The sequence below is a fragment of the Bufo gargarizans genome, chromosome 7, assembly GCF_014858855.1.
Source record: "Bufo gargarizans isolate SCDJY-AF-19 chromosome 7, ASM1485885v1, whole genome shotgun sequence".
In the NCBI taxonomy this organism is placed as follows: Eukaryota; Metazoa; Chordata; class Amphibia; order Anura; family Bufonidae; genus Bufo; species Bufo gargarizans.
The window spans coordinates 116,578,876-116,723,054 of record NC_058086.1 but is presented as its reverse complement, the minus strand read 5'-3'; the positions used below and the strand labels follow the sequence as shown (position 1 = coordinate 116,723,054).

At 43.5% G+C, this 144,179-nt stretch overlaps 2 protein-coding genes and 1 long non-coding RNA gene across 4 annotated transcripts; 1 reads left to right on the top strand and 2 right to left on the bottom strand.

Annotated features, from left to right (window-relative positions):
• Window positions 1-64,536: 64,536 nt before the first annotated feature.
• LOC122944037 lies at window positions 64,537-68,657 on the bottom strand. Its single transcript, XR_006390927.1, has 3 exons — window positions 67,885-68,657; window positions 67,294-67,592; window positions 64,537-65,650 (listed from the first exon to the last, which is right to left on the bottom strand). It is a non-coding gene; the product is annotated as an uncharacterized LOC122944037 (long non-coding RNA).
• A 1,821-nt stretch (window positions 68,658-70,478) lies between these two features.
• RNF2 (ring finger protein 2) lies at window positions 70,479-87,972 on the bottom strand. 2 transcript variants are annotated; one of them, XM_044301640.1, is made up of 7 exons: window positions 87,801-87,972; window positions 85,685-85,779; window positions 85,123-85,283; window positions 76,690-76,905; window positions 74,207-74,479; window positions 72,051-72,222; window positions 70,479-71,269 (listed from the first exon to the last, which is right to left on the bottom strand). In XM_044301640.1, the coding sequence occupies exons 2-7, from the start codon at window positions 85,772-85,774 to the stop codon at window positions 71,168-71,170; spliced, it is 1,014 nt and encodes a 337-aa protein (XP_044157575.1). In that variant the 5' UTR covers window positions 85,775-85,779; window positions 87,801-87,972; the 3' UTR covers window positions 70,479-71,167. The 2 variants fall into 2 exon arrangements, with proteins under 2 accessions (XP_044157575.1, XP_044157577.1); XM_044301642.1 differs by having other exon boundaries at window positions 85,688-85,779; window positions 87,801-87,968.
• A 6-nt stretch (window positions 87,973-87,978) lies between these two features.
• On the top strand, window positions 87,979-136,753 carry LOC122943696. The gene is made up of 2 exons (XM_044301639.1): window positions 87,979-88,045; window positions 133,212-136,753. Exon 2 carries the CDS (start codon window positions 133,213-133,215, stop codon window positions 134,119-134,121), a length of 909 nt encoding a protein of 302 aa, XP_044157574.1. The 5' UTR covers window positions 87,979-88,045; window position 133,212; the 3' UTR covers window positions 134,122-136,753.
• Window positions 136,754-144,179: the final 7,426 nt, after the last annotated feature.

Below are 144,179 nucleotides of genomic sequence, written 5' to 3'. Positions count from 1 at the left end.
GCAGGTTTTGCTGGACTGTTTTTTTTTTTACACCATGTCCAATTTGAAGCCCCCCTGATGCACCCCTAGAGTAGAAACTCCATAAAAGTGACCCGATCTAAGAAACTACACCACTCAAGGTATTCAAAACTGATTTTACAAACTTTGTTAACCCTTTAGGTGTTTCACAAGAATTAATGTAAAATAGAGATACAATTTCAAAATTTCACTTTTTTGGCAGATTTTCCATTTTAATATTTTTTTTTCCAGTTACAAAGTAAGGGTTAACAGCCAAACAAAACTCTATATTTATAGCCCTGATTCTGTAGTTTACAGAAACACCCCATATGTGGCCGTAAACTGCTGTACGGGCACACTGCAGGGCGCAGAAGGAAAGGAATACCATACGTTTTTTTGAATGCAGATTTTGCTGGACTGTTTTTTTTTTTACACCATGTCCAATTTGAAGCCCCCCTGATGCATCCCTAGAGTAGAAACTCCATAAAAGTGACCCCATCTATGAAACTACACCCCTCAAGGTATTTAAAACTAATTTTACAAATGTCGTTAACCCTTTAGGTGTTCCACAAGAATTAATGGAAATTAGAGATACAATTTCAACATTTCACTTTTTGGCATATTTTCCAATTTAATATTTTTTTCCAGTTACAAAGCAAGGGTTAACAGCCAAACAAAACTCAATATTTATGGCCCTGATTCTGTAGGGCCATAAATAGTTTACAGAAACACCCCATATGTGGTCGTAAACTGCTGTACGGGCACAAGGCAGGGCGCAGAAGGAAAGGAATGCCATACGGTTTTTGGAAGGCAGATTTTGCTGGACTGTTTTTTTTTATACCATGTCCAATTTGAAGCCCCCCTGATGCATCCCTAGAGTAGAAACTCCATAAAAGTGACCCTAGCTAAGAAACTACACCCCTCAAGGTATTCAAAACTGATTTTACAAACGTTGTTAACCCTTTGGAAGGCAGATTTTGCTGGACTGTTTTTTTTTTGACACCATGTCCCATTTGAAGCCCCCCTGATGCACCCCTAGAGTAGAAACTCCACAAAAGTGACCCCATTTTAGAAACTACGGGATAGGGTGGAAGTTTTGTTGGTACTAGTTTAAGGTACATATGATTTTTGGTTGCTCTATATTACACTTTTTGTGCGGCAAGGTAACAAGAAATAGCTTTTTTGGCACCTTTTTATTTATTTTTTGTTCTTTACCACATTCATCTGACAGGTATTGTGGTATTTCTATAGATCAGGTTGTCACGGACGCGGCGATACCTAATATGTATATATTTTATTTATTTATTTAAGTCTTACGCAATGATTTCATTTTTGAAACAAAAAAATCATGTGTTAGTGTCTCCATAGTCTGAGAGCCATAGTTTTTTCAGTTTTTGGGCGATTACCTTAGGTAGGGTCTCATTTGTTGCGAGATGAGATGACAGTTTGATTGGCACTATTTTGGGGTGCATATGACTTTTTGATCGCTTGCTATTACACTTTTTGTGATGTAAGATGACAAAAAATTGCTTTTTTTACATAGTTTTTATTTTTTGCGGTGTTCAACTATGGGGTTAAGTCATGTGATATTTTTATAGAGTCGGTCGATATGGACGCGGCGATACCTAATATGTATACATCTGAATCATCACCGATGCTGGTGGATGCAGCAGAATTCCGGCTGTCAGTAACAGCTGGATCTCTGCCGCTGTTCGCGGCACCGCACGCGGGGGGGAAGAAGGACCGCAGGACAAGAATGCTCGTCCTCTAGCGCTAAATGCCTTCGATTTAGGACGAGCATTCTCGTCCTGGGTCGTTAAGCTGTTAAGGACCCTGCCATTTTTTACTTAAGGACCAGGCCATTTTTAGCAAATCTGACATTTGTTACTTTATGTGGTAATAACTTTAAAATGCTTTTACTTATCCAGGCCATTCTGAGACTGTTTTCTCATCCCATATTGTACTTCATGACGGTGGTAAAATTGAGTCAAAATATATGAAATTTATTTATAAAATAAAATGCCAAATTTTGAAAATTTTTGAAAATTTTGAAAATTTCAGTTTCTCTACTTTTATAATAGATAGTAATACTGCCAAAAATAGTTATTACTTTACAGGTGAAACTCAAAAAAATTTGAATATCGTGCAAAGTTCATTTATTTCAGTAATGCAACTTAAAAGGCTAAACTAATATATGAGATAAATATTCAAGGTAAAAAAGTGAAATAGACGGCTCTACCGCTCAGGTAAATGGTAGAGGTGCAAAACTGCTTGGTCTGACTCACCCAGTCAGGAGCATAAAATTTCAAACAATAAGGGATAAGCAGGCACACTCTTTGTTTGGGAACAGGGTGTATTTTATTTATGTTCTGGTATTCATGTAATTTGTAGATAAGAAGTTGTGTGTGGTTATACGTAAAGAATTATATAAAAAATTATATAGAAAAAATGGATAGAGTGATCACCAATATGTGAGGTGTGATGGATCCTTTGGAAAAAATGTTGGGAAATGTTTTTTTGGGGGAAAAAAGGGATGATTTGGAGTGTTTAGAAATTAGAGAGATAAGATATATGTATAAGAATCACCATATATATGTATAGAGTAAATTGTCCTTCATAAAGGTATAAGGAGTAAAAAGTCCTTCATAGAAAATAGTCCTTGAAAAAATGTGTTGGTCTTCCAGTCTTTTATAAAGTGGCCACTGATTAGTAAAATCAAATAATAAAATCAAATAAGATCAAGTACAGGATGTGAACATTATATAGAGGATTAAAAAAGTCGGTCCCCCTTATATAATTATGGCTCCGTGGGTGGGATATTTAGTAGATAGTATTTAGCAGTTTGCTGTAAAATAGAGGATAGTGTGTCTTTGCAGATAGGAATATTGCATATAGGCAGGTGGTTATAGTCTATATATTCCTCTGTGGAAAAAATGGGGGTGCTCTGTGCCTGGGTGCGACGTCCCGCACTGTCTCTGGCTACAGAGATCACTTACCCTTCTTGATGCTTGTGTTCTTTCGGTCCTCTAATGATGGTTGCCGGTAGTCGGCTGTTGAAGTCCGGTCCGGTCCTCAGGAGTCAGCAGCGTCTCGTGTTGCCTAGGACGCCGAGAGGCGTGGTTCGCGCGTCTGATGCGTGAGGTATGTGGTCACGTGATCGCGGACTCTCTGTCAGGCTTCTTTGCAATGCTTCTCCTGCTCTGTAGCGAGTGGTATCCCAGTAATCCTCTTAAACGCGTTTCGGGAGTTTATCCCTTCATCAGTAAGTGGAGGATTATGGTGGATACTGTGGTATTTATAGAGCGGTGGTCAATTGGTTAATCAATCAATTGAACCTAACAATGAGGCTGACATATTGAATTTGTTATCCTGTATCAGTTTTGTTTGGCCCATTAGGTTTGTGGCCAAAATAAAATATACACGTTATCCAAAAGAGGGGAGGGTGATCGGTGGAATAACAGTGTATAACAAAATAAAGGTCTATATAGCTGACGGTATTGTATAATTGTGTAGATGTTGTTGATGGGTCCTATAAAAAGGTTATTATTATTGTGGATTTCATATTCTATTTATAAGAGGGGCCCTCATATATTATATATCCGATACCTATTTGATGGTATAGGGAAATGGTGGTATTGGATGTGGTTTAGCAATGTTACTTTCAAGGGGTACATACATATTTTAATGTTTATTTATTCTGTTTTTAGTTGTGAGTGCTGCCTCTCAATAGGAGGCCTGTAGTCATCCTAATATGCTTCAGCCATGGGTATATATTAGAAAATGCCCGTGATGTCACTGGTCCGTAGTGTGGGGGACCCAGTGAGTAATTGGGTCTATTATTTCCACATGCACCAGAAGGGCTATGAGAGCTATAGCCTGTGATGTGGTATTTGTGCTGTATAGGGCTTGTCCATTTCAGGGGATACAGACATATTGTAATTTTTATTTTTTTATATATATTTTCTAGTTGTGCGTATTGTTTCTTTATAGGAGGCCTTTAGTGGTTCTGATGTGTTCCAGTTGTGGGTACATGTTTTGAGTATGCCCATGATGTCACTGGTCCGTAATTAGGAAGACCCAGTGAGTATTTGGGTTTGTCAGTCCTACATGTACCAAAGGGAGAAGGGCTATAGGGAATATAACCAAAAAGGGATTTAATAGTTATGGACTATGTAGTCTTGGTATAGCTTGGTTGGCAAGGATCCTTTTTGGTATACAATGGGAGATGTCCATTGTATCACTGGTCCGTAGTAAGAAAGACCCAGTGGATACTCGAGTTTATCCTCCCTATGTATATCCAAAAGAGGGGGACGAGTAGAGAAAGGTAGGTACATAGTATGGGGTATCTTGGGTATGGTGGTGATGTCACTATCATAACAATCCAAAGTAAAAAAGGGGCTTGTCTTGGATGTGATGGCGTATTGCGTGTATTTGATTAGGTTCTTGTTGGTGAAGTAGCGGGTGTCTGTGTGTGTGGGGATTATTGTTGTAAATGAGGGGCAGCCGCTCGCCAAGGGGCAACCGGAAGGAATATGATAAACATTCTGGTTACTCATCAGGGAGCGGCAACCCCCCAATCAGAGGAACCCAAAAATTTCCATTTCTGCGTTTAGTCCATTGGGTAGAACAGAGTTGAATTCAAAGATTCTTCTGGATTCCACTCTGGACATTTTGTGTATGAAGTTGCTGATACAGGATAACGAATTCACTATGTCAGCCTCATTGTTAGGTTCAATTGATTGATTAACCAATTGACCACCGCTCTATAAATACCACAGTATCCACCATAATCCTCCACTTACTGATGAAGGGATAAACTCCCGAAACACGTTTAAGAGGATTACTGGGATACCACTCGCTACAGAGCAGGAGAAGCATTGCAAAGAAGCCTGACAGAGAGTCCGCGATCACGTGACCACATACCTCACGCATCAGACGCGCGAACCACGCCTCTCGGCGTCCTAGGCAACACGAGACGCTGCTGACTCCTGAGGACCGGACCGGACTTCAACAGCCGACTACCGGCAACCATCATTAGAGGACCGAAAGAACACAAGCATCAAGAAGGGTAAGTGATCTCTGTAGCCAGAGACAGTGCGGGACGCCGCACCCAGGCACAGAGCACCCCCATTTTTTCCACAGAGGAATATATAGACTATAACCACCTGCCTATATGCAATATTCCTATCTGCAAAGACGCACTATCCTCTATTTTACAGCAAACTGCTAAATACTATCTACTAAATATCCCACCCACGGAGCCATAATTATATAAGGGGGACCGACTTTTTTAATCCTCTATATAATGTTCACATCCTGTACTTGATCTTATTTGATTTTATTATTTGATTTTACTAATCAGTGGCCACTTTATAAAAGACTGGAAGACCAACACATTTTTTCAAGGACTATTTTCTATGAAGGACTTTTTACTCCTTATACCTTTATGAAGGACAATTTACTCTATACATATATATGGTGATTCTTATACATATATCTTATCTCTCTAATTTCTAAACACTCCAAATCATCCCTTTTTTCCCCCAAAAAATTTTTCCAAACATTTTTTCCAAAGGATCCATCACACCTCACATATTGGTGATCACTCTATCCATTTTTTCTATATAATTTTTTATATAATTCTTTACGTATAACCACACACAACTTCTTATCTACAAATTACATGAATACCAGAACATAAATAAAATACACCCTGTTCCCAAACAAAGAGTGTGCCTGCTTATCCCTTATTGTTTGTAATATATGAGATAGACTCATTACATGCAAAGTGAGATATTTCAAGCCTTTATTTGTTATCATTTGGATGATTATGGCTTACAGCTTATGAAACCCCAAAGTCACAATTTTGAGGTACCCTTTGCTCAGGGGATATGGATTAATTAGCTGACTAGAGTGTGACACTTTGAGCTTAGAATATAGAACCTTTTCACAAAAATCTAATTCTAAGCTGCATTAATGCAATTTCTTTTAATTTGCATTACTGAAAAAAATTGACTTTTGCAAGATATTATAATTTTTTGAGTTTCACCTGTACCGTCGTCGCCAAAAGTTTTGAGAATGTCACAAATATTAGTTTTCACAAAGTTTGCTGCTAAACTGCTTTTAGATCTTTGTTTCAGTTGTTTCTGTGATGTAGTGAAATATAATTACACGCACTTCATACGTTTCAAAGGCTTTTATCGACAATTACAAGACATTTATGCAAAGCGTCAGTATTTGCAGTGTTGGCCCTTCTTTTTCAGGACCTCTGCCATTTGACTGGGCATGCTCTCAATCAACTTCTGGGCCAATTCCTGACTGATAGCAACCCATTCTTTCATAATCACTTCTTGGAGTTTGTCAGAATTAGTGGGTTTTTGTTTGTCCACCCGCCTCTTGAGGATTGACCACAAGTTCTCAATATGATTAAGATCTGGGTAGTTTCTAGGCCATGGACCCAAAATGTCAACGTTTTGGTTTTTGGCACGGTGCTCCATCGTGCTGGAAAATGCATTGTTCTTCACCAAACTGTTGTTGGATTGTTGGAAGAAGTTGCTGTTGGAGGGTGTTTTGGTACCATTCTTTATTCATGGCTGTGTTTTTGGGCAAAATTGTGAGTGAGCCCACTCCCTTGGATGAGAAGCAACCCCACACATGAATGGTCTCAGGATGCTTTACTATTGGCATGACACAGGACTGATGGTAGCGCTCACCTTTTCTTCTCCGGACAAGCCTTTTTTCTGATGCCCCAAACAATCGGAAAGAGGCTTCATCAGAGAATATGACTTTGCCCCAGTCCTCAGGAGTCCATTCACCATATTTTCTGCAGAAGATCAATCTGTCCCTGGTGTTTTTTTTTTGGAGAGAAGTAGCTGCCATTCCTGAGCAAGCTCTGCACTGGTGGCACTTCCTGTCCCGCAGCTAAATCTGTCAGTATGGGATCTGCATCTCCACGGCAGGGTGGCAGATTGCTGTCTACACATTGCAGCACTATGGGTCCCAGTACTGGCTTACCTTGTAGGAGACGCAGGTGCCCGCCAGCATACCGCCGCATCCGTCCTCTTTGCCAGGTGTCATCTGATGAGCTATAGCACGCGCGCGTACACCTCTCCCTTTCTTATAGGAGTAGGCAGCTGGTTCCTGATTACCATACCCACCCGGAGGCGGGACTATTTTGTATTTAAGGCAGCTTCACTCATCATGAAGTGCCCAAGCGTGGTTGTTGTACCTCTTGACTCCTGCTGAAGCATTCCACTGTGTCCGTTTATTGGATTTCCTGGATTCTGACCTCCGCTTCATTTGACTACGCATCTGCCTGCTGTCTGTTTATTGGACCCCCTGGATTATGGACCTCTGCACTGCCTGACAACGAGACCGCTTATATCTGCACTGCCTGATTACGCATCTGTCCATCTCCTCCTGTAAGTCTGCCTGGATCCAGACCCTGCGCTGCCTATGAGACTGCTTATATCTGCATGCTATATTGCTCTGAACTTTGTGTTGCCTGTACCTGTCAAGTGACTTTTGAATACTGTCTGCCAGTAAAGACCATCTGTTCCTTTATTCTGCCTTTGTTGGACTCTGTTCACACTACTGCAGGTAGCTGCATTCAAGGTAACAGGTGCAGACACCAGGGTCCTGTCTCTGAGAGTCAGCAGTCAGCAATATTGGACTAATTCCAGTCCTCTATCAGCTGACACAGAGGATCCACATCCTCTGGTCGTAACAGTACGCTTGGGCCATGGCTCTAAACCAATGTCTGAAATACTACATGAACTTGAACAACAGCGTACCACCCAGAAACAAGTAATAAATTACTTGCAGCATGTAGCTGCTCGCCTGGACTCCCTTGCTACAGCACAGTCTGCACAGGCTCCTACTGCTCCTGCTGTCCCTGTTGCGGCTGCAGCACTGCCAAGCGTTTCCGGACCACGATTATCTGCTCCGCCCCGTTACAGTGGCAACCCAAAAGCCTGTCGTGGATTTCTTAACCAGTGTACAATTCACTTTGAACTGCTTCCTCATCACTTTCAATCAGACCGCGCTAAAGTGGCGTTCATTATCTCTCATCTCGAGGGTGAGGCTCTGGCCTGGGCGAATCCAATATGGGAGAGATCTGGTCCTATCACCAATAATGTGGCACTATTTATGGGCTCTTTTAAGAGGGTGTTCGAGGAGCCAGGTCGAGCTTCTTCTGCGGCCTCCTCTCTGCTGCACGTCCGTCAAGGGAGCTGGTCGGTGGGCCAATATGCGATTCAGTTCCGCACCTTAGCGTCTGAAGTTTCGTGGAATGAGGAGGCTTTGGTGGCGGCCTTTTGGGAAGGTTTGTCGGGACGTATTAAGGATGAACTTGCAGGTCGTGATGTGCCTACCTCCCTTGAGGCTCTAATCTCTCTGGCTATTAAAATCGACATACGGTTTTTGGAGCGAGCTCGGGAGGCCCGTCGAGAAAAAAGACTTCCACAACAACTGTTTAAGTCTAATATGTCTCAACCTCCATTACGCACCTCCTTTTTGGATCCTGAACCCATGCAGGTGAATTCCACTCGGCTCTCGGATGAGGAACGTCGTCTTCGCATGTCTTCTGGACTCTGCCTCTACTGTGGTGGTCCGGGTCACCGTGTCCGCAACTGTCCCCAGAAGTCGGGAAACTCCAATGCTTAGGGTCTTTGGGAGAGGCGGCCCTAGGCAAAAACTGTTCCACTCTCCAAATTCCTGTGACTCTGGTTCTTGGGGGCATCAAGGTCTCCATATCTGCTTCCTTGGATTCCGGGTCTGCGGGGAACTTCATACACCAAGCTATGGTGAGTCAATACCACATTCCTGTACGCCTGCTTAAAAATCCCCTGCTGGTGACTGCCGTCAGTGGACAAGTACTGACTGATCCAGTCCGGTTCATCACTGAGCCGTTGGAACTGCAGGTAGGGTGGTTACATGTTGAAAAGATTTCTCTATATGTGCTCCCTGAACTGTCCCATTCCCTTTTGCTGGGGTTGCCCTGGCTTAGGATGCACAATCCAGTAATCGAGTGGAGCTCTGGAGAGGTTCTTCAATGGGGTCAGCTGTGCCAAGGCAAGTGCTTATGTTCTATTCAACGAAGGGTCCCTATATCCCTCCCTAAAAACCTTGAGGCCTTGCCGGTGGTCTATCATTCCTTTGCGGATGTGTTCGATAAAAAAGAGGCTGAGACACTACCTCCCCATCGCCCCTATGACTGCCCAATTGATTTACTATCTGGGACTTCTCCTCCTCGGGGTCGTGTTTATCCTCTGTCTCCTGCTGAATCGCAGGCAACAGCATATTACATTAAGGAGAACCTTGAGAGGGGTTTCATCAGGAAGTCTTCCTCACCTGCAGGGGCAGGATTCTTTTTTGTGAAAAAGAAAGATGGGTCTCTTAGCCCCTGTATAGACTACCGTGGTCTGAATAAGATCACCATCAAGAATAAATACCCTTTACCGTTAATTTCTGAATTATTTGATAGACTCCGTGGGGCTCGGATCTTCTCTAAGCTGGACTTGCGGGGGGCATATAATTTAATACGGATTCGTGAGGGTGACGAATGGAAGACAGCCTTTAATACCAGGGATGGCCACTATGAATACCTTGTGATGCCCTTCGGGCTCAGTAATGCCCCTGCTGTCTTCCAGGAGTTTGTCAATGACATTTTTCGAGATCTGCTCTATTCTTGTGTTGTTGTCTATTTGGATGATATTCTTATTTTTTCCAGAGATATCAGAACTCATCGCAGGCATGTGCAGATGGTCTTACAACGCTTACGAGAGAATCGTCTGTACGCTAAATTGGAAAAGTGTGTCTTTGAAAAGTCGTCCCTGCCCTTCCTGGGGTACATCATCTCGGATCAAGGTCTCAAAATGGATCCTGGAAAGGTGGCAGCAGCGCTCGACTGGCCCCGTCCCTCCGGCCTGAAGGCAATGCAAAGGTTCCTGGGTTTTGCCAATTATTATCGTCAATTCATCCGTAATTTTTCTACCCTGACAGCTCCTATTTCTGGCCTGACCAAGAAGGGTGCCAATCCCAAACTATGGTCCCCTGAAGCAGAGACCGCATTTTCCTCCCTCAAGCAAGCCTTTTCTTCAGCTCCAGTCCTTAGACGCCCAGAACCCAACAAACAGTTCTTCTTGGAGGTGGACGCATCCTCCGTGGGGGCCGTCCTGTCACAGAAGAATGCCTCAGGTCGTATGTCTCCTTGTGGTTTTTTTTCTAAGTTATTTTCCGCTGCCGAAAAAAACTATTCTATTGGGGACAGGGAACTCCTAGCAATTAAGTTGGCTCTAGAGGAATGGAGATATCTTCTGGAAGGTTCTAGCCTACCGGTCATAATTTACACCGATCATAAGAACCTCACCTATTTGCAGACAGCTCAATTACTTAATCCTCGTCAGGCCCGTTGGTCTCTCTTCTTTGCCCGATTTAATTTTCAATTGCATTTTCAGTCTGCTGACAAAAACATCAAAGCGGACGCTCTCTCCAGGTCCTTTGAAACCACAGATTCAGAAGACGAACCCCAGTTTATCATTGAACCAACTAAAGTAGTCCCAGTGGCTCCAGTTAACCTGTCCAAGGTTCCCCCAGGTAAGATCTTTGTTCCGGAATCTAAACGAAGGAAGGTTTTACGGTGGGGGCATGCATCCAAGATTGCCGCCATCCAGGTCAATGGGGGACCTTGAATCTCATCTCCAGACATTACTGGTGGCCATCCATAACCGCGGATATTGTAGACTTTGTGGCTTCCTGTACCTTGTGTGCCCAGAATAAGTCTCCCAGACTGAAACCTGCAGGTTTATTATTGCCTCTTCCGGTGCCTGAGGTCCCCTGGCAGCATATTGGTATGGACTTCATAACCGATTTACCTGTCTCTGAGGGCTGTACAGTCATTTGGGTTGTCGTTGACCGTTTTTCTAAAATGTCGCACTTTATTCCGCTTCCAGGTCTGCCATCTGCTCCTCGTCTTGCTGAGCTATTCATTTTACATATCTTCCGCCTTCATGGATTTCCCCTCCATATCGTCTTGGATAGAGGAGTACAATTCACCTCCCGGTTCTGGAGATCTTTATGTAAGTCTCTGAATGTCTCTTTGGACTTTTCTTCTGCCTATCATCCACAGTCTAATGGCCAGGTGGAACGCATGAACCAAATATTGGTCAGCTTCCTGCGACATTTCACCAATGCCCATCAGGATGACTGGGTGAAGCATCTTCCCTGGGTGGAATTTGCTCATAACAATAGAGTCAACCAAGCCACAGGTAAATCTCCATTTTTTGTGGTCTATGGACGACATCCAAGTGTTCCTCTTCCCATGCGGCCTTCTTCTGGAGTTCCTGCGGCAGATTCCTGTGTGGAGCAGCTGTCTCGGGTCTGGTCTGACACTAAAGTATCGCTTCGGAGAACAGCGGACCAGATGAAAAGGTCTGCGGATAAGAGGCGCAGACCTCCTCCTCAGTTTGCCATTGGAGACAAGGTATGGCTTTCTTCTAAGAATATCTGTCTCAGACTTCCCTCTTACAAACTGGCTCCGCGATTCTTGGGACCTTTTTCTGTGATCAAGAAAATTAATCCTGTTGCCTACAAGCTCAAACTACCTGCTACCTTGCAGATTCCCAACTCATTTCATGTTTTATTACTTAAGCCAGCTGTCTTTAACAGGTTTTGCAAAGGCACTTCACAGAACCCTCCTCCTGTCACTATGGATGATGAGTTTGAAGTTAAGGACATTCTAGACAGGAGGATTATCAGAGGTAAGACCTTCTATTTGGTGGACTGGAAGGGCTACGGGCCTGAAGAAAGGTCATGGGAATCTGCTGAGAATATTCATGCCCCTCTGTTGCTGAAGAAATTTCTCTCCAGGTCAGCCGTGTGGAGGAGGGGGCGTAAGAGGGGGGGTACTGTCAGTATGGGATCTGCATCTCCACGGCAGGGTGGCAGATTGCTGTCTACACATTGCAGCACTATGGGTCCCAGTACTGGCTTACCTTGTAGGAGACGCAGGTGCCCGCCAGCATACCGCCGCATCCGTCCTCTTTGCCAGGTGTCATCTGATGAGCTATAGCACGCGCGCGTGCACCTCTCCCTTTCTTATAGGAGTAGGCAGCTGGTTCCTGATTACCATACCCACCCGGAGGCGGGACTATTTTGTATTTAAGGCAGCTTCACTCATCATGAAGTTCCCAAGCGTGGTTGTTGTACCTCTTGACTCCCGCTGAAGCATTCCACTGTGTCCGTTTATTGGATTTCCTGGATTCTGACCTCCGCTTCATTTGACTACGCATCTGCCTGCTGTCTGTTTATTGTACCCCCTGGATTATAGACCTCTGCACTGCCTGACAACGAGACCGCTTATATCTGCACTGCCTGATTACGCATCTGTCCATCTCCTCCTGTAAGTCTGCCTGGATCCAGACCCTGCGCTGCCTATGAGACTGCTTATATCTGCATGCTATATTGCTCTGAACTTTGTGTTGCCTGTACCTGTCAAGTGACTTTTGAATACTGTCTGCCAGTAAAGACCATCTGTTCCTTTATTCTGCCTTTGTTGGACTCTGTTCACACTACTGCAGGTAGCTGCATTCAAGGTAACAGGTGCAGACACCAGGGTCCTGTCTCTGAGAGTCAGCAGTCAGCAATATTGGACTAATTCCAGTCCTCTATCAGCTGACACAGAGGATCCACATCCTCTGGTCGTAACAGAATCCTCTTTAGGAGACGATCCTGGCGCTTGCTGGACTTTCTTGGATGCCCAGAAGCCTTCTTAACAAGAATTGAACCTCTTTCCTTGAAGTTCTTGATGATCCTATAAATTGTTGATTAAGGTGCAATCTTAGTAGCCACAATATCCTTGCCTGTGAAGCCATTTTTATGCAACGCAATGATGGCTGCACGCGATTCTCTGCACGCAGGTCACCATGGTTAACAATGGAAGAACAATGATTTCAAGCATCACCCTCCTTTTAACAGGTGAAGTCTGCCATTTTAACCCAATCAGCCTGACATAATGATCTCCAGCCTTGTGCTCGTCAACATTCTCACCTGGGTTAACAAGACGATTACTGAAATTAGCTCAGCAGGTCCTTTAATGACAGCAATGAAATGCAGTGGAAAGTTTTTTTGGGGGATTAAGTTAATTTTCATGGCAAAGAAGAACTATGCAATTCATCTGATCACTCTTCATAACATTCTGGAGTATATGCAAATTGCTATTATAAAAACTTAAGCAGCAACTTTTCCAATTTCCAATATTTAAGTAATTTTCAAAACTTTTGGCCACGACTGTACATTCCCCATATGTCTACTTCATGTTTGGATCATTTTGAAAATTACATTTAATTTTTTGGGACGTTAGAAGGCTTAGAAATTTAGAAGCAAATCTTAAAATTTTAAAGAAAATTTCCGAAACCCAATTTTTTTAGGACCAGTTCACTTATGAAGTCACTTTTTGTGGTTTACATATTAGAAATCACCCATTTTAGAAACAACACACCTCAAGCTATCTAAAACTGATTTCAATAACTTTGGCAACCCTTTAGGTGCCCCGCGAGAATTAAAGGAAAATGGGAATGACATTTTAAAATTTCACTTTATTTAGCAGATTTCAAATTTTGATCAATTTTTTTCTGCAATACTTTAAGGGTTAACAGCAAAACAAAACTCAAAATCTATTACCCTGAACCTGGAGTTTGCACGCTTCCAGGGGTCACGCTTACAGATTTCTTCTCAGACCACGTTTTATTGCTTAGATAATTTTGTACTCCGCACACCTTGGATCCAGTGTGGGTGCCTGTGAGAGTGGTTTAGACAATATAGGTTAAATCCACGGCACTCCAAAAGTTTTTTTGCAAAATAAAGTTTCACATTTTAATTTTCAGTATACAGAATATCGTTCATGTACATCCAGTGCAATTCATAGTGCAATTCATTTACATATAGTAAGTATGTGCCATATCAGATAATTCCCGAACGTTTCGGTCTGTACGACCTTCTTCAGCGGGCTCTGTAGGCAGGGTCAGGAGGCTGGCGCCAGCCTCCTGACCCTGCCTACAGAGCCCGCTGAAGAAGGTCGTACAGACCGAAACGTTCGGGAATTATCTGATATGGCACATACTTACTATATGTAAATGAATTGCACTATGAATTGCACTGGATGTACATGAACGATATTCTGTATACTGAAAATTAAAATGTGAAACTTTATTTTGCAAAAAAACTTTTGGAGTGCCGTGGATTTAACCTACACGTTTTATTGCAACACAAGCACCAACAGAAACAGTACAAAATAAAAGCCTGCCCATTTAGGCTCTGCCTAAACACAGTAACTGAAGCCCTGACTCAACTACAGGTTACAATTTACCCAACTTTCCGAGTCAAACAGTTCACCAGCCCCCAGGCTGTGCAAATACGAATCTCTTTGGGGGATTGTGGTCCAGCAGTCCTCTTGACTCTGGCCTTCTGACCCAGCTGAGACCACTACAAACCTCTGCAGGTCTCTGTTCGTGAATAACACACTTCCCCCTAACTGACACCTTGGGAAGTGCTTTATCCCAGTCTGATTATCGCAGACCTCACCCTCTCTGGACCAAGGGAACACTTGTCCTGGAAGAGTGTAAATTGGCAGATCCCACTTCTAGCCCAATCCAATCCAACTAAAATCCAGCCCAGAATATACCAAAAACCACCTTGTCTCAGCAACCTACATGCTGCTGAGACTATTGCATCCCGGATTTTAGTTACCCCACCAAGCTGAGCTATATGAGTGGGATACACAACTTTCCGCACTGTCCACCATATCACAATATATATACATACATATATATATATATATATATATATATATATATACATAGCCAAGTCCATAAATATTGGGACATCGACACAATTCTTACATTTTTGTCTCTATACACCACCACAATGGATTTGAAATGAAATGAACAAGATGTGATTTAACTGCAGACTGTAAGCTTTAATTTAAGGGTATTAATATCCAAATCAGGTGAACGGTGTAGGAATTACAACAGTTTGCATATGTGCCTCCCACTTGTTAAGGGGCCAAAAGTAATGGGACAAGTGGCTTCTTAGCTGGTTCATGTCCAGGTGTGTTATTCTCTCATTATCCCAATTACAATAAGCAGATAAAAGGTCCAGAGTTCATTTTAAGTGTGCTATTTGCATTTGGAATCTTATGCTGCCAACTCTGAAGATGAGATCCAAAGAGCTGTCACTATCAATGAAGCAAGCCCTCATTAGGCTGAAAAAACAAAACAAACCCATCAGAGAGATAGCAAAAACATTAGGCATGGCCAAAACAACAGTTTGGAACATTCTTAAAAGGAAGGAACGCACGAGTAAGCTCCACAATACCAAAAGACCCGGAAGACCACAGAAAACAACTGTGGTGGATGACCGAAGAATTCTTTCCCTGGTGAAGAAAACACCCTTCACAACAGTTGACCAGATCAAGAACACTTTCCAGGAGGTAGGTATATGTGTGTCAAAGTCAACAATCAGGACAAGACTTCACCAGAGTGAATACAGAGGGTTCACCACAAGATGTAAACAATTGGTGAGCCTCAAAAACATGAAGGCCAGATTAGAGTTTGCCAAACGACATCTAAAACAGCCTTCACAGTTCTGGAACAACATCCTATGGACAGATGAGACCAAGATCAACTTGTACCAGAGTGATGGGAAGAGAAGAGTATGAAGAAGGAAAGGAACTGCTCATGATCCTAAGCATACCACCTTATCAGTGAAGCATAGTGTTGGTAGTGTCATAGCGTGGGCATGTATGGCTGCCAATGGAACTGGTTCTCTTGTATTTATTGATGATGTGACAGCTGACAAAAGCAGCAGGATGAATTCTGAAGTGGTTCGGGCAATTTTTTCTGCTTATATTCAGCCAAATGCTTGAGAACTCATTAGACGGCGCTTCACAGTGCAGATGGACAATGACCCAAAGCATACTGCAAAAGCAACCAAAGAGTTTTTTAAGGGAAAGAAGTGGAATGTTATGCAATGGCCAAGTCAATCACCTGACCTGAATCCGATTGAGCATGCATTTCACTTGCTGAAGACAAAACTGAAGGGAAAATGCCCCAAGAACAAGCAGGAACTGAAGACAGAGTTGCAGTAGAGGCCTGGCAGAGCATCACCAGGGATGAAACCCAGCGTCTGGTGATGTCTATGCGTTCCAGACTTCAGGCTGTAATTGACTGCAAAGGAGTTGTAGCCAAGTATTAAAAAGTGAAAGTTTGATTTATGATTATTATAATGTCCCATTACTTTTGGTCCCTTAACAAGTGGGAGGCACATATACAAACTGTTGTAATTCCTACACCGTTCGCCTGATTTGGATGTAAATACCCTCAAATTAAAGCTGACAGTCTGCAGTTAAAGCACATCTTGTTCGTTTCATTTCAAATCCATTGTGGTGGTGCACAGAGCCAAAAATGTTAGAATTGTGTCAATGTCCCAATATTTATGGACCTGAATATCGTGCAAAGTTCATTTATTTCAGTAATGCAACTTAAAAGGTGAAATGTCACCAATTGCCTGTCTGAGCTCCAGCGCTGCAGTCTGGGGCTTGAAAACTGCAGAGCGGAGCCAGACGCTGTCATGCCAAGACCCTTGGGCCACACCCCCTCTCGTTGTCATGTAGGACCCGCCCCCTCTCGGCCGCACACTTTGGTCACGCCCCCTGATGATGTCACACATGAGCCTCACACCCCGGTGATGTCAGCGCTCAGGTGATTAGCTCCCTATTTAAGACAGCTACTGGCAATCATCTTTGCCAGTTATATGTTTTCCTTGATGTGCTCTGCTGCCTGTGTGTTAATTCAACTGTTGCTTTTGGACTTGACTTTGGCTATACCTAGACCTCTTTCTCTCTCTGCTTAGCAATTCAGTACTTTCTTCCTGTCCGGTATTGACCCTTGGCTTATTATTGCTTCCTCCTTCCTCCTCTCCTAGTTTGACTGTTTCTGGCACGACTTCCCTTGGTGTTTGTTTGTCTGGTCCCATGTGTGAATAGGTTCCTGCGGTTTCAACGGGCACTTAGATTTTATCTCTGCACTTACCAGTATATGGACCGTCAACCAGTTGTGGACTTGTCACCTAGAACTTGTACTGCAAGTAGGCGGTATCAGAGGGCTGGGTTCAAGTTAGGGCTCACTGTGTGAGAACGTGTTCCTGCCTACGGTCCTGACAGTATAACTGGCTTTAAAAGTTTTCCCCTCCACCCCAGAGGTGCTGGTGCTATGGATCCCATGCTAGGCCTAGCCAAGAAGATGGAGATTATTGTTCAGCTAGTCCAAGACTTAGCGCAGAGGATTTATCATGAGTCTCAGTCCCCTACTCTTTCTGCTCCTATGTCAGTTGAACCTAAGATTCAGCTTTCTGATAGGTTCTCTGGGAATCGTAAAAACTTTGTTACATTCCCGGAGAGTTGTAAGCTGTACTTTCGCCTTAGGCCTCACTCTTCTGGGTTGGAAGTTCAGAGGGTGGGCATTATTATGTCCATGCTACAGGGAGATTCTCAAGAGTGGGCATTTTCCCTGGCATCTAACTCCCCTGAATTATGTTCTGTTGATTGTTTTTTTTTTTCATCTCTGGGCTTGCCGCTTGTTATATGATGAGCCGGATAGGACTGCTTATGCTGAGAGTCAGCTTCTGTCCCTTACTCAAGGCAAGCGACCTGTGGAGGAGTACTGTGAAGAGTTCTGCAAATGGTGTACTGCTTCTGGGTGGAACCATCCAGCCCTGAGGTCTCAGTTCAGGCTGGGTCTGTCTGACAAACTAAAAGATCTGTTAATTATCCCACCCCAGGTTCCCTTGAAGAAGCGATGTCTTTGGCTATTCTCCTAGATAGACGTATAAATGAATGCAAGCGTGAGAGGTCTGTTAGTGTCTATCCCTCTTTTTCTTCCTCTGTCAGTAATACTAGGGCACCTGAAGAATCCGAGGTTCCTATGCAGGTTGGCGCTGCGGCGTCTCAGCAGCGGACGGTGTGTCGCCTGAAGAACAGTCTGTGCTTCAACTGCAGCAGCCCCGCACATCAGATATGATCCTGTCCTAAAAAACTGAAGGTGGAAAACTTCAGCGTCTGAGTGAAGTTCGGGGAGTTCACTCAGACGCACAGGTATTTCCTGACAAGTGCGGTAGATTACTACTGCCTGTGAGTTTATCCTAACAGGGAAGGTTTGTTACTGATCATGCGTTTGTTGATTCAGGGTCCACTGCAAAATTATTTAATTATGAATTTATTTCTGCTCTGGGTTCCATAGTACGTAAATTATCTGAACCCATTCCGTTATCTGGAATTGACTCCACACCATTGGCCGGAGGGTAAATTGATTTACAGACTATTACGTTAGTTATGACGGTGGGTGAAATTAATTCTGAGAAAAGTTAATTTTTTGTTTTGCATAATTTATCTGCTGATGTTGTTTTGGGGTTACCCTGATTAAAGAACCATACCCCATTTTTTTATTGGAGTACTGGAGAATTTAATAAATGGGGCTCCCAGTGCTCTAGTCACTGCCTGTCTATTCGGCTCACTGGCCTGTGTATGGACGAGGGCTCCATTCTGGGGTTTAATAAAGACTATCAGAATGTTTTCTCCAAGGAGGCTTCTGAGGCCTTGGCGCCACATAGAGAATACGACTGTGCCATCGATTTACTCCCTGGAGCTAAACTTCCTACGGGTCGGATATTTAATTTCTCTGGGCCCGAGAGATTGGTCATGAGGGAGTACATTCAAGATAGCCTTAGGAAGGGGCATATTTGTCCATATTTGTAGGGGCTGGATTATTTTTTTGTTGGAAAAAAGGACGGTAGTCTTTGCCCTTGTATTGACTACAGGGAGCTCCACTAAATTTCTGTCTGGAATCAGTATCCTCTTCCTTTGATTTTGTATCTGCTTAATCAGATTGTGGGAGCTCAATGGATCTCCAAAATTGACCTTGGGGGGCCTACAATCTGATTAGAATCAGGGAAGGTTATGAATGGAAGACAGCATTTAATACTCCTGAGGGGCATTTTGAGTACCTAATAATGCCCTTTGGTCTGTGTAATGCCCAGCCGATTTCCAAAACTCTGGCAACAACATTTTTTGGGAGTTTCTAGGTCAGTTTGTTGTGGTATATTTAGACGACATACTGGTATTCCCCCCTGATTGGTCACCCTATGTACTTCATGTGAGAAAGGTTCTTCAGAAGCTGAGGGACTATAATTTGTTCGCTAAGTTGAGTAAATGCGAGTTTAGAGTTAGAGAACTCTCTTTCCTGGGCTACATTATTTCCCCACAAAAATTTTGCATGGATCCGGGTAAGGTATGTTCCATTGTGGAGTGGGCCAGGCCGACTTCGCTTAAAGCCCCTAAACGGTTTCTGGGCTTTGCAAATTATCGGAAATGTATTAAGAATCTCTCAGTCATTGCCAAACCATTGACAGATTTAACCAGGAAGGGGACTGAGGTTCTCCATTGGGGTCTGTCTTTGAAACTCTTAAGACGAGTTTTACTCAGGCACCTGTGCTGGTGCAGCCTGATGTCACACAACCTTTTGTGGTTGAGGTGGACGCCCCTGAGATAGGTGTTGGGCTGTCCTCCCTGACCAACCTGAAACCATGTGCTTTCTTTCCCCGAAAATTCTCTCCCGCAGAGAGAAACTACGATATCAGTAACCGTGAGTTGTTGGCTATCAAATGGGCTTTTGAGGAGTACCGGCATTTCCTACAAGGAGCTCAGCACATGAGGAGCAGAGTGTTGTTATGGAGCCTGGAAACATTCTCCCTCCTGGGGTTGTGCTTACTGCTATTAATTCTGATTTGGCCACTAAGATAGCTGGTTGTCAGGATTCAGCTCCTAATGATCTTCCTGCTGGCAAACTGTTTAAGACATAAATATGGAGGTACAAAATACAGGCGGAATTTCCTTGTTCTGTGTTGGCAGGTCATCCAGGTATTGCAGAGACTAAGTTCTTATCTTTTGCAGAGTTCTCTATTAACAATCATGTGAGTTCCTCTAGCGACATGTCTCCATTCTATTGTAACTACTGTATGGTTTTAATCCCCGGTTTTCGTCAGTGTGTGGTTCTAGTTCTGTAACTCCTGCTGTGGATGCTATCGTAGAATATCTGTGCACAGTTTGGGCCCAGGCTCGCATCCAATCTAGACAGGACAATAATAGTCCAAGGGGCCAAATTTTGTGTTGGATGAACAAGTTTGATTGTCTACCAAAAATTTACGTCTCAAGGTGCCTTCAGGTAAACTGGTGCCTAAATTTATTAGATCTTACAAGATCATTTCTGTCATCAATACAGTGTCATTTCGTCTGCAGTTGCCTGACTTTTTCAGAATTCATGATGTCTTTCACATTTCTTTGCTTAAAAAATTTGTTCCACAGGCAATTCCCCCTCCTAGGCCTCCTGATAGTATTATTATTCTTGATGAACTTGAGCATGAGGTGGAGAGAATCCTTGATTCCCGGATGGTTCAAGGTTCTCTTCAATATCTGGCACATTGGAAAGGGTATGGTCCTGAGGAGAGGACATGGGTACCTGATTGGGATGTCCATGCTCCTTGTCTCATTAAGAAATTTCATTCTAAATTTCCGTCTAAGCTAGCCAACATCCCATTATGCACCCCCAATACTGAGATGTTGTGCCCCCCAAAACTATACTGTAGAAACAGATAAACCCCCTGAAAATACTAGTTACGCACAGATAGCGCCCCCTTCAATAATTATTGAAACACAATGCCCTAAAAAGTAACTGCACCCAGCAAATAGTGCCCCTGACACTAATAGTGTAACCATAATGTCCACAAAAAATAACTATGCTAAGCTGATACTGTGCCAGGGTGCCCCCACAGTAATAGTGCTCCCCAAAATCCCAACAACAGTAATAATTCTGTGCCAGAGTACACTTAGTAGTAATAGTGCTCCTACAGTGCCCCCAATAGTAATTGTGTCCCAGAAGTAATAATGCTCCCATAGTCCCCCAGTTGTAATAAAGCCCCCTTATAATGTGCACCAGTACAAAAAAATGCTCAGCTGTGTGGCAGTAAAAAATAAATAAAAAAATACCTCCTCTTAGTGCCCCCAGTAGAGTCAATGTCCCCATAGTGCCCTCATGTCATCCAATGACCCATACTGTGTGCCACAAAAAAACCCCACTTAGTGCCCCCAGTTGAGCTAAGGTGCCCACAGTGCCCGTATAATTTGTGCCAGTATAAAATACTCTTATATAGTGCCCCCATAGTGCTCCTCACCATCCTATATAGTGCCCCCAGAAAATGCCCCATAGTGCTCCTCCCCGTTCTATATAGTGCCCCCAGAAAATGCCCCATAGTGCTCCTCCCTGTTCTATATAGTGCCCCCAGAAGATGCCCTCATAGTGCTCCTCCCCGTTCCCATAGTGCCCTTCATAATGTGGCAGTGTAAAATGCCCCTATAGCCTGCCCCACATAGATGCCCCCATAATGCTTCTCTCCCCCGTCCCCATAGTGGCAGCAAAATGGGTGCCAGTATTAAATGCCCCCATAGTGCTCCCCCCTATAATGTGCCAGTATATAGGGCCCCCCATAGTGCTTCTTTCCTCCCCTCTCCATAGTGCTTCTTTCCCCCCCTCTCCATAGTGCTCCCCCCCATAAATGTGCCAGTATATAGGCTTCCCCCCTTCTTGCCATACTGTAATAAAAATAATTAAAACAATAAACACTTATACTTACCTCCATGACCATGCGATGCAGGCCTCTTCCGCCCTGTGTCCCTCTCTGTACGGCTCAGGCGACGTGATGACGTCACTGGCCTCTGATAGGCTTCAGAGGAACGGGCAAGGGAGATGCCTCTCCCCTGCTCATCCGCACCATTCATTTGTATCACTGTCCTGAGGATGGCGATATAGATGAATATGAGAAGAGCACTTCCACAATGGAAGTGCTCATCTCCCCCTGCCGCTGCCACCGCAGCTGGGCCCGGAATGTTTCACGACATTCTTGGGGGGGGGGTAAATTTGCGTTCACAATCTTGGCTACAGACAAGACCTTTATCTATTCTACTCTACTGTAAAACACACATTGCAAACTTGTAATTGGATTATTTCCCCCCCACACACACACCAACAATATATAACTAGAGATGAGCGAATCAAAGTTGATGAAGTGGAATTCGATCCGAATTTCAGGAAGATTCGATTTGCACCGAATCCAAATTTCCTCACGAATAAATGTTTTTCCTAAAATGGCTTCTGCACGTGTTAGGACGTGTAACAAAGAACTCTGGGAACTAGGGATCGCCCATAATGCCATGCATGTAGCCAATCAGCAGCCAGACAGCCCCTGTAATGTCACAGCCCTATAAATACCCTCAGCCATCTTGGATTCTGCCATTTTCCAGTGAACTTAGTTCAGGGAGAGACGTCAGCAGGCACTAGGGACAGTGCTAGAAAAGACTTAAAAACTTTTTTTGGGCTGAATAATTCATTAGAAGTGTAGGGAAAGGATAGGGAGGAATTATTCCACACTATAAAAGAAGATGGTCCAATAGGGGAGTGTACAGCCTGGGTAATAGGAGCAATCCTATTATACCTTGCTGCACTGACTGGGGATCCAAATTGCCATTATACTGCTGCTTTTAGGTTTGCAATAGATAATAACTCTAATTCCAGCAAACCTTGCTTGTTATTGGGGTGCAAGTGCTGTGTGATACATCCATTAAAAGGGTGCATTTGTAGGAAATATTTGCATGTCTTATTAGCCCTTGTGCGGTGCAGTTATATGTTCCAAAGCATTTTTTGGGGTGTATTAGTGGAAAAAAGGGCTTATTAGCCATTCAGTTGTGCAGATATATGTTTTAAAGTCTTTTTTGTGGTATATTAGTGTGGGGAAAAAAGCTTATTTGCAGTTGTGCGGTGAAGTGACAAAATTACAGCCTTTTTTGGGGTGTATTAATGGAAAAATAAAGGGTTATTAGCCATTTAGCGGTGCAGTTATATATTCTGAAGCCTTTTTTCGTGTGTATTAGTGGAAAAAAGGGCTGTTTTGCCGTTTAGCAGTGCAGTTATATGTTCTAAAGCCTTTTTGTTGTGTATTAATGGGGAAAAAAAGGCTTCTTAGCCGTTGTGCAGTGAAGTGACAAAATTTCAGCCTTTTTTGGGGGTGTATTAGTGGTAATAAAAGGGCTTATTTGCCATTGTGCGGTCAAGTGACAAAATTGCAGCCTTTTTTGGAGTGTATTAGTGAAAAAAAATGTGTTATTAGCCGTTCAGCGGTGCAGTTATATGTTCTGAAGCCTTTTTTTGGGTGTATTAGTAGAGGGAAAAAAGTCTTGTTAGCAGTTGTGCGGTGAAGTGCCAAAATTGCAGCCTTTTTTGGGGTTTATTAATTTTCTTTTTATTTATTTATTTATTTATTTATTTATTTATTTGATCTAACAGTAGGTCAGAAAGAGAAGTGACAGGCCCTGCACAGTGGAGGGGCAAAGTCCTAAATGTTTCTGGCGCAGGCACAGGTTAGAGCAGAGTGGCATGGCAGCAGGGATAACTTAGAGGGGCCTGAGCTGAGCAAGTCAGTGGTTCTTGAATGGTTGACTCGGTCATCCACTTCATCCCAAGTGACATCAGACACCCCCAGCCAAGAGTTGGTGGGTTCGTCAGACACAACCCTTAGTTGGCATGGCTGGGGAGCAGGCCCTGTGCCCTCATCTGTCCTCAACCTGCCTCTGTCCTTTCCTGTTCCCTCAGCCATAAAAGTATTATATGCTGTGGGCTTAGCTCCACTATACAGTGAGGAAGAGCTACAAGAGGTCAGTCAACAGCTACTGTGGAAGCTGGTGTTGAAAGCGGTCAGGCTCCTGGCTCAGAGACCTTTGAGGAGGACATCAGTGACGTGCAGACAGTACTCGATGATGATGTAGACGATCGCAATTGGGAGCCGGGTGACGAAGGGGCTTCATCATCATTGGGAGAAGAGTGTGGCAGCTTACATGTGAGGCAGCGGCAAAGCCAGCAGGTCAGTAGCGTGGCCGGAAGTCAGCAGGGTGGCTGCAGTGGGAGGTTGGGAGCCAAAAATTTCCCAGGGTAGACCACCTGCTTCGCAGGAGCCTACCTGCCTGGAAAGTAGCGGTGCAGGGGTTCACGGAGGCAGTGCAAAGCAAAGCAGTGTGCAAAGCAGTAATCAAAGCAAAAGGTGGCTACTTTGAAGAACCTAGAATATGACATATTTTCAGTTGTTTCACACTTTTTTGTTATGTATATAATTCCACATGTGTTAATTCATAGTTGTGATGCCTTCAGTATGAATCTACAATTTTCATAGTTATGAAAATAAAGAAAACTCTTTTAATGAGAAGGTGTGTCCAAACTTTTGGTCTGTACTGTATGTAGAACAGACGGTGGGCCAGTCCTTGAGCCTGTCGGTGTCTGCCAAAGTGCACGGCAGTGCACACGTGTGGAGTGGTAACTACACTCAAGGCCAATATCTGTCCTTTACGGCCCACTAGGTAAATGTGGTTCCTGCCCAGCCACACCAGCAACTTGGCCAGATGATGTCGCTTCCACCTCCACGTTCTCACGCCACTGGTCCTGCGAAAATGTCTGCCTCTGCCTCCTCATCCACCACCGTGTCACGCTGTTCTACAACTTGTTTGTCTGGGTGAACGGAGTCACACAGGGGAGGAACTGCTCAGTGTCCTTCATCAAGAAATCAAATCCTTGCTTTCTCCGCAACAACTTAAAATCAGAACCATGGTGACCAACAACGGGAAGAACATGATGTCGGCTCTGCGTCAAGGAGTGATTAGCCATGCGCCCTGCATGGCGCGTGTGTTCAATCTGGTTGTCAAGCAATTCCTGAAGTCTTCCACCCATCTGCAAGACATCCTAAAAATGGCCAGGAAACGTTGCATGCACTTCAGCCACTCGTACACCGCAAAGCAAACCCTCCTTGACCTGCGGCGGCAGAACAGCATCCCCCAACATAGCTTATATGCAGTGTTTCCACCCGTTGGAATTCCACCTTCCATATGTTGGACTGACTATACGAACAGAAAAAGGCCATAAACAATTTCTTGAACCAAGCAGACAGGAGTACTCCCCAGTGTAAATTCGATGTCAGCCAGTGGCAGCTCATGTGTGACACCTGCTGTTTGCTCAGGGCCTTTGAGGATGCCACGTTATTTGTCAGTCGCCAGGACTACGAGATGAACAACATCATTCCACTGCTTCATATCCTGGAACAGATGCTGGTAAATCTGGCTGGTCAGGTGACTGGAGACATGGCGCCTACATCTCACGGCCACATGAGCCCTGTGGGGGCTGAACTGGAGGAGGAGGAGGACATTGGAGCACAAGCAATGTGTAGCGAAATGGGTGGTTTTTCTACACAGGTGACAGGAAAAGAGGAACAGGAGCAACTGGAAGAGCAAGAGGGAGATGAGAAGGACGAGGCAGATGATCCGGGCACACCCTGGCAGTATGCAGTGGAGATTGAGGTGGGAGTTCCTCAAGGTCAACTTGTGCAAATGGCCCACTGGATGCTCACTTGCTTGTGTAGTGACATCTGAATTGTCACCATTCGGCAGGGGGATGACTTCTGGCTCTCCACCTTGTGTCCAAAATGGGGGCCTTTTTTACAACCGCTGAGAGGGAGGACAAACTGAACTACTATAGAGACATCCTATGTAGTCAGTTGGCCACTGCCTATCTGTGCCTTTGTCGATCCTCTCGCAGGTCTGACAGGAGGGGCCCACTGCGCTCTCATTCCAGTGCCATGGCTGCGGGGTGGGGGTTAGGAGCAGTACCATCTCCATGCAGCTTGAGTCGATGATGAGCAGCTTTTTTCATTTTTCTTTTTCTTTTTATGAAACCATAATATTTCCAGACAAAATAAAACATCAAAATTATAATTTCTATTTCCCTAAACCCCCCCTCAATTCCCTCCCAAACTCCCACCCCTTTGCGATGCCTCTCCCGTAGCCCCCGACACAAAAAAAAAGACGGGACGGGGATAGTGAGAAGGTTGAGGTAGGAAAAATTTAAGGTTCCATTTTCCCCATACCTTAAATGATTTATCCTCAGAATTTCTTTGTTTGTATAAGATGTTTTCATACCTTTCAATCTTATAAACGGGATTTAACCATGCATTCATACTTGAAGCATTAGATGAGAACCAAGCCAGTGCAATCAAAAGCCTTGCCAAAAACATTATTTTAACCAAATGAATCTGTTTGTACTTATGGCACGCTAGATTGGAAAGATCACTCAGGATCCAAGACTCTACCGTAAATGGGATCACCACTTTTTATGGGTAATATAATTGTTTATAGCCCCCCAATATTCTTTTAATTCTGTATAAGTCCAAAGCATATGTAAATGATCGGCCTCAGGTGAATCACACCGTTGACAGTTAGAAGTGTTTCTCAAGCTCCATTTATTAAGCCATAAAGGTGTAAAATAAATGATTTGTAAAATATTAAATTGAACCAATATATGATAAAAATTATGAGAAACTAATCACACATTCACTAATATATTATCCCAATTTTCCAATTGAATCATTGGGCAATCTCTTCTCCAGGCCTTTTATCCAGGAGACTGTAGATTAGTAAATCCTGCTTTAAGTATATATTTATAACATTGAGAAATCTTAACCCTCTGTGCTGACTTCACTTTTAAATCATGCAAAAATGTGGAAGAATCTATATGAAAAAGGGATTTTTCTTTTATACTAGAAAGTGCCGACCGTAACTGAAAATACCGAAACCAAGATAAATTGGATATATTTTCTCTTTGTGCTTACTCCAAAATAGAAAAAATATGCCCATTCCTAACCACCTGTGCAAGATAGCAAATATTATTATTTTGCCAATACTGATCCCCAACCAATTAATCTAAGGCCTGTAAATAATAATTATGCCAGAGGGCGTACAACAAAGGGATCCCTTTATTCCCAGCCAATCTCTAATGGTACTCCAGGACTCAGTAAATAACTTCACAGCAGCCCTATATTCCTGTTAAGGTTTGATTAGTTGTCCGGATTCCAATCAGGCCTCATGCCACGACAGTATTTTTTCACGGTCCACAAAACGGGGCTCCGTTGATCCGTGTCCGTTTTTTCTTCCATTGTGCTTCCGTGTGTCCGTTTTTTTTGCGACCCGTCAGAAAACAAGGAATGGTGAAAAAAATGTAATTTTAATAACTCCATCCAGGATACTAGTATAAATGAAGGTCACCTGAGTTTGGTTTTGTGGCCATTTTCTGTAGTCTTTACAGGGTACAGAGGTTCTTTTGGTTGCTTGTCTTTGCTGTATCACCATGGCAGATGACTCTGAGGAAGAGGTCGTACTGCATTGGCTTGTTTCTCGGCGATGGGGACAGCGCACTCCTTTGTTGGATGAGGAACCGAGTAGAAGGCGGGGATTTTGGGTCCATCCAATTGTTTCACAACGTTACCGGAAAGGACACTTTCATACCGTCTACAAAGATCTGCGGCTGCATCCTGAGAAGTTTTTTTCCTTCTGTAGGATGACAGTCACTACATTTGATCGCTTGCTGTCGTCTCTACGTACTGTCCTTACCTTCATGGACACCAATATGAGGCGCAGCATTTCTCCTGAGGAAAGGCTCATTGTCACGTTGAGGTAAGCAATGTTTTGTGGAAATGTGTTTTTTTTTTTACCGTTAATCCCTAAAACATAACATCCCAATATTGAAGGTTGTTGTTTCTTTTGTGCAAGTTTCAAACTTGTGTCAGCTAACCTCCTTGAGACACTCCAAAAATCTGCAGCACTCGCCAGTAGTTTGTGAAAAATTGTGATTTATTCAGTCTGTCAGCCAGGTTACAGCAGACTGTAACCTGCCTGTCTGAGTGATTAAATCACCACCATTTTTCGTCAACTACTGGCGAGTGCTGCGGATTATTGTAGTGTCTGGAAGAATTGGGACCCTCGGTCAGGATCCCTATCTGCGTGCACCACCCTGTTTGAAGCCTATATACTGGTCTGTACCCTATTTTGTGGGATTGTGGTGCTGCCAACCCCTGAGATTTTCAGCTAACGTCCGCATAATGTTCACATAATTTCGAACTTGCCCATTACTTTCAGCATTTCAAAGGGGCTAAACACAGTTGTTGTCAGTTAGTTGTGGTAGTACTGCCCACACCCCAATAGCTGTTAGTGTTTTGCTCATAGACACAAATTCAAATTTTTTATTTTAGTTTAATCAGCAAAGGACATAGGGCAGTGATGGCGAGCCGTTTACAGACTGAGTTTTCAAACTTCAATCCAAAACCCAAGTTTTTTTTTCGCAAAGTGCCAAAACGGCAATTTCACCTGAATACTATAGTCTAATATAGTTTATATCCCATGTATTTTATCATTTTACTATAATAGCCTGCCTACACTCAGTGCTGCCTGTCCTTTTCATAGTGTGCCATGTGCTGATGAATGTTTTGAAAAGTATATTGGTAAACCATAGACTTAGGGTGCGGGTGCCCACAGAGAGGGCCCTGAGTGCCGCCTCTGGCACCCATGCCATAGGTTCGCCACCACTGACATAGGGTTTTTAAAATCATGTCTTGTGTACAACATTATAAGTTATTCATGAATCTGTTGTTCCCTTTGATTTGCTGCTGACTGATTGCATTTTTATTTATTTTTTTCAACAGATTCCTTGCAACTGGGAACTCTTTTGCATCTCTGCATTTTGAGTTTCTTTTAGGAACCTCGACGATCTTGCGAATTGTACGTCACACTTGCCATGTCATCTGGTAGCAACTCCGAGAGACGGTGATGCCGCAGCCCAAGGCGGACGATTGGGTTCGGATTGCTGAGGGCTTCCAAATTTCAGCAAAGTTTCCAAACTGCATCGGGGCAATGGATGGCAAGCACATCCGTGTGATGAAGCCTCCTCACTCAGGGTCCCGATTCTTCAATTATAAACAATATTTTTCGGTAGTGCTGATGGCTGTTGCTGACAGTAACTACCGGTTTATAATGGTTGATATCAGGGCCTATGGAAGCACTGCGGATGCTCGCATCTTTAGTGCTTCTAGAATGGGTGAGTGGCTTCGTGCCAACCAGCTTGCCCTGCCCGAGTCCAGAAGACTGGCCGGATATGCAGGTCCGCCGGCTCCATTTGTCATTGTGGCGGATGAAGGGTTTGCATTGACTCCACATGTTATGCGGCACCTTTCCAAAGCGTGGTTTGGATGTTAGGAGGCGTATATTCAACTACTGGTTGACTCGTGCCCGTCGGTATGTTGAGTGCGCTTTCGGAATACTCTCTAGCAAGTGAAGGGTGTTTTTGTCATCCATACAGAGAATGCTACCCTGGTGATTAAAGCTTGTGTTGTTATACACAACTTCACCAGGATTCACAAGGCTTCCTCTTCTGTTGACATGGAAGATCTTCCTACGTCATCAGATTTGGGTTTGGAAAGGACCCTGCATAAACGACCTGGGACTGCAGGCATTGCAGTTCGGGAACTCTATGCAGACTACTTTTACAGTACAGAGGGGTCCTTGCCATGGCAGAGGGACGCTATTCGTGGCAGATTTTGAAATCTTCTGGGCTCTTTAGTTGTTTATTATTTTGTAGATAGATTACTAAAATTTATTGTGGTAGTTGAGTATAGGGACTCGCAATAGAGTGAGGACCCTTGACGTGGGATTGCGGGCTGAGATTTTTTGGACATCACATATTTTAAACTGCATATAAATAAATATTAAAGATGTTTTGGTCTAAATGTAAATTGACTTAAACATCTTTATTATTTGGCATATATGGTCCAAAAATGTTTCTACCTCATGATCACAGTATCCCAAAATAAAGATGTTGTTCTTCAAAATAAAGTGTTGCTTTGTGAGCTACAGCGCGTGTGGAAGTGTTTTTACATTGTGTTGAACTCTAAATGTTTTGTGGATTGAGAAAATAAACACCAGTCAAATTGTTTTCTCCAAAACAAACTTTAAATAAAATATCTGGATTACAAATCCAAAACCAAAAGCAATGTCGATAAATTAAAAACATATACATAAAAAGTGCTAGAATATTTAAAAGAAGCAACATTTATAATTCAAATAGGTCCTGGGTAAACGACCCGGGAGCAAATGACGACTTTGGCCGTACATGGCCCTGTTGCCAAAGTGCCCGGGTAATGAGGCTGACCCACATAATGTGTTGGGTCTTGGGATTGCTGGTATTGTGGTTGGGGGGGGGGGGAGATGGCCCTTGGGTTGTTTGTGGAGGCAGTTGATAGGTGCCTGTTTGCTGCTGCTGAGCAGCATTTAATATCTCATTTTTTAGTAAAAAAAATTCCCAAGAATGTCTCCCTGGTAAGGGGTACTATACATCTTGATGACTAGGGCCAATGAAGCAAGGCACTCATGATATTTTTCAAGAGTGACCTGCTTTATTAGTGGCCCTAGTCACCTAAGCATCTTCTCCTCCAAGCCATCACTCCTCCTCTGGGCAAGAAAATCTATGACGCGTGCATCAATCAGTTCACGATTCTCTTGCCCAGAGGTAGAGGGAGGGACTTGGCGGCGATGCCTGGGCTGCGGCTGCTGAACTCTTGGTGGACTGGCCAGTGGTAGGGGGTCCTGGCCCTGTGTAGAATCTTCAGGGTCCTCTGCCGGCGTTGGTGCGGGACTTGTGGACGGGGAAAAAAACGCCGGGGTTTCACTCCCCACCGTCTCCGAATCATCAGAGGCATCCAGACTGTCCACAGTACTGTATTTGAAAGAAACACAAAAAAATATATTATAACATTTGATTTCATCATTGCAAATGTACATCATTTATATTAAGTGTAAACAGCCGCATGTGTACAATATATATACGGTGTGGCAGCATACATCAGATATTTGATCTTACACAATGAATAACAGCTTCTATGTGAATATTTACATTAAAAATTGGTGTTAAATTTACAATAAACGATGTGACATGTCATGTAAAGGCCTAATGTAACACTATTTGGAACGCATTGTTTTGCGTTTGGAGCTGTCCAGCCTCAGAAGAGGATTACTCATTCAAGGACCAAAACCAGTGCTGATATTCAGGCCATCTCGTCTGTATGTGGCCTGCTTCCACCATCCAAACATACAGGATGTAATGTTAACCTAGTAGAACATCATTTACAGAGAAACAACATGTACCAGGCAACACTTAACCATGGTGGGAGTAGTAGTTTTAATTCTGCTGGTCAAACGTAGTGGGGCCATCATTAAAATCCATTATCATAGGATTATGTTATTGTCATTTTATATGAGAAATTTTAGGAATCCATGTTGTGGTTTATAGTATACTATTTAACCTATATAAATGACAATGACAATACCTAATGGGTCTCAAATTCTAAAACATACAAAAGTAAGATAACAGATATCTATGGAAAAAATATAACCACAACCCAAACAAACACAAATGGCTACACTATTCAGGGCTCCCAATAAAATGGAGGGTTTATCCTACCTTTTGAGATTTGACACCTATCCATAGGAAAGGTACACAAGAATATATTGGTGTGTGAACAAAAGCCGTCAAACACAATGATCAACTGTATGAGGAGATAATGCGTGTAGTGCGCACGTGCCATCTCCCTTCTCTATTCTTGATCAGATTGCAAACATCTATGTTCCTTGACCGTGAAAATATTTCTTCACCGGAACAAAAGAGAGAGGGGAGGCGCCATGTGCACTCTGCACGTGTCGTCTCAATATACAGCTCATCAGCGGTGGTGCCTGGTGTGACTCCACCACAAATATGATGGAGACAACCTACACCAGGCATGTACAAACTGTTGGCCGCCAGCTGTTGCACAACTAAAACTCCCAGCAGGACTGGATAGCTTTCAGCTATTATGGCATGCTGGGAGTTGCAGTTTGGAAAGAGCTGGATGGCCTCAGTTTTGACATGCCTGACCTACTCAAAGGATAGGTCATCAATAGTACAACACAAAACAACCCATTACATTCTTTTACACTATTGCTCACCAAGATTCTAACCTAAGTTTAAAAAACATTTTTAATGACAAATAAACATTAAAAATACTTACGGCCTCAAATCCATAACTGGCCTCAAAAACTGCAACTGCACAGTATAAATATATGGCCTTTTCCTGGATGTATCCTCCCCACTCCGGCCTTTGCTGGTGACCTCCCTTCGAAATTGGTCACGGCAACTTGCCCATTGTGTTTTAGTCTGTTTGACTGTTAAGAAATGACATAATATACAAATTAGTAAAAAAAATACATTTAATCCAAAAATACATACAAATAGTAAAATAAAAAAAAAGGAAATGTTAACCTAGTTCAAGAAGACAAATCACAAAATTATCAGAATTGGCCAGATTAAACAGCACATGGTACAGTACTGCAGGTGTGTGGATGCTAATGAACAAGTTCAAGAAGGAGGAGACTAGTCGTGCAAGCCATTTGGACTAAAATACTTTAGAATATGTGAGGGTGACAACTCAAAGATGCACAATTACAACAAGGACACGTGTCACCAAATAAAAAGTGCCCATACATGTGATTAGACATGAGTACTGTATGCTGTAGCAAAGGGAGGGACAGCCATTTAAAGTTAGAAATGGTGGGGTATGGTATTTAGTGCACGACTCATTAAAAAACCATGTACAGGCCTTTATGCAAAATGAAGCTGGACCACAAAATAAACACTATTGTGACCTTAGGGAATTTTGGCACACACAGGGTAAGGACAGCACAACTACATTGCTATCACTTACCTAAATCTGCCCTGCCTCGGCTATCTGCTTTGGCCCATTCGGCCCTCCTCATGCTACGGGCCACTTGTTCCCATGCAGCATCCTTTCTCACTCGGTCCAGATAGAAATTGGATCTGGTATCCCAGAGCTCGGGCCTCTCCTGGACCACATTGATTAGCTTTTCAACATTCCACCGTGGCATGGTTGAAGTAAATAAAGCTGCAATGGCTGCCTCACCACACACCAGCTTTTCGGCACAGGTGGCTAGCAATTAGCATAACCTGTGACCTTAAACTTCCTGTATATATTTTTATTTTATTTTATTGGCACAAGTTTTGCCAGACAGTTTGGGCACGGCAAAAGATAGAAATAAAACAGACGTGGATGTCAATCAGATGTGCCACCGCGTTTTTTCACGGTCCCGTTGACTTGAATGGGTCCGCGAACCATTTTCCGTGAAAAAAATAGGACAGGTTATTTTTTTTGACGGACTGGAAACACGGATCACGTACGTTGAAAGTCAATGGGTCCGCAGAAAATCACAGTAAACAGAACAACGGCCACGGGTGCACACAACGGTCGTGTGCATGAGGCCTAAAGCAAAGATATTATCATGTGAAGAATTCTTCATGAGAATTCTACAAAGTGGGCTTTTCTCCCATTCATAATACAGCCATAGCTGTGATGCTATAAAATAGCCCTTGAAACAGGAAAGATATAATCCTCCCTGTTCCATCGGCTCATAAAAATGCTCCAATTTAAGCCTTACTCGCATTTTCCACCAATGTAAATCATTAATAATTCTCTCAATCAGTTTGCAAAAATTATACTCAATAAATACTGGGGGGGGGGGGGGGGGGGGGGTTCCTGAGGATATACAGTAGTTGGGTCAAAATCACCATCTTCACCAGGGATATTCTGGTATTCTATAACGGGAGTCGGAGCCATATCTTTATTTTAGATCTTAAGTTAGTTATTAATTGGATCAAATTAAGTTGTAAAAATCTTCAATCTTAGAAGAAATGGTGATCCCCAAACTTTCAAGTGAATTAGAGATTAACAACAAAGAGTTAACAACTCGAATAACCCGTGTGGTTTTAGCATGTTGTATATAAACTAAAAGATCATCGGCATATAAAGAAATGCAATCTTCTGTTCCCAATGTCCAAAACCCTTCAATCCCAGGATCCTGCCTGACCCTAACAGCAAGGGGCTCAATATAAATATCAAATAATAATGGAGAGAGTGGACATCCTTGACGAGTGCCTCTCTCCAAGGAAATACACCTTGTAAGCATCTTATTAATATTCATCCTGGCTTTTGGGGATTTATAAAAAAAAAAAAAAAAAAAAAAGCTTAACCATATTTATGAACTTGAAACCAAATCCCATCTTCTCCACCCTGGCAAAGGCTTTAAAAGCATCCAAGGGCAGGATGGAGCGACAGGCCCCCCGGGAGGACTGAATATTAGCAAAAAGGCTGTGCAGCTAACAATGAGTACCCTCATTAGGAATAAACCCATTTTGGTCAGTATGTATAATAGATTAAATAACTTTACCTAGTAGTGAGAATCCTTGAAAATAGCTTAACATCTGTATTTAGTAAAGAGATCGGCCTACATGAACCCATATCTAAAGGATCTTTACCTTTTTTCAGTATTAATACTATTGCAGCCTCTATGTATTAAATAATGAGAGAAAAGAAGAGATGAATCGCACATCCACTGCTAATGCTATGATAACATCCCTGCATTCCTGCAGGAGACAGCACTGAATAGCGCATGTGTACTACCTCCATGCTACATGCTGAATGAGGCATTTGTGTACATTTTGATCAAAAGGCAATAAGCCCACTCACTTCTTGGAGACTTCAGGGATCTCCGACAAGAAGTCATCCCTCCGCGGCTGCAGATCCACCAGTGAACCGAGACTCCATCGCAGTCATTGACAAGCTTTTACTAGAGTTGTGCCTACAAATAGCACAACCACAAAAGGTGAGCCCTGTACTATAACCATTTATTTTATGTCTACCAACGGTATTACCCTATGGTGCGCCCTGCTTTGTTTTTAACAGCATAAAGTAAATCCTGTGGATCCATTCATTTAGCATGTAGCATGGAGGTAGTACACATGCGCTATTCAGTGCTGTCTCCTGCAGGAATGCAGGGATGAGATCATAGCATTAGCAGTGGATGTGCGATTCATTTCTTCTTTTCTCTCATTATTTAACTATTACAGCCTCTGTCGTAGATTCCAGAAGACTACCGTCCTCTATTTCCTCCTAGCTCATGCAAGGAGAGGTCCGCATCAAGGGATTCTCTTTGAATATCTTTAAGGACTGGAAAATAGATAGAATCCATATATGAATCAATCGCTTCATCTGACACATTATCTTCTGATTTGTACAGTTCACAAAAGTTCTTCACAAATGCCTATTTAATGCATTCCTGATCTTGAATAATTGTGCCTTCAGAAGAACGAATGCTAACTATATATTTTTTGGGATCCTGATTAGAGATCACCCTAGCCAGCATTTTCCCTGGACGACCTCATTCAGAGAAATATTTGTCCCCTAAAAAAAAAATCCTTTGCTGAGCCTTATCCAGAAGAAAGTCAGAAAGGGCCTGACTTGTCCTCTGCATAATTTCCCTAGTTTGTTCTGTGTTTTTACTGGAAAACTCGCTGCTTCTTGCAAATCTCTCCCTTTCTTAGCATTGCTTTTTTTTTAAGTTGGAGATGTTATTAATAAACACCCCCTTATAAATGCCTTAAATGCATCCTATACCAAATGGGTACTTGCTGAATTATAATTGGTATCCCGGGGGGCGCATGCGCGAGACTCACGAGGAGGACATGCTTCCGTGAGCTCCGCTCCACTTATCGAACCAACCTGCTCTAAGCGCCTTTCATTAGGCTCCAATCAGCCTCAAAATCGATGCAGGGATCCATGAAGATGACCCGCACCAAAGGGAGGTCGAAAATCCCGGGCACCCCGATCCCGTCGCAAACTCTGCCAGAGCTTTTCAGACAGACCTGCATGCAGCAAGGGACCTACCTGAACTCCCTGGACTTCCAGCCTCAGTGCATCTGTATGCGGATTTGGCGCCGTCCACACTTCGTAGACGCCGGGAGATGAGACCAGTTACACAGTCCCTGCAGAAAGCTCACATTCGTTACAGGTGGGGATTCCCCTTTAACCTGTCGTTTCAGCTGAACTCTCGCCTTCATACAGTCCATTCATCGACGGAGGGATTGGAAGTTCTACAGCGAGCAGGGATTCCCTGCGAACCTCAAGCCCAGTCACCCTCATCGCCGAAGCCTCAAAGGCCAGCAAGAGTTTGGACCAAAGTTCCTGCAACCCCGAGTGGATCGAACAGATCAAGAATCACATGAACTACTCCCATCAGGATTTTGGCAAGGTTTTATATTGCTTATTACGGTCTCATGGGGATCTTATGTTGTTTTTCTCCCTTTAGATCGTATGAGGCCAACCCTCTTGATTCAGGGGTTCGATAACGTGGTTTTTCATGTTGTCCCTGTTTATGGGTCTTTGTGAGAGAGTAAGGCGAGCCAAGTACAGGCTGGCTCTCTACTCACTCTTCCCACTTATGATAGCTTTTTGTTTTGGGCTAACTAGCCCTACTTTTTGTTTTTTCGTTTTTCTATGTTATTCTGTTGTGTAATTGTACTGTTCTATGCTTCTTGGAGACATGGCATGGAGATTCACACTATGAGGTTCTAGGAGGGAGTGGCGCTGGGGTGCGACTGTCCCTGGAGGCGGATGATCCTTGGCTTCACTATTGCATTGCTCCAACTCTGATATCATGTGTAAGATATTAACCCATAATGTAAAGGGTATTAACTCCCCACGGAAGAGAAAAACAGCATTCTCAATTTATGTTAAACACAAGCCGGATGTCATCTGCCTCCAGGAGACTCATTTCACTCCCACATCCCACCCTAAGTACTTTAATCCACAATATTCTACTTTCTATTCCTCCTCATTCACTTCAAAATGTAGGGGTGTAGTGACATTGCTGAAAAACTCCTTCCCTTTCACTGTATCCCAAACTTGCATAGACCCGGAAGGGAGATACGTAATTTTACTGGGAACTTATAGGGATGAGTCACTCTGCTTGGTCAACTCGTATGCCCCTAATGAAGATCCCATTACCTTTTTTGAAAAGGTTGGAAAAGTAATTGAATCCCTAACTTTCCATAAACTAGTGTGGTGTGGGGACTTTAACTTTGCTATAAATCCGGTACTAGATCGCTCCTCCCCCCCTTCTACCTTGCGACCTATTGCGCAGACAAAAAAGATCCAGCGAGTCTTTCAATCTTTAGCCCTAGCTGACACCTGGAGAGAACACAATGGCGCGCAGAGAAGTTATACCTTTTATTCAGCAGCTCATAGGGTGTATTCACGCATAGATATGATTTTATCCTCCACCTCCCTTCTCCCCTACATGTCCTATTCCAGACACGTAGTGTCCTCATGGTCGGACCATGATATGGTTATATCTGATTTTACGGTTCCGCAGGTCAGTTCTGTTCCGTTTCACTGGAGGCTAAACGAGTCACTCCTGACCCATACATCACAATTTTCTCAATTAAAGGACGAACTCTCAGACTTCTTGTCTGAGAACGTCTCTCACGAAATCCACCCTATGACATTGTGGCTGACACACAAGGCATTCATGAGGGGCAGGCTGATAAGTTTGGCCTCCAGGAGAAAGAGAGAACGAACTCAGGCTCAAGTTGGGCTGGAAGCAAAGCTGAGCAGACTTGTTTGGGCTCATCAGAGGTCCCCGTCTCTCTACCTACTTAAGGCTATTAAAGATGTCAAATTACAACTTAATATGATACTCACAAATTCCACTGAAAAAGCCCTTAGATGGACAAACTCCTTCTATTATAAGTATGCCAATAAGCCAGATAAACTTTTAGCCAGCCAACTTAAAAATAAACAGAAGATCAATCAGGTATTTAAAATTAGTACCAGATCAGGTCAAACCACTTCTAACCCTGACACAATCTACGCTACGTTCCAGGAATTCTATACGCACCTTTATTCAGCTCCCTTAGGAGACTCTAGAACAAAGATAAACGAGTTTCTATCATCGGTCCATCTCCCTGTCCTGTCCTTGGAGTCCCAATCAGAACTTAATAAACCAGTCTCAGTAGATGAAGTACAATATGCCATCAATTCCTTAAAATTAGGGAAAGCCCCAGGCCCAGATGGCTACTCAGCCTTATACTATAAAAAGTTTGCCCCGCTACTTATCCCACATATAGTCAATTATTGCAACTATTTGATGCAAGGATCTACCCCTCCAGAAGAATTCTTAAAAGCTTCCATCACCATCATACCTAAGCCCAACAAAGACCCCCTACTCACTGCCAACTATAGGCCGATTTCCTTATTGAACATTGACAACAAACTCTTCACTGCTATTTTGGCTGGAAGACTCAACAGATTTCTTCCAAGTCTTATTCATAAGGACCAAGTGGGTTTCATACCCGGCAGGGAAGCCCCTGATAACATCAGAAAAATACTTAACATCATCCAATACTCCAATAGATCCAAAACCCCACTAGCCTTATTGGCCCTAGATATTGAGAAGGCCTTTGATTCTGTTGCATGGTCGTATCTTTATGGTGTTCTCTCGACAATGGGAATCAAAGGTCCCTTCTTGGCCGCTATTCAAGCCCTATACTCCAAACCAGAAGCCCAACTTAAATTACCCTCCACTAGGACCTCTCACATCCCCATTAGAAGGGGAACTAGGCAGGGCTGCCCCCATCCCCAGCCCTATTTGCTCTAGCCATTGAACCCTTAGCAGCCCACATAAGATCCCATCCGGATATTAAAGGTTTGACTATTGGGGGGACAGAATATAAACTCAATCTATTTGCAGATGACCTTAAGTTAACCATCACCAACCCCATTATCTCCTTCCCCTCACTGCTGAAATTATTGGACTCATTCTCCAAAGCTTCGGGCCTCTCCATAAATCACGCCAAGTCTGACTTACTTCTACAGGGAGTGCAGAATTATTAGGCAAATGAGTATTTTGACCACATCATCCTCTTTATGCATGTTGTCTTACTCCAAGCTGTATAGGCTCGAAAGCCTACTACCAATTAAGCATATTAGGTGATGTGCATCTCTGTAATGAGAAGGGGTGTGGTCTAATGACATCAACACCCTATATCAGGTGTGCATAATTATTAGGCAACTTTCTTTCCTTTGGCAAAATTGGTCAAAAGAAGGACTTGACTGGCTCAGAAAAGTCAAAAATAGTGAGATATCTTGCAGAGGGATGCAGCGTGATAATCGAACAATCAAGCGTTTCATTCAAAATAGTCAACAGGGTCGCAAGAAGCGTGTGGAAAAACCAAGGCGCAAAATAACTGCCCATGAACTGAGAAAAGGCAAGCGTGCAGCTGCCAAGATGCCACTTGCCACCAGTTTGGCCATATTTCAGAGCTGCAACATCACTGGAGTGCCCAAAAGCACAAGGTGTGCAATACTCAGAGACATGGCCAAGGTAAGAAAGGCTGAAAGATGACCACCATTGAACAAGACACACAAGCTGAAACGTCAAGACTGGGCCAAGAAATATCTCAAGACTGATTTTTCTAAGGTTTTATGGACTGATGAAATGAGAGTGAGTCTTGATGGGCCAGATGGATGGGCCCGTGGCTGGATTGGTAAAGGGCAGAGAGCTCCAGTCCGACTCAGACACCAGCAAGGTGGAGTACTGGTTTGGGCTGGTATCATCAAAGATGAGCTTGTGGGGCCTTTTCGGGTTGAGGATGGAGTCAAGCTCAACTCCCAGTCCTACTGCCAGTTTCTGGAAGACACCTTCTTCAAGCAGTGGTACAGGAAGAAGTCTGCATCCTTCAAGAAAAACATGATTTTCATGCAGGACAATGCTCCATCACACGCGTCCAAGTACTCCACAGCGTGGCTGGCAAGAAAGGGTATAAAAAGAAAAACTAATGACATGGCCTCCTTGTTCACCTGATCTGAACCCCATTGAGAACCTGTGGTCCATCATCAAATGTGAGATTTACAAGGAGGGAAAACAGTACACCTCTCTGAACAGTGTCTGGGAGGCTGTGGTTGCTGCTGCACGCAATGTTGATGGTGAACAGATCAAAACACTGACAGAATCCATGGATGGGAGGCTTTTGAGTGTCCTTGCAAAGAAAGGTGGCTATATTGGTCACTGATTTGTTTTTGTTTTGTTTTTGAATGTCAGAAATGTATATTTGTGAATGTTGAGATGTTATATTGGTTTCACTGGTAAAAATAAATAATTGAAATGGGTATATATTTGTTTTTTGTTAAGTTGCCTAATAATTATGCACAGTAATAGTCACCTGCACACACAGATATCCCCCTAAAATAGCTAAAGCTAAAAACAAACTAAAAACTACTTCCAAAAATATTCAGCTTTGATATTAATGAGTTTTTTGGGTTCATTGAGAACATGGTTGTTGTTCAATAATAAAATTAATCCTCAAAAATACAACTTGCCTAATAATTCTGCACTCCCTGTATGTAACACCCCTACTTCTACTAAAACATTGCTCACTCAAAATTTCCCTTTCCAGTTTAGACTTCAATATATCCCATATTTGGGAGTTATGCTGCCGAAAACGCTAGACACAACATATAGGATTAATTATCTACCCATATATAAAAAAATACGTCAGGACTTGGGGAATTGACAATCCCTCCAAGTGTCTTGGGTGGGTAAGATAAATATCTTCAGAATGGTAGTCCTCCCGAGACTCCTTTATTTATTCAGGGCTTTACCAATCCCAGCTCAAGTAAGGGACCTGAGGGCAGTTCAGAGAGATGTATTGAGATTTATATGGGCTAATAAACGTCCTCGTATATCCAAAGCTGTAATGTGTAGACATAGGTCTCATGGGGGACTATCAGTACCAGACTTAGCAAAATATTACCAAGCAGCTAGATTGGCTCAAATGTTTCTGACCCATTTAAATCCGCAGGACCATCCCCTATGGGTCCCACTTGAACGCACTATCCTTCTCCCCTACATATGGAAAGCCCTGGTCTGGAATACCGCACCCATTCCTCCGGCAGTTCGTAATAATTCCCTTTCGACTTATTATTCACTGATTCTTTGGAGGTCAGTTAGGTTTAAATTTTCCCTGCAATCTAGGCCTTCGCCCTTACTCAGCATTGTAGGTAACCCGGCTTTTCTTCCAGGCCTAGAAGGTAATAACCTTAGTTGGTGGTCATCTAATCAGCTATGTACCCTCCACAAACTCCTGGTGAGACGTAAATTAATGTCCATCTCAGACCAGACTTTAAAGAGAAATACGCGCCTCCTGTAGGAGACTATCTCCTCATGAACCAGGTCTTCTCTTATCCTAGGTCTAACCTGATACCAAACCGTAGTGTAGAGTTCTCTCCCTTTGAGCGCTCTATTAATTATTCGCTATACAGGCAGGGCCTCCTCTCAAGAATGTATGCAGCCCTAAATTCCATTCCAGAAGGTCATAAATTAGATTATATGAGGGCATGGGAGAGGGACCTGCAACAGGAATTCTCTACTTCTAAATGGTCTCAACGCTCACTAACTCTTACGAAGGGATCTTGGCAGGTTACCCTGGTGGAAACTTCCATTAAAGTGCTACATAGAACCTATATGGTACCAACGAGGCTTTATACTATCTACCCCGAGGTTTCTCCCCTATGCTTTAGAGGATGTAAAGAGGAAGGCACCTTACTTCATACGTGGTGGTCATGCCCTGTGGCCGAAAGGTTTTGGACCCGAATAACAGACTTGATATCTTCTGTTTTAGATTGTAACTATCCACTTACACTGCCTCTATGCATTCTGGGAGATAAACCTCATTGGCTACCCTTTGCCAGATTTAAACTTTCCCAATATATACTGTTGGCTGCGAGAATTCACTTAGCTTTTAAATGGCAAACTGATTCGCTCTCTTACCAGAGTGTTATTGAAAGGGTTAACAAAATAATGGTCTTTGAAAAGTTATCAGCTATACGCACAGATACATTCCCAATATTTGAGAAGGTCTGGGAACCTTGGCTAGCCTCCTCCTATGCTCCAGACTTGCAATATACTATCTCTCTGTGATTCTACTAACTATACACTCCAGTGCCATGTCTCTGACTTTTCAATAGTATGATGTAACAATATGTAATAAGACATACATTCCTCCAAGAATTGTTATTGTTTTTGTATAACATATCCTTTTATTTGCTCATGTCTATGCAGGATAACTACTGTATTCAATAGTATGATGTAACAATATGCAATATGACATACATTCCTCCAAGAATTGTTATTGTTTTTGTATAACATATCCTTTTATTTGCTCATGTCTATGCATATCTATCTATGCTAAAACCCAATAAATGCCTTTTGAAACATAATTGGTATCCCCAAAAAATCTCCTGTTTAACCAATTCATGGTTATCCACTATAAGGATCCAATTGGGATTTAGTCTAAACAGAGGTCTAACATTATATTTATCATCCAGCATACATAACTCAATTGTGAGAAGTAAATGATTGGATAGAGACCTAGCCTCATATTTAATAAATTTTATATATTTCAAATCGTTTTTATTTACCAGGGCTAAATCTATCCTAGACATTGACCTGCCAGATTTGCTAACAGAGGAATATGCTTGTTTCCCCTTTCCTAGATTGCCCCATACAACCACAAAACCAGATTCCTGGCAAATACAGGACAAGGAAGACCCTTGGCACGGGATGTACATATCTCTCTCCATAGAAACCCTATCCTTTTCTGGATCAATAACAGTTAAAATCCCCTGTCACGATGACAGGGCATTCAGGCCACTGATCCATAAAAGTTAATAAATAATTAAGTACATAAAGAGAAAAAGTGGGAGGGATATAAATAAAAGCCAAAATGCAGGATTTCCCAAATAGATTTCCATAAATAAATACAAATCTCCCTTTGATGTACCTAACTTTCTTATATTGGCTATGTGATTGTTTTGCCAATAAAAACATAGTTGATAAAAAAAAAATACAAATCTCCCCTGCTTGTCGGTGGACGAAGCTCAGCAGACAAAATCAATCCCTTTATGAATTAATACTGTTACTCCTCTTGAATAGCTAGTAAAAGTGGAATGGTAGGTCTGCATGGCCCATCCCCCACCGAGTCGAGGAATCTCCCCTTCAGTAAAATGGGTCTCTACTAAACTATCGATCGCTGGAAGATGTCTCCGAACTGGATCACAAACTGCCTGTCTTAAGACCCCGAATATTCCAGGTTAGAATTCTAACTGATATCAATCAGTAAAAAATAAATAAATAAAAATTCCCACTTCTTTCCCCCCTCAACCTGGGAGACGCATCTCAACCCACCCCACAAACTACAGACCTCCCCCACCCAAACCCACCAGCTCTTGATCCGCCACCATTTTAGGACAGATCTCTCAACTGAGACCACCTCTCCTTATTTCTCCCCCCACCCACCACACCACAATGAAAAAAGAGAAGAAAAAAAGTATCAGATATTATTCGATCAAGCCAATCTAACTCAACGTCAGGAGTATAAAAAAATAAATAAAAAAAGTCCCACTATTAAAAATTATCCGCAATTTGTCCGGATAAACAAATGAATATTTGATGTTTTCCTCATGAAGTCGTCTCTTAACCTCTGTATAACTACACCTCTTTTCTTGAATGTCCTTAGAAAAATCAGGGAAAAAAAGACTGTCTATTTCCATTATACAGAATAGGGGGGCACCCTTCTCAAAAACATGTCCCTCTCACGTGAAACAAGAATCTTCACCAAAAGTATCAGCGGGTACCTTCCAGGAGTTGGTTTACCCCCTGGAACCCGATGGGCCCTTTCCACAAAAAATAATGAAGAAAAGTGCTCCCTTCCAAACCTCTCCAGAATTAAGTTCTGTATCATATCAGCAGGATTGTCCCCTTCCATGCCCTCCAGAAGGCCCACAATTTTGACGTTACATTGCCGAGACCTGTCTTCCAAATCCACCATATATATATATATTTTTTTTTGTCAGATCTCAAAACAGGGATTTCCAATTTAAACACTTTGGCTTTCTTCTCCAGGACCTCCACAGTTTTTTTTCTATGGTACGGTAGTTACTCTGTCCCGCATTTTGGATACATCATCTCTTATCAGAACCACATTGGTCGGGATTGCCCCAAGTTGAATTAAGATATCTTTTATTAACTCTCCATTTTTTAACCAAACCCAAGATTTCATTCGGTGGTGAGGATTCATCTTTAGACAGGACATTTACATCATCTCTCTCCGCCCCCACCTCCTGGATGTAATGATGCAATACTTCTTCCATTCTAGATCCGCCTTTTTTTTTCTACATCCAAATCATGAGACCCTTTCTGTCCCGCTCTTTGGGGACTTCAAGAATTGTTAAATTTTGGCCGATTCCACCAGTTTCTGGCCTGTTTTGGCAGATGTATATTCATTCCGATGAGTAGCTTTCTTAACCCGCCTAGTAAAGAAACTACTCACCAGCAGCAGCAACTAGACCTGGAGCAAAAACTGAATCAGCAGGTGGTGGCATACTTGGATTGCACCCTGGAGCCCCACATTGAAGATCCGCTGGACTACTGGGCAGTCAAACTGGATTTGTGGCCGCAACTGGCTGAGTTTGCCCTGAAAAAGCTGTCCTGTCCCGCCAGTAGTATGGCATCAGAGCAGGTGTTTAGTGCAGCAGGGGCCATAGTTACCCCAAGGAGAACTCGCCTGTCCACCCAAAATGTGGAGAGACTGACCTTTGTCAAGATGAGTCAGGCGTGGATCAGCCAGGATTTCCACCCACCAATGCCTGATGCATCAGATTAGATAATCCATGCTGCCTCACCCAAACATTAACAAAAGAGACTGGTTTCTTCTGGATACCTGGTTAGCTACTATTCTGATGCCGCCACCCGCCTGATGCCACACATCTGATGCCAAGTGCTCCTTCTTACACCCAGAATTGTAAGCGGGTACTGTTATTGCCACCTGTCTCCCAACTCTGTCACCGGGACACTCTGTGGTCTACTCATGCTGATGCTACATCAACAGTATGTCACTGAGCCAGTCTGTGGTCTCCTCATGCTGCTGCCACTTCCACACTATGTCACCTTGCCAGTATGTGGCCTACTTACCTGTATGCTGCTGCTGCCGCCACCTGGGTCTCCGAGGCAATTGTCAGCGTCTTACTATGCAAGATGATGACAGTTCAATTCAATACAAAACAAAGTATTGTGCTGAATTGAAATAGGTATCAAACAGTAGCACAAAAATTAAAAGTGAAAAAAAAGTTTTTTTTTTAATAAAAGAAAATAAAGTTTCAAGTAAAAAAATAAAAAAAAGGAGCAGCAAAAGCAAGAGGCAGGTTCAGGACAGATGAAGGCACAGAGGCAGTTTCTGGGCCATGCCAACTAAGCGTGGTGTCAGAGGAACCCACCAATTCCTGGCTGTGTGTATCTATTGTAACGAATCAGCCGGTGTGTACCCACTGTGCCACTGACTGGCAATACTCTGGAGGGGCGTAACTAAGCAACACCAAGTCTTCACTAGCGCCTCTGGTGATGAGGATAGACTTGAGTCACGGTAGTTGCCAGGTGCGACTCCAGAGCGTAAACAGAGTCAGTGGCAGCTGCTCCAGCAGACCAGAAGATATCAACAATGGTACCAACAGAGACAGACAGCGATACAATACGGATATAGATGCAGGTACAGGTACTACAGACAGGCAAGACAAAACAAAGGCAGAAGCAATTACCTGTGCTGCAAGCGATAGAAGCTAAGTCGCCCCAGGCAGAGCTGCACACAGATGGCGGTTCCCCCTCCGGGGAAGCCAGGAACCCCCTTTCAGGGGCAGACATAAAACAAGAACAGAAGCGGACATGAACGGAATAACAGAAGCAGTAAGGACTGCCAGACAGACAAAACAGGACAGGGAGCAGACACAGATAAGCTCTGTTAGGCTCAGACGCAGATCAGCTCTACTAGGCTCAGACGCAGATAAGCTCTGCTAGGCTCAGACATAGATAAGCTCTGCTAGGCTCTACACATATTAAATATTGCCACGTCCATAACAACCTGCTCTATAAAAATATCACACAATCTAACCCCTAAGGTGAATTCCATAAAAAATTAAATAAAAACTCCAAAAACAACACATTTTTGGTCACTTTGCCATATAAAGTGTACTATTGAGTGATCAAAAAAATATATATGTACCCAAAAATGCTTTCGATAAAAATGTCAAGTCTTTCTGCAAAAAATGAGCCTCTACACAAAATGATCAGCAGAATAAAAAAATAGCTTTCAGAAAATGGTGGCAAAAAACGTTTTTTTTTTTTTTTCCACAAATGCTTTTATTGTATAAAACTGAAATAAAATTTAAAAATAGACATATTAGGTATTTCTACATCCGTAATGACCTGCTCTATAAAAATATCATATGATCTACCCCCTCAGGTGAGCGCTGTTACATTTTTTTAATTAAAACTGTGCCAAAATAGCCATTTTTGTCACCTTGCTGCAAAAATTTTCCTATTGAATGATCAAAAAATCATATGTACCCAAAAGTGGTACCAATAAAAATGTCCTGAAAAAAAGAGCCCCTGCACAAGACGATAAAAATTAAAAGACATGTAGCTTTCAGAAAATGAAGACACAAAAACATTTTTGTTTTCAAAAATGCTTTATTATGTAAAACTGAAACAACAACAAAAATACACATATTTGACATTGTCACATCCTTATCAACCTACTCTATAAAAGCAACACATTATCTATCCTATCCAACTAGATCAATACAGAAGGTACGTACACAGGTGTACTTCCTCTATATATTATTCAACTCAAAAAATGAGGTATCCAATTACCAATTCATATATCAAAGTTTATTATCTTATCATTAAAAACACATAAACATACACAAAATGCGGAAACAAAATAAAGTGCCAACGTGCAATAGCTAGCATTAGTCTAATAAAACCACCATATATAGTCTCAAAAGGATGACAGCCTGTAGTATAGCCTAGACCTAATACAAGTCAATGTCCTCTAGGATACACCTAGCCGCTATATGTGGTGCATAGTAGGTAGCCACGCACCACCATCAGAGGTAAGGGGGTAGGATAATTACCATGCATGTCCCATATCAGTCATACAAACAGACTGGTGTCATAGTAGTCTGCATAAGGTAATACATGACTCATGTCAGGGGAATCTGAGAGCCTGGTCATATATACACTCTTATCTAAAATCCTCTGTGGTGTGTGGGGATCGCAATCGCCTATTGGTATGCCCATCAACGCGCGTTTCGCATTCGCTTCTTCAGGAGGAGTGGCTACGCTGTTTCAATAGAGGTCTTTTAAACTATCCTATCAGCCAATGGTGATCTTCCTGCCTTTCACATGATCACTCTTCCGTCTGCTCAATTCTCGGCGCATCGCGATGATTCATTGGTAAGGCTGGTAAAAGACTTCCGCCCTTCCGTCTGCGCGATCACTGCGAGGCCAGATCGACATCTGACCTCACTGCGAGCACACGTGATGGGACTACGCAAGTCCGTCCACCTCCAAATCGCGATGCGCACTAGAGCCAGAAGGTAGCCTAGTCTACATTATTATGGGAATCTTTTTACCTGCCCATAGCCTTTCATTCTCTAATCTTTAGTCTATACATCGAATAGCATAAGGGGAGTGGTGGTGCGGTAAAGGCATGTATCTGATACCCTAATGCATCCGGCACTATTGCCGGCATGGTGCCTGCCCACACAGCATGGGAGGGAGAAGACGTGCCATGTGTCATTAACAGTCAAGTGAAGTATTATCAGTCATTATCTCGATTATACATTATCTATAAAGTGCTTAGTGCAAACATATAGTTAAATGTCCTACTATGTAAACATCATGTGTATGTCCATATTATTACATATAATGTGCCATCCTATGCTAGTGTACTAACTATCAGAATGTCATACTGACATCACAATCTCTATAGTAATAGACAAATTAAAAAGGGAATAGCAAAAATTAAGAAAAGAACTCGAGAACAACTTCTATGCCCTAATACAGGAAATTTCACTTCCATTTTCCTTTCAGTCTTGTGAAACACCTAAAGGGTCAACACAGTTTGTAAAATCAGTTTTGAATAACTTGAAGGGTTTAGTCGTCTATGGGTGGTTTCCATTATGTAAACCACACAAAGTGACTTCATAATTGAACTGGTCCTTAAAAGCGGGTTTTGGAAATTGTCTTAAGAATTGCTTCTAAAATTCTAAGCCTTATAACTTCCTGAAAAATAAAATGACAATTTCAAAATGATGCCAACATAAAGTAAACATCTGAGAAATGTACCATAACAACTATTTTATGAGGTATCACAATATGCTTAAAAAAAACATTTAGATTTCAAAAATTGTAAATTTTGTATTTTTTTTTTATAAATAAAAAGGTGAAACATATTGACTCAAATTCACCACTAACATGAAGTACACTGTCATGAGAAAACAATATAGCATTCCAGAATCGCTTATATAAGTAAAAGCGTTCCACAGTTATTACCACATACAATTAAAGATGTCAGATTTGAAAAATGTGGCTTGATCCTTATGGTGAAAACTGACTGTCTTGAAGGGGCTAATACTGCGGCACAGTATTTCTATATCTAAAATAAGAGATTAACTGCGAATGTGTCAGCAGTTTCACTGGATGCAGACATCGATATATTAGACAGCTCTTTAATACTGAGGCACAGTAATTATATATATCAACTAAAATATTAAAGGGGATTGTGTCAGCAGTTGAACAAGATACACGCGGGCAATATATTAGACTGTCCTTTAATACTGAGGCACAGTAATTCTATATATAAAATAAGATATTAACTACGAATGTGTCAGCAGTTCCACAGGATGCAGATGGCGATATTTTAGACCATCCTTTAATACTGAGGCACAGTAATTCTATATATAAAATAAGATATTAACTACGAATGTGTCAGCAGTTCCACAGGATGCAGATGGCGATATTTTAGACCGTCCTTTAATACTGAGGCACAGTAATTCTATATCTAAAATAAAAAATGCAAATGTGTCGGCAGTTCAACAGCAATATATTAGACAGCCCTTTAATACTGAGGCACCGTAATTCCATAGATCAACTAAAAGATTAAAGAGGATTGTGTCAGCAGTTGAACAAGATGTAGATGGCGATATATTAGACTGCCATTTAATACACAATAATTCTATATATAAAATAAGAGATTAACTGTGATTGTGGCAACAGGTAAACTAGATGCACATGGACATCATACTCCAGCTGCACTGTCCCTGCAATCTCCCCATGCTCCCCCTGCAGTGTCTTAAAAACTCTCCCTACAAGCTCCCTACACTGTCCAAAAACTCTCCCTAAGAGCTCCCTACACTGTCCCTGCACTCTCCATATCCAATATTCTACAAAAATAGCTTTCTGCAACACTGTCCCTAGCACATAAGTGCTTATCACACTTCTCCCTATGCTCAGCTTACAGCTATCTGCTGATTGGCTAGCTGCACAGCATTATGGGCCATATTGCTTTCCCGGGCTTCTTACTTTCACTTTGTAACAAGTGTATGTCACGTTCCAGGGGCCCAGGAAGACCTCAGAAATGTCAGGCAAACAGGACACAGGCAGATACAGACCGGGGACCAACAGAATACTTTATTATGCATGTATTAAATGAACATGACAGTGAAAGATAAGCAGGTTAGGCAATAGTGGTAGCACTACCACAGAACCAAGTGCACCGGCAAGGCAGGAGGTCAAAGGCAGGAGATCAGGGAGCCAGCAAGCTCCGTTCTTCACAGAGCCCCTGGTGGTGGGGATGAACTTGGCCGAAGGCTCACTGGTCACACTTCCAGGAAGGTCCCGGTACACTTGGCCGCTACCTGTAGAGAACCACAGACAACAACAAGACAGGAACCCAAAGAAACTCATGACATGAATCAGATGACAAACAGGAATCAGCACACAAACAGATCCCTGCACCCAAAGCAGATTTCCTACTTCTGGAGAACCCAATAGCCCTCTCACGAAGGCAGGACATACACAAGACAGGAACAGAAGCAGGCAAGACATGGAACAGACTGGATGAGAAGCAGTTAGGCACTGCCAGGCTAGACATGGAACAGACAGGATCAGACGCAGCTTAACACTGCCAAGCTATACATGGATCAGAAGCAGTTGGGCACTGCCAGGCTATACATGGAACAGACAGGATCAGAAGCAGTTACACTGCTAGGCAAAACATGGAACAGACAGGATACAGTATCAACAACAAAAATGCTTTACCAGACGACACCCCTACAAGGGCAGATGGCAAAAAAATAAATAAAAAATGGGTCAGAAGCAAGTGGCTACACCCAGCAAGGCATAAGACAGACTGATCCGAAGCCCTACAGCTAACATGCAGAAATAGCTGCATAACGAGGGCACCTGATAAACTACACCCAGGAACAGACCAGGGAATGTTAACCCCACCAGAACTAGGAGTAACCAGAAGCACAGAACAAACCATACAATCACAAGTGTCAGTTCACACCGCCACAGAATGCTGCAGCTAGCACGCCCCAAATGACAACCAGCATAAACAGGATAACTGCAGCCAGTACGAGGTTACAGGCAGCCAGCCTACACAACAAGGAGAGACAGAACCGCACACTGCATCCATACTCAGAACCAGTTCACACTCAAGGCCACAGCCAACATGCATCACAGAACCAACATACATAGGAACACCCACAGCCAATACACAAAGCGCATGCAGCCAGCCTGCGTGGCACCGGTGACAGGAACCACAGAGATATTGACGTGGGGATACACAAACACAGGCAACAGTTCACCCACAACACAGCAGCCAGCAAGCAGCCCCAAACAACCAGCATACACAGGTGTCAGCCTGCAGCCAATACATGAGAGACGATTAAGCCAGTCAGCACGGCAACACAACTGTCACAGTGAACTGCACCGTGACAGTGCAGCAGCTATTTTAGACAAAAATCTGATTCATTACCACAAAGCGCAAGAAAATTCGGTTTTGCAGCGAATCACATTTTTTCTAAACTTCAGATCGAATTCCACTTTGGATGCTTCAATTCGCTGTACACTAATATTAAGCTATCAAAAAGTCAAATCTACCCCAAAATGGTACCATTTAAATCATCAACTGATCCTGCAGGAAACGAGTATTCACATAAGACTGTTAGATCGTGCAATACAGGGTGGCAATCCGGTCGCCATGTCGTAGCACATGGACAACACCTCTATAGATCACTTAGGAACGTAGTCTTATCAGCACAGTGGGGGATGGATACTACATTACAAGGCACATCATTACAAAGAATGGTAATAATCACAGAATGGTAATAACAAAAGGGAACAGAATTAAAGGGACACAACCAATTAGTACTTAAAAATACCCTTACAATACAATGTCTGTGAAAAACTTTTTTCACTTTGCATTGTCCACTGTACATTCATTTCTGAAAAGTACTCGTAGCATCAAAATACTCACGCCACCTCTAAATATGTTGAGGTATTGAGGGATATAGTTTCCAAAATGAGGTTACTTCTCGGGTGTTCCATTTATTAAGTAACCACAGAACCTATACAGTTGTGAGCACAAGCAGTTCAAATCACCACATTGGGCCTCAACATGAGCCCTCTCATATGTTCAGGCAAAAAATTAGGGACATGTAGGGTGTTTCTAAAATTATGAAACACAGCATAATAAGAAGAGGGTTGATGTTTCACTGGCACACAATGAGCACTGAAATAGCATATCTGCCAAAAAAAATGGCAATTTTCACTTTGACCCACCTGTTTTGCAAAACCGCTGTGCCGTCAAAATGCTTTCTGCACCCCTTGAAAAATTCCATGGGCAATTTTGTTTCCAAAATGGGGTCCCTTTTTAAGTTTCCACTATATGGATACCTAATGGTCCATAAATGCAACATGGCTCCTATAAACCATTTAACCAGTCCAGCTCCAGCAGTGGGAAAAGTAGCTAACTGGAGGGGGAGGACTGATTTAGATGCTACTACCTCCTGAATGGTAGCAGCTAGAAACATGCAATCGGTCTTGTTTGAAAGTATTCCAAGCTTTCAGACAATACCAGAATGACAGCATTATGTTCAGGACAGGGGAATATTTCACTGATAAAAATCGGGATGCTGTGAATGCAGTTGAAAGTGAAAGTAAAAACAGGTTTTACCTGCGATTATTCCCGACTTAATTTCTAACAGTGATTTCTCCTCTGTTGCTTGGATTTTATCCTTGTCATTCTATGAAATTACTGTTGGGTCAAAGTGCTCACTACAGTACTTGAAAACTTCTTTGTGGGGTATAGTTTTCAAAATAGGGTCACTTTTAAGGGTTTTCCACTGTAGGGGTATCTCAGGGAGTGTTCAAACGCGCCATGGTATAAAAAACATGGCACTCCTTCCCTTGTGAGCCCTACAGTGTGCCCATACAGAAGTTTAGGACCAAATATGGAGTGCTTCTGTAAAGTGCAGAATCAGGGTAATAAATATTGAGATTTGTTTTGCTGTTAAACCTTGCTGTGTTACAGGAAAAAATGGATTCAAATCTGCCAAGAAAGTGCATTAAAAAAAAATTTCACTTCCATTTTGCCTTAATTCTAGTGGAACATCTAAAGGGTTAACACTGTTTCTAAAGTCAGTTTTTAATAGTTTGAGGAGTGTAGTTACTAAAAAGAGGTAATTTATGGGTGGTTTCTATTACGTACAGTAAGGTCCATAAATATTGGGACATCGCCACAATTCTAACATTTTTGGTTCTATACACCACCACAATGGATTTGAAATGAAAAGAACAAGATGTGCTTTAACTGCAGACTGTCAGTTTTAATTTGAGGGTATTTACATCCAAATTAGGTGAACTGTGTAAGAATTACAACAGTTTGCATATGTGCCTCCCACAGTTTGCACATGTCCTGAAGCAGTCAAAATACTGGTTTAGTTTACCGGTAAATCCTTTTCCAGGAGTCCGACATGACAGCACCCATGGAGGTTGTCCTATTGGTCTCTGTAGGGACAGGAAGCGAGAGAGATTAAAAGGCCCCCTCCCCTCCCACTCTCCAGTGTTTTTCCAAAATACTACACCGGATAGGATCCAACACCTTTATTAATACAATGTTATATTCACACTGCTTACAAGGCTGGAACCAGCATAACAGGGAGGGTAGTACAAGGTGCTGTCATGTCGGACTCCTGGAAAAGGATTTACCGGTTAACTAAACCAGTATTTCCAGGACGTCCCTCCATGACAGCACCCATGGAGAACTAACAACTGAATCTCCTAGGGGGGGGACTACTGCCTGAAGCACTTTTCGCCCAAAGGCCAAGTCCTGTCCGGCCAATACATCTAGCCTGTAATGTTTAGCAAAAGTCAGGAAGTTAGACCAGGTTGCAGCCTTGCAAATCTGGTCAATTGTAGCGTCAGCCCTTTCGGCCCAGGAAGTTGCCATCGCTCTCGTGGAATGTGCCTTCAGATTTAAGGGGCAGGTCATTTCCTGCAGTCTGTATGCTTCTCTGATGGTGTCCTTAATCCACCGTGCCAGCGTCTGTTTTGATGCTTTCAAGCCTCTATTCTTCCCCCCCGAACTGGATGAACAGATTACTTGATCTCCTCCAGGAACTGGTTCTGTCCAGATAGGCTAGGATTGCTCTTCTAACGTCCAGCCTCTGGAATCTTTCCTCCTGTATATTTTTGGGAAAGGAACAAAATGAAGGGAGTGTTAGCTCCTGTTCTCTATGGAAAGTAGAGACCACCTTGGGAAGAAAAGCTGGATCTGGCCTCAAGATTATGCGGTCATCCAGAATCCTTAGATAAGGTTGTTTAATTGATAAGGCCTGGATTTCCCCTATCCTGCGGGCTGTGGTTATAGCCAGAAGGAACACCGCTTTTAGAGACAGAAATTTCTCGGATATCTGCCCAATCGGCTCAAAAGGAGGATCGCATAACCCTTCTAAAACTATGTTTAGACTCCAGGGGGGGACCGACTGTCTCAAGGTGGGTCTCAATCTAGAAGCTGCTCTTAGAAAGCTTTTAATCCACCTATGATCTGCAAGGGGAGTATCGAGACAACAGCTGAGAGCCGAAATCTGTACTTTGAGTGTGCTGGGTTTCAGACCTGCATCGAACCCCTCCTGAAGGAACTCTAAAATACAACCCACCGTGGGGGATCTGGAATCTGTATGGTTCTGTGACAACCAGGATGAGAACTTCTTCCAAATCTTGTTGTATATTGCTCTTGTGACAGGTTTGCGGCAGCTCTGTAAAGTTGAAATTACCTTGTCCGAGAGCCCTTTATTCCTTAAGGTCTGCCTCTCAGGATCCATGCTGTAAGGTTCAGTTTGTCCAGGTTGGGGTGAAACAGAGGGCCTTGCGATAGAAGATCCTGCCTTTTTGGAAGGGATATTGGATCCCTGGTGGACATGGTCTTTAGAACCGAAAACCAGGCTCTCTTGGGCCAAGCTGGGGCTATCAAAATCAGCGTGGATGAGCACCCCCTCAATTTCTTCAGGATCTGCGGTATGAGGAGAAGTGGGGGAAAGGCGTAGGCTAGACTCATGTCCCAAGGTTGGGAAAGAGCATCCACCGCCAGTGGTCCTCCTCTTGGGTCTAGCGAGAAGAAATAGTCCAGCTGAGTATTTCTGCTGGACGCGAATAAATCCACCTGAGGTCGCCCCCACTGCTGGCAAATCAACTGGAATACCTCCTGGTTCAATCTCCATTCCCCTGGCCTGACTAACTGTCGGCTGAGAAAGTCCGCTGTGCGATTGAGAGATCCTTTCAGGTGTGTGGCTGAAATGGATAAGATCTTTTCCTCTGACCAGCTGAAGATGAGATCTGCTAGCTCCTGGAGATGAGGATTCTTCGTCCCACCTTGTCTCTTTATGTAGCAAACTGTTGTTACGTTGTCTGATAGTACTCGGACATGATGGCCTATGAGGAGATGTTCTGCCGCTCTCAGGGACTCCCAGACCGCTTTTAATTCCCGGTAGTTTGAGGATCGTAGGGCGTCTGAGTTGGACCAACTGCCCTGAAAGAACTGATCCTCTGCGTGAGCCCCCCAACCCTGGCTGCTTGCGTCCGTGGTTAACGTTCTGAGCGGTATCGTGTTCCAAGAAACCCCCCCGGGACAGGTTTTCTGCTATCAACCACCAGGAGAGGGAGTTTACTGCCCTGTCTGAAAGAGATATCCTGGCGTTTAGTGATCTGTGGTCCTTGTCCCAAGAAGTGAGGACCTCCGCCTGGAGAGTTCTTGAATGGAACTGGGCCCAAGGAACTGTTGTGATGCATGAGGTCATCAGACCTAGGACCTGCATGGCTTCCCGTAGAGTTTGTTTTTTCTTTAGTTTGAAGGCCATTATTCTTTCCCTTATACTGACCTGCTTGTCCCGGGGAAGAAGGGAATATTGGGTCACGGAGTTTAGGAGGGTTCCTAGGAACTTCTTTTGTGTTGCTGGATGTAGGTCTGATTTTTCCAGGTTTATTTTCCATCCTAGACGTGTGAGTAAAGACAGAGTCCTTCCTTTGTGAAGCTCTAACTCCTCCTCTGAGTCTGCCACAAGCAGAAAACCGTCTAGGTAGGGAATTATAGTTACCTGTCTCTGTCTTAGATAGGCAACTATCTCCGCCACTACCTTTGTAAAGATGCGTGGGGCTGATGAGATTCCAAACGGGAGACATTGGAACAGGAAATGCATAATCCTGCCGTCTTTCTTGATTGCGAACCTCAAGTATTGCTGGTATTGAGGGTGAATGGGGACGTGATAATAAGCGTCCTTTAGATCCAGGGTGCATAGGAACGCCCCTGGGCCTATCAACGGAATTGCAGATTTTATTGATTCCATCTTGAAATGGTGATGTGTTATCCATATGTTTAGGGATTTCAGGTTGATGATGGTTCTCTTGGAGCCATCCGGTTTGGTTATGAGGAAGAGTTTTGAGTAGTGACCCTTGAATTTTTCTGAAGGAGGGACTTGTATAATTGCGCCTAAACTCAGAAGTTTTTGGATGTCTGCCAGAAGTTGATCCTGTAGGGAGGTCGACTGAAAGATTGTGGTCTGAAAAAGATGAGGAGGGGGAAGGCGAAACTCTATCTTGAACCCTTTCTGGATGGATTCCAGGATGTATTGGTTCTTGGTTATCCTGGTCCATTCTTCCCAAAAAAATTGGAGTCTGCCCCCTACTGGTCTGGCGTCATTGTTTCTCAGGCTTGGAGTTGGGATTAAAGAGGAACCCCCGACCTTTTCCCCCTTTGGGGTAGCTCCACCTTCCCGTCTTCCCTTTACCTCTGGGAGTGCCCTGGAAGCTGCTGGTCGTCTTACGAAAGGGCAAAGGTTTCTTGCCTTTTTCCTCCGGAAAACCCTTCTTTCTGTCCGCAGTTTTCTCCAGGATCTCATCCAGTACCGGCCCAAAGAGGTGAGAACCTTTAAGGGGTAAGGCGCATAGTTTATTCTTGGAGGCTATATCCCCTGACCAGGATTTTAGCCACAGAGCTCTCCTCGCCGTATTGGTTAGGGAGTCTGTTTTTGCTGCAAACCTTATGGACTCTGCCGAGGCGTCTGCTACAAAGGATGCTGCCATCTTAAAGAGAGGCAGTGATGCCAGAATTTCATCCTTAGGGGTGTCCCGCTTAAGATGTTCCTCCAGCTGGTTCACCCATAAACACAGGGATCTGGCCACGGAGGTAGCAGCAATATTGGTGTTTATGCTATTGGCCGAAACTTCCCATGCTCTTTTGAGCAAACTGTCGATCTTCCGATCCATTGGCTCCTTTAGCTGGGCTGAGTCTTCAAAGGGGAGAGTGGTTCTCTTTACCACCTTTGCCACTTGAATATCAACTTTCGGGACTATATCCCACAGTTTTGTATCCTCCGAGTTGAACAATAGTCTGTTTTTAAATTCCCGTGGTATATACAATTTTCTATCAGCATCTGCCCACTCGTCTATGACTAGGTCCTTTAAGGTCTCGTTTACCGGGAACAACTTTTTCTTCTTAGCTTTTAAGCCGCCGAACATCTCGTCCTGTATCGAGCGAGTCTGTTCCTCCTCCTCTATATCCATTGTCTGCCTTACGGCCGACAGGAGGGGGATCTAGATCTTCTTGCGAGAAGAGATATCTTCTCTGGTCGTCGGCCATATAAGATGAACCTTGATCGTCATCCCCCTTTGAGGTTTCCCCTTCTGACAGATATAAGCCTTCTTCATCAGAATCTGACTCCCTAAGTACACGGGGTCTCTTGGGGGGAGGGGAGGCGGCACAGGGTTTCTGCGCTATACTAGAGCTGGCCGCTTGAATCTCCTCTTTCACAATCACTCTCAGATCAGCCAGAAGGGAGGATTGTTCGTCTCTGAGAATCTTTGCCAGGCAGTCACTACACAGGGCTTTTATATATGCGTCCGCCAGTCTCTTTGAGCATAGCGCACATCTTCTGGGTTTCTTTCTAGGTTCTCCCAGCGATTTAACCGTGGTGTCTTTCTCTCCCTGGTATGGAAGAGAGAGAGACCATTAGCCCAGTGCAAAGAAAGAGAGAGGGACCGGAATACAAGCCTCACTTACTTACATGACTCGGGGTAGGGATGTCTGCGCTAGTGTCCTGCATAGCTGACATCTGGACCTCCATACCACGCTTGGACAACAAACTGACACACAATTTATGTCCTACCTGGTCCACCCGTTGCCGCGCGGCTCCGCCTCCTTAAATCCAGGTGGGGGGGGACTCATTCAAACGAAGAGTCGACCCCCCCCTTGCGTGCATTCCGCCGGGCTCAGCGTTCCCTGGGTGCCGCCATCTTTCTTCTGCCCATGTGACCCGCACTTCCGGTCACATGGGCTGCACGTCGAACGGGAGGAGCACCGACCGCAGGAGCCGCAGCCGATCCCAGAGCTCCCGAACCCGGAAGAAGCGGCTTGGCTCCCTGATACCGCGGCCACCCACAGTGCTTGATGCGGGAAAGAAAACAGGTATCGGGGGAAGCTAGGGGACCCCTACCCAGAGAGGTGCTAGCCTTAGGGCCCTCCAGAGCCTGAAGAGGAGAGGGAGACCCCCCCGACCAGGCTCGGCCCCGAAATAGATTCCCAGGGTAGGGAAAGATTCTCTCTGCTCCGATCCCTGTAGGGACAGGAAGAACACTGGAGAGTGGGAGGGGAGGGGGCCTTTTAATCTCTCTCGCTTCCTGTCCCTACAGAGACCAATAGGACAACCTCCATGGGTGCTGTCATGGAGGGACGTCCTGGAAAACTCTTTATACACATTATTTATGTTATTTGCATTGCCTTTATCCCCTTAAGGACCCATGACGTACATGTCGGTCATCTCTGGCCATGACTTAAGAAGCAGAGAAGTACATGTACGTAATGGTGATCGGGCGGGTGCAGGAGCTGCGCCCACACGATCAGCTGCAGGGGTCCGGCAGTCACTGATAGCTGGATCCCTGCTGCATGTGCCGGGAGAGCCTGTGAGATCCAGCCCCCTGGATCTCACAGGCAGGAAGGCTGTAAGTGTATTACAGTGTGTAATACACTTATTGTCATGCATTGTAAAGTGGGTCAGACCCCCAAAAGTTGAATTCCCAGAATGTGAAAAAATAAAGTATAAAAAGATAAATAATTCAAAGTTTCAAGTAAAAAAATAAATCAAAATATCCTTTTGCCAAAATAAAGGGCAATTGAAAAATATAAATAAATAGGGAAAAAATGAAAAGTTGACATTAGGCATCGCCGCATCCGTATCGACCGACTATCAAAAAATATCACATGACCTAACCCCTCAAGTGAATACCGTAAAAAAATAAAAATGGCGTTAAAAAAGCAATTTTTTTTCACTTTACATCACAAAAAGTGTAATAGCAAGCGATCAAAAAGTCATATGCACCCCAAAATAGTGCTAGTCATCTCATCCCACAAAAATGATACCCTAACTAAGACAATCACCCAAAAACTTAAAAAATCTATGGCTCTCAGAATATAGACACTAAAACATGATTTTTTTTGTTTCAAAAATGATATCATTGTGTAAAACTTACATAAAATAAAAAAGTAGACATATATTAGGTATCGCCGCGTCCGTAATAACCTGCTCTATAAAAATATCACATGACCTAACCCTTCAGATAAACACCGTAAAAAAATCAATGCACCCTATAATAGTACCAATCAAACCATCATCTCATCCCAAAAGAATGAGCCCCTACACAAGACAGTCGCCCAAAGACAGTTGAAACAAACAAAAAAAGTAGTCAAATTTGATATTGGTCGCGTCTGTAACAACCTGCTCTATAAAAATACCACATGATCTAACCTGTCAGATGAATGTTTTAAATAACAAAAAATAAAAACGGTGCCAAAACCGAAATTTTTTGTTACCTTGCCACCAAAAGCAACCAAAAATCATATGTACCCTAAAATAGTACCAACAAAACTGCCACCTTATCCCGTAGTTTCCAAAATGGGGTCACTTTTTTTGAGTTTCTACTCTAGGGGTACATCAGGGGGGCTTTAAATGGGACATGGTGTAAAAAATACAGTCCTGCAAAATCTGCCTTCCAAAAACCATATGGCGTTCCTTTCCTTCAGCGCAATGCAGTATATGCCCGTACAGCAGTTTACGACCACTACAGAATCATGGCCATAAACATTGAGCTTTGTTTGGCTGTTAACCCATGCTTTGTAACTGGATTTTTTTTTTTATTAAAATGGAAAATCTGCCAAAAAAGTTACATTCTGAAATTTCATCTCTATTTTCCATTAATTCTTGTGGAACACCTAAAGGGTTAACAAAGTTTGTAAATTCAGTTTTGTAGACCTTGAGGGGTGTAGTTTCTAAAATGGGGTCATTTTTTGATGGTTTCTATTATGTAACCTCACAAAGTGACTTCAGACCTGAACTGGTCCTTAAAAAGTGGGTTTTGGAAGTTTTCAGAAAAATTTCAAGATTTGCTTCTAAACTTCTAAGGTTACTTTCACATTAGACTTCGGGGCTCTGCTTGTGAGTTCCGTTTGAAGGCTCTCACAAGTGGCCCCGAACGCATCCGTCCAGCCCTAATGCATTCTGAGTGGATCCGGATCCGCTCAGAATGCATCAGTCTGGCGGCGTTTGGCCTCCGCTCAGCAGGCGGACACCCAAACGCTGCTTGCAGCGTTCGGGTGTCCGTCTGGCCGTGCGGAGGCAAATGGATCCGTACAGACTTACAATGTAAGTCAATAGGGACGGATCCGTTTGAATTTGACACTATATGGCTCAATTTTCAAACGGATCCGTCCCCCATTGAATTTCAATGTAAAGTCTGGACGGATCCGTCTGCAGCTACTTTCACACTTTTTTCTACAATATAATGCAGACTGATCCATTCTGAACGGATCCCATCATCTGCATTACATGAGCGGATCCGTCTGGGCAGATCCCAGACAGATCTGCTCTGAACGCAAGTGTGAAAGTAGCCTAAGCCTTCTAACATCCCCAAAAAATTAAACGGCATTCACAAAATAATCCAAACATGTAGTAGACATATGGGGAATGTAAAGTAATAACTATTTTTGGAAGTATGATAATCTATGCAAATTTTTTAAAATTTTTGGTAAATTATTTTTTATATTTTTTTTTATTAAATTAAAAATGTTTTACTCAATTTTGTAATGAAGTACAATATGTGAGAGAAAACAATATCAGAATGGCTTGGATAAGTAAAAGCGTTTTAAAGTTATCACCACATAAAGTGACACGTTAGATTTGCAAAAAATGGCCTGGTCCTTAAGGTGAAATATGGCAGGGATTAGGGATGTTAGCACACAACCATTAGGCCCCTTGCAGACAAGCGTTTCTCCCACAGCGAGTCCGCAACGCAGCTCCCGGCCTGACCTCCCAGCACAGCCGGGGGTCATATAGCATTATATTGATTTATTATGCTATGTTACCCTTACAGTTCTGGAATGTATTGGATAACAGTGGCATAATGCGGCCAGTGTTACCCAATACATTCCAGAACTATAAGGGTCACATAGTATTATATTAATTTATGATCCTATGTGAATCCCGTCAGTGCTGGGAGGTCATGTCGGGTGCTGCAATGCGGACTTGCTGCGGGAGGAGGAACGCTACAGCGGCGGGGCACAGGAGATGATAGTTCTCTGCCCCGCCGCCGATGTTCTTTTCAGCAGCGCAGTGGAGAAGGAGTCTCTCCCTCCCCCCTGTGCTGCTGCTGCCGCTGCCAGTGAGAAGAGATACGGGAGGAGGAGGGGAGGGGCTGTGGCCACTGCGCCACCAATAAAGATAACTGACCTGTTACAAGAGGCGGGTGCCAGAATCAAATACCCGGCACCCGACCTCTATGACAGGGAGCTGCGATCCGCGGCAGTTAACCCCTCAGGTGCGGTACCTGAGGGGTTAACTGCAGCGGATTGCAGCTCACTGTCATAGAGGGAACCCGCCTCCTGTATTTTTATTAACAGGTCAGTTATCTTCATTGGTGGTGCAGTGTGCCCCCCCACCAACACCCCAGTATAATAAACATTGGTGGCGCAGTGCCAATATGGGTTAAAAAAATTAATAAAAATGAACTCACCTCCTCCAATTGATCGCGTAGATGCCGGTCTCCTGTTCTTTCTTCAGGACCTGTCAAAGGACCTGTGGTGATGTCACGGAGCTCATCACATGGCCCATTACCATGGTGATGGATCATGTGATGGACCATGTGGTGAGCGCAGTGACGTCACCACAGGTCCTTTTCCTCTCAGATGAAGGCAAAAGAGAAGCCGGGCTGCGCGAACAAGTGGATTAAGGCGAGTTAAATTATTATTATTTTTTTTTATCCCTCCAGCCCTATTTTACTCAGCATTCGGTTTTAAGAATGCTATTATTTTCCCTTATGACCATGTTATAAGGGAAAATAATTACATCTACACAACCTTGAATGCAAACCTGAACAGTGAAGAAGTTTGGGTCTGGGTACCACAGTCAGTTTTTTATCACGCGTGCAAAACGCATAGCACCCGTGCGATAAAAACTGAACAATGGAACTGACTGCAATTGCGTACCTACCCGCGCGGATTTGCCGCTACGCACCCGGGACGCATCCGGAGCCAAAACGTGCCGCCCGTATGAAAGAGGCCTAAGGCTCTTAAGTCGATTAAAAAAACAAAATATCATCGTTGTATATAAATTACCGGTATACAGTAATAATCACTGGAGTGCTATCAAAAGCATACAAATAGATTATTAAATGTGATGTCATGATATTTAATGATGACTAAACTACTATATAAGAGATATACAAGATAAACTATAAGCGATAAAGGCAAACATACATAAAAAAAATGTAAAAAATATACCAATTAAAAATATACATAATCATAAAAGAAAATTAAAACACAATAATCCAAATGATGACCAAAACCAGGGAACATACAGGATTGCAGTAAAACGAATACCTTCATTGAGTCCTTTCAGTGTCACATTGTCTACAGTGAATATCCATTTTGTCTCCTTCTGGACAAAAAAAAAACTACTCCAGTTGCTTCACCCTGAGGAGATCAGGACCCTATCAATTCCTCATCCTGCCTGTGATGATATCATCTGTGTATAGCTAAGACAGGATCCACCAGTCACAGTAGGTGATAATTATTATTATTATTTATTATTAAAGTGCCATTCATTCCATAGCGCTGTACATATGATAAGCGGTGCACATACATAATACAGACAATTGCACTGATCATAAACAAGATGAGTTACAAACTGGTACAGAAGGAGTGAGGGCTTACAATCTACATGATCAAAGCTTACCTATTCTTTCCTGTACAATGTTCTCTGCACAGGTCACACAGCATGCCCAGAAAACTCTCCCAAAGAAGTCAATGAGGTCCCCTCCTGACCATTGTGTCTATGGACCATGGGGCTGCTGTAAAGCAATTTTCTTAATACAGTACTTTCTAAATGCTGTTAAGAACAGCTCAGACATAATAATATTCAGGAAATAGAATAAAAAATCTGCCGATAGAAAATAAAAACAGATGACATTTTTGATGACACATTTCCTTTAAGATTCTCTGATCTACTATATGTCGAAGAGGGTTAACCAGAGATGTAGCTAGATCGATGGGGGCCAACAAAAGCCTGTACTTAGAAAATGCTTGCTTTACCTCCTTCCATCTTAAATTGTAGCTAGTGATTAACCCTACTTGCTCCACATTCGTGTTGCGCTGTTTGTGAGTTTGTAACAGATCTATGGACCTTTTGATATCCTGCTTCAATATGCTGTTGGCTGTAGCCTCTTTCTGCAAATCTTCTATGTAATTCAACAGCCTGCATTTCAAAGAAATCCTGTCGAAACAACTACTGTATTTTTGCTAATTGCATTTTATTATGCAGTGGGCCATCAGCCAGCAATGCGCAGTGTATTACAGTCTATCGTAGGCTGCCCGACCTGCTGTGTTATTGGGATTTTAACCCCTTAGTGACCACCCATATGCCCTTTTTATGGCGGTCACTAAGGCCCCTTTCACACGAGCGAGAATTCTGCATGGGTGCAATGCGTGAGGCGAACGCATTGTGCCCGCGCGGAATCCATACCCATTCATTTATATGGGTCTGTGTACATTAGAGGTCGTTTTCACGCATCACTTTTGCGTTGCGTGAAAATCACAGCATGTTCTATATTTTGCAATTTTCACCCAACGCTGGCCCCATTGAAGTGAATGGGGCTGCGTGAAAATCGCATTGCATCCGCAAGCAAGTGCAGATGCAATGCGATTTTCACGGATGGTTGCTAAGAGATGTTGTTTGTAAACCTTGAGTTTTTTTATCACGCACGTGCAAAATGCAGTAAATCGCTTTGCACCCACACAATAAAAGCTGAACAACTGAACGCTATCGCAAACAAAACGGAATGGTTTGGTTTGGAAATCACACCGTTTTCACTGAACACATCTGCAACGCATCTGGACATAATCCAGACACACTCGTCTGCAAGGGGCCTTAGGCTGGGTCTAAACGCTGCACAGATCCCCCATGCAGCGGAGAGCGGGACCTTGGCACCTAATCTGGCATAACTACCGTAAAGGGGGCACATAATATGTCATAACCACTATGAGGGGCACCTAGTCTGGCATAACTACTGTGATGTGGCCTCTAAGCTGGCATAACTACTGTGAGGGGCACCTAATCTGGCATAATTACTGTGAGGGGCACCAAATCTGGCATAACTACTGGGAAGGGCACATAATCTGTCATAACTATTGGGAGGAGGCACCTAATCTGGCATAACTACTATGAGGGGCACATAATCTGTCACAACTACTCTGAGGAGGCACATAATTTGGCATAACTACAGTGAGGGAGTACAAACTGGGCATACGTACTGTGAGGGGCCCAAAGATGGGCATAGCTACTGTGAGGGGCATAAACGTGGGCATAACTAAGACTAGCACAAAGGTGGGCATAACTACTGTGAGGGGGGCACAAAGGTGGGCATAACTACTGTGAGGGGGGCACAAAGGTGGGCATAACTACTGTGAGGGGGCACAAAGGTGGGCATAACTACTGTGAGGGGGCACAAAGGTGGGCATAACTACTGTGAGGGGGCACAAAGGTGGGCATAACTACTGTGAGGGGGGCACAAAGGTGGGCATAACTACTGTGAGGGGGGCACAAAGGTGGGCATAACTACTGTGAGGGGGGCACAAAGGTGGGCATAACTACTGTGAGGGGGGCACAAAGGTGGGCATAACTAATGTGGAGGGGTACAAAGATGAGCATAACTCCTGTAAAGGGCACAAAGGTGAGGGGCCACAAGGAGGACATAACTACTGTGACAGGCACAAAGGTGGGTATAACTAATGTGGAGGGGCACAAAGTTAAGCCTAACTACTGTGACAGGCACAAAGGTGGGCATTACTACTATGACGGCCACAAAGGTGGGCATAACTACTGTGAGGGGCCACAAGGAGGACATAACTATTGTGTAATTCATCAGTGGATAATTCATATCAATCTGACTCATGTACAGGGCTCACCTAGCCCAGGGCTACATGTGGACAGATATGTATACTCACACTCTCGCGAGAGGAGCAGAGTAAGGAGAACCTAAACCAACTTGGCCAATAACCACTCAGCTAGTATTGCGCATGCGTCCAATACCCATAGCGCTTCATTGCCTCGCCTTGGAGATCATAAATACAGGTAACTATGCTTTCTAAGTATAACTGACGCCACAAACTTGTCCATTAGCTTACATCCATAAACAGCCGGTGTGAGCCGGGTGAACCCACCAATCCCAAAGCTGAGGGAAAGACTAGAGGCACCCTTATGTGTCTCCCGTCTCATCCTACATGACTGTACCAGGTACACTGCCATCATTTTGGATGCCCAAAGCAGGTATTGTCCCAAGGGGGGTGGAGAAATCCTGAAATACTTGTGGAAAAACTTCCCTCCCTGTTATTGGAAGATGACTCAGTGACACGTTTATGTGGTCTAAAACATCACATCAAGATCAAGGGATATCCTAGTCAGGCTATACGTGGCTTAATATAAAAAACAAAAACAAAAAAAACAATCAATATAATAAGGAAGGAGTCGACAATCCCTCGAAACCCCGTGTCCCTTAATAAAGGGACAGGGGGAAGAGGAAGCATGAACTCCCCCATCAAGATGTCTAAAATATAAAATGTGCCCCATGGTAAGGTCCAAAATAAAGATAGTAAGACCGGGGGGTCAATATAAATTAAAAAGTAAAAGTTCCTGGAGTCCAAAGGTCGATGAGCCTGTCATGTTCTCTTTCATGTATTCACAAAGTATATCCTCCCTAGAATACAAAAAATAAGAGAAAAGAACATAATGAATATAGAGGACACATATCTCCCATATCCATGATGGAGTAAGAATAGACAACAACAGACCTACGGTCCCAACAGCCTCTCAATCGTTTAACCTGTTACCTTGAAATCCACATTTAAACCCCTGTGTTTAAGGGTTTGGAGAGTATAAAACCAATACAACTTTTTTCTTTAATCTTAAATCTCCTATCACCTCCCCTTCTAGATATTGGGATTTGTTCCAGAATCCTAAACCTGAGATCCTTCTGTGTATGTTTAGTCTGAGTAAAATGCTTGGGTATCTGTATATTCAAATTTTTTCTTTCTGATACAATATCTGTGCTAATTGAAACTCATTTTGAGACCCCATGTGGTTTCATACCATAGATGACAGGGGCACTTTAAGAGGTACACCACATGACTGGAGTCACATGCCAGTTAACAGAGGAAGGATTGATAAAACAATTATAACAGGGATAACATCCCACCCAAGTGGAACCATAATTTGGGCAAGAGCGGGTCTTGGTAAAATCCACATCCGTCTTTACTACTCTATCCCTTATATTATGATTTCTCTGGTAAGAACATAAAGGAGGAGTCCTGAATTCTGGTACTGTATATCCCTAAAATTACTTCTTAAAATCAACCAGTTTCCTAAGAATAGAAGTAATTTGGTTACTGTCCTCACTGTAATCACTGACAAAAGGAATACCAATCCTTTCAATATTTGTTTCCTTTCAATGGATCTTCTCTAGACAATTATTTACTAGTTTTTTGGGGTAACCCCTATTAATAAATTTGTCACCCATCTCCCCAAGTCTTGGCTCGACTACATCCTGATCCATCTTTTTAATGCTCAGCATTTGACTGTAAGGGAGGGACCTCACCATAGTTTTAGAGCGATGACTATTGAACCTCAAAATTGTTTTTGTTAGTTTTTTTGACATATGAATCAGTGGTAAGCTCCTGTCCCCTTTTGATAACCTTGGTATCAAGAAACTCCTCTCAGAGGAGTAAGAATTTCACCCCCGGATTAATCTGATTCAAAAAATGCTTTATATCTTCCTCAGTACAGCTCTGTAGATATAACTATAAAAAAAAAAATTATGGGGGTCAGAATACAGTGATAGAAATTTTTATTTTTTTTCAAAGTTTACATTTATTTTCACACTATTTAGACATTTAAAAAAAATTGAATGAAGGGCACAATTCAGTTTTGCCGCAAAGGAAACGCCGTGGGAACATAACCCGTAAAACGGTGGAGGAAGGGAGTCTTTCTTTTAACAATTCCACCCCATTTGGAATTTTTTTCCCCGCTTCCCACTACATTTTATGCTATATTAAATGGTGGCATTAGAAAGTACAACTTGTCCCGCAAAAAATAATCCCTCATACAGCTATGTGAATAGAAAAATAAAAACGTTATGGCTCAAGGAAGATAGGGAAGAAAAATGGAAATGCAAAAACGGAAAAAAACCTCCGGTATCCTAAGGGTTACGTTTCACAGAGCAGAAAAACCTATACAAATCATCTCCAACTCAAACCATCTAATTTTAGATACAGAATAATAAGATAAGCCCTTATTTAAGACCTCCATCTGGGCATCTGTAAGATAAGTGGAAGAGATATTTACCACCATTTATTTCGGCGATGGTTTATCCCTCTCTGACCTTAGGACGATTTCCCTCTTCCGCCATTTTTGCTGGTTCGGTGGGTTCCAGACTTTGTCCTCAAAAAATGAGTGGATGTAATGAATCAAGTGGACTGTCATGGTTGCAGCTGGGTCTGTGTTTTAGACTTTCTAGAACGTGAGGGAGTAGTAGATCCATTTCTAGCCAACGGTTTCTGATTCCTCCTCAATTTCCTTTGCCAATTATAAACAAAGCCAGTGGTGTAATCCTCCATTTGCGAATTTTCGTGGTCTGCAATTCACTTTTAAACGATGAGAAGAGCAATTAGACATATAGTTCTCAAAATTCTCAGACGATAGTCCATCCTTTAATTTCTCCTCAGTATATTTGATCTTAAATTCCACAGAGGCTACCACTTTTCGTAAAAATTTGACATTGAATGAAATAATGTCAAAAGAGTATTTATTAGATATCTAAATAAATTTTGCACAAAAATCTGGATTATTAGCAAAAAAATCTGGTCTAAGATAGGAATGCATCCCTCTAGGTATTTTATGTAGATGGTGATATTCACTTAATGTTAGTAAATGTACCTCTAAATTAATCAGGCGTTTGGATTCTGTTTCATACTCCTTTAGATACGCAACAGAAAAAGTAGAAAGGAAGGAGACATCTCTCACTGTGTTCTGTAGTATCGGTTCCTCATCCTCATGGGTATAGGAGAAGACATCAGGGTGTTCACATCCAGAAGTTTGTTCTATAGACATGGTGAAAATCTTTTAGGGTCAAGTAATTAAAAGTAAAAAGCAAAAATCTGCACAGTTAGAAATAAGCTGGGTGCGATCCCCCTCAGGGCCAGAGATCCACCATTGATGCAAAAAAATTGTGACGCTTCTGGGACTGTGTCAGGGAACTTACCTCCATTCTTACTGATCCGATGGGTAGTGGTCAGTGGCTGACCCAACATCAGACCACAGCTCTAATCATTTACATATCTGCCTGAGAGATAGCTACATGCCACAACTGGCAGCAATACAACATTTCTTTATTGTTTTTTTGGTCAATGAGCGTATATAAATGAATTGAGCCCCTTATTTATCTACAAGGGAATTTTTACATAAAGTGTTAAAGTGGTTGTCCGGGATTTTGATGCCTATCCTCAGAATAGATCATCCAGCTTGTAGCACTAGCACTGGAACTACACAGGGTTGTCCACCCTGCAGTGGACATTGCTGGTAACTGCAGTGACCAGCTCTGCACACTACATAATGGACAGAGCTGTGTAGTGCTGGTGCTACAAGCTAACAGCTGATCAGCTTGGGTGCTGAACCCCCGGCAGATCTGATATTGCTGGGCTATCCTCAAAATCCTGGACAACTCCTTTAAAGGGGTTTTCCATGATTACACTTATCTATAGCTGTTTTCACACCTAAACTCTATAATATTTACGGATTTATCAGTTCCAGAGATTTACTGGAGTTTGCCTCTCACACATGGAGCCATCACCCCAGAGATATTCTATGTCTGGTGCGTTCTCACTCCAGAGGAAATGTTCCAGGTCTCTAGGCAAGGGGTGTGAACTTCAGGCATGGCTCACTGTGATTTCCTGGGACATTTAATGCTGTTTTCACACATACATTTACTCAGACAAAACCTAGAGTTAGTACTAGAGCTCTGGGGAGAAAAAGTCTGGGTAAAGTCCAGGACAGATATTGCAGATGTTTGCATTCACACATACAGCCCCTCCGGGTAGCCTGCCTCTGTCAAAATAAAATTCATAGTTACCCGCTTCCCGTCGCTCCGGTTCTCTTCCCTGCCTCCACTGTGTCCATGATCTGGTCCCCACAAGTGTTGACATCAAGCGCTGCATGGGCATGGTCACATTGCTCTGCTGCAGCCAATTACTTCAGCAGTGGCCACATCACCATGGAAGCCAGTTATTGGCTGCAGCAGAACATGTGATTATGCAGCACCTGATGTCAACACTAGTGTTGAGCGATGCACACTGCAGATGCTTCATCCGAAGTTGCTTTGTGCAAAACTTCGGAACAATACTGTACGGAGATCAGTCGCTGTACAGTATTTGAATGTATGGGCTCTGTGATGTCGTTAAATAGGTTCAGTAGCTGATTTTTAAAGTGGAAAACCACTTTAAAATTTGAAGCCGACCTCTGCTTCGGTTCCGACTAGTACCTTGGCTCAGTGAAGCCCATACATTCTAATGATGTACAGAGACGCATCTCCGTACAGTATTATTCTGAAGTTTTTTAAAGCGACTTCATCCCAATACTCGCTTCGCTCAACACTAGTCAACACTATGGGGACTGGTCCATAGAAACAGCGGAGGCAGCGTGGAGGATCAGAGTGGCGGGGAGCAGGCAAGTATACATTTTTTAGTTTATGGAGGCAGGCTTCGACAAAAAGTAATTAGTAAAGATTTACATTGCTTTTTTCTTTTAATTAATCCCTTTCACTATTGGCTGGTAGACACAGCAATGGGTAGCAAGTTGCTTTATAGTAAGTTTGCAAGTCTTGTCTGAGTGTTTAAGGAAGGGAGCAATCCCTCATGACTGTGCTGTATATGGCAGGAAGCAGCTGATGACGGTGACTGACTAGAGTGGTGACATGCCATATACCTGCACATCACCGCCACAGCGTGTAAACAAACAGCGGCAGAAGAACTGGACCCGCGGCACAGAGAATGGCTCCAGAGAGAAACAGAGTATGCAATCATTTTTTATTTTAAAGTATTTGGATTTCTAATTATCTTAAACGACCCCTTTAATCAAACATCTGACCACAACAAAATCACATCAAAATGTGTGCGATACCTGCCTAATGCTTTGCAGTGCATTACCAACATGAAAAGCACAAAACAGTAAGAGGCTGTTCACACTGAAGAATTTTGGTGCGGACACAGTGACAAAATTCAACTGGCAGCCGTGTGGTGTCCGATTCTGCAGTTCGTGGGCCAGCGGTTTAAAGCCTCAACATGTCCCTTCATGGCACAGTGTGCAGACAGCGGGCGTCTGCTCGCGGTTTAGCTCCATTCAGTAGAGCTAACCCAGAGGGGTCATTGGCAGAGTTTGTGGCGTTTTCTGCCGCTGTGCACATGTCAAGTTTTGACAGCATCAAAATCTACTGTGTGAATGGGCCCTAAAAAGATCATCTGCATTAGTGACTCATGCAAACTCAAAATAGTTTTTATTTACAATGGATATATACATTATACTGACTTCGGCCGGCTACTTAAGAATCCATAGTTCCGAGACCTTCACAAGGGTAAAATATCAAATGTTCAGATGCATACAGGACCTTTACATAATCATGGCACAGAAAGCCATTGTTAACAGCCTATTCCTGCGTTAAACCAGATGCCACATAAACCTCTTCTGACCGTTCATTGCTGCAGATATAAAATGGAGGCAGTATGTGAGCAGTTTAGAAAATGAACATTAATGTAATATTCAACAGGTTTATGGACACGTTGTAACGTATGACTGCAACATGGAAATAATATAGCATATGTCCCCACTTGATACAGTCATTGTGCTCCAAGACCAAGAACTGTTACATCGCTAGCATTAGTTTACATCAGACGTGCCCTCCTATACTTGAGTCCATACAACGCACACTTACCAGGTACCAACATTTTACTAAATAAATAAATACACATAACATGAAGCAGCCTTGGATATAGCCATGGTCCTTGTGTCAAAGAAGTCCCTTTGCTCCAAGAGGCCACCTGCAAAAACACTCTCACAAAATAAGACTAATGTCCGTCAGGTCTCGAGAATCCCTGGCTTTACAAGTGCAAAGTCCACATCATAGTAATCCTCAGGGCACGGAAGAGCCCCCCCTTTGAATGCGTCCACGCTATTTGTGCTCCTTAGTGGGTGCGTAGTAAAGTTCCATTGGTTTATTCACCTTCCAGTATTTTTCACTGACTAGTTCCAAGGAAAAGGACCCATTTAGCACCTAGAAGGAAACAGGCTTAATCAGTCATGGTTTCTGGGAAATGTGCTGGTCCAGGTATATACATCAACTGATACCCAGAGAAGACAATGTAATGACACAGGCAGTACCCATACTAGTATAATGAATACATAAGTGCACGTATGTACATACATTTCTGCATTAACTATAAGGCGAGGACTACACAGTGATCTTGGTCACAACATCCATCACAAGTTGCTGTGACTCCAGAAATCCAACACTGTTGAATTTTTTGGGCAGTTCCAGGTTCGCAGCAACTTGTAAAACTGCGCATGTGTGATCGGTGCTCCATTGACTTCTCGGGTGCTGCTGGAAATAATCAGGCACTACTCTGCAGTCTAAGACACTGAATTTAGGGGTGACCACACATGAAGACCGCTGCTCCATTCAGACAGGGCACTCCCAGCACTCATACACCGTCACAACCTGTGGACTAATGTTCTTCATAGACCAAGCCCCTTTAAAGAAGACCACCCTTAGTACCACAGCAATCCTCCCATCCTTCTCCTATATATTTAGTACGGTACTTGGTCAAAAACTTGCAATACTGTTGCTGACACTAGTGTGGACACTATATGACTATATGGGAGAAGTGGGGTAACGGCGATTATACATTTTACAGCCATGCAAGCCTCTTAAAACAGTCACACAATCCTTAATAAAAATAAAGACAAGAGCTCCTTTCCTCTATGTAAATATTATAAAGCTTGGTTTCCTAATTACGCAACAACCATAGAGGCCTCCATAATGGTGTAATACTCACTGTAAATTGTCCGTTTGCTGTAGCAATATATATGGTGTACTGTTTTTCACTGGCAGTGTTGAGATTCATTTGGTTTGTCTCTCCTTTACTTCGGAATTCTTCAAGAGCCAACCTGACGGCCAAGTACTTGGATAAATGATCAACGGTAGCATTTCCAGAAGTCTTTATGTACCTTTTAAAATAAAAGCAAGGCTTTATTACCAAAAATGTTTATGCACTGAGAAGTCCAGCGGGAATTGTAGTGAATGCTGCCCAATGTTCCAGCGACTGTTATGGCAGGAGGATCACACCGATGTGGTTAGATCAACCTCGTGCCTAATAAGTGCAAGGTGGCCGGGGAATAAAAGTTATACTGACTCATATTAATCTTCTCATCTCTTCCTGTTCTACAAGCTGACTGTAGATAGAGCAGCATACCCACATAACATGGAAAACATGACTGTCGATAATGTAATACTTCAGCCATTGGAAACAATGCAACAGTTTCTTAACATCAGATAAAAATATACAGTTCAGGTTTGGTTCACATCTGCATCCGAGACTGTCAGGGCCTTAGACATTCCACCAAAAATGCTGGCACAATAGTGCCCCATGCTCCGCCGTCTAGTCCAATGACATGCTGAACAGTCAGGTGCCAGTGGGGTCAGTCATGGGATTGGTACGGAGCTTCCATGATTTTTTTGTTCTTCTACTTTAACTATAAACACACCAATGGAAATGCAAGCACAGATGTGAACGCAGCCTGACATATATTTAAAAAAAAGAATTAATTCTCTGAGGACTAAGAGCTTGAAACTGTCACAAGCTTATATATTAAAAGCTTTTTTGAGGTCACCGAGCAGGGGGCAGTATAAAATAAATAAAAACCCTTATTCACTTGTTTCACACAAGCTGATTCCATTGCAGGAATGACGCTTCATGTGTGAGCGTGATCATCTGTTCTGGATCTGGAGGAGCGCACAGCATTATAGTGATTAATAATGCTCTGTGCCTCTGCTTGACCTTATTTTTACAGAATTATACTGACATAAAGCTGTCACTATGATTCTATATCAGTAAGGTCAAGTAGAGGCACAGAGCATTATAAATCAGTATAATGCCGAGTGGTCCTGCAGTTAAGAACAGAAGAACATGCTGATACACGGAGCGCGATTCCCGCATTGGACTTGCTGGTGTGAAACAGCCCTAGGTGTCCTACCACTGCGATGCACTGGCCTCAGCAGTTATGTGCTGCTCCCACACATGTGACCGCTGAGACTGGTGACTGGCCGCACTAGTCATGCAAATAATTTAAATAGGTAAAAAATTAAATAAAAATTCTCTCATTTATACTGTCTACTGCTCAGTACCCATTTAAGTAAAAAAATTAAAATAAAATCTACATTTAAAGAGGCTTTACAATAAACAACATGTATTGCCTAACCAAAGGACCACGGGGGTTTCCAAGTCCCTGGTGTGAGCAGAGCAGTAGTTTGTATGTGTGACAAGTGCGCCATTTATACCTACAGGACTGTCCAAGATAGTTGAGTACTGTACTCAGCAGTCCCATAGAAGTGAAGGTAGGCCCTCCATTTACAAAGGGGCCTCAGAGACCTGCCATTCACAGTGATCATACCTTTATCACCTTTCCTTTGGACAGGTAATAACTAGAGATGAGCTAATTTTATATTTTGAAATTCGTTCACACTTTGTTTGGTTGTAAAAGGTGAATTGCGTTACCACGGACCATAACGCAATTCTATGAAGGAATGCATAACGGAATGCCTTTAGAGGCATTCCGTCATAATGGAAGTCTATGGGCTGCATAACGGATCCGTCCCGTTTCTGTTATGCACGGGATGGTCTGTGGTAACGGAATCCATAACGCAATTCAACTTTTTCCACCATACGAAGTGTGAACGAATTTCGTAAGTGGAAATTCGCTCATCTCTAGTAATAAAATTTTGTTTATGGGAAAACCCCTTTAAGATCACCAACCTCATCTACAGATGGCTTTCTGGCACGGTTTAATCTTGCACCCCCTAAACGAGTGCAGACATGGGAGAGTCAAGCATGGACAGTAAAAAGATAGTTTTTTTTCTTTTAAATCAGCATTTCTATAAATGACATCTTACACAGACTCTATTCACATTATGATATCAGTATTTAGTAATTACCGAGTCTGAGCATTATCATCCTTCTCCATCAGAGTAGGGTGCGGCCTAAACACCAACTCTATCTCACTGGATCCATCCAGGGCAGGATCCAAAGTAACGGCTTCAGTGTTCGTGTCCAGCTCTAACCCCGAATCATCCGATGTCTTGGTCCTCTTGTTGCTCGGCCCCGCTTCCTGATTGCTGTGCACAGAAGCATTACTGCAGTGAGAACTGTCCGCGTTGTCTTCTGGCCCGCTCCCATTATCCACCTGCTGCTTTTTACCTCTTTGTAACCTGAAATGAAAACGTCACACCATTGTCTACAGGTTGAAACAAATTATGGAGAAAGGGTCTGGTGGATTCACAGCTGGTGAAACTTTATGCCACGTGTGAATCCACTCTTAATCGATTGGCCACTTTATGATAATTCATCCTGCATTAAAACAAATGTGTCCCTATTCAAAGCTAGCTCTGCACACCAGGATATCTTGCCCACGTCGAGCAGTTCTTTTGGTCACATGATTGCACAGCCCATGAGCTCAGACCATGCTCTTCTTCTCAAGACCCTCAGACACATGCATATTCAAAGCCTATAGACAATGTGGCTATATGACCAAAAGCATTCTGGAATTCTGGAAGAGGGTCCCCAGTCCTTTTCCCTCACAGCAGTGTATCTTCAATATGAAGGTATTTTTAAGATATACCTGCAAGTTAATAATGATTAATACAATGTTTGCATTTCTTATTAAGATGACTTATCATAAACCCATTTCTGAGTTCACTCAATGCGTTTCAGCAAAGCTGGATTGGCCCAAAGGAAGAATGCCAACACAGCTGCCCTAGCCTAAAACAGACAAGTGGGCACCAAGAGTGATACACTGAAGAACTCCCTGTTCTACACCTTGGAATATGTTCTGCAAATACTTTGTAAGCATTTCAGATACAGTTGACAAGTAAATGTAATGGTTACAGTAAATCGTTTGCTGCACCTAATTAACTATATTAATACTAAAAAGAGAAAATTCTAAATTGGCTTACCATAATGTTCTTCTCCTGCGGTTTGAATATTTTCCAGAAGAAGAAACTGGTAAGCAGATTAGAATGTTCTCCTTTCCCTGTACACAGCACAAAACAGAAGATACCTCTAGTAATTACCCGTGCATAGTGAATACCAAGATATCTGTCTGAGAAGCATTGCAGAACCTCAAGCACAAGTGCTCAAAGTGCACCTCAACGTGCCATGCTGGAGTGCATGTAGGACCAAAAAGGGTCAGCAAACATGCAATGTTACATGCATTGTCCCTTATAGAAATCTATATGATAATCAAAATAGCCAAAATCGGAATTTTTAACAGCATAAAATTACAAACCTATTGATTTACTCCCAGTTAATACAGAGATATTGCTACATACGATATCTTTTAAAATAGCTACATTTATTATACAGTTACGCCATCGCCACCACGGGGGTAAGATTGTGGCATTTTGGGCAACTTTTTAAAAAGTCTGGTGTACATCTAACCTACATAGCTAGCCATGAAGAACTTTTCAAATGCAGTTGTAAAATAAAATGTCTCAAACTGTTATGAAAAAATAATGTGTGCCAAATTGGCATCTTTTTACACTAGAAAACTGGTGCACAAAGCCCCATAAAATGCCCCCACAGACACCCTACAGCATCACTGCAACACTCTGTAGTGATGAAATGGTCTACCCTTACTTCAAGATGTCCTGGATGGGACTGATTATAATGCAGCAAACCTGTTACCAATTAAGCTGCCTCTTGGCTGAGTAGGCAGGAGCCGGCATCACATAAACCACACAAGATAGCGAGCACGCTAAAAATTCACATCACAACTGTGTTTAAAATGAAGCATGTTGTAATGCTATTTGCTTTAATGGTAGGGTTCATTCTAAAGTGAAGATCTGCTTTTCGATTACCTGACACTAGACTATCTCAATTTATTGTTGTGGGACCTGACAGTTATATTCATAGCTTAAAGGGGTTGTCTCATCTCAGAAATTGATGGCATATCGCTAGGGTATGCCCTTAATGTAAGATAGGAGGGGGTCTCAGAGGTGTTGCTGGCAACCTAACTCCAGAACCGGTCCCTTGAAGTGGAGAAGAGCACATCACGCAAGCACGGTCACTCTCTCTTCACTGCTATGATGGCTCTGACAATAGCTGAGCCCTGGCTTGGCTATTTCCTGGCAGTCCCATAGCAGTGAATGGAGAGGTGTCTGTGCATATGTAATGTTTTCCTTCACTTCGGGGACCCACCTTTGGAGATAGGAGTGAGTCTCAGAGGTGGGACCTGCACTTATCTGACATTGAGGGCATACTGTAGCGATATGCCATCAATGTATGAGATGATCCAACCCCTTTATGATTATGCCATAGTGCCTACAGTATGCAGCCTTCTCTCTGGTTCAGGTTTTACATACATAGCTTAATAAACCTCATATGATATATGTTTGTGCGCATGCGCTATCATCCACATTACCTGTTCATTGCTTGTATCTTTAGGCCTTCCTCAATACTGTGGCTTAGCGCTTGCTGATTGTTATGCTTGCTGATTCTGGCCAAAACTCTTTCCTGATGAGCTTCATATTCATCTCGACTTGGATAGATTTTGCTAATAAGGGCATCAAAGTTTGGGTCTGGCCGTAGTGATCTTTTTGATACCAGTTTTTTACGACATGTTGGACATTCTTTATTTCTGTTGGAATAGGATTGAATCAAAAATCCTCAGTGGAAAGTAAGACAAATGCATGATTTTAAAATGTAACAAAGCGGGAAAATAAAGCAATATTATTCCAATAAGAGACGCAACGGCACGGTCTATAGTTGGTGCATGTGCCAATTAGCTCCTTCTGCCGTAGGATTAGAAATCCAAAAGTTCATACAGTAAAAGGACCGCACTCGGAGTCTCATGCAATTAAACAAAAGACTTATCCTTAAAAGGGTTTTTGGAGATTTCTAAACTGATGACCTATCCTTGATAGGTCATCAGTATCTGATCGGTGGGGGTCTGACACCCTGAACCCCCCCCCTGATCAGCTGTTTTGTGAGCGCCACGGCCTTCTCTGCTTTTCCTTATGCCTGTGACAACACGGTCATGTGTCAAATGATCTAGAAGCAGCTCAGATTCACACTGAAGGCATCAAAACTATGAATTAACACATGTGGAATTATATACATAACAACAAAGTGTGAAACAACTGAAAATATGTCATATTCTAGGTTCTTCAAAGTAGCCACCTTTTGCTTTGATTACTGCTTTGCACACTCTTGGCATTCTCTTGATGAGCTTCAAAAGGTAGTCACCTGAAATGGTTTTCACTTCACAGGTGTGCCCCGTCAGGTTTAATAAGTGGGATTTCTTGCCTTATAAATGAGGTTGGGACCATCAGTTGCAGTGTGGAGAAGTCAGGTGGATACACAGCTGATAGTCCTACTAAATAGACTGTTAGAATTTGTATTATGGCAAGAAAAAAGCAGCTAAGTTAAGAAAAACGAGTGGTCACCATTACTTTAAGAAATGAAGGTCAGTCAGTCCGAAAAAATTGGGAAAACTTTGAAAGTGTCCCCAAGTGCAGTCACAAAAACCATCAAGTGCTACAAAGAAACTGGCTCACATGTGGACCGCCCCAGGAAAGGAAGACCAAAAGTCACCTCTGCTGCGGAGGATAAGTTCATCCGAGTCACCAGCCTCAAAAATCGCAGGTTAACAGCAGCTCAGATTAGAGACCAGGTCAATGCCACACAGAGTTCTAGCAGCAGACACATCTCTAGAACAACTGTTAAGAGGAGACTGTGTGAATCAGGCCTTCATGGTAGAATATCTGCTAGGAAACCACTGCTAAGGACAGGCAACAAGCAGAAGAGACTTGTTTGGGCTAAAGAACACAAGGATAGGACATTAGACCAGTGGAAATATGTGCTTTGGTCTGATGAGTCCAAATTTGAGATCTTTGGTTCCAACCACCGTGTCTTTGTGCGACAAAGAAAAGGTGAACGGATGGACTCTACATGCCTGGTTCCCACCGTGAAGCATGGAGGAGGTGGTGTGATGGTGTGGGGGTGCTTTGCTGGTGACACTGTTAGGGATTTATTCAAAATTGAAGGCATACTGAACCAGCATGGCTACCACAGCATCTTGCAGCGGCATGCTATTCCATCCGGTTTGCGTTTAGTTGGACCATCATTTATTTTACAACAGGACAATGACCCCAAACACCCCCCCAGGCCGTGTAAGGGCTATTTGACCATGAAGGAGAGTGATGGGGTGCTGCACCAGATGACCTGGCCTCCACAGTCACCGGACCTGAACCCAATCGAGATGGTTTGGGGTGAGCTGGACCGCAGAGTGAAGGCAAAAGGGCCAACAAGTGCTAAGCATCTTTGGGAACTCCTTCAAGACTGTTGGAAGACCATTTCAGGTGACCACCTCTTGAAGCTCATCAAGAGAATGCCAAAAGTGTGCAAAGCAGAAATCAAAGCAAAAGGTGGCTACTTTGAAGAACCTAGAATATTACATATTTTCAGTTGTTTCACACTTTTTGTTATGTATATAATTCCACATGTGTTAATTCATAGTTTTGATGCCTTCAGTGTGAATCTACAATTTTCATAGTCATGAAAATAAAGAAAACTCTTTGAATGAGAAGGGGTGTCCAAACTTTTGGTCTGTACTGTATATATATATTTTGCATAAAACTTGCTTAGCGTAGTTATATATTGCTGCCCATCAGATTTTCAGTGCTATATATTTTTTTTTCATAACTCGGACAACCCCTTTAAGGACCAGTTCAGGTCTGAAGTCATTTTACATAATAGAAACCACCCAAAAATGACCCTATTCTAGAAACAACACCCCTCAAGGTATTCAAAACTGATTTTACAAACGTCGTTAACTCTTTAGGTGTTCCACAACAGTTAATGGCAAATAGATAATTTTTTGGCAAATTTTCCATTTTAATCCATTTTTTCCAGTAACAAAGCAAGGGTTAACAGGCAAACAGAACTCAATATTTATTGCCCCGATTCTGTCGTTTGCAGAAACACCCCATATGTGGCTGTGAACTACTGTACGGGCAAACGGTAGGGCGTAGAGGGAAAGGTGCGCAGTGTGGTTTTTGGAAGGCAGATTTTGCTGGACTGGTTTATTTAGACCATGTCCCATTTTATAGCCCCCCTGATGTACCCCTAGAGTAGAAACTCCATAAAAGTGACCCCATTTTGGAAACTGCGGGATAAGGTGGCAGTTTTATTGGTACTATTTTAGGGTACATGTGATTTTTGGTTGCTCTATATTACATTTTTGTGAGGCAAGGTTACCAAAAATAGAAATTCTGAAATTTCATCTCCATTTGCCATAAACTGTTGAGGAACACCTAAAGGATTAGTAAAATCAGTTTTGAATACCTTGAGGGGTGTAGTTTCTTAGATGGGGTCACTACACCCCTCAAGTTTCTTCTCTAGGGGTGCATCAGGGGGGCTTCAAATGGGACGTGGTGCCAAAAAAAAAAAAAAAAAAAAGGGCCATCAAAATCTGCCTTCCAGAAACCATACGGCGTTCCTTTCCTTCTGAGCCCTGCCATTTGGTCATACAGCAGTTTACAATCACATATGGGGTGTTTCTGTAAACTGCAGAATCAGGGTAATAAATATTAAGTTTAGTTTGGCTGTTAACCCTTGCTTTGTTTCTGGAAAAAAACGGTTTAAAATAGAAAATTTGCCCAAAATAGCTGTTTTGGCACAGTTTCTATTATTTTTTTTGACAGTGTTCATCTGAGGGGTTAGGTCATGGGGTATTTTTATAGAGCAGATTCTTACGGACGCGGCGATACCTAATATGTCTACTTTTTTTAAATGTATTTAGGTTTTACACTATATTATCCGTTTATAAAACAACAAAAAACATTTTAGTATCTCCATATTCTAAGAGTCAGTTGTTTTTTTTAGCCGATTATCTTAGGTAGGGGCTCATTTTTTGCGGGATGATAGGACGGTTTTATTGGCACTATTTTGGGTTGCATATGACTTTTTGATCGCTTGCTATTACACTATTTGTGATGTAAGGTGACAGAAAATGCTGCAATATCTGCATAATGCAGGCATTTCCGGATGGCCTCAAACCAACCAGGTACGTGTCATGGCCGTACTGTAAAGTGGGGTCTGGTGAAGGACGTCCCCAAATGTCCTGATCTCGGGCTGCACTGACCGGAGTCCAGCCACCAGTCCTAGCCAAAAAGGAGCCCGGGTGTTGAGCAATGAACTGTTGGGCGAATACGTTTGTTTGCTCCACCATCAGATTCACAAAGTGGTCACTGAAAAAAAGACTAAACTAGTCATATTCAGTGAAGCCCACTGTGGGAATCTGGATTCCTGCTTGGCCAACAAAATCAGGAATCGCAGGCTCAAAATGCTCTGGGGTACACCATGCAAGTTCACCGGTAGGGGGCTCCAGTGAACTTATCTGGTGGGCCGGAAAACTAGTGCGAGTCCCAGAGCTTCTCGTACTAGTGTGGGCCACAGGGTCCCTACCATGGCGGTTCCCTTGTTCCGCCGCCTTGGGGGCTCATCATCATCGCTGGATGATGAGGAGGACGCGAATGACAAAAGAAAAGTGGGGTCATCCTCGTCCTCACTGGGGCTCTCGGAGTCGGAGGTAAGCTGGGCGTATGCCTCCTCGGCCGAGAACATCCAGTGGACCATAGGGGAGTGTGTGTGTGCGGAAATCTTTATTTAGTGTGCGTGTGTGTGGGGGCACGGGTGTTCGCGGACTTATCCCTAAAACTAACAGAAAAAAATAATAATAAATTAAATAAAAAAGGCCAAAAAATGTGATCAGCGGTGGGGTGTGCGATGCGCTAACAGTGGCCGGGCGCTAAGAGTGCCTGCCACAGAGTATGCTTGCGCCCCAAAAAATATGTGTGTGTGTGGAGGGGGGCAAGCTGCAGCACCCCTGAGGGGGTCTAGGGTCACACAGACACCCGATTAGGGTGATGCAACAGTTAAAACTTTATTTTTTTTCCCAGTAAACTTTCCCTGAAAGTCCCTGCCTAACCTAACCCTAACTGTGGAGGGTCAGAAGGGGGTTCTGGGCACAGACGGTGGGTTGCTGGGCACAGATCCGATTGCAGCCTCCTCGCTCCCGGACACAGAAAGGAGGAGAGGAGAGCTACAATAATTCGAACCTCCCACCCGCCCTGCAGCCAATCAGAAGCGATCCTGAGAGGTGATGTCACCATCACCTCTCAGGATCGCAGGATGGTGATTGGTGGTGTATTATCTTATCACACCACTGATTACCATAACCCGGAAACGCAGCAAACCGCAGGTCTGAATTGACCTGCAGTTTGCCGCTATCGCCAATACAGGAAGGGGGGGGGGGGCAGGACCCCCCCCCGCACATTGTCCCAGCAGGAGGCACCCAGTTCTGACATAACGGTACGTCATCTGTCCCCGAGAGGTTAAAGATGCAATAATAAGAGTCACAGGAAAAAAGTCTGAAAGTCACCCCAGTAGGGGGTGGCGTTAAAAAAACAAAAAAACAAAAAAACAAACAGGAGCAGCATTTCTAGAGTTTGGGTTTGGTTTAAGGAGGTCAATCTGAAGCTTAACCTCTTAAGGACACATGACGTACCGGTACGTCATGATGTCCTGGTACTTAAGGACACATGACGTACCGGTACGTCATGAATGGTTCCGATCACCGCCGCTCGGCGGGTGGTGATCGGAACCCGGTGCCTGCTCAAATCATTGAGCAGGCACCTGGGGCAAATGTGCCGGGGGGGCCTGTGACCCCCCCCCCCCATGTCGGCGATCGCAGAAAACCGCAGGTCAATTCAGACCTGCGGTTTTCTGCATTTCCGGGTTATTCGGGTCTCTGAAGACCCGATAACCCGGAACAGGATGGTGATGGTGGTGTGATTTCACTCCACCAATCAGCATCCAGCGATCCTGAGTGGTGATGGTGACATCACCACTCAGGATCGCTTTCTGATTGGTCAGTGGGCGGTCCGGCGGCAGATTCAAAAGAGGCAGGCGCTCCTCTCCTCCTCCTTTTGTGTTCCGGAGCCAGAGGAGAGAGGAGCTGCCTGCACGTGTGTGCCACAGCTGCCAGCACCCCGATCTGTGCCCCCAGGACCCGATCTGTGCCCCAGCACCCCCCATCAGGTACATAGGGACAGCTAGGGAAAGTTTGGGTTAGGCAGGGGGAAAAAAGGGAAAGTTAGTTTTTTGAACTTTTCATTGCATCACCCAGGGGGTGCTGCCGCTTGCCCTCCCCCCCGCCGGAGTACGGACCGGGAAAGAGCAGGCCGGAGTACCTCGGGAACTGTAGGCGCCCGGATCGTCCCTGGCCAACACTTTCCAGGTGTGGTCCAGCATACTGGAAAGAAGGGACGAACCCAAAAAAGGTGCAGAGTGTGTCACAGGAGGGGGATACGGAAGGACACCCCAACTCAATGTGACACGTGCCCCGATCATCCGGGCCTCTGCATTATTGGTTGCTTCAGGGAGTATCACACTGCCATGGAGTACTAAATTTATATCCCAATTTAGGACTGACATCGGATAAAAAAAAAAAAAAAAAATGGTTCTCAGACTTGAGACACCCCAAAAAACTAAAATAATTTATTAAAAGTAGACATATTAGGTATTGCCGCGTCGGTAATAATCTCCTCTATAAAAATACCCCATGACCTAACCCCCCAGATTAACATGGTCAAGATTTTTTTTTTGTCACCTTACATAACAAAAAGTTTAATAGCAAGCGATCAAAAAGTCATATAGCCCCCAAAATAGTGCCAATAAAACCGTCCGCTCGTCCCGCAAAAAATGAGCCCCCACATAAGATAATCGGATAAAAAATAAATAAATAAATGACACCTAGACTTTAGAGATACAAAAAATTTATTTTTGTATCAAAAAGGATAATATAGTCAAAAACCTAAATAATTAGGTATTGCCGCGTCCGTAAGAATCTCCTCTATAAAAATATCCCATGAACTAACCCCCCCAGATTAACACGGTAAAAAAAAAAAAAAAGGGTCAAAAACGCAATTTTGGCCACTTTTTCATTTCAATACCTTTTTTCCGGTAACAAAACAAGGGTTAACAACCAAAAGTTAATATTTATTACCCTGATACTGCAGTTTACAGAAATGCCACATTTGTGGTCATAAACTGCTGTATCAGTAAAAAGGAGGCCGCAAAAGGAAAGGACTGACATGGTTTCTGGAAGGCCGATTTTGATGGCCTTTTTTATTTACACCATGTCCCTTTTGAAGCCCCCCTGATGCCACCCTAGAGTAAAAACTCCCTAAAAGTGACCCCATCTAAGAAACTACACCCCTCAAGGTATTCAAAACTGATTATACAAACTTTATTAACCCTTTAGGTGTTCCTCAACAGTTAATGGCAAATGGAGATGAAATTTCAGAATTTCAATTTTTGGTAACCTTGCCTCACAAAAATGTAATATAGAGCAACCAAAAATCATATGTACCCTAAAAATAGTCCCCCAAAAAATGCCACCTTATCCCGTAGTTTCCAAAATGGGGTCACATTTAGGGAGTTTCTACTCCAGGGGTGCATCAGGGGGGTTGAAACAGGACACAGTGTAAATAAACCGGTCCATAAAAATCAGCCCTCCAAAAACCAAACGGTTCACCTTTCCCTCTACGCCCCGCTGTGTGGCTGTACAGTAGTGTACGGCCACATATTGGGTGTTTCTGTAAACGGCAGAGTCAGGGCAAGAAAGATACAGTCTTGTTTGGCTGTTAACCCTTGCTTTGTTAGTGGAAAAAATTGAAAATTAGACAAAAAAATGAAATTCTCAAATTTCATCCCCATTTGCCAATAACTCTTGTGCAACACCTAAAGGGTTAACGACGTATGTAAAATCAGTTTTGAATACCTTGAGGGGTGTAGTTTCTTAGATGGGGTCATTTTTGGGAGGTTTCTATTATCTAAGCCTCACAATATGACTTCAAACCTGAACTGGTCCATAAAAAGTGGGATTTTAAAGATTTCTGAAAATTTTCAAAATTTGCTTCTGAACTTCTAAGCCTTGTAACATCCCCAAAATGCTACAAACATGAAGTAGACATATGGTGAATGTAAAGTCATCACAATTTTGGGGGGTATTACTATGTATTACAGAAGTAGAGAAACTGAAACTTTGAAATTTGCTAATTTTTGAAATTTTTTGGTAAATTAGGTATTATTTTGTGCATGAAGTACAATATGTGACGAAAAAAAACTATCTCAGAACAGCCTGGATAAGTCAAAGCGTTTTAAAGTTATCAGCACTTAAAGTGACAGTGGTCAGATTTGCAAAAAAATGGCCTGGTCCTTAAGGTGAAATAAGGCTGTGTCCCTAAGGGGTTAAAGGGATTTTGTCACTTCAGCAAATAGTATTATCAAGTAGAGAAAGCTAATACAAGCCATTTACCAATGTATTGTTGTTATCCATATTGCCTCCTTTGCTGGCTGGATTCATTTTCCCCATCACATTATACACTGCTTGTTTCTATGGTTACGACCACCCTGCAGTCCATCAGCAGTGGCTGTGCTTGCACACTATAGAAAACACAAAAAACAGCCTATGTGCGCTCCCATGGTACCAGAGAGGCTGGCACTTTTTCCTATATTGTCCAAAAAACGGCCATTGCTGCTGGATTGCAGGGTGGTCTGTAACCATGGAAACGAGCAGTGTATAATGTCATGGAAAAATGAATCCAGCCAGCAAAGGAGGCAATATGAATAATAACAATACATTAGTAAGTGGCTTGTATTAACTTTCTCTACATGATAAATGCCACTTACTGAAGTGAGACAACCGTTTAATACAATACAGAGTCAAACAAAAAAAGTGGAGGTAATATCCAGTAACTGGAGTAGGACAAATCCCTGTGTGTCTTACCCGCTTCGGAGAGCGGTGATGATGCAGTCGGCACAGAAGCGGTGCAGGCACTCTTTGGTTGTCATCGTGTTCTTCAGCATGTCCAGGCAGATGGGACACATCAGCTCGCTGTGCAGGCTCCTCGGTGACACTACAATTTCTAAGCCATCTGTAATTGCTTCCTATTAAAAGATATGAGACTGATAAACAGACGCCCCGAGAGACGCATAGACGCCCCGAGAGACGCATACACGCCCCGAGAGACGCATAGACGCCCCGAGAGACGCATAGACGCCCCGAGAGACGCATAGACGCCCCGAGAGACGCATAGAGGCCCCGAGAGAAGCATAGAGGCCCCGAGAGAAGCATAGAGGCCCCGAGAGACGCATAGAGGCCCCGAGAGACGCATAGAGGCCCCGAGAGACGCATAGACGCCCCGAGAGACGCATAGACGCCCCGAGAGACGCATAGACGCCCCGAGAGACGCATAGACGCCCCGAGAGAAGCATAGACGCCCCGAGAGAAGCATAGACGCCCCGAGAGACGCATAGACACCCAAGCTTCTGGAAGGTATGTGAACGACTACCTGTGGTGTCCTCTGCAGTTCGTAAAGGCTGAGCTCCCATGTTTTGCTCAGGGGTTGAGCACCGTTGGCTTGAACAGCTTGAGACATGATCACTGAAAGGTAAATGGACATGAAGTGTTAGTGTGAGCTACGTTCACTGACTGACTGCAGAGTTACACACATTTTCCAGTGATGCTGCTACCAGCTCTTCCTCCTCGGGATGACAGCCATGCAGGAGCTGCTCCTGAAGTGTCTACCTTCACTATGGGCTGTATGTTAACGGCTCATGCACACAGACGTATTTTCTTTCAGTGTCCGTTCCATTTTTTTTGCGGACCGTATACAGAACCATTCACTTCCATCAGTCCGCAAAACAAACGGAAGTTACTCCTTGTGCATTCTGTTTCAGTATGTCCATATTTCCGTTCCGCAAAAAAAAAATAGAGCTTGTCCTATATTGTCCGCATTACAGACAAGGATAGTACTGTTCTACGAAGGGCCAGCTGTTCTGTTCCGCAAAATATAGAATGCACACGGATGTCATCGATAATGTTTGCGGACCGCAAAATACATACGGACGTGTGCATGAGCCCTAACTCCGATTTCTGCCTCACGTTCTAGATTTGACTTTAGGATGTGGATAAAAGACGGTACATATGGTGCACAAGTCCTCATGAATCTGTCCCTCTGGTCTCCGATCTGTGGCTAGTTTTGCACTGCAACGTTGTTGTCAGGGGCTGGTTCAGCAGTTCATCTGGAGGCTGTGGCAGGAATCAGGAACAGGACACATGGTGACCCATGGCTTCTGAGTCCAGGCCACTAGTATGGCAGCTGCAGTGGGGGGCATGTTACTAGCTTGTCACAGCAGGGTCACCGCAGCTCATGTTAGATGATGACACACTGGAGGAGCTGTCAGTACTGGGGAGCATGTTACCAGATGTCACTGGTGGAGATGTCCCCCAGTACTGACATCTCCACCAGTGTCCCCCAGTAATTACATGTTACTAGCTTGTTACTGGTAGAGCTGTCAGTAGTGGGGGGAACTGGGGGAGCTGTCAGTACTGAGGGACACTGGTGGAGCTGTCAGTACTGGGGGACACTAGGGGACATGTTACTAGCTTGTCACAGCAAGATCACCGCAGCCCATGTTAGAGGATGACACACTGGTGGAGCTGTCAGTACTGGGGAGCATGTTACCAGATGTCACTGGTGGAAATGTCATTACTGGGGGACACTGGTGGAGATGTCCCCAGTACTGACATGTTACTAGCTTGTCACTGGTGGAGCTGTCAGTAGTGGGGGGGGGGGGGGGGGGACCGGGGGGGAGCTGTCAGTACTGGGGGACACTGGTGGAGCTGTCAGTACTGGGGGACATGTTACTAGCTTGTCACAGCAGGGTCACCGCAGCCCATGTTAGAGGATGACACACTGGAGGAGCTGTCAGTACTGGGGGACACTGGTGGAGCTGTCAGTACTGGGGGACACTGGTGGAGCTGTCAGTACTGGGGGACACTGGTGGAGCTGTCAGTACTGGGGGACACTGGTGGAGCTGTCAGTACTGGGGGACACTGGTGGAGCTGTCAGTACTGGGGGGGGCACTGGTGGAGCTGTCAGTACTGGGGGGGCACTGGTGGAGCTGTCAGTACTGGGGGGGCACTGGTGGAGCTGTCAGTACTGGGGGGGCACTGGTGGAGCTGTCAGTACTGGGGGACACTGGGGGACATGTTACCAGCCTGTCACTGATTGAGATGTCAGTACTGGGGGGCACTGGGGGACATATTACCAGCCTGACACTGGTGGAGATGTCAGTACTGGGGGTCATGTTACCAGCCTGTCACTGGTGGAGCTGTCAGTACTGGGGGGCACTGGTGGAGCTGTCAGTACTGGGGGGGCACTGGTGCAGTGTGGTAATAACACGCAGAGTCGCTGTACTAAAGATGACACACTGTAACGAGAGCTGCAGCATACACATCTAGGACCTGGATTAAGCGGTGTCCCCCTCTGTCGATGTCCTGTACATGTCACATTGGAGCAGACAATGGCGCCCCCAGCCCCGCATACATCGGCGTCCTCAGGCCGCTCACCAGGGATGCCATACAATATGGAGGCAGAGGGAGAAGGAAGCCATACTCACCGTGACCGAGCGCTCGGTGGCCGAGGTGTGCCAGGGCTGGAGAGGATGAAGGCAGGGGCTGACGGCTAGCTCTCCGCTTACAATATGGCGCGGGCCCAGCAGCATCCGCAATGGAGCTCGGGAAGATACCGCACAGTGTGAGGGGAGGAGAGAAGGTGCGGAAAGGGAAGGACGGGATGTGCAATGAGAGCAGCACAAAGGCAGGCGGTGCACAGGGAGGGAAACTTGTGATATGTCACTGGGAGGTGAGTGCAAACATGACAGAGCTGTATACTGGGTGTACACGAGATACGGGTGTGTGTGTACAGGACAGGGATGTATCTATGTGTATGTACAGGCTATACAGAAGACAGTGTGTGTATATATATATATATATATATATATATATACATACACATACATACACACATATATATATCACACAGGACATAGGGATGTATCTATGTGTATGTACAGGCTATACAGAAGACAGTGTGTGTGTATATATATACACACACACACACACAGGACAGGGATGTATCTATGTGTATGTACAGGCTATACAGAAGACATGGTGTGTGTGTGTATATTATACTGTATATATATATCACACAGGACACAGGGATGTATCTATGTGTATGTACAGGCTATACAGAAGACATGGTGTGTATGTATATATACATATATATCACACAGGACATAGGGATGTATCTATGTGTATGTACAGGCTATACAGAAGACAGTGTGTGTGTGTGTATATATATACATATATATTACACAGGACATAGGGATGTATCTATGTGTATGTACAGGCTATACAGAAGACATGGTGTGTATGTATATATATACATATATATCACACAGGACATAGATACATCCCTATGTGTATGTACAGGCTATACAGAAGACATGGTGTGTATATATATATATATATATATATATATATATATATACATATATATCACACAGGACACAGGGATGTATCTATGTGTGTATGTACAGGCTATACAGAAGACAGTGTGTGTGTGTGTGTGTATATATATACATATATATCACACAGGACATAGGGATGTATCTATGTGTATGTACAGGCTATACAGAAGACATGGTGTGTATGTATATATATACATATATATACACACACAGGACATAGGGATGTATCTATGTGTATGTACAGGCTATACAGAAGACAGTGTGTGTGTATATATATATATATATATATATAGATATATACACACACAGGACAGGGATGTATCTATGTGTATGTACAGGCTATACATGTGTGTGTATATATTATACTGTATATATAGATACACAGGACATAGGGATGTATCTATGTGTATGTATAGGCGATACAGAAGACTGTGTGTGTGTGTGTGTGTGTGTGTGTGTGTGTATATATATATATTATACACACACACACAGGATATATCTATGTGTATGTACAGGCTATGCAGAAGACATGGTGTGTGTGTGTGTGTGTGTATAATATATATATATATATATATATATATATATATATATATATATATACAGGACATAGATACATCCCTATGTGTATGTACAGGCTATACAGAAGACATGGTATGTGGGTATATATACACTTAAAGAATTATTAGGAACACCATACTAATACGGTGTTAGACCCCCTTTTGCCTTCAGAACTGCCTTAATTCTACGTTGCATTGATTCAACAAGGTGCTGATAGCATTCTTTAGAAATGTTGGCCCATATTGATAGGATAGCATCTTGCAGTTGATGGAGATTTGAGGGATGCACATCCAGGGCACGAAGCTCCCGTTCCACCACATCCCAAAGATGCTCTATTGGGTTGAGATCTGGTGACTGTGGGGGCCATTTTAGTACAGTGAACTCATTGTCATGTTCAAGAAACCAATTTGAAATGATTTGAGCTTTGTGACATGGTGCATTATCCTGCTGGAAGTAGCCATCAGAGGATGGGTACATGGTGGTCACGAAGGGATGGACATGGTCAGAAACAATGCTCAGGTAGCCCGTGGCATTTAAACAATGGCCAATTGGCACTAAGGGGCCTAAAGTGTGCCCAGAAAACATCCCCCACACCATTAGCGCACCACCACCAGCCTGCACAGTGGTAACAAGGCATGATGGATACATGTTCTCATTCTGTTTACGCCAAATTCGGACTCATCAGACCAGGCAACATTTTTCCAGTCTTCAACAGACCAATTTTTGTGAGCTCGTGCAAATTGTAGCCTCTTTTTCCTATTTGTAGTGGAGATGAGTGGTACCCGGTGGGGTCTTCTGCTGTTGTAGCCCACCTTTCTTTCCCATTCTGACATTCAGTTTGGAGTTCAGGAGATTGTCTTGACCAGGACCACAACCCTACATGCATTGAAGCAACTGCCATGTGATTGGTTGACTAGATAATCGCATTAATGAGAAATAGAACAGGTGTTCCTAATAATTCTTTAGGTAGGTGTATATATACAGACGTGGACAAAATTGTTGGTACCCTTTGGTCAATGAAAGAAAAAGTCACAATGGTCACAGAAATAACTTTAATCTGACAAAAGTAATAATAAATTAAAATTCTATAAATGTTAACCAATGAAAGTCAGACATTGTTTTTCAACCATGCTTCAACAGAATTATGTAAAAAAATAAACTCATGAAACAGGCATGGACAAAAATGATGGTACCCCTAACTTAATATTTTGTTGCGCAACCTTTTGAGGCAATCACTGCAATCAAACGCTTCCTGTAACTGTCAATGAGACATCTGCACCTCTCAGCAGGTATTTTGGCCCACTCCTCATGAGCAAACTGCTCCAGTTGTGTCCGGTTTGAAGGGTGCCTTTTCCAGACTGCATGTTTCAGCTCCTTCCAAAGATGCTCAATAGGATTGAGGTCAGGGCTCATAGAAGGCCACTTTAGAATAGTCCAATTTTTTCCTCTTAGCCATTCTTGGGTGTTTTTAGCGGTGTGTTTTGGGTCATTGTCCTGTTGCAAGACCCATGACCTGCGACTGAGACCAAGCTTTCTGACACTGGCTAGTACATTTCTCTCTAGAATTCCTTGATAGTCTTGAGATTTCATTGTACCCTGCACAGATTCAAGACACCCTGTGCCAGACGCAGCAAAGCAGCCCCAGAACATAACAGAGCCTCCTCCATGTTTCACAGTAGGGACAGTGTTCTTTTCTTGATATGCTTCATTTTTTCGTCTGTGAACATACAGCTGATGTGCCTTGGCAAAAACTTCGATTTTTGTCTCATCTGTCCACAGGACATTCTCCCAGAAGCTTTGTGGCTTGTCAACATGTAGTTTGGCATATTCCAGTCTTGCTTTTTTATGATTCGTTTTCAACAATGGTGTCCTCCTTGGTCGTCTCCCATGTAGTCCACTTTGGCTCAAACAACGACGGATGGTGCGATCTGACACTGATGTTCCTTGAGCATGAAGTTCACCTTGAATCTCTTTAGAAGTCTTTCTAGGCTCTTTTGTTACCATTCGGATTATCCGTCTCTTAGATTTGTCATCAATTTTCCTCCTGCGGCCACGTCCAGGGAGGTTGGCTACAGTCCCATGGATCTTAAACTTATGAATAATATGTGCAACTGTACTCACAGGAACATCTAGTTGCTTGGAGATGGTCTTATAGCCTTTACCTTTAACATGCTTGTCTATAATTTTCTTTCTGATCTCTTGAGACAGCTCTTTCCTTTGCTTCCTCTGGTCCATGTCGAGTGTGGTACACACCATATCACCAAACAACACAGTGATTACCTGGAGCCATATATATAGGCCCAATGGCTGATTACAAGGTTGTAGACACCTGTGATGCTAATTAGTGGACACACCTTGAATTAACATGTCCCTTTGGTCACATTATGTTCTGTGTTTTCTAGGGGTACCATCATTTTTGTCCATGCCTGTTTCATGAGTTTATTTTTTTACATAATTCTGTTGAAGCATGGTTGAAAAACAATGTCTGACTTTCATTGGTTAACATTTATAGAATTTTAATTTATTATTACTTTTGTCAGATTAAAGTTATTTCTGTGACCATTGTGACTTTTTCTTTCATTGACCAAAGGGTACCAACAATTTTGTCCACGTCTGTATATATATACACACACACACAGGACATAGGGATGTATCTATTTGTATGTACAGGCTATACAGAAGACATGGTGTGTGTGTGTGTATATATATATATATATATCTCCAAAGGATGGCAGGGCAGCACTCCTCACTTAAAGTGATGCAAATGATTCAGGTGCCAGCGTTTTCCCCTGGGTCCTGGGGTCCAAACACAATCCAAATAAATGTAACGTAGCACTCCTTAGATAAAAAGTGAAAAAATACAAAATGTATTCAACACATGTTGATACAGGCAACGTTTCAGCTCTCACAGAGCCATTATCAAGCCGAGTGAAACACACAATAAAGTGACTGCATATAGAGGAACATTTCAGGACGTAATCTGTGCTAATTTCCTGATTAATGCCATACTGCTGCATATAAAAACTCCACAAAAACCAATTAATTCTCTTGTGACAATTCATAGTGCAGCAACCATCGGACCCCCTCAGGTATAGTGCATCACATTTCCGTGATTGTCTCCAACTTCATAGTGCTTCATATACTGTATACTCATGTTTTCCCAAATAGTGATTAAAACATCCATGGCTTGCTCCAACATAATTCACACCTGTAAGAAAACCGCAACACAGGGATCCATAAAATTCAGTTACCTTATGCTCTCACGGCACTATATCACAGATGGCGCGTTCCCCCATCTCGGCATGTCTCTCTGTGCACTGCGCCTGCACTGCCCTCATACCGCCGTGCGTCATCACCCGGTGTTAGAGGCAGGCCAATCTCGAGCATGCTCTCACAGCGCTACATTAAAGATGGAGCGTTCCCCCAACTCAGCGTGTCTGCCTGTTCACTACGCCTGCGCCACCATCACATTGCATCACAAACCCGGCACCCAGGGCGGACCAACACTGCAACGCGCCCATGCCCTGCACCCCACGCCTGCAACAGGGCGAACACCTGGTCAACCATCAGTGTTACATCGCACAGCATCTTCTCTATACAGCAAAGCGCTGTATTCACTAGAAGCAGCAATAAAACCTTGTATTGACCCCGGCCTGAATTACATAATCATTATAATAGTTACCTGTATTTATTGAGGACTATATTAGATATGGTGTTGACCCCAATATATGACCTCCCGGGAATACTACCCGGTATATTCAACACATGAACATTTGCATACGTATACTCACATATTAAAGTCCCTCTGTAATAATGGTAACGATTAATATTATAAGGTAACTGGAATGGATAAAACCTGGATAAGCGATCTCTCCCGTAGGTGTCCACAACTCTCAAAGTAACTGCCGAATATAAAAAATACCATACTTAAGTTGCACAATCCTTATATCATAATGTATTATATACAATGACTCCAATGTCGCCAGACACCTGGGTCGCGGCACATTGTGGGCCACCCACTACATACCTCAGTTCATCATTCCTGAGGTCACCCTAAATTCTATGTTTAACCCTTTAGGTTTAAGTGTGTCCAAACGATGGATCCACCTAAGTTCACATTTCTTTAGGAGGGACACCCTGTCTCCCCCCCCTCTTTGGCATAGAAACATGATCAAGTATCATAAACCTAAGTTCCTGTTCTTTATGTTTGTACTCGCTGAAGTCTTTAGATACCGGGAGGTCTTTCCTCTCATTTCTAATACTGAACCTGTGATTGTTCAGACGTGTCTTCACGTGTGTGGTAGTCTCCCCCACATACAGCAGCTTGCAGGTGCACCACAAGACGTACACCACCCACGAGGAATCACAGGTAAGATAATGTCTAATTACGCACTTCTCTCCTGTTGCTGGATGTATAAACTCCTCCCCTTTTTGCCTCAATTTACAGTTTACACGCGCCATCTGTGATATAGTGCCGTGAGAGCATAAGGTAACTGAATTTTATGGATCCCTTTGTTGCGGTTTTCTTACAGGTGTGAATTATGTTGGAGCAAGCCATGGATGTTTTAATCACTATTTGGGAAAACATGAGTATACAGTACATGAAGCACTATGAAGTTGGAGACAATCACGGAAATGTGATGCACTATACCTGAGGGGGTCCGATGGTTGCTGCACTATGAATTGTCACAAGAGAATTAATTGTTTGTATGGAGTATTTATATGCAGCAGTATGGCATTAATCAGGAAATTAGCACAGATTACGTCCTGAAATGTTCCTCTATATGCAGTCACTTTATTGTGTGTTTCACTCGGCTTGATAATGGCTCTGTGAGAGCTGAAACGTTGCCTGTATCAACATGTGTTAGATAAAAAGTAAAACATGTGATTTTTATTCAAGGAGTGCTGCGTTACATTTATTTGGAATGAAGATATATATATATACACACACACACACACACACACACACACACACACACACACACACACATAGTGTGGGCATTCGCTCTGGTAGACAGGGTGTGTGGACACGGTAGAGAGGCAAATTACCAGTTTTTAAATCAAACTTCCTAACAAAACGTCACTTTGCAGTCTTGGTGTTAGTTCACACACAATGGAAAGTCCACATAGCAAAATAATCACCTTGTTGGCAGTTCTGCCTCCAGCAGTCCATAGTAGGGTTTTGGGGGGCCTGTTTTCCTTACAGACAGGTCTCGGCCCTCCAGCACACACACCTCCTGAGGTAATCCTCCTCACCTGGCAGTGATTGGTTGGCTTACTTTGATACAGGTTTGAGCAAAATGGTGCATTTTAGGCCCATCCCCTTTCCCATGAACCCCAACCCCTTTCAGATATGCCTTATCCCCTTGTCAAGCATGTCAGGAAAAAAAAATTAGTACCCTAGACTTGCCAGCTTTTAGTTTTTTTTTTTTTTGCCCAGACACATTTGTTAATCTGGGCCACTGCGTGAAAAAAATGCAAAAGGAATGCCACAAAAACCACTCATGAAGTTCCTGTGTAGGGACCCTTTCTGTACATACACTACTTATTTGGGGATATTTTTCGTTCGGGCGAAGTTTATGGAAAATGTAAAATGTTCATGCTATAGTGATATTATATCATGAAAGTAGGGCATTTAAGTAGAAGCATGCTGAGGACTGGCATCCCACTCTTCTTGAAGTGGTCATTGAGGTTCTGGCGTATAGAGTTACAAGCCTCTACACGGCGACTAATCTGATCCCATAGGTTTTCAATGGGATTCAAGTCTGGAGAAAGTGCAGGCCACAACATTTGACGTACCCCGGTCTCCAGCAGCCATTCCCTAATGCAACCTCAATAAGCTGGCGCATTGTCTTCCATGAAGATGAAATTAGGCTTGTGTTGTGCTGAGGACTGGCTTGAGTCCGCTCCGTGCACCGCAATACAGGACACGAAGGTAAGCTGGCTGTAACCTTTCCTATACTGTGTTGCTCATGAAGAGGCACAATGACTGGATTAATGATGTTATTCCAGTGATATGAGCTTCTCACTGTACCATTCACAAAGTGTAGGGCAGTTCTGTATTGACTAGACACACCCGCCCACACTGTAACACCACCACCACTCTCCTTGACATCTCCAACATCATTGAAAGCCATAATTTCTGCTCAGCGTGAATCGACTTTCATCAGTAAATAGAGTCCCAATGGTCCCTCGTCCCTTGTAGATGCTCCCAGGCCCATGCAAGATGATGTTGCTGTGGTCAGTTACCCTTACAGGTTGTCTAGTATGCAGACCATAATTAATGTAAATTTTAAATGGTCTGACATGACATTTGGGTGCTTCTCACCTCCCTTCAATGTGCCTGGAGTTGTCTAGCATTTATCATCCGATTCCACAGAGCATTGTTCACAATTAAGCGGTTATCAGTGTGGGATGTGGCCAAAGGACGTCCACTTCTATGCCTTTCTGTGACTCTTCCAGTCTCTCTGTTGCTATCTGCTGATGATACTATATGACTCTAAGCTCAGTGGCCACTTCCGTCTGAGAACATCCTGTTTGAAACCTTGCAATGGTGATGTACTGTTGACCAATTGTTTTGTGTTGTCTTGGTCTCATGATGTAAAAATGTGAACAGCATGATGAGGAGGACTGTTTAAATACTAATTCTAATTGAACCAGGAAATTTATTGAGCAATTCATGGATAAAACACCAGAATTTTGCTATTAAGCTCCTTGTTAGAGAACAGCAAGTTGTGCAAAAAGTACTGAAACACTGAACAGTAGGACACGTGCATTCAAAAGTTTAGAGAAGGTCACTGTCACTACCAGAGCTTTGAGACGTTCTCACAGCTCTGTGTCTCCACCCCTGTGATGATGTCACTTAGAGTTTGGAGGTGTTCTCACTGTTCTGTTTCTCCGCCCCTGTGATGAGGTCTTTACTCCCAGCTGTTCCTCCTGCATTTGATTTCCCTGCCTTTAAACCACCCCTCCTCCTATTGCAGGGCGTGGATTATATTTCTCTTTTCAGTTGTAGCTCTGCCTTGAGTATCTTCACTTGTTAAGCTATTAGTTCTCTGGACCTGTGTTCTGTTGCTGCAAGCACTCCGGATATTGCCAGCGGTCCTTGGATCCGTCTTCTCTGCGGCTGCAGCTCCATCAGCTAAGTGTGCAGACATTGTTGTGTACCTGGTGATTTTCTGACTGGATCTGAGTTGGCCACGGTTCCCTCCATATTCTGAGCAGGGCATCGGTCGCCGTGCCCCTTTCACTATTGTAGGGGTTACAGGGCTCATCAGTCTTAGGCACGCGGGCATGCTTCGTTCCACCACATGGATCCGGGCATGTGCTTTAGCAGCATAGGGAGAGTGTTGAGGGTCTGACAGGGGTCACCCTTTCTCTTCCCTAGTTTGGGTCCGGTCAGTAGCTCTTTTTACTGTGTATACTCTTGTTACCCTTAAACAGCCGTGACAGTCACATTAAGTTCACCTCTAATGGTTAGAGTGCATTTTAGGTTCATCTTGAAATTTCAGCCATAAGCCAAATATCCCTAACTTTTTGTGAGTAGTGTATGTACAGGTTATATACAGTTAATGCTGTAGGTTTCCATACATCTTGGGCTACTTTCACACTCGTGTTTGGTGCGGATCAGCACCTATAATGCAAACGCTTCTATCCGTTCATAACGGATTTGCATTTTTTAAAAAAACGGATCCGTCTTGACTTACACTGAAAGTCAATGGGGGACGGATCCGTTTTTAATTGCATCATATTGTGTCAGTGAAAAACGGATCCGTCCCCATTGACTTACATTGTAAGTCAAGACGGATCCGTTTGGCTCTGCCTAGTTAGACGATCACCAAGCAGCGTTTTGGTGTCCGCCTCCAGAGCGGAATGGAGGCAAACTGATACATTCTGAACAGATCATTATCTATTTAGAATGCATTAGGGCTAAACTGATCCGTTTTGGGCCACTTGTGAGAGCCCTGTAACGGATCTCGCAAGCGGACCCAGAAACGCCAGTGTGAATGTCATGGCTATGCAATCTTCTGATCAGCTAATTGACATTGTATCTTGACTTGTTTGTTGACAAATAAAGTGCAATATAGTCCTCCTAAGAGTCAAAAACAGACGCAGCGAAATCTGTATGAAGTAGGTCACCTTCAGTCAACAGTCGTAACATAAAAAACCAGATCCGCGCAGCCCTCTTTTCCCAGCAGTCTCCGCAGAGAAAAGATTTCCACAAAGGACTCCTGATTAATCACAGTCCACAATGTAATTAGTCGCTGTTCCCACTTCCTGCGTCTCTTCAACCAAAGCTCCTTCTTCATCCACTCTTTAGAGCAGTGTAAGGGATTAGGTAGCGGGGCTGTCGTCTCCTGGGTAGACGGGCACACCGAAGAAGTTGCAGTCAACACAGCAGGAACTTCGTCTAACTGACCTCAGCCAGTTTTATTGTCCGGTTGAGGTACAGAACATAAAACATAAACAAAAATCCTAAGCCTGTCCGGCTCTAACTATACAGCATGAACCCTCCCTGACCAAGTGCCGGCCTAATACCAAGCACCTAAACAAAATAGCAAAGTCCATACCTCTTGAAGTGCTCTCACAGGCTGCATGCAGGTAACCTGTTCCCAGGCTGAGAGAGCTGTGTCTGCATTCTCAGCCTTATATCAGACCAGCACACCTGAGGAGTAATTACCTGACAGCCCAAAACCTGGACTGTCCGGATGGAGTGGGGCCCACCCTTCTCTCCCCACTCCAGCAACACAGGCCCTAAGAACAGGTTTTATGCAAACCCGAGTTGCAGAGACCTCTCCTGAACATTTCACTGGTTGCTTTTAATTGAGAGAAGTGAGAAATCTTGGGCACACATAGACCCCATCCACTACTTCTCCAGACACTCTGTCACAGCAGATAAAACAAGACCAAATGGTGAAGTACGGCCAGACAATGCTCTGAACCACAGGATTTTATTATACTCACAAGATCACAGGATTAAATCGGCATATAAAATATCCTCCCATGAATGCCCAACCCAGGGTTTAACAAGCTGCTTTGTCAGGGTCATTGTATGTTGAGTTGTAACCTGGATATCAGTGGAGCTGTATCGGTGGCATTACTTTACTCCCTTCCAGACCTCCGCTGTACATGTACAGTGGAAATTGGGTATTTAAACATGGCACCCGGTCCTGAGCAGAGTGGTTACCATAGCCAGGTTTCTGATGTTTCACATAGCAGAACTAATGTTGCGATCTCAGATATTTCCCTGGTAGCTTTTCCCAAACGTCTCCTGTGCATGGCGATTGAGGGAGCCATTCATTCTGTTTGGTAGCCTCGAGCCTTCTAGAGGCTATCGGGCTGACCACAGTGATTCTCCTATGGAAGGTATTGAATGTTTCATGGGCTGCAATGGTAATTTAGTGCAGACTATGGGACAAGTAATCTAATAATTACAGGTTCAAGTTCCCTAAGGTGACTTAATATAAGTGGGGGGGCGGCGGGGGAATCAAGAGTTTTTAGAAATTCAAATTACCCCCTTTCCCATAACCCTTTCCCATAATAAAAATAAAAAATAAAGATCATTTGCCCCAAACTATTTACATAGTAACATAGTTTATAAGGTTGAAAAAAGACATCTGTCCATCCAGTTCAGCCTGTTATCCTGCAAGTTGATCTAGAGAAAGGCAAAAAAAACAACTTTGAGGTACACTTTACAAATCACTGGTCAGACAACACATTGATGACTGTGTACAGTTCTGGGCTCCTGTGAACAAGGCAGACATAGCAGAGCTGGAGAGGGTCCAGAGGAGGGCAACTAAAGTAATAACTGGAATGGGGCAACTACAGTACCCTGAAAGATTATCAAAATTAGGGTTATTCACTTTATTAAAAAAAGGCGACTAAGGGGAGATCGAATAACTATGTATAAATATATCAGGGGTCAGTACAGAGATCTCTCCCATCATCTATTTATCCCCAGGACTGTAACTGTGACGAGGGGACATCCCCTGCGTCTGGAGGAAAGAAGGTTTGTACAAGGCTTCTGCCTCATGTTTTTTTTGCCTTCCTCTGGATCAACTTGCAGGATAACAGGCTGAACTGGATGGACAGATGTTTTTTTTCGGCCTTCTAAACTATGTTACTATGTTACTAAGTCGCCCCCTCGGATGGGGGGGTCGGTTGCTCTCCTTTCAGGATTCCTGGAGCGCAGCGCCTATCGTGCAGTCCCCATAGCTCTGTCTCATCAGAGGCACCATCACTTTGCGGTAGGTTCTCTTCATTTTCAATTTGTGGCATTGCCCTTTGGCCTGGCGTTCGCTCCTAGGGTCTTTACGAATGTGTCATGTCATGTAGTTGGACTGATTGCATCCCTTTAAATTCCTCCCCATAATGCATTAGTGTGCGGTTTATACAGCTTCCTGGAGTGTGTGTGCATGCTGATCCTATTTCCCCGTCTTCTACAAGTTAAGTTTTGTACATTCATTTGTGATTTTCTGTTTGGATCCCAGGTGACCCTGACTCCCTCCGTGTCTAGTGTAGGGAGCCGGTAGTCGTGTCCCTTCACTATTGTAGGGTGTTCAGGTGTTATATAGTCGAGGTACGAGGATATGCGATCATCCACCATTGGGATTATCGCATAGGCTGAGCAGTAAGGGAGAGAGCCAGGTCTGATGCAGGGGTCTCCCTTTTTGTTCCTTAGTTTTGGATCCAGTGAGTCATATATTCATTTTGCATTGTCTTGTTTCCTGTACACCTTCCGTGACATTATAAACCGCCAAAACCGTCTCAAGCATGGATCCGGTTTCACTTTTGACTGAACGCTTCCAGGGTCTTTCATCGGAGGTAGCTGATCTCCGTAAGACTCTTTCTCAGTTTCTAGTGACCGGTTCAGCTTGCGTTCATGGAGTTTGTTCTGAGCCTAAGATCTCGCTCCCGGATACGTTCTCCGGGGGTAGTGAAAATTTTGTGCGATTCAGAGAGGCTTGCAAACTCCATTTTCGCCTTCTTCCCCATTCCTCTGGTGATGAGGAACGGTGGGGATTATTATATCGCTGCTCAGGGATAATGCTCAGTCGTGGGCCTTTTCGCTGCCGGTGGGGGCACGGCCCCTCTGTTCAGTGGATGAATTCTTTTTAGCCCTGGGTCAGATATATGATGATCCGGATCGTGTTGCTTTGGCTGAGTCTAGACTACGTCTGTTATGCCAGGGTAAACAATCCGCAGAGATATACTACTCAGAATTTCGGAGATGGGCAGCTGATACTGGTTGGAATGATGCTGCACTCCAAAGTCAATTTTGCAATTGTCTTTCAGAGGGATTGAAAGATGCATTTGCCTTTCATGAGAGGCCTATCTCCTTGGACTCTGCTATGTCTCAGGCCGTTCGTATTGACAGGCGTCTTAGAGAGAGAGGAGAGATCTCTCCTTCCTGTCATACTCAGTCCCAGGACAGTGCAGCGGTCTCATTCTGTGCGCAGGGGTCTCAGTCGCTGTCAGCCCCTTCTGAGCAGGAGCCCATGCAGCTGGGGTTGATTGCCTCTGACAATAGAAGATTCAGCCCGCATGGGAAGGTTTGTTTTTGTTGTGGAGGTATAAATCATTTGGCAAATGTTTGTCCCTCTAGGAGATTCAGGCAGTTTTCTGGGAGTAATAAAGAAACAAAAAGGAAAAAATCTTTTAAAAATGTTCCATCTGTTACTATTGGCAGGGTTGAGGCGGAAATTGAAGGTTTTCCGTTTGCTTGTAGTTCCCGTTTTGTCCTGCCTGCCAGGGTGGCGCTAGAGAGCAAGAACTCATGGTTTCCAGGTATGCACTTTGGGAAAGGATATTCCTCTTTTTGCTATTGATTCCGCTCCACTTTCTCAGAAATCATTAAAGGGCATAGTTCACAATATTCGTTTAATTGTGAGTGATGCTCATGTTGAGGATGTGTCATGTTTCGTCCTTAGTGGATTACCTACTCCTCTAGTGTTGGGGCTACCCTGGCTCACTAAACATAACCCCACCATTGATTGGCTAGCGAGGCAAATAAATAGTTGGAGTGACTTTTGCAGAGAGAATTGCCTCACGACATCTGTTTCTGAGGTTTCTACTAAGACTGTACCATCCTTTCTCTCTGAATTTTCGGATGTCTTCTCTGAGAGTGGAGTTCAGGATTTGCCCCCTCACAGGGAGTACGATTGCCCTATTAATCTCATCCCAGGCGCCAAGCTCCCTAAATCTCGTTTATACAATCTTTCCCAACCTGAAAGGGTCGCTATGCGTGCTTATATCTCTGAGAGTCTGAGAAAAGGACACATACGACCCTCGAAGTCACCTGTTGCCGCTGGTTTTTTCTTTGTTAAGAAAAAAGATGGTTCTTTAAGACCTTGTCTGGATTTCAGGGAGCTGAACAGTATCACTATTCGTGACCCTTATCCGCTTCCTCTGATCCCGGACCTGTTTAACCAGATTGTTGGGGCTAAAGTAATTTCCAAGTTAGATCTAAGAGGGGCATACAACCTGGTCAGGGTCAGAGAAGGAGACAAATGGAAGGCGGCCTTCAATACCCCTGAGGGCCATTTTGAGAATTTGGTTATGCCTTTTGGTTTGATGAATGCCCCAGCCGTTTTTCAGCATTTCGTGAACAGCATTTTTTTTATCATTTAATGGGAAAATTTGTATTAGTGTATTTGGATGACATTTTGATTTTTTTTCTCCTGATTTCAAAACTCATAAGGAACACTTACGTCAGGTCTTGCTCATCCTGCGGGAGAATAAATTATACGCAAAACTGGAAAAATGTGTGTTTGCGGTTCCAGAAATTCAATTTCTGGGGTTTCTTCTCTCCGCTTCTGGTTTTCGCATGGACCCCGAGAAGGTCCGCGCTGTGCTTGAGTGGGAGCTTCCTGAGAATCAGAAGGCGCTGATGCGTTTTTTGGGCTTTGCTAATTATTACAGGAAGTTTATTTTGAATTATTCCTCTATTGTTAAACCACTCACTGATATGACTAGAAAGGGGGTAGATTTTTCTTCCTGGTCGGTAGAGGCGCGTAAGGTCTTTTCTAATATCAAGGAGAGATTTGCTTCCGCTCCCATCTTGGTACAACCTGATATTTCTCTACCCTTCATAGTTGAGGTTGATGCTTCTGAGGTGGGTGTGGGTGCGGTCTTGTCTCAGGGTTCCTCTCCTGCCAAATGGCGACCGTGTGCCTTTTTCTCGAAGAAACTCTCCTCCGCAGAGAGAAATTACGATGTGGGAGATAGGGAATTGTTGGCCATCAAGTTGGCTTTTGAGGAATGGCGCCATTGGCTAGAGGGAGCCAGACACCCTATTACCGTGTTTACTGACCATAAAAATCTGGCCTACTTGGAGTCAGCCAAGCGTCTGAACCCAAGACAGGCCAAATGGTCTTTGTTCTTTTCAAGGTTTAATTTTGTTGTCACGTTCCGCCCTGGGGTTAAGAATGTGAAGGCAGATGCCCTGTCACGTTGTTTTCCGGGAGGTGGGAATTTTGAAGACCCGGGTCCCATTTTGGCTGAAGGAGTGGTGGTCTCTGCTCTTTTTCCTGAATTGGAGGCAGAGGTGCAGGCAGCCCAGTCAGAGGCTCCTGATCTTTGTCCTCCTGGGAGGTTTTTTGTGCCTCTCGCTTTAAGACACAAGATTTTTAAGGAACACCATGATACGGTCCTTGCTGGGCACCCGGGGGCAAGAGCCACAGTGGATCTCATCGCTCGGAGATTCTGGTGGCCTGCGCTTCGTAAGTCGGTTGAGGGTTTTGTGGCAGCTTGCGAGACTTGCGCTTGTGCCAAAGTCCCTCATTCACGGCCATCAGGTCCTCTCCTTCCCTTACCCATTCCTTCCCGTCCTTGGACACATCTGTCCATGGACTTCATTACGGACCTGCCTCGTTCCTCGGGGAAGACTGTGATTCTGGTGGTGGTGGACCGTTTTAGCAAAATGGTGCATTTCATCCCTTTTCCTGGTTTGCCCAATGCTAAGACGCTGGCGCAGGCATTTATTGATCACATTGTCAAATTGCATGGTATTCCTTCAGACACAGTCTCTGATAGGGGCACGCAGTTTGTTTCCAGATTCTGGAAGGCTTTCTGTTCTCGCTTGGGGGTTCGGTTGTCATTCTCTTCTGCTTTCCACCTGCAGTCGAATGGCCAGACAGAGCGCGTCAATCAGAATCTGGAGACATATCTGCGCTGTTTTGTGGTGGAGAATCAGGAGGATTGGTGTTCTTTTTTGTCCCTTGCTGATTTTGCTTTAAATAACCGTCGTCAGGAGTCCTCTGATAAGTCACCATTTTTTGGTGCATATGGGTTTCATCCGCAGTTTGGGACTTTCTCAGGAGAGGGGTCTTCTGGTTTACCTGATGAGGACAGATTCTCCTCGTCTTTGTCATCTATTTGGCAAAAGATTCAGGAATTCTGAATGTTGGTGATCTGGTGTGGTTGTCTACCAAGAATATCAAATTGAAGGTTCCCTCCTGGAAGTTGGGTCCTAGGTTTATTGGGCCTTACAAAATCATGTCTGTCATCAATCCTGTTGCCTACCGTCTTGATCTTCCTCAGACTTGGAAGATCCATAATGTTTTTCATAAGTCCTTATTGAAACTTTATGTTCAACCCATTGTACCCTCTCCTTTGCCTCCTCCGATTATGGTTGAGGGGAATCTTAAATTTCAGGTCTCTAGGATTGTGGATTCTCGTCTTGTCCGCGGTTCTCTCCAGTACCTTGTTCATTGGGAGGGTTATGGTCCTGAGGAGAGGATGTGGGTCCCAGTGACGGACATTAAGGCCACTCGTCTCATCAGGGCTTTCCATAGGTCCCATCCTGAGAAGGTGGGCTCTGAGTGTCCGGAGTCCACTCGTAGAGGGAGGGGTACTGTCACAACCAGACAGCTGAGAAGCTCTGACAGAAGCCTTTCAGAACCTCCTCCTTGAGTTTTCTTTGTTTTTGGTTTTCAGTTCCTCATCTCGTTAGCCTCTCTCAGCTGTCATGTAGTTGGACTGATTGCATCCCTTTAAATTCCTCCCCATAATGCATTAGTGTGCGGTTTATACAGCTTCCTGGAGTGTGTGTGCATGCTGATCCTATTTCCCCGTCTTCTACAAGTTAAGTTTTGTACATTCATTTGTGATTTTCTGTTTGGATCCCAGGTGACCCTGACTCCCTCCGTGTCTAGTGTAGGGAGCCGGTGGTCGTGTCCCTTCACTATTGTAGGGTGTTCAGGTGTTATATAGTCGAGGTACGAGGATATGCGATCATCCACCATTGGGATTATCGCATCGGCTGAGCAGTAAGGGAGAGAGCCAGGTCTGATGCAGGGGTCTCCCTTTTTGTTCCTTAGTTTTGGATCCAGTGAGTCATATATTCATTTTGCATTGTCTTGTTTCCTGTACACCTTCCGTGACACAACCTGTCCAGCCTCCACATCACCCTGTCCATGCTATCCAAGTTCGGGTGGCTAGTGAATCGTTGATAACTGCCTCAATGGTTGTCGCAAAAATGTATACTTTATTAGATACTCATTTAAAAAGAGTTCACAAAAATCCTTATCAGGCTGGGCATCAAAGACAAGGTGGTGTGAATGATATCAAAATAGTATATATACTACACCATCTCTGTCATCTGTACCATAGTTGTATGTCCATGTGCTATATATTTGGTGAGCACACTTTCTTTAACTGGACTCTTAGCCAAAAACAATACTTATTATGTTCATGGAGTCCCCAGGGAAATGACTGCCCTGAAACGTCACTGTTGCCAATATTTGATGCAGCAGCGTGTCCCAATTTAGTAACCCTTGAAATTTTTGTCCTCACGCCTATTAGATACAGCTGACCTGAGTGACCTCAGGCTATTCCTGGCACCCCTGCAGACTACCATAAAACACTAATGCGCATGCGGCTACATAAATCTCTCAACTAATCTGGTCGTAGCGCGGGCGCCTACTGCTGCTCATTAAAACTAACTAATCACGCCCCCTGGGCTGGGCTAGCTAAGCGGGATCCAATCATCGCTTCCCCACTCGCCCACATACATCGCGAGGAGTTCAAGGGTTAAGTATGATGCCGTTGAAAGTGATCAATCTGCGGTATACCTGAAAAAGTGATCGTTTAAACAAATAAGGCTTGTTAATCCCAATAGAGCAGAAGACTTAAAAGGCCAAAGTTATCAGTGTCCACGTTATGAATATCCAGTAAGGGCACCCTGCGAATTTAATATATGTCTGTCGTGAAGCTACAGGGGGCTAGATGTATCAATGTGCTGTCCATTATATCCCTTAGCATTCCATCATTAACCCCCTGTGCAGTACAGACACGGTCGTGTGAATGCACCTTAAGTGTTTTGCGGTCTGCACATGGCCAGTGCTTTATAGAGAATGCTTATGCGGACAATAATAGGACATGCTCTATCTTTTTTGCGGGGCCACAGAACGGAATAAGAGATGTGGACAGCAAACGATGTGCTGTCCACATCTTTTGCGGCGCCATTGAAATGAATGGGTCCGCACCCGTTCCGCAAATTTACAGAACGGATGCGGATCCATTTATACAGTCGTGTGAATGCACCCTGACCGGGTGCCTCTACATCAACATGCTATTATTAATCCCATGTCCCCTATGCAGAACCGACATGCAGGGTGCCTCTAAATCAGTATGCTATTATTGACCTCCAGTAGCCTATGTGTACAACAGACACATATAGTGCCTATAGGATGGGCCACATGCAACTACAGTCAGGTCCATAAATATTGGGACATTGACACAATTCTAACATTTTTGGCTCTATACACCACCACAATGGATTTGAAATGAAACGAACAAGATGTGCTTTAATTTGAGGGTATTAACATCCAAAGCAGGTGACCGGTGTAGGAATTACAACAGTTTGCATATGTGTCTCCCACTTGTAATAAAAGTAATGGAACAATTGGCTTCTCAGCTGTTCCATGGTCAGGTGTGTGTTATTGCTCATTATCCCAATTACAAGCAGATAAAAGGTCCAGAGTTAATTTCAAGTGTGCTATTTGCCTTTGGAATCTGTTGCTGTCAACTCTCAAGATGAGATCCAAAGAACTGTCACTGTCAGTGTAGCAAGCCATCATTAGGCTGAAAAAAAAACAACAAACCCATCAGAGAGATAGCAAAAGCATTAGGCGTGGCCAAAACAACTGTTTGGAACATTCTTAAAAAGACGGAACGCACCGGTGAGCTCAGCAACACCAAAAGACCCGGAAGACCACAGAAAACAACTGTGGTGGATGACCGAAGAATTCTTTCCCTGGTGAAGAAAACACCCTTCACAATAGTTGGCCAGATCAAGAACACTCTCCAAGAGGTAGATGCATGTGTGTCAAAGTCAACAATCAAGAGAAGACTTCACCAGAGTGAATTCAGCGGGTTCACCACAAGATGTAAACCATTGGTGAGCCTCAAAAACAGGAAGGCCAGATTACAGTTTGCCAAACGACATCTAAAAAAGCCTTCAAAGTTCTGGAACAACATCCTCTGGACAGATAAGACCAAGATCAACTTTTACCAGAGTGATGGGAAGAGAAGAGTATGGAGAAGAAAAGGAACTGCTCATGATCCTAAGCATACCACCTCATCAGTGAAGCATAGTGGTGGTAGTGTCATGGCGTGGACATGTATGGCTGCCAATAGAACTGGTTCTCTTGTATTTATTGAGATGATGTGACTGCTGACAAAAGCAGCAGGATGAATTCTGAAGTGTTTCAGGCAATATTATTGTCACGGATGGTGTTGCAGAAAGCTGGAACTTATAAATTAACATCCGACTGGCTTGATCCCAAACTAAGGAGCATATGGGTGAGCCCTATAAAACCCCTAGAGCTCTCCCTGACTGCTATGCCCATGCAAAGGTCTTTATGGTAGACTATTGCATGTCCACGTACCTAATACTATGTGACACCTGAAAACCCTATAATAGTGAGGGGACACGACCACCGGCTCCCTACACTTAATACGGATGGAGTCAGGGTCACCTAGAATCAAGCCAGCAAGGAAACACAAATAAAGGTAACAGACTTATCTGAGGAATCAGCAGAAGCAGGCTCCAGCAGTGAACAACTCATCCAGGAAGAAGTATAAACCGCAAAGTGAGGCAGTATGGGAGGGAATATAAAGGGAGACAGCTGGGAGAAGGAAAGGAGATGACAAAGTGAAACCAAAACAAAGAACGTCATGCAAGAGGTAGAGAACAACGTCTAACAGACCTTCTCACAGACCTGGTGGTGACAATTATCTGCTCATATTCAGCCAAATGCTTCAGAACTCATTGGACAGCGCTTCACAGTGCAGATGGACAATGACCCAAAGCATACTGCAAAAGCAACCAAAGAGTTTTTTTTTAAGGGAAAGAAGTGGAATCACCTGACCTGAATCCGATTGAGCATGCATTTCACTTGCTGAAGACAAAACTGAAGGGAAAATGGCCGAAGAACAAGCAGGAACTGAAGACAGTTGCAGTAGAGGCCTGGCAGAGCATCACCAGGGATGAAACCCAGCGTCTGGCGATGTCTATGCGTTCCAGACTTCAGGCTGTAATTGACTGCAAAGGATTTGCAACAAAGTATTAAAAAGCAAAAGTTTGATTTATGATTATTATTCTGTCCCATTACTTTTGGTCCCTTAACAAGGGAATTGTCGGTGTCCCAATATTTATGGACCTGACTGTATGTGTTCATGTCTCATACAACAAACACATAGGGATAATCGAAAGAATCCCTCAGGGACACTTGAGTGTAACCATATGTTGCCCTATTCATATGGCTACATTACATAGGAAGAAAGACATCAAAACCTTTGGCTTGATTATGTTTATATAAACATGTAAAGGAGATAAATTCATTAATTCCTAGGAGCTTCACCGTTTGCATGGTGAACGTCCATTGCACCTCTTTGTGCAGTAAGAAATTATAAATATCTCCCCCTCTTGGAGGTACCCTGACATGCTCTATGCCTTCAAATTTGATGCAATTATCAGGGCTCCAGATGGCGACCAAAATGGTCGCCAATGCGACTTAGAACTGCTAAATGGCGTCAAGACTTTGTAGTCTTGTCGCCATTTGCGCCTAGACCCTCCGCTCGCTGCTCTGCCTCTAAGAAAAAAAAGGCTTTCATCCAGCAGACAGACACACGCTGCAGACTTCTGCTGGGTGAAGATCCGCCCCTCAGATTACCCGGCATAGAGGGTGGGCGTGGCTTGTGCTCCCGCTTCCAGGAGTCTGGCAAGTTTTGGAGTTGAGTCTGTGCTGTGACGCTGAGCTGCTGGAGACACTTCAACTAGGGCCGCACAGTCCACGGCTGATAACACGAGGCGAGTCCCCCGTATGCAGATTTATTAGTGTGTTTTATAGGACTGGGTCCTTATGGGGTCACAAGGAGAAGGCAGAGATCCGTAAGAACAAGTATAAGCACTGGCTGTGCTGCTTTAACACTCGCTGTCCTGGTTTGCATAGCACTGCCGGGGTCGCATAGCATTATATTGATTTATGATGCTATGTAACCCTTAGAGGTCTGGAATGTACTGGATAACACTGACCTATTGCGTTCAGTGTTATCCAATACATTCCTGAACTGTAAGGGTTACATAGCATCATAAATCAATATAATGCTATGTGACCCCGGCAGTACAGAGCTCCTGCAGATACACTGGTGTGAAACCAGCGCAATCCTATCAATGCACAGACTAGTAACCATTTCTGATCATAAATCATATAATCTATTCCCCTTATTCCACAAGACCAGTATTCACTTCCACATAGGGAATAGCAATCGGATGTCAGCCTTCCCGTCAGTCCGTGTTACTGCCGGCAGAATGATGAAACAATGGGACTCCCCAGGCCTAGGGGTTCGCTCAGCAGTCCCAAGGCACACAGATTGACAAGGAGAGATTCCCGCCTATACTGCGCACGTTCTAGAAAAGTTCCTGCCTATACTGCGCACGTTCTAGAAAGGACGGCGATGTCCGTGCACGGCTCCTTACTGACACAGGGGTGATGGGCAGAGAGCCCTTAACTGCTCCTTTCTGTGCCAAAGACGTGGTAGAGTTAAAAAGAGGGAAAATGGCACTGAAGCAGCCTATAAGGTGTTAAGCACAGGCTAGTTCAGCTGCCAGAGGAGGTCCCCTAGCTTTCCTACATCTCTGCTTGCTGGCAGTGAATGGAAACCTTTAAGGTTGACATTCACAGACTGAATGTCCATGTCCAGCCACAGTTTCACAGAGAGCAGTACTAGAATATGGGCAATCTTTCCTCAAGAAACAACAGCAAACAAAAGGTTTTCATTCACTGACCGGCAAGCAGAGGGGTTGAAAATAAAGAGTAAAGCTCGTGAAGTATTATATTTTTATCTGTTATATTTTTTCTTAATGTAAAAAAAAAAAAAAAAAGAAGCTGGTCCCGTCAACACGTGATGCCCGCTGATGTGGTCACTGGTTGCAGTGGCGACTCTCAAGTGATTGTCTTTTAAGGAGTGCAGTGGGGATAGTTTATTGGAACCCATTCTGTGTCAAAGAAAAATATAAAAATTGCTCCTTAAAGGGTTTGGATACACTAATTTCTGGACCTCTGAGACTGGCAGGACCTTTGTTGGTGACCATACTTGCCTGATGCCCAGTGCGGGGTCCCGGCTCGTTTGCTCCCCAGCCTTTGTTGCTTGTCTTGAGTCCCTTCATGAAAACCTCCTATTTGACGGCGTTACAGCCAATGACTGACCACTGCTTCCCGTGCATTATGTTAAATGGTCATGTGATGCAAGGGGAGCAGATCTCCACCATGGCCAGAGATTGTCTTGATGCCACTGCAGCCAAACATTTTCATGGAGAAACCCAAGACAAGCAGCGGAGGCCGGGAAGCGAATGAGCCAGGACCCAGCACCTAGGGATTACCAACGCGAATCTGGCTAGTCTGACAGGTCATGGAAATGAGTGTACAACTCCTTAAACTGCGTGGGCTGTAGCTTAGAAAACCCCATGCTCCTAAGCATCCCAGCTATATTATATGTATTTTAAATTTGGCGACTAAAAATTTCATTTGGCTCCTAAATTTTTCAGGTTATTTTGATATTTTTTTTTTTCTGGAGCACTGATTATCCATGTCAGGATAATATCTCTGAACATGCTGCGCAATTAGGGTATACCCTTTTTTTTGGTGATATCCAGCAAATGTTACCCTATTCGCCTCCTGAACTCGCGCTTTGTTTTGCCTACATACTGCTTATTGCAGACGCAAGTAATCAAATACACTACCCCAACAGTCCTGCAATTAAAAAAGGATCTGATAGTGTCCCTCCATCCCCTAGTGGAGCTCACTACCACATTGCCTTTTTAATCACCTTGCATGCAACACAGCTACCACACTTAAAGGTGCTGGCTGGTTTATTTGACAACCATGTATGCTGCGGTGGGGTACTGAACACACTGTGCACTAGTTTGCTCTGAGATTACAACCACGCTGATAAGTAATCAATGGGTAGTCTGCAACTAGGTGCCCGACATCCGGATCAGATCTTAAAGTGCCCCAATGATCTTTGAGAATCTCACTCACCTCCTTGCATGCCTGATCATATGTGCCAATGATTCTCATTTTCGTATCCTCCATCACTCAGTTTTTGGGGTGCAATAAATTCTCCCTATCACATGCAACCGCATGCGGATAAGCTTTTTTTAATGGCTACTGTGGGTATCCTCTTTGTCTAAATCTTCTCTGGAGGTCATTGGCTGCCAATCTGAATTCAGCCTATTCCGAACAATTGCCTCTCCCTGAGGTATTGTCCTTTGGGAATACACTGCTTACGTGTATTCGGATGACCACTGTCACAACTAAGGCTACTTTCACACTATCGTTTTGGTTTCGGTTTGTGAGATCCGTTCAGGGATCTCACAAGCGGTCCAAAACGGATTAGTTTTGTCCTTAATGCAGTCTGAATGGATAAGGATCTGCTCAAAATGCATCAGTTTCGTTCAGTTTGGCTCCGTTCCGCCTCCATTCCGCTTTGCAAGAAGCGTTTTGGTGTCCGTCTGACAAAACTGAGCCAAACGGATCCATCCTGACACAATGTAAGTCAATGGGGACGGATCAGTTTTCACTGACACAATATGGAACAATAGAAAACAGATCCGTCCTCCATTGACTTTCAATGGTGTTCAAGACGGATCAGTTTTGGCTATGTTAAAGATAATACAAATGAATCCGTTCTGAACGGATGCAGACTGTTGTATTATCTGAACGGATGCTTTTGTACAGATCCATGACGGATCGGCACCAAACGCTAGTGTGAAAGTAGCCTAAGCAGGATATTTTTTGATGTCGGTTTTCTGAACATTTTTGTTGTCATCTTTCTATAATTGTAAAAACACAAAATGCAATCGCGCACTGCAACCAGCACTCTGCCCTACCTTTATGCTGGATGTTGAATAAGGCATTGGTGTACATTTTGGCCAAAGCGTAATAAGCCACTCACCACGTCAAGGTCGCCTTCATGAGTGGTCCCTAACACTAGTAACTACCTTTTATGGGCCATGACAGCCACAAAAAGTCCAGGGAGCGCAGGTACAGCATGCATGCCAAGCACACTCTGCTTTTAACCCCGTCCGGTGCCATTACAGCTTTCATCGGATCCAGGGATGCAAGTACCAACATGCATGCTGAGCCCACTATATACTTCTCCTGGAGCCTAATGGCTACTGGTAGGTGCTGTATAAGCAGACTCAGTTTTATACTGACTTTAAAACCAGCCTCCAGGGGGCAGATTAACTGGACAGGTGTGCTTGACTGCTTGGAGATCGCCACGCCTCCAATACGTACTACAAAGAGAAAAATATGGAAACTTCAGCCCGCACAACCCCTAGCAGGTGCAGATTGGTATGGCGAAATAGAGATATAAATGTAAAAACACAAAATGCAATCGCACACTGCAACCAGCACTCTGCCCTACCTTTATGCTGGATGTTGAATAAGGCATTGGTGTACATTTTGGCCAAAGCGTAATAAGCCACTCACCACGTCAAGGTCGCCTTCATGAGTGGTCCCTAACACTAGTTCCTACCTTTTATGGGCCATGACAGCCACATAAAGTCCAGGGAGCGCAGGTACAGCATGCACGCCAAGCACACTCTGCTTTTAACTCCGTCCGGTGCCATTACAGCTTTCATCGGAGTGTGCTTGGCGTGCATGCTGTACCTGCGCTCCCTGGACTTTATGTGGCTGTCATGGCCCATAAAAGGTAGGAACTAGTGTTAGGGACCACTCATGAAGGTGACCTTGACGTGGTGAGTGGCTTATTACGCTTTGGCCAAAATGTACACCAATGCCTTATTCAACATCCAGCATAAAGGTAGGGCAGAGTGCTGGTTGCAGTGTGCGATTGCATTTTGTGTTTTTACATTTATATCTCTATTTCGCCATAGCAATCTGCACCTGCTAGGGGTTGTGCGGGCTGAATTTTCCATATCTTTCTATAATTGGTCAATATTGACCGAGAGATCAAGAAAGGTCAATTGTGTTTCGCTAATTTCACTGGTGAAAAAATATCCCAAATCATTGTCATTAAACGAAGACAAATCCGTCAGACTCTACCTTGGTGCCCTTCCACAGGATGAAAACATCATCGATGAACCTTATCCACAACGTAATTTATGATGTCAATTGATCCATCCCCTCACCAAAAACTATTTCTTTCTCCCACCAGCCCAGGTCGAGATTGGAAAACGTCGGGGCACGTGGGCTCCCCATCGCCACTCCCCTGAGCTGGTGGTAGACACAACGGTCAAATGTGAAAATATTATGGCTCAATATAAAACGCAACAGCTTTATGACAAGGTCATTGTGTAGGGAAAGATGTGAACCCCTTTCTGTCAGGAAGGCCCATACAGCCTCACATCCCTTCTCATAAGGGATGAAACTGTTGTGGAAATTTTATTATGCAGACATTTTACTTTAGGATGTGTGTGTGTGTTTTTATAGATAGTCACCTGTCTCCCTGTGTCGGATTTAGCCAAAGAGCGTTCTAGCAGAGGGTACTTTGTCTGAATCAGGACCAGTGGTCATCCTTCCTTATACCGGGGATGGGGTGTGTGCATTCCAGCCACATTGATTGCCCCTCCCTGTCCTTTGACATGTCATCTTTTTCTGTATGTCATATCCTTGTCTTGGGCCAGCCCCTTTCAAACCTTTTGTTAGTAAATAAAAGATTCAGACTGAGCAGGGCGGGGGGAGTGCTCAGCAAGAATTCAATCAAGATGGTAGCACCTGGGTCCGTCTCTGACTGCAGCTAAGGGAAAATGGATTTACCTTTTTCCTTACACAAACTTTGATGCAAGCTGATTATAACTATTAATATTTCTACAACAAAGTGCCTCCACATCCAAACTGGCTAGAAGGATTCCCTGTTCACAATACACATCACTGAGACATCTGAGTACGTCCATAGAATCGCTAACAAAGGATGGTAGACTGGTTACAAACAGACATAATATTTTGTCAACGTAGACACTTATTTTTTCTGTAAGACTGCCCACTCCGGACACTATGGGCCTACCTTTGAGGGGATTAACCCCTTTGTGTAAATTTGGTGGGCTATAGAAGGCTGGCAGTACTGGGTATTCAGGCAACAGGAAGCCATGATCAGTTTTACTGATTAGATGTTGTTTCCTAGCTTCTCTGACAATCCCCGCCAACTCATTTTTGAAGCTCTCAGTAGGGTTAAAATCTAATTTTGCATAACATGCTTTGTCATTAAGGATGCGTGTACACATGCCTCTATAGATATCATTATCCAGGACCACAAAATTGCCCCCTTTATCTGAGGGTTTTATGACTATAGTCTTGTCTTCCTGCAATGTACATAAGGCCTCTGTATCATCTATAGTGAGGTTAGATCTATTGCACTTGTGCACACGTAATGACCTTAGTTTATCAGTGATGACCGTTAGGAAAGCATCGAGGGGTAAATATTCATTGATAGTTTTTTTTTTTTTCTCGAGGGTAGTTTTAGATCAGTAAAGGGTGAATTGTTCCAAGTTCTCCTGTAATGACCGGCGTCACGCACAGGGAGGGAAAAGGGAAAGCCCTGCCCAAGGGAGAGGGAAAGGTGGTGACCCCTGACTCACCTTGCGGCTGGCACCTGACTGCCCTGACGTCCCTAGACGGGTTCCTCACCCATGCTGCGATCACGTGACTAAACCCTGGCTTTCCCTAAAATGAGCCCTAGATAGTGAACGGGCCGGTGGGATCGCTAGTCCGCACCACTGACACTAAGAGGGAAACACCAGGGAGAGGACAGACAATAAAGACAAACACATAAACCCAGGTGGGCGACCACAGCAGCCCCCAAAGGTCCAACAGGGATCCAGAGGGAAACGTTCTGGAACAACAACCAGAGAACGCAGCAACACAGCTCCAGTGGGTCAGTATAGAAGTCCAGGCAGGAAGCTCTATATCTGGCAACCAGAGAAGTGTGAGAGGGGAATATAAGGAGGTTGGGAGTGCTGGACAAGGAACAGCTGAGGAGAAAGAGCTACGGATCCCTGAGTGAGCCAAAAAGGGTTGCAAAGCAAACCCAGAAAGCTAACATAAGGAAACAGCCCTATCTTACATAGAGCGCGCAGCCAACCGCATGGGTATAACGGAGTCAGGCGTGGGTCTTGACACCCTCGTGACATCTCCCTTGTCCCCAGCCAGAGGATGGAAATCCTGTGCATGGTCCTCGACACTCGCCTCGAATGGGTGTTCCTCCCCCAGGACAAGGTCGTGGCTCTCCAGTCAGGGGTGTCTCGCCTTCGCGAGTCATCTCCTCTATCCATCAGGACGTGGATGTGCATCCTGGGCTGGATGGTTGCTGCCTTTGAGGCAATCCCTTATGCCCAATTCCACACCTGGTCCCTTCAGCTCTCAATTTTCACCCAGTGGAGCAAGTCTCCGTCTCCCTTGGCAGATCCTTCCATCCCCCCCCCCCCCCCCCCATCGGCAGGTGATTTCCACTGATGCCAGCCTGTTGGATTGGGGGGAAGTCTTTGGGTCTTTCACAGACCAGGGTCAGTGGTCGATACGGGAGAGCTCCCTGCAGATCAACATCCTAGAGCTCAGGGCCATTTACTTAGCTCTCACTTGTTTGACTCCCCTCCTCCGTGGCCATCCTGTCTGGATTCAGATGAACAACTTCACTGCCATGGCTCATTTGAACCACCAGGGGGGCACCAGAAGCGTGGCAGTCTTGAGGAAAGCCTTTTGCATTCTGTGGTGGGCAAAGAGACACGTTCTCGCTCTCTCTGCTGTCCACATCCCCGGAGTTGACAGTTGGGCAGCCGACTTCCTCAGTCACCAACGCCTTGACCCGGGCGAGTTGTCTATCCATCCGGAGGTGTTTGAACAGCTCTGTCAGCATTGGGCAATCCCAGACTTCGATTTTTTCGCCTCTCGTCTGAATCACAAACTTCCTGTTTAAGTAGCCAGGTCTCGGGATCCCCAGGCTGTTTCAGTGGACGCCTTGGTCATCCCGTGGTCTAAATTCAATCTCCTGTACCTATTACCCCCTTCCACTTCTTCCTCGAGTACTGAAACGCCTCAAGATGGATCGGGTCCCGGCATGGTACATAGATCTCATCTTCCCACTCGATGACGCTCCATGGTGTCTCCCCTCTGCACCCCATCCTCCTTTGTCCCTTCCGGATTCCGCGGCCTCATCCAAACCATGCTTCACACGCGTAAGCCCCAGTTGGCTAGGATTTACCATCGTACCTGGAAGGCTTATTTTCCCTGGTGTGAATCCGGCGGTGTTCACCTTCCTCCTTTTTTTCTGTCTCTAGGATTCTTGCCTTTCTTCAGGCCGGGCTTGAGAACGCTTAAACTCTCTCAAAGGTCAGATCTCGTCTTTGTCTGTTCTTTTCCAAAGGCCTTTGGCTTCTCGCTCCCAAGCGAAAACCTTCCTTCAGGGGGTGGCTCGTTGTGCCCCCCCTTCCGTTGTCCCATGAAATCCTAGGATTTGAATCTGGTCTTAGATGCCCTTCAGTCCTCACCCTTCGAGCCCTTGAAGGAGTCTCTGAGCTGGCGGTGCTCTCATGCCGCTCCCTCTTTTTCGTTTTTCACCAGGACAAGGTTTTCCTGCGCCTGGTTCTCTCCTCTCTCACCAAGGTGGTTTCCTCTTTCCACATTAATGAGGCGATTGTACTGCCTTCATTCTGTCCCAACCTCACTTATCCCAGATAGCAGTCTGTCCACTGTCTTGACGTGGTCCCAGCGCTCCGGCCGTATCTCCAGTTAATGGAGTCCTTCTGTCGCTCTGATTCCCTCTTTGTCGTCCTAGGGGGCTCACGTAAGGGCTTACAAGCCTCCAAGGCCACCATTTTTCATTGGGTTTGGTCGGCTGTCAAGGAAGCCTATGTGGCTAAGGGTTGTGTTCCCCCTTTCAGGTTGACCTCTCACTCCAGTACGGTGGTCGGGGCATCCTGGGCGGTCAGGCTTCTGCTTCCCAGGTCTGCAAGGCCGCCACGTAGGCCTCAGTTCACACCTTCTCCAGGTTTTACCACATTTATTCCTTGGCCTCTGCTGATGTCAATTAGGGTCGCAAGATCCTGCAAGCGGTGGTGCGTTATGTCACATGGCTGTCTCTTCCCACCCTCGGGGACTGCTTTGGGACGCCCCATGGTCCTGTGTCCCCCAATGCCATTCACGAGAATACTGGATTTTTGTACTTTCGTAAAATCCTTTTCTCATTGGATGCATTGGGGGACACAGATCCCACCGTTGTTGTTTTTTCTTCATTCAGTTTCCCTAGTTTCCCAGGATTCTTCTTTTTTAGTCTTTATTGTTATTTCAAATTCCATATATCTTTAACAATCACTTAGTTGTAGTACATTATAAAGCAACATATCACTTAATGTATAATAAAACAATATATATATATATATATATATATATATATATATAACTTTACATATTGCCCAGGATTTTTGGTTAATGGTCCTCTTCCTGGCTTAGGACATGTTGGCTTTCATTTTGGTTTTTGGTGCTCCTACTGCTTTAATATCAACTGGTTAGTTTATTGGTTGTGCAGATGGTATAGCCCATCTGGACTGAGCCAACACTTTTTTCTTTACTAGTAGCAGCCTCCTAGTGGCAGATGCGCATTTACCCATGGTGCTGTGTCCCCCAATGCATCCAATGAGAAAAGGATTTGATGGGAAGTACAAAAATCCAGTTATCCTGGACCATGATCTATGTAATAGGAAAAAAAAAATAACTGCCAATTCACAATTTTTTCATCGCCTCACCTCTCCGAAAAAGTTGAACGAGGCCTCTTTCACATGAGCGCGTTTTCTATCCGGGTGCAATGCATGAAGCAAATAGCAAATGCATAACATTCGGACTGAATCCTGACCAATTAATTTTGTCATGCATAATTTCTGCATTCAGGGAAAATCACAGCATCTGCTTCCATAGAAGTGAATGGGAATGCATTGCGTTTTTTACTGATGGTTGCTAGGAGATGTAGATTGTTATTCTTCAGTTTTCTTTCACGTGCGTGAAAAATGCATCCAAAACTGATTTCACCCCACGCAGAAAAAAACTTACAGACCATAACACAATCCATATTGTTTGTGTGAAAGAGGCCTAAAAAGTGATAAAGAGCCATACACAATTAAAACTACAGATCGCCCCTGAAAAAATTAGCCCTCACGCAACTTCACAGACATAAATATAAAAAATTAAATAAAAAATGTTATGGGGGTCAGAATATCTGACTCCCATGCAAAAAAATTTTTAATTTTTTTATTTTTCCATTAAAGTATTAAAACACAAGAATAAGGATATAAATGTGTTATCGCTGTAATTGTGCTGATCCAGAAAATGAGAAGAATCTGGTCAGTTTTACCACACGGGAACATTGTAATCCATAAAACTATGGCAGAATTTTTTTTCTCTTTTTCTATTTCACCCCATTTGGAATTTTCTTTTCATCTTGCTCCTATATCGTGTGCAATATTAAATGGTGCCATCAGAATGTGCAACTTGTCAAAAAACAAGCCTTCATAGGGCTATGTGAATGGAAACATGCAAAAACGGAAAATCCCAGAGTCTTGAAAGGGGTATAGGGATTGTCCAATTACCAAAACTTATCTCCTATGTACAAGATAGGGGATAAGTGTCTGATTTCACCTGATTTTTTTACGACGTTCAATATGTCATAAAACTGACCAGTTACTTTCATTCACCAGATCAGTACGAATCCAACAATTTGGTTTTACTTGCGTTTTGATACTGATAAAGTAATAAAGACCTTGAGAAAACAATCTGTTTTATTTTTTCATATCCATATTCTGACCCCTATAACTTTTTGTAGTTATGTGTATTGAGCTGTTTGAGGGCTCATTTTTTGCGGGGCGATTTGTAATTTTCATTGATGCCATTCTGGAGTATTGTGTGTACTACTATAGATATAGGTAAAGACCACGGCACTCGTATTTAAAGTAATCAGAAATAGTTCATTTATTGTCCATCCCAAAATTGAATGTTATAACACTGGCCAACATTTCGGTCCACCAGGACCTTGTTCACGGCCTAAAGTACAAATAGATACATAAGCTTTTAGTATAGACAGAACTCATAGGGCAGACAATAAGTATACAATATAACAGAGTATCGGTGATGAACTGATGCAGAGATATCTATAGTATAGTGCAATTACATATAACAATGCAGGGCAGAGGAGATCTGACAAACAGACATATATACATATATGTAAATTGGTTCCAAGGTGGGGACAAGCTCATCTTGATCCAGGTATACTAGGTGCAAGCCCTTTATAGGGGAGCAGTAGTTAGGATATATCAATAATCATATGGAAGCTGAGAATGTTCTGTCCCCACATGAAGGCGAATGAAGGTGTAACTGATAATGACCTTGTGACTGTCCTACCTTCGTATCCAAGCAGCGGAGCAGACCGGACCGGCAGATGCTCAGGTTAGATGGATCCAGAGGTAGACATGAGGATGCAATCAAACGTGGGTTTATTTGATCCAGAGCAGTGACATACAGTGATGCAGTACAGGAATGCAGTAGATGCTGTGATGTGGATGCCTTTCCTGAGGCTAACTGCTGAGGCAACTGCTGGTCAAAAACTGATGCCTTCACAAGCCAAGGTGTGAGAGTCTCCAGTCACAAGGAGTGCAGCACTGAAAATGGCTACAGGAAGTGACGAGGACCAAGGCTGCTAAAACCACGCCCAGAGAGAAAAACTTTATAGATAAGGAACAAGGCGTGCAGCATACGAATTCCGGCCAGCAGATGGCAGCAGAGAAACAATACATAGAAACAACATAGTAAAAGGAGATATAATAATACGGTGCAGGAATTAAATTTGAAAAGAATAGCACAGAGAATTATGCAACTTTCTGCATTATATTAAAGACAAAACATTTAATGCTGTACCCGTTGCTGACTTAATTAAAGGCGTATCAGGTGTACAAGCTGTAGTGTAATCTTCATCAAGAGCATCAGCATGAGGATATATACTAAAGAGCAAGACAAGGACTGCAGCAGAATGCACAATAATGGTGGCAACATGCGCTGCAATAGTTGCAATATAATCCTCATTAAAAGGCATCGGCATGAGGGTACATAATAAAGGGCAGAGCAGGGGCTGCAGAAAAGAGCACATCGATAATGGCGACCTATAGCAAGACACACGGACAGACAAACCTTAGTAATGAGGGTCTGGAGGCATCGGGTGGACTTGTGTGTCAAGCGGGAGATTGGGGTATTTAAACGGAGGTAGAGGATAGCATTGCGCAGGCGCCGGCGTCCATACGCCGGTGCCGAGATATCGCGAGAGTGATTACATCACTCGCACATGCGCAGGATCACCTGGCTCCAGACTGAGAGTGTCCGGAGATCGGGGCCTAATGCGCAGGCACTGGAGGCAGACGGAATACGCAGGCGCAAAGTCGCTGTATAACAAAGGGCTGGTTGTTAATATGTGCATCGGTTATAGATAGACAATATTAGATCATATTAGATTACAGACAACAAAGGGACATAGAGGCTAATGCTACTATAGCTCTAAACTATGTGAGAATATATACTACCTGTGATGATGAGGCTATGGGGGTCATTTTCTCTGTGAAAATCATTTTTTTTTCCTCAATAAAAGCACACAGCGCTATGGGGACTGGATATTGCGGATGTGCTAGTGGCCATCTAGTAACCCATGTTCTCAGCTCTATACCCAAAATCCCGGTGACAGGTTCCCTTTAAGTTTTTATAATAGCAATTTGCATATACTCCAGAATGTTATGAAGAGTGATCAGATGAATTGCATAGTCCTTCTTTGCCATGAAAATTAACTTAATCCCAAAAAAACCTTTCCACTGCATTTCATTGCTGTCATTAAAGGACCTGCTGAGATCATTTCAGTAATCGTCTTGTTAACTCAGGTGAGAATGTTGATGAGCACAAGGCTGGAGATCATTATGTCAGGCTGATTGGGTTAAAATGGCAGACTTGACCTATCAAAATGAGGGTGATGCTTGAAATCATTATTCTTCCATTGTTAACTATGGTGACCTGCAAAGAAACGCGTGCAGCCATCATTGCGTTGCATAAAAATGGCTTCACAGGCAAGGATATTGTGGCTACTAAGATTGCACCTCAATCAACAATTTATAGGATCATCAAGAACTTCAAGGAAAGAGGTTCAATTCTTGTTAAGAAGGCTTCAGGGCGTCCAAGAAAGTCCAGCAAGTGCCAGGATCGTCTCCTAAAGAGGATTTAGCTGCGGGATCGGAGTGCCACCAGTGCAGAGCTTGCTCAGGAATGGCAGCAGGCAGGTATGAGCGCATCTGCACGCACAGTGAGGCGAAGACTTTTGGAAGATGGCCTGGTGTCAAGAAGGGCAGCAAAGAAGCCACTTCTCTTCCCAAAAAAACATCAGGGACAGATTGATCTTTTGCAGAAAATATGGTGAATGGACTGCTGAGGACTGGGGCAAAATCATATTCTCTGATGAAGCCTCTTTCCGATTGTTTGGGGCATCAGGAAAAAGGCTTGTCCGGAAAAGAAAAGGTGAGCGCTACCATCAGTCCTGTGTCATGCCAACAGTAAAGCATCTTGAGACCATTCATGTGTGGGGTTGCTCTCATCCAAGGGAGTGGGCTCACTCACAATTTTGCCCAAAAACACAGCCATGAATAAAGAATGGTACCAAAGCACCCTCCAACAGCAACTTCTTCCAACAATCCAACAACAGTTTGGTGAAGAACAATGCATTTTCCAGCACGATGGAGCACCGTGCCATAAGGCAAAAGTGATAACTAAGTGGCTCGGGGACCAAAACGTTGTCATTTTGGGTTCATGGCCTGGAAACTACCCAGATCTTAATCCCATTGAGAACTTGTGGTCAATCCTCAAGAGGCAGGAGGACAAACAAAAACCCACTAATTCTGACAAACTCCAAGAAGTGATTATGAAAGAATGGGTTGCTATCAGTCAGGAATTGGCCCAGAAGTTGATTGAGAGCATGCCCAGTCGAATTGCAGAGGTCCTGAAAAAGAAGGGCCAACACTGCAAATACTGACTCATTGCATAAATGTCATGTAATTGTCGATAAAAGCCTTTGAAACGTATGAAGTGTGTGTAATTATATTTCACTACATCACAGAAACAACTGAAACAAAGATCTAAAAGCAGTTTAGCAGCAAACTTTGTGAAAACTAATATTTGTGTCAGTCTCAAAACTTTTAGCCACGACTGTAGTCTTGAACATATTCATTAATTCTCTTCTCCTTACTTTTCACAGAGAAAATGACCCCCATAGCTTCATTATCACAGGTAGTATATATTCTCACATAGTTTAGAGCTATAGTAGCATTGGCCTCTATGTCCCTTTTTTGTCTGCAATCTAATATAATCTAATATTGTCTATCTATAACTGATGCACATATTAACAACAAGCCCTTTGTTACACAGCGACTTTGCAGCTGTGTATTCCATCTGCCTCCAACGCCTGCACATTAGGCCCCGATCTCTGGACACTCTCAGTCCGGAGCCGGGTGATCCTGCGCATGCGCGAGTGATGTAATCATTCTCGCGATATCTCGGCACCGGCGTATAGAATGCGCAATGCTCCCCTCTACCTCTGTTTAAATACCCCGATCTCCCGCTTGACACACAAGTCCACCCGATGTCTCCAGACCCTCATTACTAAGGTTTGTCTGTCTGTGTGTCTTGCTATAGGTCGCCATTATCGCTGTGCTCTTTTCTGCAGCCCCTGCTCTGTCCTTTATTATGTACCCTCATGCCGATGCCTTTAATGAGGATTATATTGCAACTATTGCAGCGCATGTTGCCACCATTATTGTGCATTCTGCTGCAGTCCTTGTCTTGCTCCTTAGTATATATCCTCATGCTGATGTTCTTGATGAAGATTACACTACAGCTTGTACACCTGATACGCCTTTAATTTAGTCAGCAACGTGTACTGCATTAAATGTTTTGTCTTTGATATAATGCAGAAAGTTGCATAATTCTCAGCTTCCATATGATTATTGATATATCCTAACTACTGCTCCCCTATAAAGGGCTTGCACCTAGTATACCTGGATCAAGATGAGCTTGTCCCCACCTTGGAACCAATTTACATATATGTATATATGTCTGTCTGTCAGATCTCCTCTGCCCTGCATTGTTATATGTAATCGCACTATACTATAGATATCTCTGCATCAGTTCATCACCGATACTCTGTTATATTGCATACTTATTGTCTGCCCTATGAGTTCTGTCTATACCAAAAGCTTATGTATCTATTTGTACTATAGGCCGTGAACAAGGTCCCGGTGGACAGAAACGTTGGCCAGTGTTATAACATTCAATTTTGGGATGGACAATAAATGAACTATTTCTGACTACTTTAAATACGAGTGCCGCGGTCTTTACCTATATCTATATTGATCATTACCACTGAGCACAGAAAACTACATGAGGAGTGCCATCCACTACATATTATTGTACTACTTTTTAATCACTTTTTACTTATTTTTTTTGTGGGAAATCAAGCAACCAAAAATGGTGAATCGGCCATTTTGACTTTTTTCCGTTTCGCTGTTTGACAAATGGAGAAAATATTTTTATATTTTTATAGTATGGGCATTTTTCCCTTCCCCCACAACAGCACCACAGAAAGAGGATCTGCCCCCAGGGACAGGAAACCTGAGGAATAAAAAGGTGGAGCCTCTCTCCCACCTCAGTGGTTTCCTGTCCCTGGAGCAGGAGACCTGCAGTTTTCTTTCAGGTACCACTGGTCTGGAGAGATATTCTGAAGGGCTAGTTGGTAAATACCTGCTGGGGTCTATCGCCCATATGTTGGGCTGGCAGGACCCTAGGAGCCAGCGTGGGTCCAGGGCCTTGGTCAGGTTCTTGCAGTAGGGGTGTGTGCCCCTCCAGGGGAGTAAGGCCATGCAACGTCAGGAGAAGTAAGGAAGCAGCCCCAGAGGGGGTGATGCTTTACACCGCATGGGGCCAGATACCATTAAGGATTTCTGGTGCCTTCCCAAAATGCGGTTCAAACGTGGAGTCGGCGCAAACAAAGGTGGAAGCCACTTCCGGTAAGACGTGCGTTCCACGTGACGTACTTCTGGTTTAGCCGGAATTCGCGTTTAATTGCGCATAGCTTCTGGGGGAAAGGGCAGTGATAAGGAGCCAATACCGGCAGTGGCCGGCGTGGTCCTGGACTGAAAAAATTCCCTGGTGATTGACTGGTTCCTGCCTTCCCTCTGGATCACACAAAATTGTATGTTTCTCGGTATTCCTGGGTCCTCAGAGACAGTGTTTAGATCCTGTCTCCTCCATGATTATAAGAAGTATGATGGTTACTTTTCTTACATAGAAAGATTAATCTAGTGGGATACCATGGAAGTAGAAAAGAGACCCGACCCGGCAGAAGGAGAGATCCCTGCGCCGGTAACTTTTAAAATCTGAAATAAGAGGGGTAAGTGCCCAAACTTGATACCGAGTTGATATTGTGATTATTTCTTTTCTTTTTAGACAAGGCTTAAAAAAGTTTTGGCAAAAAGAAAGAATAAAGAATGTGCTTTATGTAGCTGTCCCTTATCCTCCTCTTATACTAAGAAGCTTTGCCAACAAAGTATTGACAAAACTGTGATGGAGGAATCTCCTAGCTTTTTGAAAAATATTAAGTCACTCATCTGATCTGAGGTCAAAAAAATATACAGAAGGCTGGTCATCAGAAGTAGAGTCTGCAGCCGATAGTGAACAAGAGCAAGAGACAGGCGTTTCTCCGTATTCTTCATCCTCTGGAGAGGATATGGAGGGAAAATAGTTTATTTCCTGTTGAAGACACAGATAAATTATTAAAGTCTACTCTTAAGCCTACACTAGAATTAGAAGACGTCGATTCCGTATTTGAAGGGCTTCAAGAAAAAAGGCATAGATGCTTCCCCTTACATAGGAGTGTTATGGCCCTCATTAATAAATAATGGGAGAAACCAGATAGGAAAGCTTTTACTCCTAGAAGTTTCAAAAGGAAGTACCCCTTTCATGAAGAACCTTATTCTTCATCGGATAAAGCTCCCAAGATTGACGTAGCCATCTCCAAAATATCAAGGAATTCTTCCCTTTCTTTCGAAGATATGGGGTTTCTAAAAGACCCATTAGATAAGAAAATGGATTCCTGTCTTAAGAGTACATGGGAAGTGTCTGCTTCCGCATTTTGACCTAGCATTACTACAACTGTTAGGCCAGGTCAATGATTATTTGGTTAGAACTATTGGAATGCCAAATTAGGGATAGATGCCCTTGAGAACAGATTTTAGCCTCTATCCCGACCTTGCAAAAAGTGGCAGATTTTATGGCTGCCGCTTCAGTAGACTCAGTAAAACTGTTAGTACAGGCTTCCTCCCTTTCCAATTCGGCTTGGAGAGCTCTCTGGTTAAAGAATTGGAAGGGTGGGGACTTGTCTTAAAAACAAAGATAATGTAGTATACCGTGTCAGGGCGAGTTTGGAAAAAGACGCAGATAGAAAAAGGAAATTTCCCAGTCTGGCAACAGGGTTTTCCTCCACCTCCTTTTTCAGATACAGATTCCAATTTCGTTCCTCAGCTGGATTTCGAGGAAGAGGTCGAGTTAGCGACAAAAAACAGAATTCTAGGTCCAGAGGTTTTGGGAGGACAGGATTCTTGTTTGGAAATTCTTACTCTCAGCCTAAAAAAAGTCCCAGCAGTGACGACAGAAGTGCGGTGGGAGGAAGCTTAAAGCTCTTCCTTTCCATATGGGAAAAGATAGCCGGGGGATTGGTCCAAAGGCTCATAGGAAAAGGCTTATATCTCGATTTTCATACAAAACCCCCTCAAAGATTTATAGTCACAAAAGCTCAGGCATCATCTTCAGGTTTGTCGGCAATAGGTTTTAGATTTATTAGAAAAACAGGTGCTAACCCCAGTTCCAGTGGAAGAACGCGGAAAGGGATACTACTCTCCTCTTTTTCTAGTACAAAATCCGGACAACTCGCTTTGTGCTATTGTAAACTTAAAGCAGTTAAACAGACACCTTCATCTGAGAAAGTTCAAAATGGTCCAAATTGTTTCATGGCAGTCCTAGACCTGAAGAATGTGTATTATCACATCCCCATACACCCCTTGCATCAACAGTTCCTCAGGGTTGCAATAGTCATCAGGGAGTAAATTCGTCACCTTCAGTTTCAGGCTCTTCCGTTTGGCCTTTCTATGGCTCCCAGAATTTTCACAAAGGTGATTGCAGAAGTAGCCTCATTCATAAGAAAGGTCAATATTCTATTCCTACCTTATCTAGACAATTTTCAGATTATAGCAAGCTCTCATCAGGACTGTGTGGCGGCAGTGCAGAAGGTGACAGGCATTTTAAAAGAATTAGGTTGGCTGATAAATTTAAAGAAATCCTGAGTTATAGCGAAGACTTGTTCTTGGGTCTGCTCCTGGTGGCCCAGAAAGTTTTCCTGACAGAGGAAAATATTTCTCGTGTACAAACAAAAATAAATATGCTAAGATCCTCACAGAATCTATCTATTCGGACAGCAATGTCAGTATTGGGGAGGCTAACCTCCTGTATTCCTGCGGTCGCATTGGCTCCGTTCCATGCTCAGGGTCTACAGACAGAGATCCTTTTTATACTAAAAAAGAGTGGAAACTCATTGGAGTCAAGGATAGTGATCTTCAAAAGGACTCTAAAAGATCTGACCTGGTGGGACGAAGAGTCGAATCTGAATCAGGGAGTTAGTTCCTTGAAATCATGCCAATCCAGTAGTGTTAACAACGGATGCCAGCCCCTTTTGGGTGGGGGGGGGGGGCACATTTTCTTGACCGAGTCATTCAGGGGAGGTGGTCTCCAGTGCAGAGAACGTTTTCCTCAAACAGAAAGGAGTTGCTAGCTGTAAGACTAGCTTTGGAGACTGCAATGCCTTTTATTCGTTCAAAACACGTAATGATAATGTCAGCCAATCAGTCAGCAGTTGCTTACATAAATCATCAGTGGGGGAAGAAGGTCAATTTCCCTCATGAAAGAAGCAACTCTTTTGTTTGAAAGCCTGGAAGAGAAGGTCAGTCACATTTCTGCTGTCCATATAAGAAGCAAGGAGTACTTCCAGGCGGATTTCCTGAGTCGACATCAGTTAAGACAGGGGAAATGGTCTCTAAATCCGATAGTCTTTTCAGAGATAACCAAGATGTCGGGACTACCTTCCATCGATCTTTTTGCCACCAGAGCAAACAAAAAAGTTTGCCTTAGACAGCTGATTAGCGGGGGGTCCACGGTGTTACACTCCCACCAATCAGATCTATCCTGATAAAAACACCGTTCAACAGGTTATCAATTGCATTAGGACAGGAGACGTGACTCTGGAATGGATTGACTGTGAAAAGGTAGGTGTGTTTGTCATTTTTTTTTTTTTACTTTTTGTTCTTGGGGCACAACTTTTGGGCACAGATTAAATTTGCGGCGAGGCTAAACAACCCATTTAGTGTTCTGGAGAGGATATATTAGAATTTGTTTTCAATGTCGTACAGAACCTAGAAAGAAAAAAAAAGTCCCAAACTGTTAAGAGATTTTCCTGCTAAAGATAGGTGTGCACCTCACCCATACCGATCCGGAATGGGACTAGGCAGGGCTGCTCTCTTTATCTACTTTTATATGTATTAGTGATGGAACACTTGGCCACGGCCCTTCGTAAGAACCCATCCATCCATGGTCTTACAGTCGAGAGCAGGCAATATAAGACGGAATTATATGCTGATGATCTTTTACTATATATCACTCAGTCGCGTATTTCTATCCCTTCGATCCTAAAAGAATTCGAGCAGTTCGGCCACTTAAGTAACTTTAAGGTCAACTACACGAAATCCTCAACGTAACTGTTCCGCATGGTGATTTTGCGAGTCTTCTGTCATCCTTTAGATTCAAACATCAACCTTCTGCCATTAAATATTTGGGTGTATACATACCAGCTGATAGCAAACACCTATTAAAACTAAACTATTTCCCCTTGCTGGATAGGATATTGAAAGATCTTGAGACTTTCAACAAAAAGGAGCTATTGTGGTTTGGACGGATTAATGCTTTAAAAATGGACATCTTACCCAAATTTCTATATGTATTTCAGGCAATCCCTCTCTCTCCGCCATCCTCCTTTTTCCGGAAAGTCAAAACGGCATTTTCTCGTTTCATATGGGGACAGGGTAGTCCGCGGATAGGTCATTCCACCTTGGTCAGATCCAAATCTCAAGGGGGCGTAGGTTTAACGGACCTTAAGTTGTACCATTCAGCTGCAGTACTCATTAGAGTATTAGACTGGCATCACAACGCAGTCACGAAACAATGGGTTGGTTTAGAACAAACTTTATGCTCCCTCCCTCAAAAATATATTGCTTGGCTGTCACCTGGGGACCGTCCACGGTCTTCTAATCACCCCTCCTTATTGCAACATACCATCAAACTTTGGGACTGATTAACCCTTAAGGGGATGGGTATCAGAGGACTTAGCCCGATCACTCCTATTTTTCACAATCCAGCATTCCCCGCTGGAATGGGTAGGGATTCATTCTTGGGTTTTAGGATCTCAGATGACCCTCGCTTTCATCACTTGATGCAAGGAAGTACATTCCCTTCTCTATCATCTATATCCACTAAATTTCCAGACACGAGGATATCTTGGTTGGAATATGAGCAAATTAAATCCTTTGTCTTGTCCAGGGGGGCAAAGTGTTCTTTCTGGGCCACACTCACAGAGTTTGAAAAACTGTTCATATTATCTTCTCCGGCGACTCGTTTCCCACCTGTATCAGATTCTTCTAACGGACTCACATAAAGATCGCCCTAATTTTATAAGTGGCAGGGAATCATATTTAGGTATTACCATAGCAGAAGCTGATTGTCAAAAAGCTTTCCTGTACTCTCATAAGCTTTCTATGGCATGTGCCGCTCAAGAGAAGAACTAGAAAATATTATCCCGTTGGTACAGGTACCCAGTCAGACTTCATCGAATTTTCCCTTCAGTATCAGAGCTATGCTGGAGATGCTGCAAAGAAAGGGGTACAATGCTTCATGTGTGGTGGGGTTGTGACTTGATTAAACCCTTTTGGGACTTAGTATTCCAAGCCTTTAATAAAATTTCACCAAAACCAGTTAATAATTCTCCTCAGGTGGCGCTCCTCTCCATCCTTCCGGCTCTATTTCATCTCAAAAGGGGTCCTTACTAAGATTTTTTATCACAGCTGCTAGAACAGTGATCCCTAGATACTGGCGCTCAACACAGGTTCCCACGATGAGGGAATAGTTTCAAGAAATGCAACAAATAGCTAGAATGGAGGAGATTTCGGCTGAGGCGTCCAATTTGTCGGCTAAATACAGCAAGATTTGGGCTGGATGGGCCATTGCAATAGAATCCCCAGACTTTCTGTCTCTTCTAGCATTGTGAGATTGAATGACCTTGGTTTGCGGTGGTGCTGAAAGCCTCATACTATGTATCTCCCCTTGTGATGGGGATACGTTCCCTTCCCCTTCCTTGCCCCCTTCTCTCCTTCTACCCTCTTCTTTCCTTCTCTTTTCTTTTTTCTTTCCTGTTTGACATTCTTTTCTGTTTCTAATCTCCTTTAGATAGGTCATGATATCTCGTATCAGTATTGTCATAATTTGCTACGGAACTCCTACATGGGCGTTCCTTTGTTATCTTGTAAAATTTAATCTGATGAAACCTTTAATAAAATCTGATTAATCTAAAGATAGGTGTGCAATGTACTATACTTGAATTGATTTTATAGATAGTTTTCTTTTAGAGACTGGTAGAATCTTTGGTCTTCATTTTTTCAGTGAGAAAACACCAGTCAGTGTGAACGGTAGTGCTCAAAAGGGGGTGTCTCTTTTTGATTACTAAGGAAACCATGACGTGATAGCCATGGTTTTCACCGAAATCGGGGACCATGGGTCCTGGAGAGATGCAGATAGGCTGCCTAATCACAGCAGAAGTAGTCAGGCCATGTTTTCCTGTACCACAATATTAGTAAGGATATCGGGTATATACTAACTCAAGAGGACATATATATTTAGAGGTAATAAGCTAAGGCCAATTTGCTGTAGCATGCAAATAAGGCTAGTTTCACACTAGCGCTAAACAGTTCATTGAGTCCGGCATAGCCAGATACTACCTTTCACTTTCGGAGCCCATTGACTGGAATGGGCCCTGGGGGGATCTGGTCTGTTTTCGGCATTAGTGCTGGGATTCTGCCACACACAGTTGTTGCTTGCAGCAGGATTTATCTGGCCAAATCTTGGCACTAATGCCAGAAACAGGCCGGATCAGTGGGGGCTGTCGGGGCTGCAGCAGTTTCTTTAGTGCCTGATCCTCTGTCGGATGTTAGTTTGGATGTTACATTTGTGGATAGTAACACACCATAGCGCCCCCTGGATACATACAGTATAAACGTGGTCCCACCCACTCCTGTACCAGTCCCTGCTGGTGTGTCAGTCAGGTGACTCCACATCATCCCTGTCACGGACAAACCTTCCCTGCACACACACAGTAGCTAAATGGGGTGAGTGGGTCGTCCTTATGTTGCAATGGAGATGGGAGACGCTAACTAGACATGCGTCAAGAATAGGACATGCTCTATTTTTTTGCAGGGCCGCGGAACGTAAGTGCGGATGTGGACAGCACACGGTGTGCTGTCTGCATCCAAATTGCAGAACGGATGCGGACGTGTGACTGGACCCTAACTAATATAGCTGTAGGGGAGGCTTCAGAGCCACAGTTCATTAGGAGGACTGCATGGAATTGTGATGTCCAACATATTAGTATTATCAGTATGCTAGAGGGAAAAGGGGAAGAAAATACTTCACCTGCCTGTGTGTTTCTACTTCCACTTAAAGTGTCCTGGATTTTCAATGCATGTTTTATACTATACCATAGGATAGGCCATCAATATCTAATTGGTGGGGATCCGACACCCTGCACCCCCGCTGATCAGCTGCTCTGAAGTAGCGTCGGTACCGTCCATTGTGTAGTGAACATTACTGCAGTGCTGCCCCCACGCATTTCAATAAGTGCAGCACTGCAGTGACCAGCTCATTCTATCCACTAAACAATGGAGGGAGCGGTGTGGATACTGCCGAACAGCTTTTATGGGGTGTGCGGGGGGTCTTGGACCCTCTCCAATCAGAAATTTGTGGCCTATCCTGAACATATGCCATCAATATAAAAGTACCTGAAAACCCTTTTAAAAAATGAACATTTGTGGACCTATTGTCAGCCCATCTAATTACCCCGCTGTTTGCTTGTTTGTCAGCTGATTGATCTCCTATGTGAGCATCAAAGAATGTGCACTGATTGGCGGCTCATCTTCCTGTGTAGACGGGGGACGTGCTGCCAACATACAGTAATGTAGAGTGTATTGGGGTGAATCATTTGTAGGAAATAACTTGTTTTATTCTAAGGCTACTTTCACACTAGCGTTCGGCTGTCCGCTCGTGAGCTCCGTTTGAAGGGGCTCACGAGCGGACCCGAACGCTTCCGTCCAGCCCTGATGCAGCCTGAATGGATGCGGATCCGCTCAGACTACATCAGTCTGGCGGCGTTCAGCCTCCGCTCCGCTCAGCAGGCGGACACCTGAACGCTGCTTGCAGCGTTCGGGTGTCCGCCTGGCCGTGCGGAGGCGTGCGGATCCGTCCAGACTTACAATGTAAGTCAATGGGGACGGATCCGTTTGAAGATGCCACAATATGGCTCAATCTTCAAGCGGATCCGTCCCCCATTGACTTTCAATGTAAAAGTCTGGACGGATCCGCTCAGGCTAATTTCACACTTAGCTTTTTTTTGCTAATATAATGCAGACGGATCCGTTCTGAACGGAGCCTCCGTCTGCATTATTATGATCGGATCCGTTCAGAACGGATCCGATCGAACGCTAGTGTGAAAGTAGCCTTACTTGGCACTTCTACCCTGGTCCACATCAGGACAAATAAAATGTGCCCTTAGTGGCAAACTGATATACTACAAATACAGTCAGGAGCGCTGATCTAAAGAGCTGCAGCCTTTGGTATAATACCTGTGGAGTAACAGCTTCTCATTCCTCAAAATTATTGGTTCAGATTTACCACAAAGTCACCAGTGGATCAGGTGCCTAGAAGTCCAGTTTATATCTTCTGCTTTGTTGTGGGAACGGAAGGGTGATAATTTTTCTACTTTATTTTAGGAAAATCAATGGTCCCTCCAGGCAGGCTAACCTGTCGGCAAGCGCTGCTGCTTGTTTTTGTTTTCTACAGATTCAGAGGAATAACAACAGTTTACTGCAAAGAGACAATAGCTTTTTGTAAACCTCTAAACAAACAAATGTGGCTAGGTGAGGTTTATTTGGCAGTCATAGATAAACCTTACGTTGGCCTACAAGACAATTTTTCAATCATCTAAAAGTGAGTTTAACCGTTAGGATACGGGAGGTTTTGGTGATTTTGAATTTTCATTTTTCCTATCTTCCTTGAGCCATAACTTTTTTATTTTATTTTTCAGTTCACATAGCAGGCTGAGGGCTTATTTTTTGCAGGACTAGTTGTACTTTCTAATATCACCATTTAATATGGCATACAATGTAGAGGGTAGCGGGAAATGGGGTGGAATTGAAAAAAAAGCAATTCCTCAGTTTTACGGGTTTCGTTTCCACGGCGATACTACATATGTATAGTTTTTTTATGTCTAAATAGTGTAAAAGTAAAATAATATATGTACATTTTTTTTTTTACATCACCATATTCTGACCCCGTAACTTTTTTTATAGTTATATTTAGTGGGACAATCTGTAAGTTTATAGATACCATTTTGGAGTGTGTGTGACTTTTTTTTATCACATTTTATTACATTTTGGGGGGTAAGAGAAGTGATGAAAAAGGGGCAATTTGGCCATTTTGACCCTTTTTTCCGTTACGCCATTCGCTGTATTGAAAAAATATTTTTATATTTTAATAGTACGGGCGTTTTTGGTCTCAGTGATGCCTATGTTGTTGTTTTTTTTTGTTATTTATGTAGTTATGGCTCAAGGAGGTAGGGAAGAAAAATGAAAACGAAAAAAACTCTGGTATCCTAAGGGTTAACTTTCCCAAGAACCTGCAGTATAATCATCGCATCCCAAGCTTGGAATAGAGTCATGGCTGCCTGAGATGAGACTTGGTTATTCATAAGTTCCTGGTTTCTTCTTGATTGACAGGGCTAGGTGAGATGACTGTGCCATCAAGAAAGAGAGGGAGTGGCTAGCAGAAGCAAGGCGTTGCAGAGTGCCTTAGAGCTGCCTTTGTTGCATTTTAGATTGCCTTTAAAGACTTTGGACCATATGACTTTTTAGCAAAGTCTGTATTGTTGTTCGCATTTTAAGTACAGTGTGAATCAGAGTAATAAAACTGTTATTTTCTTTATTTACAGCATGCCGTCCTGTATCGTAAATGGATGTAACAGCTCCTGGAAGATCAAAGATCCTGACTTAGTTCTACATTCTTTTCCAAGGGATATAGATATAATTAAAAGATGGCTGTTAGAGACACCGCAGGAGTTTGAAGACATAGATGCCTTGTCTCAAAAGATTTTCCTTAGTGCAAAAGGAGCCTTTCGTATCTGCTCAAAACACTTCAGTTTTGAGTGCTACGAAGTCAGAGGAACAACCCGATGTTTAAAGAAAAATGCAATACCTACTATATTTCCATCCGAATTGTGCATCAATAAAACTTTGAAATCTAAAAGTGTCAAAAAAGATGAGAGGCCAATGTGCAGCTTTGCAGGCATTGATAATTTTGATCATTTATATGCTCGATCACCGACTCTTTTATGTTCTAGTACAATATCGGTGTCCATTGCTTCTCCTTCTGATGTGATAGATGTTGATTCTGAACAAAGCTTACCAGAAGAAACTGCAGTGACGGTTATAGAATTACCAATACATCAGTCTTCTAGAGAACATCGTAGCAGAGGATTTATAAGAAAAGGTACCGTCCGCACAAGTCATACACGATCCATTGGTACTATGACAGATTATTTCCCAGGCCAAGTTCATAAGTCCACACAAACTGATCCAGTTTTTGGCACAAAAAACAAGAAAGTAATGGCCAATATTTCCAAGTCGACTAAATCGCTTGGCATTCAATGTCATGTGTTAGAAGAAGCAATACGTGGCACACTCATAAGCAGTAGAACCTCTGAAAGCAACCGTAACCAAGAGTCCCCAAATGTTAATTCATCAAAAAACCCACAGGTATGGATTGCACCCATACCTTCAAAATCCAGGAGAGTTATTTGCAGGCAGTTGGAAAGACAACATCCTATATTTTATATGATATAGACGCTGTTTTCTTAATGTCAAAGTGAACCATTTGAGGACCACTATTTTCAGCCTGTATTAGAAGCCATCTGTCAAGATTTTCATGCAGATGGCCACAGGCTAACCATGGAGGACTATAGCAAATGTCAGAGAAGTTCAGTTTATAAGCTAGATAAAAAGCATGAGCTGAAAAGAGTCACACTTGTTATGTAGACCTCCTCCCTAGCATAGTATTGGTACGTGTGTTGATTGTTGTAGTCCAGGATTTGACCAATGTAACTTGAATGCACACTAGCTCACATTTGCATCATCTTTTTTATTCATTGTGGTCCTTCCTTTTCATGAACACGTTGGAAAGTGTTATTTGTGTTTTGCTTATTACTTTCTTTGTGGGTTTACTATGGTGCAAAATATTGACCCGTGACTAAGGAAAGATTTCTAATAAGCCCATTTTAGCAAGAGTCTAATCACATGACTCAACTCCATATTTCCAGGACATGCCAACACAATGTATACTTAAAGTAACCAATTTTACATCAGTGTCTCCAGGATTATCAAAATAATTCAATAGAAGGATGGCATTTATGGGATATTAGAAAATATTTAGGGCCAAGGTTTGTTGTGTTTGACATTATGCTATTCTTTCAACATACAGGACTTTTCTGTAGGGTATGGACATGTTCACTATTTCAACCATGTTTTCTTTAATGAAATGCATCTTAAAGAGTTTTTCCATATGATAAAATGATGGTATATTGCTAGCATGTACCACCATTTTATGATTGGTGGAGGCCCAACCTTTGGAATCCTCACGATCCTGAGAATGAAGGTGATATCTAGCAGTGTGTATCCTTCTAAGTGTAGAGGACACAGAGCTAAACCAGTGCTGTGACCCCTTCATTCTTGTGACAATCATAAAGGGATGGCATGTCCAAAAGAGATTCCATCACTTCATAAGATGGGAAATAAGAAAAATGAAGCTTGTTGGTCAGCTGATCACCTTTTAGGTGGACATCAAAGTTATTGTCTCCTGGCAGCACATTGTCCTGTGTAAATGGGGATGTGCTGCCAGTAATAAAATTGTATGGGAAGGAAAGCTCACATTAACAAATAACTTGGTAATATACAGTGATGATAACTGTTCAATGTAAATGGAGCTAAATGAGTTTTCATCGACTTGCTATAAAAAAATATAAGAAAAGCTGGCAGTATAAATGGGCCCCTAAAGGGTGTATTAGACAGCCTGATTTAACAGACGATTGACGGGAAGAAAACGTTCCTTCCCGGGAATCGCCTACTCGCTAGCGGAGACCGCTGCTATTAAATGCTGCAATCTCCTCCTCAGTGATAAACGATCACTCTTACCTATCATTGTTTTCCGGCAGCAGATTGTGATTAGACACCACGATCTGCCTACAAACAAGTTTTTTTTTACCTGTCAAAAAATTTGCATTGCCTGATGAACGAGCACCTTCATCGGACATTCGGCAGCAGTATTAGACTGCCAGATGGTCGCTAATGAGCGTTACTATGAACGTTAACATCAGCAGGTATAATGCACCCTTTACTCCCCCTCCTTATGAGCACTGCAGATATACCGGTGGTCGTAGCAGGATATGTGAGCTGCAGCTTTTGACAGAAATCGCCATAACTCTTGTCCACAGGAACAGCCACTGAGCATCTAATTTGCATCTAATCAGCCCAAAAACTTCTCCTTGTGCACAAATATATATCTAAAAATAGTTTACATGACAAATTAGCATATACCCTTTAAAGGAGTATCTCACACATTGGTGGCATAGGTGCGGGTCCCACCTCTAGGACCTAGACATCCTCATTTGCACTTCTATGGGGGTGCCGAAAATAGCCGAGCACTAGTGTGGCTATTAACGGAAGTCCAGTAGCGGTGAATGCAAAGGTGACCATGGTTGTGCAGTGCACTCTCCACTCATTTCCAGAAAAAAGCTGAGTGTGCTCTTTTCAGCACTCCCATAGCAGTGAATAAAGACACAGCATTTACATGGTGCACACTCCTTCACTATAGGGGCACCATTATAGAGCTATGTGCAAGTCTCACCTCTGAGATCCGCACCTATCTGACACTGGTAGCATATCCTAGCGATGTGTGAGATGGGCTAACCTCTTTAAGTGTGGACATCTATTATATGGCTAAATAAAGCTCTGCTTTGGGTGCAGATGCAGTCAGTTAGATCCTGATGGGAACCTGTGGATAGATGCACGGTAATGTGGCCAATTGGCTGAGAGGGTCATGCAGCTAATAGTCTGATGCTATTTATGTATATCCGCCAGAATAAAAGCCACGTAGTCCCTGGAGTCAGCTGAGAGACAGTTACTGCTTAGAATACAACACAGACTGTTGAAAGTTTATCTCAATTGGAGTCTGGTGAACTGTTCAGAGGGTAGGTAGTACTTACCGCACCATTTTAATTGGGGCACCAAACTGATGTCCAGTGACATACTTCAGTTAGATATTTATTACATATTGCTAGAACACCTATTCCATCAAAAGTTTTGGAAAGATTGGCTGCAAAATGTGAAAAACTGTTGTACTGTAAAGAAACGGACAATGCAAATGTTATTTTTGTTGGCAAAGTATTTTTTTCTTTATAGTTGCTCAAGTTAAGTAAATAAATTTTCAGTGTCTCATAACTAAAATCATTTTAGTCAGTGCTATTATTTATATAATTATGGTTTATGCCAGGGATGCTTAACCTGCGGCCCCCCAGCTGTTGTAAAACTACAACTCCCACCATGCCCTGCTGTAGGCTGATAACTGTAGGCTGTCTGGACATGCTGGGAGTTACATAGTTACATAGTTGATACGGTTGAAAAAAGACATACAGTAAGTCCATCAAGTTCAACCAAGGGATAGGTGGGGAAGTGAGACTCAGATTTCTATACGTTTTCACAAGCATTAATCTTGTTTACATTTAAGAATTCATCTAAACCCCTTTTCAAAACTGTCCACTGTTCCTGCTGTGACCACGTCCTGAGGAAGTCTATTCCACAGATTCACAGTCCTTACAGTAAAGAAACTTTGACGCTTCTGGAGACTGAACTTTTTCTTCTCCAGTCGGAGGCAATGCCCCCTTGTCTTTTGAGGGTATTTTACATGGAACAGTTTTTCACCGTATTTTTTGTACAGACCATTTATATATTTGTATAGGTGGATCATGTCCCCCTTAGATGTCTTTTCTTAAGACTAAATTAATTCAATTCTTTTAATCTTTCTTCATAACGAAGACCCTCCATTCCTATTATCAGTTTAGTCGCTCTCCTTTGGACTTTTTCCAGCTGCAAAGCGTCCTTTCTAAGGACTGGTGCCCAAAGCTTTACTGCATATTCCAGATGAGGCCGCACCAACACTTTGTAAAGTGGTAATATTACATCCCTGCCCCGCAAGTCCATGCCTCGTTTAATGCATGACAATATCCTGGTAGTTGGGATTTTGAAAATCTTGTCTGCTTAGCTGCTGGGTGCTGGCACATGCAGTTTTTTATTATACAGTAGCTAGCTGAAATTAATTAAATCATTCTCACTATGCAGAACACCAGGGTTTAACGAGGCTGCTTACCTGGTTAAATAGAAAACTGCATCCTGAATGCATGTCAGAACTGCACTGTGTGCCAGCACCCTTAGGTTGCAGCTTTCCCAGACAAAAATCCACACCGTATCCATATGCTCTTACAGTGAACCACCACTGGGGGCGCTAAGGTTTGTTACTGCTATCCTTCTTCCAAATGACCAATACTTTCAGCTTTTCTTAGAGGGAGTCTGACTTTTCACTAATAAAAGTACCAGCAATGGCCATCAGTGCATGGTATAAGTGTTCTCAACATACCTGTATGTCATTTGGGTGATCAGTGAATGTCCTGAAAAATAACTTTTATTCATATGCACATAGGATCCCTAGTGCCCATCTCTCAAAGTGCCCAAGCTTGCTACTTTTCCTCAGTGTCTGCTCCTCCCAAGCCTTCCTCACCTCTCCCCAACGTCACAGTGACGTGTCCTCAAATCTCAAGAAGACACCCTCTGCTGCGTTTTCAGCTCCTGAGCTCCACATTTCCTTTGGTGGGCTTTTGCCTCCGTGGTTGCACAGAACACATCCCTATGGCAATAGCCCACAAAAGGAATTTAGTGAGCAGGTTCCAGTCCGTGAGATTTGAAGACACATCACTGTGTGTTATTAACTCTTTCTGGGAGGGAGACAGCAATATTGTCACTGCATTTTTACATTATACATTTTACAGTGTTAATTTTTTGGTATAAATAACATATCTTTATTCTCTGGGTTAGTACGATTGCAGTGATACCAAATACATATAATTTTTTTTATGTTTTACTATTTTAACCCTTCCCGCAATATCACGTACATTTGGAACATGGCAACTTTAATCCCTTGCCGTGTGCTTTAATCCCTTGCTTTGTTAGCGTAAAATAAATGGATTAAAATGGAAAATCTGCCAAAAAAGTGAAAGAAATTTCATCTACATTTTCATTTAATTCTTGTGAAACACCTAAAGGGTTCAAGTTTTTTAAATCAGTTGTGAATACCTTAAGGGTGTAGTTTTCAAAATGGTATTGTGCATCAGGGGGTCTTCAAATGTGACACGGCAATTTAAAATCATCCCAGTGACATCTGCCTTCCAAAAACCATATGGCGTTCCTTTCCTTCTGCGCCCTGCCATCTGCCCATACAGCAGTTTACAACCACATATGGGGTGTTTCTGTAGACTACAGAATCAGGGCAATAAATATTGAGTTTTGTTTGGCTGTTAACTAGAGATAAACAAATTTTTCAAAAATTCGGTTTGGCCGGTTCGTTGAATTTTTCGGAAAAATTTGCTTCATTACGAATTTATTCATGGTGAATCACATTAAAAAACTGCTATTTCCAGGCTGCAGAGAGCCTTTATAGGGGTGTAGAACACTATGCCTTGCGTATAGGGAGTCTGCTGTGGTAGTGAAACAATACTGTGAGTGAAACAATACTGTGATAGTTGTTTGGCTAAGGTTCATAGACAACATTTTTGTACTGTGGAGAGGATCAGAGGAGTCTTTTGCGGAATTTATGGAGATAATTAATAATAATGACCTAGGCCTTAGGTTTACTTCTGAACACAATCATGACTCGTTGCAATTTTTGGATGTATTGATAGAAAGAGGCTTAGGTAACAACATAACTACCTCCATCTACCGTAAAAAGACGGCCACCAACAGTATGCTTCGCTGGGAGAGTGCCCACCCCTATGCCCTACGGAAGGGCATTCCCAAGAGTCAGTATCTCAGACTCCGGTGGAATTGCTCCACTATGAAAATTTTTTAAAGTAAAGCAAAGGATCTGAGATTCCCAGATTCAGGGAAAGAGGGTACCCAGACGGAGTGCTGCGAGTGGCCTATGAGGCTGCATACTCGGAAAATAGAGATACGCTCCTCATACCAAAGAAAGAGAGGATGGGGCCAATGAAGACCAAGAATCATTGGCACCTTTGATGACGCACACCAGGAAGTCAGACAGGTGCTATCCAGACACTGGGGCATACTCAAAACAGACCCAGACCTGGAAGACATAATAGGAGCCTATCCCCTAATAACATATAGGAAGGGTAGAAGTATAAGGGACAGACTGGTTAATAGTCACTATCAGCCCCCCCAGAACCCTGTAAACTGGTTGTCGAGGAGGCCCACTGGTACTTTTAAATGTGGGAGATGTACAGCCTGTAGTCAAGTATTGAAAACTAAGGGGTTTATAGGCTCTTATACACATAGAGAATACACCTTACGTGACTATGTAAACTGTCTCACTATGGGTGTAGTGTATTTGGCACAATGCTCCTACCCCCTTGACTACGCTGGCAAAACTAAAAGTGAATATAGGCGACGGATCAGAGACCACATTAAAGATATCCAAAACAAAAAGGATACATCAGTGGCACGACACATGAATCAGTACCACAATGGAGATACCACTTGCCTTAAATTCATAGGTATCCAGTATGTCCCCAAAGAGGGGTGGAGACTGGGATAAAATGATCTTAAAGGCAAAATCAGTGACACCTAATGGTCTTAATGAGTACCTCTCATATAAGCAATTCCTGTAATAAGTCATATATACAGGAGATAAGATCATACCCATGCACATCCAAGAAATCCACTAACCCACCCCTATCTACCTACCCACTAACCAAAACACTGTCTCTATGTGCATGAAGAGGGTACTGCAGACAGCCATGGAAAATATACACATCTATATAACCATATGAATAAACACTGATGATGTTTTGGTATATCAATTCATTGTGTATACAGGACATTGGGACTGTATAGAGTCCCTATGCTGTGACCAGTACCTCTAGTAAACTTACTCTATGTATATATATCTATACCTCTAGTAAATGTAAAACTTGCTCTATGTATATATATCTATATTATCATATGAATACGCACCAACGATGTATTGGTTTACCTATTCATTGTGTATACAGGATTCAGGGACTGTATAGTGTCCCTATACCTTGACCAGCACCTCTAGTAAATGTAAAACTTACTCTATGTATACTGACACTACGGCAATAATGCCTATGGTTACTAACAAGAGACTACAATGTCCTCTCTGGAGTCCGTAGAAACATTCAGGACAGAGAGAGTTAATATAATCTGGATTCTTTTACTAGTACTACTAAAGTCACCTTTTCTTCCTCTAACCGAAGCGGAATCAATATTGCTATATAGCGATCACAAACTAAGCCTTGATGTACGGAAGTCTAGCCGGGGACGCGGTGCTAGATCCCCATAGCAACTAATCACGCCCACATAACATGTCACTTCCGGGTAGTGACGCAGTGCAGCGAGCCCGTACTCGTAATGAGGCGGTACTTCGTGATGTGTGTCTCCGTATGAAGTGGGCATGTAATTGTGGGGTAAATACTGAACGCGCGAATGCACACACAGGACCTATTGGCCAAATGAAATGTGGGAGGAGCGGCGCGTTTAAAAGGAGACGCAAGAGCATGGATAGATTGCCACTGCCACGAGAAGACAACAGATGCACAGCCACTGCTTCCGGTGCCCTGTTAACCAATATCCCTGATGAGCCAAGTCCACACTTGGTGAAACGCGTTGGATGAAGGTATAGAAGATATTTACTAGGGAGGTAAGAGCATAGGGCTTCATAGCACTGGCCCGAGGTTCCTGAGGCTGGGGGTCGTCCTTCTAAGGACGAGTGCCCCGACTACAGCCACTGAGGTATTCACACTCAGTAGACTAGGTCAAGTAGGGTGAGCACCTAGGGTGAGATACTGTCCTCATTAGTAGGACCCTCCCCAACATTCCCCTAACATACTAGGTTACCAACTAGGTCTAATCTGCAACAATAGACCCTGTTTGCTCCCTCCCCTTTATAGTGCAGGATTCGATACACTGTACTGTCTCATATATTTTAGAAGACACAAATAAAAGTTAAATATTAATTTAAATACACTAAGGCATTCTCAGTCCCGTATATATCTAATACTGTGAGTCAGTCTGACAAGCACATGACAGGTGTCTCTCTTAGAATTACTGCATACTTCACTTATTTGGGCAGTCACAGGGCCAAAACTGACCAAATAACTCAAGTATCAACTCAGCCTTACAGGTAGATGTTAGCATCAAGAAGAAGTGCACTCCTTTTACACCGTCATCAGCTGATTCCACATAGATGTCTACAGAACCTGTTCTATTAAATGCTTATAAAAGTAGAGCCCCCCGACAGAGTGGAGAGGGTGTCAGCAGTAAGTTTGTGATGATGTCACTGATTATTTTGCCCTTCCTCTGATCCGTCACAACAATAACCCCTCAAAAAACTGATCCTGTCTGTTGAGAATTTGCCTTCAAAAAAAAAAGGAGTGGATCTAAAACAGAGATGACACGTTAACTGAATATTTGCATGTTTTCTACCCACTCCTGCTTTTGGCTACCAAATTATAAGCCAATTCTGATGGGACCATACAGGCCTTAAAGGGACACTGACAGGCCGAATAAGCATAATTAGCTGTATATATGTATGCACAGGTCTTCTATTGTGTATTAAAAACATATAAGTCTAACCCCTGTCCACCTTATGAAGACTGTAAAATTATGTTTTATAACCCGATAGAATTGCTCGTCTTTCTGCCCAAGGAGCAGCGTTTCAGCTTTACTTCTGCCCAGGCAGCCGTCCCCCAACCGCCGTTTTGAAGCGCCGCCCAGCTCATCAATATTCACTTCGCTGGGCGGCTTCTGCGCTGCTGAGAAAAGTGCCAGGCGCAGAACGCAGAGGCTGAAGCGGCCTCAAAGAAGCAGAGGGGACGCAGGCGCAATGTGATCCCGGCCAGTGAGGGTGCCGGGCCCATGCACTGAAGCTCAAATGGAGTCCGATGCCCATAGCTTTGTATTGAGCATGCGTCGGATCTCGGAACGTCGGGGACAGCAGAAGCCGCCCAGCAAAGTGAATATTGATGAGCTGGGCAGCGCTTCAGAACGGCGGTTGGGGGGAGGCTGCCTGGGCAGAAGTAAAGCTGAAATGTCGCCCCTTGGGCAGAAAGACGAGCAATTCTATCAGGTTATAAAATATAATTTTACAGTCTTCATAAGGTGGACAGGGGTAAGATTTATATGTTTTTATTATACAATAGAAGACCTGTGCATACATACATACAGCTAATTATGCTTATTCGGCCTGTCAGTGTCCCTTTGAAGCAGCTACACAGACAGGATCCGTTGTGCGTCTCATTTGTCCTTCCTTCTGACAGATCAGAATAAGTGTCAAATAAATGATGATGTCAGCCAGGCCGAAAGGCAAAAAAAGTGGCCCAGTCATGAAGCGGGCAAGGGTGGGAACAGCATGAGAAGTCCACAGAGTGGACCTATGACATGGTGGTGAGTTGGAAGCAGCATGAGTAGGCCACATAGTGGCACAAAGACTAGAGGTGGCAGCAGCATGTGAAAGCCACAGAATGGCACAACAACAGAGTCTGGAGGTGGCAGCAGCATGGGTAGGCCACAGAGTGGCACAATGACAAGGTCTGGAGGTGGCAGCAGCATGAGTAGGCCACAGAACACAATGACCGAGTCTGGAGGTGGCAGCAGCATGTGGAAGCCACAGAATGGAACAACAACAGAGTCTGGAGGTGGCAGCAGCATGAGTGGGCCACAGAGTGGCACAATGACTGAGTGTGGAGATGCTAGCAGCATGAGGAAGCCACAGAATGGCACAATTACAGAGTGTTGATCGACCAAGATACTACTTCTGGGGGAACCTGCCTGTCATGAACAGGCCTCTAGTAGCTACAGACAATGAGAAGACAAAGCGTAAAGATAGCTTTTAGCCCGGAAGAGTTGCAAAGTTTATCAAGATATGTCACTAAAGATTTTACGCATATAACTGCAGTGCTAAACGCTGAATAAAATTTGTTTTCCACAGGAATAAGCCACAAAAGGTTTTACTGCATATAACCGAGCACGGAGATGGAGAGTGTCTTTGGATTCCCCCCGCACTATACGGACATCCAAGAAAGTGAACCGCTGCTCTCGACAACAGCTCCTGGGAAGTTCATAGAGCGTCCTGGTCATCCGGCATCTATTCACTCCGCTGTGATGGCCCGCAGAGACACTAAACTCATTGAGGACAGATCGAATTTATTTTCTGATAGTCTTCAATTTCCTGGATGGAAGACTCAGAGTAGCAGATTGAGTATCCACTAGAAATCACAAAAATTCCATCTGTCTTGATGGGGTTAATGCCGATTTTTTGTGGTTGATTAAAAACCCCAGGTTGGTCAAAAGAGTTAAGGTCCAGTGGATATGAAGATGAATTAATGAAAGAGATTGATCCATGATGAGGATGTCTAAATAAATGATGAGACGTACACCTCGTGTTCGAAGGGTTGCTACCACTGGTTTTAATAATTTTGTGAAACACCATGGAGCAGAAGATAGGCCGAATGGTAGGCTGGTGAATTGATATTTGTGACCCTTCCAAGGTTGAGATATTGGGTGCATAGGCACCGTGAGATAGGCATCTTTCAGATCTATTTTTG

Bases quoted from the DNA above. Each gene is read 5' to 3' on its own strand.
- RNF2 (XM_044301640.1), bottom strand. From the start codon at position 85,774: ATGTCTCAAGCTGTTCAAGCCAACGGTGCTCAACCCCTGAGCAAAACA. The intron at 74,480-76,689 runs GTAATGTGGATG...TTTTCATTTCAG, and splicing joins AAGATACAAGCAATGAACAG to GTTACAAAGAGGTAAAAAGC. The intron at 71,270-72,050 runs GTGAGTATTACA...GTTTCCTTCTAG, and splicing joins CAGCAAACGGACAATTTACA to GTGCTAAATGGGTCCTTTTC.
- LOC122943696 (XM_044301639.1), top strand. From the start codon at position 133,213: ATGCCGTCCTGTATCGTAAATGGATGTAACAGCTCCTGGAAGATCAAA.